Source organism: Ursus arctos, unplaced genomic scaffold (genome assembly GCF_023065955.2).
Source record: "Ursus arctos isolate Adak ecotype North America unplaced genomic scaffold, UrsArc2.0 scaffold_25, whole genome shotgun sequence".
NCBI lineage: Eukaryota > Metazoa > Chordata > Mammalia > Carnivora > Ursidae > Ursus > Ursus arctos.
The window spans coordinates 14,287,288-14,408,641 of record NW_026622930.1 but is presented as its reverse complement, the minus strand read 5'-3'; the positions used below and the strand labels follow the sequence as shown (position 1 = coordinate 14,408,641).

Below are 121,354 nucleotides of genomic sequence, written 5' to 3'. Positions count from 1 at the left end.
TTCTCTAAGACATGCTAGTGCTAGCTTTTTAGCTCAGGAGAATTTCCTCAAGCGCGATCAAATGTCCTCATAACTGTACTGAGTATTTAGGTTGAAATTTTGTAATGTGAATCATTTTCTTAGTTGATCTAAAATAAGAGCTAACAACAGCTTACATTTCTGGCCATGTTGTATGTGCCCAGCACTGTTCTGAGCGCTTGATGTGGATTCATCCTTTCATTCCCGCTGCAGTCCCATGAGGTGCTGTTATTCCCATCTTACTTATGAGAAAAATGAGGCACAGGGAAGTCAAGTAACTTGCTCGGGGTTATCAAGCTAGTCAGTGGCAGAGCTGGGATTCAAATGCAGGCAGCATGGGTCCCCCGGGACGTGCTCTTACCCCTCATGGGAAATCATCTCAGTGTTTCTCCTGTAAATAAAGCTACTACCATTTAAAATGAATGTTCTACGCATTAGTAAAATGGGATAATAAGGGAATATTAACACAGCAAAAAAAAATGAGTCAGTGTTCCTAAGGTAATACGGAGATATTTTTGTCTTGAGTTTATGTTAATTCGATGTGAACACCAATGCAAAGAATGAGTCAGGACAGCTCCAGGCAGAGTGATGGCATGAAAGAACACCGGGCAGCAGAAGCTACATACATCTCTAACAAAATTATTTCTGGACTGCATAACTGGCTTCGGTGCCAACACTTCTACAGAAGGAAGGTTAACCACTGACCTCTACCCTGGCTAAAAAGGTGTTCAATCCATATACAAATTGTTCGACCAAAATTAACATCATTGAGCTTCTCACTGCTGAAAATAAGATCTGGCAAGACTACTGCCAGCACAGTAATTGCTGGGGTTGGAAGTTCTTCCTTCCCAAATATGTCACATCTGAACCAGTCCACCATGGTACTCATCGCTCTGTTAGATTTCTGAATGGCATGTCCCAGCATCAGAGCACCCAACATAATTTATGGCCTAGAGATAAGAAAATTCATAAAGACAGCACATCATTACACTTTTAATGTGGTTTCCACCACTAACTCTTTCTTAACATGAGGGATTTCTATCAAGAGCTTTCAACTGGGTTTGAGTTTAAGCATTCAGGAAAACCGCAAAGATTTTCTAAATACTGTGGTAGGACCCAACATTGGGAAATAACCCAGAAATGGAGTTTAGTTGAAAAGCCATTACTATAGTTTTTAAGTTCTAGGGAATAGATAAATGGGAATGGTCCACGGACATGTTCTAGACTCCCCCAAATGGTTATCTAGGCTCAGATATTAGGGGAAAAATTTGATTTAGCAATTTGAAAACAACTGCAGTTTTACACCCTTCCACATAGATGGCATTAGTCCTATTTTTGGCTGACTAAAAACATTTTTGAGAGATGGTGTGATTTTATGTCCTTGATATTAAAGCCAAATTCTTGAGATGAAAGAATAAGGATTAGGGGCGCCTGGGTGGCTCAGTGGGGCACCTGAGCGTCTGCCTTCAGCTCAAGTCATGATCCCAGCATTCTGGGATCAAGCCCCGCATCAGGCTCCCTGCTCAGCGGGAAGCCTGCTTCTCCCTCTCCCACTCCCCCACTTTTGTTCCCTCTCTCGCTGCCTCTCTGTCAAATAAATAAATAAAATCTTAAAAAAAAAAAGAATAAGGATTAATAAAAGTCACACTATAATCCTTGGGGACCATTCTACTTCCTACACTGTGATCATTCCCCTTCCATGGATCCTGACTCAGCAGGAGTAGTTTGTTAGTGAAGTGTAAAGGACAGAAACTCTTGGAGAAAGCAACTAAGTTATCTTAGGAAAGAAAAGGCCAAACCTAGACAGAATTTAGGAAGAAAGATTTTTTTTTTCGATTTCAATAAGTGGACCCTTTTCCGGTATTTGCAACTCAAGTTTCTGTGGGCTCCCACACTACAACTGCCGATGCCTCACACCTCACACCTGCTCTGAATTTCTTTACAGGATTGTTTCTCTCTCTCTTTTTAAAACCACGGCCCCTTTAAACCTCCCCTTCAAGCACTACCCTATCTCCTTTGTCACATCTTGAAGAGGCAGGCGATGTCTATCGCTTACTTCATTTCACTTATTCCTTGACCCTCTTCAGTCTGGCTTCAACTCCAAGCACTACTGGAACTCCTCCCATGGAGGTCGTTAATAACTCCCAATTAGCAAGTCCAGAGGATTTATTGTTTTGTTTTAACATAACAGCTTTTTTTAATATTATTTGTATACCATACAACTCTCTCTTTTAAAGTGTACCATTCGATGGTTTTTAATATACTTAGAGTTGGGCAACCATCATTACAATCAATTTTAAAAGACCTGTATACTGAAACTGTAAGAAAACTACAAGACATTCATGAAAGACATTGAAGATGTAAATAATTGGAAAGATATTTTGTGATCATGAATTGGAATATTGTTAAAATGCCTATACTATCCAAAACGATCTACAAATTCAATGCAATCCCTATCAAATTTCCAATGACATTTTTTTCACAGAAATAGAAAAAAATCCTAAGATTTGGAACCACAAGAGAGCCAGAAAAGTTAAATCAATCTTGAGAAAGAACAACAAAACTAGGTATAATGCATCCTGACTTCAAATTATATCACAAAGCTGTAATCAAAACGGTATGGTGTTGGCCTAAAAACGGTACACAGATCAATGGAAAGGAATAAGGAGCCCAAAAATAACCCACACATATATGATCAATTTAGGACAAAGGAGTCAACCATACGCAATGGGAAAAGGACAGTGTCTTTAACAAATGGTGCTGGGAAAACAGGACAGCCGCGTACATGAATGAAACTGGAACACAAAAATCAAGTCAAAACAGAATACTTGAATATAATACCAGAAACCATAAAACTTCTAGAAGAAAAACATAGGCGGTAAGCTCCTTGACGTTGGTTTTGGCAATTTTTTGGATCTGACACCAAAAGCATAGGCAACAAAAGCAAAAAATAAACCAGTGGGACTACATCAAACTAAAGAGCTTCTGCACAGCAGAGAAAACCATCAACAAAACACAAAAGCAACCTACTGAAGGAGAAAATATTTGCAAATGATATATCTAATAAGCGGTTAATATTCAAAATATATAAAGAACTCATACAACACAACAGCAAAAAAATCTGATTAAAAAAATGGACAGAGAATCTGAAGAGACATTTTTGCATGGAAGACATACAGATGGCCAACAGGTACATGGAAAGGTACTCAACATCACTAATCATCAGGACAATGCAAATCAAACCCATAGTGAGATACCATCCCATACATGTTAGAATGAATATTATGACGAGAAATAACAAGTGTTGGCGAGGATGCGGAGAAACGGAAGCCATCATGCGCTGTTGGTGGGAATGTAAATTGGACACTATGGAAAAGAGTATGGATGTTCCTCAAAAAATTAAAAATAGAACTGTCATATGATCCAGTCGTTCCACTTCTGGGTATTTATCTGAGGGAAGCAACAATACTAACTTGAAAAGTTATCTGTACCCCCATGTTCATTGCAGCATTATTTACAATAGCCAAGACACGGAAGGAACCTAAGTGTCCACGATGGATGAATGGATAAAGACAATGTGGTGTATATATACAATGGACCATTATTCAGCTATAAAAAAGAAGGAAATCCTGCCATTTGCAACAACATGGATGAACATCGAGTGAATTATGCTAGTTGAAATAATTCAGAGAAAGACAAATACTATGTATCATTTACATGTGGTATCTAACCCCCACCCTCCCCTGCAAAAAAAAACCCTGAACTCATAGATAGAAAGAACAGGTTGGGGGTTACCAGAGATGGGGATGGAAGGTGGGCAAAATGGATGAAGGTGATCAAAATGTACAAACTTCCAATTATAAAATAAGTCCTAGGAAGGCAATGTACAGCATGGTAACCATAGTTAATAATGCTGTGTTGTATATTTGAAAGTTACTAAAAGAATAGGTCTTAAAACTCTTCATCACTGAAAAAAAATGTTACTATGTGAGGTGATAAATATTAACTCCTCATTGTGGTGACCATTTTGAAATATATACATATATCAAATCACCATGTTGTATGTCTGAAACTAGTATGTTCTATGTCAGTTATATCTCAATTAAAATTTTAAAAAGTTTAATGGAAGTTTTAATGTTTTATATTATGAAATGATGACTTTTTGCATTTTAAAATGCTACCCTACCAGATCAGACACGTGGAAATTTTTCCTATAGGAAGTGCTTAGTTATTCTCACTAGTTTTATATCTTAGAGCTACCTACTGTATTGTATTTTGACATTTTTCTTTTCCGTGGAAAACATGTAGGTAAAACCCAGGTGTGAGAATTTTGGATGGCATTGGCAGAGTAAATACATGAAAGGTTAGAGAAGCACATTTTCTTCCCAAGAAAATACTTTCAAAATTATGTGTTGGCTGAGTTATTAATTTCCAAAAATTTCAAGAGCTATATATAGCACTTAAAGGCAAATGGATTTTGTTATAAATTGAACACTCTCAGCTCTTTGCATCCTCCCGGTTCAAACCTATTTGGAATTCCGCACTTTTCACGCCTTCCCTTTATGCCACCTGTGCTCCAACCAATTATTAGTTCTCAGCATATTCGGTGCATTTGAGGTTTCCGGGTATGGTTTTCTCTCAGCCTTGAATGTTCCTAACCTCAACCTTCGCACGTCCAAAGCTTAAGATGCCTTCAGATCCAGCTCCCTCAGGAAGTGCACCCTGATTAGGTGCAAAAAACGTCCCCTACCTCTGAAGTCCCACAGTAGTGTGCCTGTACCATGCAGGTAACAAAGGAAGACGAAAAAGAGGGAAAGGGGAACAGAGAAGAGACGGCGCAAACTGAAAACAAACAGTATGGTAGATTTAAACTTAACCGTATCCATAATGGTATTAACTGTAAATGGCCCGTCTTAGCGTGGGCTGCCATAATAAGCCCACCACAGACGGGGTGGCTTAAGCAACAGAAATTTATTTTCTTACAGTTCTGGAGCCTTGGAAGTCCACGATCAAGGTGTCAGCCAATTCCGTTCCCGGTGAGAGCTGTCTTCCTGGCTTGTAGATGGCGGCCTCCTTGCCTGTCCTCGCGAGACAGAGAGAATGAGAGTTCGGCTGTGTCTCTTTGTCTAAGGGCACCAGCTGTATTGAATTCAGGTCTCAACCTTCTGAGCTCGTTTAATGTTAATTACCTCTTAAAGCCCAATCTCCCTCCGAATGTAGTCCTATCAGGGGTTAGGGCTTCACAGATGAATTTGGGAGGGCACAATTCAGTCCATAGTTTGGTCTAAATTAAATGCAATTATCCCCAGGTAAAAGGCAGAGATTTTCAGATCGGACAAGAAGAAGGACCCACACTACCTACAAAAACCCACATTAAATGTAAAGACATGAATAGGTTACAAGTATAAGAAAGGAGACACCATGTTACATTAATGGCAGGAGAAGAAGGTTTCTGAGCAGCCAGAGAAGAGATAGGCTAGGGAGGGGCTTCCAGGCAATGTGAACGGGCGAACATAGTTGGGGGCCACTAGAACATGAATTTGTCTGGATGGGAGTTGGGCAGTAGCATCAGGAGCAGGCTGGGCATGAGAGCAAAATTTGGAGGCACAGGAAGAACTGGAACGCAGAAGGTTTTGAATCCCTAGTTCAGGAGTTCAAGCTTTACCCGAGTTCAGGTTGAAGAGGAGGCAGGTGTTTTGTAAGAACTGATCTGGCGGCAGTGTTTAGGATCAGCTGGATAATATGAAGTTGGATATAGATTTTAAATTAAGTTTTCTAGGAAGAGTGAAAATGAATACATTTATACTAAATAATAAAAATTTCTCAACTGCCTAGTACATGCAACCAATCAGATAGTTTATGCCACATTTCTGCTTGTTTCACCCTTTTGTCTCTCCCATTCACACTCAAAAGCATAAAAATTGCCTAAATAGTCCCAACTTATGAAAAGAACACTGGATATCACAGATGGCGCTTCATTAATCATGGTTTGCAACGAATAGTTTTCTGAACAAGATTGCTGTCTTTTTACAAATGCAGGGCTACTAGTTATATTTTTGTATTTCATGAAACAGGAATTTGGGGGAAATAAAAACACTAATACTTATCCCAGGCTACAGTTTTTTCCATTATAGTATTTGTTACAATGTTAGAATTAGTGTCCAGGGGGAGGCTGTGGCTACCCTGATGTATTCTAAAGTTTGAGAACCAATTTGCTAGGTGGGTTTTTTCTTTTTTTTAAGATTTATTTATTTATTTGAGAGAGAGAGAGGGAGAGACAGAGTATGGGGAGGGGGGGCACAGGGAGAGGGATCATCACAAGCAGACTCCACACTGAGTACAGAGCCCGACATGGGGTTGGACGCCAGGCTCGATCTCACGACCCTGAGATCACGACCTCAACCGGAATCAAGAGTCAGATGCTTAACTGACTGAGCCACCCAGGCACCCCTCTAGGTGGTTTCTAAGAGCACCTTTACCTTTTTTTTTTTTTTTTTAAGATTTTATTTATTTGTCAGAGAGAGAGAGGGGAGAGAGAGTATAAGCAGGGGGAGCGGCAGGCAGAGGGAGAAGCAGGCTCCCTGCTGAGCAAGGAGTCTGATGTGGGACTCCATCCCAGGACTCTGGGATCCCGACCTGAGCCAAAGGCAGACGCTTAACTGACTGAGCCACCCAGGTGTCCTGCACTTTGAGGAATTATTGAGTTCTCTCAAGAAGAAATAGATAAGCTAAATAGCCCAATATCTATTAAAGAATCTTACCTATTACTACAACTTGAGAGAGAGGTGTCCAGTAAAGCTCCAGTGGAAGGTGTCCCAGCTTCCTTTAGACAGACTTCAAGCTGAAGGATCCAGACTACCTTTTGAGACCCTCATGAAACACTGGTGAACAGAGGTGGGGAGAGAGAACATCATAATAAGAGGTAATTTGTATGGATTAGGTACCCACTGCTTGTAATCTTTACAATTCTACAAATTAACTGTCATGATTCCCATTTTCCCAGTGATGACCTCAGAGGGGTTCCGTATCATGCCCAAGGTCACCTAGATAGTAAAACGCAATGCTGGGTGGGGGATGGCACCGGGAGGGCTCAGTCAGTTGAGTGGCTGACTTTTGATTTCAGCTGAGGTCACGATCTCGGGGTCCTGGGATTGGGCCCCAAGTCAGGCTCCATGCTCAGCAGGGAGTCTGCTTGAGGTTCACTCTTTCCCTCTCTCTCTGCCCCTCCCCCTGCTCGCTCTCTCTCTCAAATAAACCTTTAAAAAAAGATTTATCTATTAAAAAAAACAAACAAAACTAGGAATCTCATCCTCTTGGTGTGCTCTCTCCTTTCAGCCAGTTAAGAACAGATAAACTGGTAAAAGTAGAAGACAAGGAGGCAGCTTTCCACAAATACAATAAACATCAGGACGTGAGGGAACACATGGTTCAGACACAACAAAAGCTCTCTCGTCAGACCATGTGCTGATATTTCCATGAGTTCTACAGGTCACAAAGTGCTTTTATGATCTTCTCTGACAGTCTCAGAAGCCCTGGGGGGCTGGCCACCCAGCATTTTGGACCCCCCATCTTACAGATGAGAGACAGAAAGTTCAGAGACATAAAACGGTCCCCCCATAGCCACACAGCTGGTAAGAGTCCAATGGAGGATTGGATACGTCTATTCCCCGCTCTACCAGTTCATTTCCGCTTTCCCAACCGTGCAGCCTGCTAATAATGTGGACGCTAACTGAAAGGCAAGAACATATTCAACTTCCCAGGCTAGGGAGTCCTGTGATTGGAAACGCTCACCTCAAATAGCACTGAGCACGTCTTCGTTACGTTACAGGGAGTAAGCATGGGCCATGTTCCCATTCATTCCAAAAGAGGAGGGAGAAAATCCCAAATGGCTCTGACAGAAACGGGATGCAGCCCATCCCCCCCCCCATGCTGACCTGCCAGGCTTACAGGGGGCTTATTTTGATTTTATAGCCCCTGATAGGATGTCAATCGGAAAAAAATTTCTCAGGAACTTCCACTGAAAAGAACAGGAGTTCTCACGACTGCACTGTGCTCCTGATTTCCCAGGACAAGGCTCCTTAGTTTCACGTCCCTGAAGCTCTTTAGCCAGCAGCTTTTCCAGGTGCACAGTGACGTTCACTAACAGGGGCCGGTGAGATGGCAGAGCTGAGAAAGTCGCCCCAAGAGGTCCCTAGTGAGCATGACATTTGAGGCTGGAGCCTTCTGGTTTATTCTCTTTAAAATAGCCATGTGGATCTTGCAACTAACCCCAAAGCATATCTGTATTTGTTTTAATATAAAAATAACATAACCGTCGCATTTTCACACAAAGCAGCTGTTTCAGGACGAAGATCTGTAATTTAGCCTGCGGTTTCCCCAGCAGTACCCACACTCTCCTTCTATTTTCTCAGCTCGATTAAGAAGAATGAAGTGGGTGGAGTTTGCTGTGTTGAGTGAGTCCCTGCTTTCCCCCTCCCCTCTGGCTCACCAGCTTCCTTTCCTGCTGCTCAGGTCTCGGGGTTCTGCCCTGCCCTGCCCAGCAGCAACTCCTGTTCTAGACCTTTGTATCCCTTCCCCAATAATTGCCACTTCTGTCTTCTTCCCTCAAGATGATGCCAAAATCGCTCTTTAATGTTGGCAGCTTTATGCGTTTCTCCCGCATAAGGAAAATACTTGTAATTTCACATGAGATTTCAGGCATCATGGCAGAAGGATATGAGAGACATTTGGGGGCAGGAGGAGCCCCATGGCATCCCTAAGCTCACACCATGAAAGCAGCCACCTTGGATCTTACAGATCCCCAGACTGGGAGGGCAGCTGGTGACGTTATCCCAGCAAAGAGACAGAAAGCTTTAGGCTCTACTCAAACAGCTTTTCTGGGCTTTCACCATGGTATTGCTTGGAATGTGAAGTTTAATTTTCAAATGGGATACAGGGATATGACAACGATGAGAGCAGGATTCAAAGAAAGGTTGACTTAAGCCCATGATGGTCTCCAGGTTCCCGGGAGACCAGAAAATGGCGGCTCTCCTTGGCTTATCCTTCAGGTAAACCATTGCTCATTGAGATTTGAATCTGTTTCTAGTACCTCCTGTTAAAAAAATCTCAGGGCCTACTCTCCCATGAATAAAAGTGTTAATTACATTTTCAAAGCTGTAAACCCAACGCAATGCGTTTGGAAGGGGGTGGGAGGATGAATAAGTGTTTCGAGACACTTTCTGTGCTGGCTTTGCTCACACATCAATTTCTGCCCACACGGTGCCACACAGATTACACCTTTGGGGTTCTGCAGGGTGTTTTCTTGCTGTATCTGTGTGTGTGTGTGTGTGTGTGTGTGTGTGTATCTGTGTGTGTGTGTGTAGGTGTAGGTTTATATATGGTGGAGGGATCATATTCTTTTTTTTAAATTGCAAGTTAATCTGAAGATCCTAGAAGTTGCTATTTAGATACTATTTGGGAATTCAAAGTCTTATATTTGCTTTTTTTAAAAAAAGATTTTATTTATTTATTTATGAGAGAGAGGGAGCGTGAGCACACATGTGTGTGCGTGTGAGTGGGCGAAGGGGCAGAGGGACAAGCAGACTCCCTGCTAAGCGAGGATCCCAGGACCCTGAGGTCATGAATTGAGCTGAAGTGAGATGCTTAACTGACTGAGCCACCCAGGTGCCCCATTCTATTTGCTTTAAATACAGAAACAATCTTTATAGCCTCATATTAGCTGCATCAATCTACCACATAGAATAAACATATTATAACAGTGCCAGCAGAGTCCATGATGTCTCTTGGAAGTATCTGCTCCTTATCTGCAGACATGGTTTAAACAACACATCCCGGTTCCCACTTCCCTGCCATAGCCAGTGGGAGCGAGAAGCAAATTCCTTGGCTAGGCAGCACTAGTCTGGTTCCCTCGCATGGTGGTGGTGCTAGAATTGAAAGGCAGCGAGAAGTTGAGGTGGCCCTGGAGGAGAGTCGGAGAATATTCCTTTTCTTTCTTTTTAAAGATTTTATCCATGAGAGAGAGAGAAAGAAAACACATGAGCAGGGGGGAGGGGCAGAGGAAGAGAGAGAAGCAGACTCCCTGCTGAGCAGGGAGCCCAATGAGGGACTTCATCCCAGGACCCTGAGATCATAACCTGAGCTGAAGGTAGATGCTTAATGGACTGAGCCACCCAGGTGCCCCATAGAATATTCCTTTTAGCATCTCTCTACTGATTTTTAAGTTTTACAAGCTCTTTCTACATCATTTTAGTAGTTCCCCTTCTCCTCCTCCTCCTCCCTCTCTCCCTCCTCCTCCTCCTTCTTCTTTTTTCTTTTTCCTTCTCCTCTTCTTCTTCTTCTCCTTCCCCTCCTCCTCCTCCTTCTAGATTTATTCATTTATTTTAGAGAGAGAGCAGGTGCACGCACAAGCATGGGGAGGGCAGAGAGAGAGGGAGACAAGTAGACCCCCCTTACCCCCCACAGGGATTGATCCTGGGACCCCGAGATGATGACCTGAGCCAAAACCAAGAGTTAGACAATCAACTACTGTGCCACCCAGGCACCTTAGTAGTTATTCTTAATATTAAAAGGCATCCTCAGCTTAAGTCTCTATTTAATATTTCCAACCTTTTCTTGTGTAATTCAAAACCCTCCCATCTGACATGGTAACATCGAGCTCAGTGCTCTGCTCCTGAGCCAGTCTGTACTCCTTCTTCTCCCATCTCCCCCACCTCCCTTTCCCATAATGGTCCAAGCCTTTGTGGACCTACAATGTCATGGCACAAAATCCAGAACCATGCTGTCTTATCTTAATATACTTCCATTTGGGGGAATCCCACATTGCAGGAGGAAGTCCCAACTCCAGCTACCAGCAAGGCTCTGCTGCCTCTGAAAGCCTCTTCCTCGGTGGCTAGCAATCCTTGGCTTTGCTGCTGTGTCACTCCAGACTCCACCTTTACTGTCCCATGGCTTCCTTCCCTGGGTGTCTGTATGTGTCCTCTCCCCTCTTACAAGGACACAGTTATTGGATTTAGAGTCCACTTTAATATGACCTCCTCTTAACTAATTACATCAGCAAAGACTCTATTTCCACATAAGCCATATTCTGAGGTTCTGGGTGGACATGAATATTTGGAAGACGCTAGTCAACCCACTACAGGGGATCCTGTGTGCAGGGTATAATGATCTAATTCTCTGAATGAAGTCTGCCATTTCCCATCACCTTGACTGGGGCCAGCCCTCCCTGAAAGAGGATTTTCAGGTATCTGGGAAACAAAAGTCTTCATGGATTGTGTAGGTAGAATACTGTTCTGGGCACAGTGGGTCAGGATGGAGAAGTGCTCTTATGAAAGAGAGCCTGAACTTCCCTTCTGCAAATTGGAAAAGCATTGGCTGCACACCCCGCAGGGCCTGTAAAAATGAACCTCCTCCTCCCCCTCTTTTTTGTGTCCTTGATAAAGGGCTCTGACTCAGAGGGAAAATACACAGGCAGCCAGGGGCCATGTTTACACCGAAGTCCGCATGGGAGTAACAGAAGCCTGCTGGGAGGAACTAGGGCTGTTATGTGTGTGGCACAGTCAGGGTCAATAGTGGCCCACGCCTTTGTCTGTTCTGGGCTCAAAGTTCTGGGCCAGGAATGGCTGGCACGTGAAGGGACATTAGCAGGCAAGTGAGGAAAGGTCTGTCTTGGGAAGAATATTCATTCATTCATTCATTCATTCATTCATTCATTCAGAGAGTGTGTGTGCATGTGCATGTGTGCGGGGGAGGGGGCAGAAGGAGAGGGAGAATCTTAAGCAGACTCCTGCTGAGCATGGAGCGCCATGCGGGGCTTGATCTCACGACCCAGAAATCATGACCTGAGCTGAAATCAAGAGTCAGACGTGTAACTGACCGAGCCACCCAGGTGTCCCTGTCTTGGAAGAATGTTAAGGTGGCAGCTATTTATCTATTCAACGAACCCTTACTGAAGTTCCACTGTGTACCAGGCACTGCATTATACTGTGTCTCTTCTGCAGTATAACTCAAAGACTATGTATAGACATATTTCCTATGGTTAAATCCTCAAAATGTGTGGAAAAGCTCATGCGCAGATGACATAGCTTTGCTTCAAGCTGTGTTAACTAAAGCACAGGATGTTGATATAAAATAACTAGGCATTGGGCTCAGAGTTAAATGGGAATTGTCAGCGTTTGTATGAGGCTCAAAGAGTCGGATGAAATCAACATGAAGTACAGAGCACATGACGCTGAAATCCACTAACCTGAGATGACCCCTTAGCCAGGGTTGCATTAGGCGCTGTGGAAAAGTCTAGAAAAGAGAAACAGTGAAATTTATCATATATGCAGGAAAATGTGTTGCTTTTTGGGTTTGTGTAAACAGAATTGCTAAGAGGAAAAAGGTTGAAACATCTTCCACTAAAACAGCTTTGCTCATAGACCTTGACAATACCTTCTCAGCTGGATAATTTCTTTTCTATCTTTTTTAAAATTTTGAATGCTTCCATTTACAATTGCTTCAAATATTTTTTAAAAGATTTTACTTACTTATTTGACAGAAAGAGAGAGAGAGAGCCCATGTGGAGAAGGCCAGAGGGGGAGGGAGAGGGACAAGCAGACCCCACACTGAGCGTGGAGCCTGACATGGGGCTCCATCTCACGACCCTGAGATCATGACCTGAGCCGAAACCAAGGGTCAGACGCCCAACGAACTGAGCCACCCAGGCACCCCTGGATAATTTATCTCAGAAGCATGAATTTTGATACAGGCTCTGGAAGCTCATAGAAGCCCAGGGATTTCTTTCTCTTTATGGGCACCTAATCCATGTAATCATTCATTTGGACATGTGTTTGGAGTGACTACCAGGAGCCAGGTACTATTTGCTCATGGAGTCACAGCATTTCACAGCCAGAAGAGCTTGCACAAAGTGTTTAGTCCCTCCCCTTCTGTCTCAGATGAGGGCATTGCTCAGAACGTTGAAAGGCCTGGCTCAAAACCACCATCGCCAAGGGGACAGGGTCTTCTGAGCAATGCTGAATGCTTTTTTTTTTTTTTTAATGTTTTATTTATTTATTTGAGAGAGAGAGAATGCAAGTATGAGGGATGGGGCAGAGGCAGAGGGAGAAGCAGATTCCCTGCTGAGCAGGGAGCCCAATGTGGGGCTCGATCCCAGGACTCTGAGATCATGACCTGAGCTGAAGGCAGACGCTTAACCAACTGAGCCACCCAGGCACCCCCATGTTGAATGCTTTTCATGCAAGGCCATCGTTAGAGACTGCATGTTTGTGCTCCCCCCCCCAATTCATACGTGGAAGCCCTACCACCCACTATGATGGTATTCAGAGGTGGGGCATTTGGGAGGTGACTAGGTTTAGATGAGGTCATGAGGATGGAACCCCCATCATGGGATTAGTGCCCTTATAGGAAGAGCAAGAGAAACTAACACACACTCTCTCAGCCATGTGAGCACACGGCGAGAAGGCATGCTTACGCACCAGGCCCTCACCATTAATGGAATCTGCCGGCACCCTAATTTTGGACTTAGCAACCTCAAGAACTGTAGGAAATAAATACTTGTTCTGTAAGCCACCAAGTGTATGTATTTGGTTATAGCAGCAGAGCTAATCTTGCCTTATTACCCCCTACATTATTTTATTTATTTATTTATTTTTGCTAAAGTCCTGGCATCAGTTTGTTATTCTGTTATTACAAACAACTCCCTACATCTGACCCCATTCTCTAAAGCAAAGCAAAACAAACCAAAAAGCGAAACAGAGTTTGAAATGTATTTGTAGAAATCAAATCCAAATACTGAAGAAGCAACAAAGTCTAAATGACAAAGATACTTGAAGTCAAGTGGACCTATTTCAAATTATCATCAGCATGGTAAAACCCAGAGCAATGCAAGGATCCAGGTGGTGCTGAGAATTTTGCCCAGGCGTGACAATCAAAATCTGTGAGTGTAAATAACAGGAATGGAGCAGCTCTCAGGGCTCTTCCAACCGAAAATTCTGTGATCCAATTTTTCTTTTCTTTCTTTTCTTCCTTTCCTTCCCTTCCTTCCTTCTTTTCTTTCCTTCTCCTTCCCTCCCTCCCTCTCTCCCTCCCTCCCTCCTTCCCTCCTTCCTTTCTTTCTTTTTCTTTCTTTTCCTTTTTAAAACCAGTAATTTTGTCTAGATGGTATAACTGACCCACAGGTTGTTCTTTTTCAAGGGATAATTAGCAACAGTTTAGTTTAATTAAATTCCAACAATTAATTCAATTCCATCCATTACTCTGCAGCCCATTATAACCATATATGTAATGATTTTATGTCTTTCACACCAAAATACATATATATGTATGTACCCTTAAGGCAAAGTTAACAAAAGTTTCCATAAAACCTATATGACTTCTTATTACAGCAGCTCTGGAGACGTGAAGACAGAATATCCATTTTTTATGCAATCTCAGCATCAAGCTAGAAGATTGGGCTTTCTTTTCACATGAGAATGGGAATCTTCTCTCCCAAATCATTATTACGAGGTTCTTGCAAAAGTGATGTCTATTTTAATATGAGCCAGTCTGGAATTAACTTTTCTTGTCTGCCTGTGCCTATGTTTGCTATTCAGGGTGTAGTAATTTTGTATCAGGCACTCACTCATAAGCATTCCAGATACCCCTGCCTAAGGAAATACAGATAAGAAAATAGAGGATATGTAACTAGCTCAAGAGGGCCTAATTAAGCGGCAGACCCTACTGCAGCCACTTTTTCCACCCCAAAGTCAGCTGAGACTCACTGGAATGTCACCAAACCTGTACTCATACAGCCTAACCTTGCTCATGGGGAAAGCCTCTGGGTGTGCTGCCTTTCTTATAGTGTGGTGTGAAGCCCATCTGAATGAGAACCTCCTTGGGGAGGGTGTGCTTTTTAAAAAACCGTAGAAGACTCTTGACTCTGGGCAGCAAACTGAGGGTTGCAGAAAGGGAGGTGAGTGGGGGATCGGGTAACTGGGTGATGGGCAATAAGGAGGGCATGTGATGTGATGAGCACTGGGTGTTATACGCAACTAATACATCATTGAACATTATATCAAAAACTAAAGATGTACTATATGTTGGCTAATTGAATTTAACTTAAAAAAATTGAAAATAAAAACACAAATTCCTAGGCCCTATATCCATCTCTGCTAAATCAGATCCTGGGGAAGGGTCCTAGGCATAAACACAGTAGACATATTCTGTGGTAGATGCTGAGGCTTATTAAGGTATTAGAACTGTTTTTAGAAGGGACATTGATTTGTAGCAGAGTGATCACCATAGCAACCTAGGAACCCATCACCTGAACTGTATTCCACATGATTTCATGTTTACTGTCTTCTACTTTAAATGATAGATCAGAGAGAAATAAAACCCACAAGGATCTGGGCAAGTCATCATTTATTCATTAACACAACTCCATGTCCAGAAACAGCCTGACGTGACAACTTTTCTATCCAGACAATAGAATGACAGGGTCATGGGTCCCCTTCAACAGACCAGAGATGTGCTTGCTCTATTGTGGCCTCTTCAGGGACACATCGTCATTCTGCCAGCCTTCCAACGTGCGACATGGCAGGGTGACCCCTGAGGGAACGGCCGTGTGCTCATTCTATCCCAATCCCTCACCTCATCAAGTGCAAGGATCCATGAATCAGACTACAAATCAGAGATGGAAATAAAAAGGCATTCAGAATAATTTTAGGAAGAGACGGGATGGGCCACTTTTAGAACTCTGATACCAAAACACGAGAAAGGACAAGAAAGAGAGAGAGAGAAGATGAATTTTCCATCTTCCATTTTCTGAGCTTGGGTGCAATTCACTCCTGATAAAGCAGTTTGAATAAAGCTCAGGTGATGGGCCTTTGGTTGCCATGGCAATTACTCAGCTGTGTGCAGCCACCTAATGCTTCTCGAATTTCCCTGCAGAAGTGCACCCAAGGTCAGCAGAGGAAACAGAGTGCCTGTCCCAGACTCCTGGGGACAGAGTTGGACTCTGCCTGGCACATAACAAAAATGTCTTTGAAATCCACTCCATTCCTTGAAATATTAGTAATCATTTTGACATGACATAAAATGAGGCAGGTTGGAGCTTTGGCATGCAGGAAATAGAATTTTATTTTTACATAACTCAAATTTCTATCTTTATCCCAACGGGGTGGCGGGAAAATCCAATCAGTATTTAGGGATCACTGCACTTTCTCAGGGTTATGTGAAGGTGTGGGTGGGGGCGGTTATAGACCACCAGTGTGGGGAGGGGACATCTGGGCACACGGGCTGCTGCTGAGACCTCCCTTCTCCTGTCCATGGGCTGTCCTCAGTTCTGCACCTCTCTCTGCAGCTCCACTCCCTCTTGGGTATATACCTCTCCGAGAGGCTGTTTTTCATCCCCTCTGCATGGACACGGCAGCGCCGGGCATCCCCCCTCAGGGGTCTTGAGGTTCCCCAGGGACTCTGTCCATGAGGCAAACATAGGGTTCACTCTCTAGAACTCACCAAACTCAGCTTTCATCAGTTTCCTTTAATCCCCTCAGATGTTTTTCTGGTATGTGGGTAGGGAAGAATCCTACCCCCTTTTGAGTTTCTCCCACACATTTTGTCTACATCCTATCCTTTCTCTTGCCCATGGGCTTAGAGTTTTAGAAACTCAGGAAGACTCTTTTCTGCCCAGCTGTACTTCTCCCTTGAACATTCAGTCAATAAATGTTTATTGAGCCTCCAGTAAATGTTAAGTACTGTTGTAGGCTATGGAGATGTAGTCGTGGGAGAAATACGCACAGATCCTTGTGATTATGGGGCTTAGTTCTAGCAGGGGAGACAGAAAACAGTTGATAAATGTAGCAACAAAGGAGGAGGGTGGAAGGGAAGCAGCGAGTTGCAATTTTAAATAGAGAGGATGATCGGGGTAGGCCTTGTGGAGGTTTGAGCACAGACTCCAGGAAGGTTGAGGGAGACAGCTAAAAGGGTATCTAGGGAAGAGTGTTCCATGCAGAGGGAACAAGCGAATACCTTAAGACAGGAACACGCTTGGTGTTGTTCAACAGTACGGCTGGAGTGAGTGAGGGGGAGGTCAGGTGTGTGTGCTTGTGTGTGTGAGTGCGTGTGCGTGTGTGTATGAGAGTGTGTGGACAGGGATGTTGACAGATCATTAGGGTCTTAGAAACCACAGCAAGGGCTTTTCTGCGTGTTGTGGGGGGGGGGCATCGTTGCCGAGATCTGATTAGGAACAAATTTTGGACTTTGGTTTTAAAAAGATCACTCTGGCTGCTGTGACAAGAAGAGACACTAAAGAGGGAAAATAAAGAGACAGAAAGCCATTGCAGAGTCCCAGGTGTGAGAATGCGCTGGAGGAGATGAGAAGTGGCTGGATTCTGGGGTTACGACCCTCCTCCACCTCCATCAGATTTTTTATCACGGTCTCTAAGTTTCTTCTTCTCCTCCACTGCTAGGCGGTCGGCACAAAGCCGTCTTTCATACACAACATGTGCTCGGTCTTCCAGCAGCTTTGCTTCCTGACAAGCGGAAGGCCCTTCAAGGATAACGCGGGCAGTCCTTTGTGCCATAGCACTTCCTGGTAACATGAGTCATTTTCAAAAATGCTATCTAGAAACCTGATTTGCAGATGACCTCACCATAGGAGTCGTATGATCTAAATTCAGGAGGACATGTCCTATTACATGCTGTATCAATTAAGCACTTCTTATAAAAGATAGTTTGACTTCCATGTTCTGTAGCAATTTGTCTCTCTTTAACTGCTCTATGACAGCCCAGCTATTATCTCTGAGGGCCTCCTATGACTTTCGAACGAAATCTCAGCTACATCGGTATCCGTTCTATGTATGACTTGGAGATTGTCGCTCTGGTTTAAACCACAGGAATATAGCGGGTATTGGAGAAGGAGGGGCTGGCATCTTACTATTATTTCAGCTGCTTTTTGGTAACATTCATTCTGAATGTAGCAGTTTCAGCTTGGGAGCCAGTTAAAACGTAGTTGTGGGGCCCCTGGGTGGCTCAGTCGGTTGAGTGTCTGACTCTTGATTCTGGCTCAGGTCATGATCTCAGGGTCGTGAGATCGAGCCCTGTGTTGGGCTCTGTGCTCTGCAGAGAGCCTGCTTGAGATTCTCTCTCTCCCTCTGCCTCTGCCCTTCCCCCCACACCCTGCACTGTTTGTCTCTAAAAAAAAAAAAAAAAAAAAAAAAGTAGTTGCAACTACTGCAGACTCAGAAGAAAGCTTATTTAAGTCTATTTTAACTACTTCAAAATCTTCAAGTAACAATCAAATATCTTGGTTTGTTTTTGTTTTGGGTCTCCTTTTCTAAGTATCTTTAGTGTATTAGGGGCTGAGCCAGTCAGGGTTCCTGGCTGTGAACAACAGAAATCAAGCCTGGCTAACTGGAGCGCAGAGTGAGTCATAAAATGACGAGATGGTTGGAGAACCAACCTCAAAGGACAGGCAGGGGCTGGGGGAGGAAAGGGACGGTCAAGGCCACTGTGATGCACCGATGTTTGTGTTCCCTCCAAAATCATATGTTGAATCCCACTGTGATGGTATGAGGACGTGGGGGGTATATGAGAGGTCGTCAGTTCATAAGAATGGGGACCTCAGATTAGTGCCCTTATAAAGGAGACCCCCTAGAGCTCTGTAGCTCTCTTCCCGCCATGTGATGATACAGCCAAGACGCAGCAATCTGCAGTCGAGAAGAGGGCTCTTACCAGAACCCGACCATTTCCTTGGGCCCCCCACAGCCAATCTATCATCAAATCCTATTCTTTAAAAGATCTTTTAGCTCCTTATGGTCATTGTTAATTACGCCATCTTTGTTGACATCCTCGTGACATATTGCCAGAGATCCGTAAAACTCCTAAGCATTCTCCTTGACTCTAATTCCTCCCTGCCCCATTGCATCCACGCCAACCATTACGGTGTTTGCCAAACCCAGATAACGACCTGGCTTTCTTAAAAACTCTGCAGCAGATCCAACACACGGTCTTTAGCCTGCTGTTAAGTGTCTCTCCTTCCCTCGTCTTCACCCCTGTAGCTTCGTCTGCACACGTCATGCTCCCATCTCAGTATATTTTCTCCTGTGGTTAGAACCTTCCCATCGCCCCTCACTCCCTGCAGAGACGCGTTCCCCTCTGTAGCACAGCACGCAAGGCTCTCCTTTCCTGTGCCTTCCTACGGTTGGCCTTCTTCCACGCAGTATAAATAAATAAAGCTGTTTTATTCCTCAGGGCCGATGACATATGCTCTTCTGTTCTCTCAGACTAGAATGCCTGCCCATATTTTTCTTCTTCACAACTCTTATTTATCTGTAAAGATTTAACTCATTCATTTAGTCCATAATACTGAGTACCTCGTACAGGTCACATACTGTCCTGGGTGCAGTGAGTGGGTCAGACAGGATTTCTGCTCATGGGTCTTATGTTTCAGAAGGAGAAGACCAAAAATTAATTGGAAACAAATAAACGAGGTAACTGATGATAACGGTAAGAATACTTAAAGAAATAAAATAAGATGTGCTGGAATGCAGAGGGAGGGGGTGGCCCTTTACCCTTGTGTTTAGAGAAGGCTCTTGGAGAAGGTGCCATTTTATCTGAGACCTGAATGAGAGAAGGAACTAGCATGCAAAGTTCGGGGGAGAATATCATTCCAGGTAGAGGAAACAGCAAGTGCTAAGGCCCTGAGGCAGGAAAACCTGCTACACTGGAGGAACAGAAAGAAGGCCAGGGGGCTGGAGTACAGTGAATGAAGGGGACAATAGCAGAGATGAGCCCAGAGAATTGGGAAGGGCCAGATCATACAATGTCTTATAATGCATTTTTTGCTTTCTCCAATGAACCTTCCCTGACCTTCTTTCAGTAATTTAAGCACAATTTTTGATCCTAAGTGACTCTACTACTGAGAACACCTACCTGGCCCCCCAGCATTCTCACTCTCAACTTTCTTTGTGGATCTCTGGTCATTGTTTCATGTATTCTTAGAAAAGGAAACAAACTGTTCCTTTGGTCTAAAATTGAGAGAAAATATGAATGAAAATGGAAAAGGCAGCGAGGATATGCATTGGAAATATGTCCAAACAGGATTCTCATTATCCATATTTACAAATTTGGGACTCCAAAGTCTCCAGAGACTGTCCTCCTGAATGTTTAAAGTTCTACTCTGCTATGATTTACCAACCTTGGTTATAATCTAGTGGTCTATTTTTTCACCTAAATTATAAAATTCTTCAAAGATAGGTTCCGTGTCTGAAATTGCTACACACATAAAAACTTCCACACAGCACCAAACACACCTCTGGTTGCACTGTAGAGGCTTACTAAGTCTCTAAACAATTCTACTTCCGAAATCTTTGCTTACACTGACAGAGGGATGGTGTAAAGATAGCATATAGTGAATGATGGTGGGGTTTTATGACCGTCCAGCATTTGGGGGAGAATGTCCGTAATATAAATTCCTCCCCCACTAACCAAGGTAGAAGCCATCCTTCTTTTTCCAACTGCCCCTGCAGCTACGGTGCAGCCTTGTGACCTTGACATCTCCAATCCGATGCGCCCACGTGACACTTTAATTTGGAAGAAAGCAATGGGAGGAAACAGCTGTTTCCCAGAATCCGATTTTCAGATGACAGGGCAATGAAGGAATCCAGCTTTCAATAAGCTGGAGGGAGCAGGAGGGAGAGGTCTGGCACCCAGAACCTGAGGTAAGGAGTGGCAGCCACAGTATCTGTGTCTAGTGATAGGGACCACGTCCTTGCCTGAGCGGCCCTGTTGCCTGGCTCGCATGTTCATTGACTCTTAGCCTGACTCTAGCCCTCCAGGAATTTCTGTAAGCAATCTCATATCCTCTAATAAATGCCGTTTCTGTGTAAACCGCTGGAATGCCTTCTATTTTTCTCCACTAAGAACTCTGGTTGCAAGCAGGGTAGAGATTGCAAGGAGACTTTCAATTAAGTGTTAGGGTCGAAAACGAACCAGGAATTAAAAACGAAACCTCCGCAAGGTATCATTTAAGCCAGTGGGGGCATAGTAGCTGATTTATAAAAATTCAATTTGCTCACTGCCTCTTAGAGAAGAAAACTATTGAAGTCGCGTTGCTTTAAGATGGAAGGCGGGTACGTGGCAACTGGAAACTCGTAAAGACATTTTGACTGTAAAGCACCCCATTGGGACAGATGCATAGACAGAATAAGGCTACTCTCTCACTTACACGTCTACTGGCTCGCTGCTTGATGATATTACATCCTTTTCCAACATGAGCTGTTTCTCTTCACCTGCAGAGCCCCGAGTATGTGAGTGTTTCTACATTGAATTCCTGGCATAGTTTTCCTCTCTAAGAGGTTTTGGACTCCTTGGCAGAGCTGGTATTCTTGTAACAGTTTAGGACTGTTTTCATAGCCTGTTCTTCATTTCTAATGTAATCACAGTACTAGGTGTGATTAGTTCTGCCAGTGGGGTTCCAGGGATGAAAGCCAGCATCAATCTTGGGCTAAACCCTGAGCTAGAATCAATCCTTACTTGTCTATCAATAACCCTATAAAGGAGGCGTTATTTCTGCTACTTTCCAGAGGGAAAAGGGAGACTCAGGAAACCGGTGTTTCCTGCCCAAGTATTTGGACTGTGGAATCAGGGTAGTATGAGGGCACCATCCTAGTCTGTCAGGGCTCCCAGAACAAATTAGCAAACTCAGGGTGGTTTAAGCAATGGAAATTGATCTCTCATATTTCTGGAGGCTGGAAGTCTGGGATCAGGGTGCCTGCACAGTTGGAATCTGGTGAGTCTCTTTGACTGGGCTGCAGACTGCTGACTTACCAAGTCCTCACACGGTGCAAAGAGAGGGGGGAACTCTCTGGGGTCTCTTTATAAGGGCACTCACCCTGTTCATGAGGGCTCCACCCATGCGATCCAATCACCAGCCGAAGACTCCATCTCCAAATACCATCACATTAGGGGTTAGGATTTCAGCATATGAAATTTGGGGGAACACACACATTCGATCCACAATAATTACCAAGACAATTTGAAAAACTAAATCGAATAATTAGAACATCAGAGTACATTGTGCTTCTTAAGGGTCTTATTTCATGAAACCCTAGTCTTAGTTTTTTATATCCATGCAGATATAAGTACTGGGTAGTGATGTAAAATATATTTCTTATTGAGAGTTGCAGCAAAAGCTGTTTGAAAGCTAATGGTTATAGTCTAAAGTCTTCATGTTTCAGGGGAAGGAACGGAGGCATAGAAAGATGAAGTAAATTGGCCAAAATTACTCAGCTGTTGAAAAGAAAAAGCAGACCCCTGAGTCTCCTGCTAGTCCGTTTTTCTATCCCCATATAAAAATGGTCACTATAATCCCTGTCTTTTCAACCTTACAGAATTGTTATAGAATTTAAATAAGATAATTCAAAAGATTCTTTTTTTTAAACTACAAACCACGAAACAAATGGAAGGTACAATTTGTATCAGTCAGGGTTATCAGTCCGAAGACAGACACCACTCTAGGACTTCAGGCTGAGAGAAATTTAAATAGGATTTAGGTCACAGAGTTATTGGAAGGGCTGGGGGAGCAGAGAGCAGGGAAGGACGATGTTATCTAGAGCCCAGAAAACGCAGAAACATGCTATGGGCCAAGTGGGGGGCTGTGGTCGCCGCACTTGCTGGGTGACCGCTGACAGAGGCAGGAGAAGAATGGTTTCGGCTGTCTTCCTCCCTTCTAACCTTGGTCCGTGCTTCTTGTCAGCAGCACCTAACAGAATCATTCTGCATGTTGGGGAGAGGATACTAAATCAGGAATGTGCTTACGGACCACAGAGGATGTCCAGCATAAGGTTTAACTCAAATTTTCATTTCACAAAAACAAACAGTATTTCTCTGGCTCTGCCGCCTCCACAGTTATGGGAGCTTCAGCTCTCACTAAGGTACCCTCCTGCTCTTCGCATGGGTCTTCTGGAGCGTCTCCGAGCGCTGGTGAACACACCACTCCTGGGTACTACATTTCGCTGACCCGGTCTCCTCTGGAGCCATGATTTGTGGTCTCTGCTGCTGGTGAATTTCAGGTCTCTGCTATTGGTGAATTTCGAGGCTGATGTGGCTGTGGCTCTCCCACCCACTCTGCTACCAAAGGGTCTGCACCTGGGCGCTCAGGTGCTGCCATCTGTGGTTGCGCCTGTCGCCCAGAGTGGGAGGTGTCACTGCCACCATAATCTGCCAGCTGAACACAACAGCATCAGCTGCTAAGGCCGTCTGACCACAGCTCTGCCCCCGCAAGTCTCTGCTCCTGCCATCTGCTAAGTCTGCGCATGATCATGGGGCCAGCCTCATGGCCCAGCCAGCCTCGCCCCTTGTGGCTACCCAGCAGCATGCTCTGTGGATGTTACTGAAGTGGCCTTGTACCCATTCCACACTCCACTGGTTTGTTCTGGAGGTGGCTGTTTTCGTTGCCCCAAATGTACTGTCACATGTGACTCTGCTACTGTATGTCACAGTTTTCATTTGAAAAAGTGCTCTTTGGGTATTCTTTATTTTTAAGTTCATTGTGCATTTTTCTCTGAGAACAGGACTGCGGGAGCCTGGGCTCAGAACAGTACCCCCATTCCTTTGGTCAACAAATATTGGTTGAGAGCTGGCATTGCCAGCCCCATTCTAGGCTCTGGAGGTAAAGCAGCAAACAGAACAAAGTTCCGACTCTTGTGGAGCTCCCCAGTCAGGTTGGAGGTTATAATAAGTTATAAATTGTTATAAATAGCAATAAAGGCAGACCATAAACAATTTTATAATATATAAATGAATGTCAAATGTCAAATATATAAATGAATGGGTAAGGAATGTCATGTATCCCGATGGCGAATAGAGAGAGGGAGATTTTAGCAGTGGTTAGGGAAGACGTCCATGACAAGGTGACATTTGAGCTCTACTTTTGCTGTGGTAAATGTTTGTGTCCCCCTCCCCCAACAAATACATATGTTGAAACCTAATCCCTAATCCCCAATATGATGGTGTTAGGAGATGGGACTTCTGGGAGGAGATTAGGTCATAAGGAAGGAGACCTCATGAGTAGAATTGATGCCCTTATAAAAGAGACCCCAAGGAGATGATCTCTTTCTCAGCCATATGAGGACACATCAAGAAAGCAGCTGTCTGCAAACCAGGAAGGGGGATCTCATCAGATGCTAAATCTGTGGTATCTTGATCTTGGACTTCCCAGCCTCTAGAACTATGAGACATAAATGTTTGTGGTATAAGCCACCTGATCTGTGGGACTTTTGTGATAGCAGCCAAAGCCAACTGACATAGCTCTCTATCTATTGGCCCTTGCCATTTATGCTGTTTCTGTCCCTACCCAATCATCTCAGTGATCCTCCAGCAGTCAAGCCTCAGGGATACTCAGGGCATAATATCTGCTGGTCGAAGAGAATATTAGGTGACCACAACAACCACAATCACAACTCCAATGGCTATTTTAAGCATCTCTTATGTGCCAGACATTGTTCTAAATGCTTTGCATATACGATCCGATTTAATGTTTATCTCTGCTTGATGAAGAAAGTACCATTGTTATTCCCACTTCATGACTGGAAAATGGAAACATAGAAAGAGGGAGTTCCTCACTCAAAGTCAAACAGTCTGGCTCCAGAGCCTGATTTTAAGGGTTCTCCCGTATGACATGAAGGTAGACAGAACGAGCTATGGAAATATCCAGGCGAAGGAGGTTCAGATAAGGAGAACAGCAAAAACCCTAGGAGATAAGCCTTGGCATCCTGGAGAAACAACTGGATGCCAGCATGGATGCAGTGGAGTGACAGAGATGTTCTGGGCTGCACTGTGATCTCCCCAAATCTATGTGGAAGCCCTAACCCCCAGTACCTCAGAATGTAACTGTATTTGGAGATAAGATCTTTCAAGAGGTGGTTCAGTTAAAATGAGGTCTACAGTGTGGACCCTGATCCAATATGACTGGTGTCTTTGTAAGAAGAGGACATTTGGACACAGATGTGCACACGCACAGAGAGACAACCATGTGAAGACACAAGGAGAAGGCACTGTTTGCCAGCCAAGGAGAGAAGAACCCAACCCTGCTGAACCCAACCCTTGATGCTGGACTTGGAGCCTCCACAACTGTGAGAAAATGAACGTCTATTGTTTAGCTGCCCAGTGTGTGGTGTTTTGTTACAGCAACACAAGCCAACTGAGGCAGGAGGGGGAGAGTGGAATGAGGTGAAGACAGTGAGGTCCCAGCGCAGACCCTGCAAGGCCTTGGTGGCCCTGGTGAAGACCTTAGATTCTATCTGAGAGAGGCAGAAAGTGATCTGGGGGTTCTGAGAAGAGGAACAACAATCTAACCTGAGTTAGAGGCTGTCAGAGGCCAACTGGGGAATCAAGGTGGAAGATGGTGGTGGCTGGGATCAGGGTGGTAGCGGTGGGGCGAGGGAGGGGTGAGCAGATGCTGGATGTATTTTTGGAAGTGGAGCTGCCAGGGATTTGCTGGCAGATCAGATGTAGAGAGTGAGAGAAAGGAATTACAGACACCTCTGTGGCTTTTTGGTCTCAGCAATTGAGACATCTGATGGAGGGGAGACATCAAGAGTGAAGTGTTGGTCATCCAAACGGAGACGTTGAGGAGGCAGCTGGACACAAGAACTGGGGTTTACGCTGGAACATGTATGGGTCTTTAGTGGATAGACGGTACTTAAAGCCATCAGACTGAGATTTCCTAGAGATCATCTAGGAAATACATGTAGATAGAGATGAGAAGATGTCCAGTGACTGTACCCTCCAGACTCTGGGGATGGGAAAGCCATGGGGATGCAGCAAAAGAGATTGAGGAGTTGCCAGTGAGTAAGAAGGAAACAAGAGAACAAGCAGTGGAGCCTAGCAAAGCGTGTCTCAGGGAGGGTGTTCGGCAGGGTAACATGAGTCTACCGATGAAGTAAGAGCAGAGCTGAAATGGACCACTGGGTTGAGAACTCTCTCACTGAAGGGTCGTGAGGAAAATCTGACCTGAGGGGATTCATGAAAGACTGGAAGGAGGGGAAGAAGAGCCAGCAAGAGTAAATAACCTTTTCAAGGTCTACTTCTGTAAAAGGGAGAGAGAAAGGAGCAGTGTTGGGATTGGAGATAGGCGGTCGGGGGGGGGGGTGTCTTCATTTCTACGTTTTCTTTTGCTTTGCTTGTATTTCATGTTTGTGCACTGACAGGAATGTTCCAGTGGAAAGGGGGATTTTGGTGAGGCAGGAAAGAGAGAGACCACTGCAAGAGGTGAGAGGGGAAGTGTTCCAGGGAAGGGTTTCACTTTAGATGAAGTGCAGAGAGTTCTATCCGTAGTAACAAGAGAGAAGACAGAGCGCAAGGGCCTACACACTGCCACCTGGACAGGTGTGTTGGTGGGAGCATGTGACTTTTGCCTCTAATTGCTCCTATTGTTTCAGGGAAATGTTTATTTCCCAGGTTAGTGTCCTCCGCTGAGAGTAAAGACAAGAGAGGAGATACTGGAAGTTTAAGGAAAGAGGACAAAGTGTGATTATTCAGGTGTACAAAAGACGGGATTGCCAACTGGCAGTGAGAGCCCACAGACGAGGACTTAAACGTGAGACAGACAGCATGGCCATGGGCTTCTCTCCCACCATGCTCACTGGTTTGGGTGCAGGCACAGAGCAGGTGGACGGGTGGGCTTTTGTGAGGAAAGAGAGAGAACGGCAGAGCAAAGCAGTGATGATGATGTGCTGTTGGACTTCAGTCTGCGAGGGGGGGAGTGATGATAGGTGCGTTACTGGTGAAGGGCAGTGGAAGAGAGGTAGGACCAGTGGGTTGGGTTTGAAGTGAGGCAATAACAACATTTAAGTCATCTTCCCTCCATGAAGGGGGCCAGGTCATTGGACCAACCTTATGATCTAGGTTTTTGTTGATGTTATTCACAGAATGAGTTATTTTTTCCTAGAGACTGAGACCCCTTAGGGTGCATCGGGGCTATCTGCTCCATATTTTGAACTCTGTATATCCAACTTGGGATTTCTGGTTGACATGCTGTGTCTGGATCTAGCTTTCAGTGGGCTGCTTCTAAAGATGTTTTGTCCCCCTGTAGCCCTAAATACCTCCTCACGAGCAAGGTGATTCACCTGAGTTGGCTGTCTTACTTGATCAAGCTATTAAAAACCAAACTGCAGTGTGAAAAAGTACAGGCTCAATTTAGGTGCCAACTCATTGAAAAATTGGCCCTTATAGGCTATAATTAGGAGAGAAAGAGCCCACAATTGTTCCACATGGAATAAAGGAGCAGGAGAGGGAACTGAAGGCCCAGGGGACAGGGAAGCGTCATCTGGGGATGATACGCCTCACAGAGAGGCTTCTTTCCCTTCTCTCCTCTTCCTTTTGGCCAGTGACCGCCCTGACCCCTTAGGAGCTGCCTCCATCTTTGTAGCCCCTCCACTGAAGCCTGAGGATACGGGGGATCTTTAGGGCAGAACCTAACATCCAGTGCTGGTGTGAGTGGAGTGAGCCTGGGGCCCTGCTGAAACCACAGGATAAATCACTGGGGAGCCTCCCCTACTCTCTGCTCCTCCCCTTCCAGGACTTTGATCCAAAGCAAAAGAGGCTTCACTGAACGGCAGGGTCAACCTTCAGAGGAAAGAGACCCAGAAAGTGCAAAAACAGCAGGGGTGGAGGTAAGAGTTTGGTAGGAGGCCCTGCCCACTGCAATCCTGTAGAGCTGGCTCTAGCTGCAGTCCTGACCCAGGAAAGAGAAAACCAGAACTTACGAGAAGCTTGCCCAGGGGGGCTGCCTTCCTTGGAGCTTCTTTCAAGGGCCCCAAATGATTTTCACATCATTGTACTGAATTCCCCACTCCCAGCCCCAGTGCTGAGCAAAGGTGACTATCACCTAGTTCCTGGTGATTCATCACTACCATGGTGGTTACAGCCCACTAAGGATGGTTGTGAGTTGCAAAAGGCAGGCCCACTTTTCCTTTATCCCCCCTGCACATCTTTGGTTCTTAATAGTCACAGAGGAAAATGAATTCAGCTGGTTTGATCATCTAACTGAAGGAAGTACCCCTGTAGGCAACCGAGTGTCAGGAGCAACCTAGCAATAGGTGGTGTGTGTGTGTGTGTTTGTGTGTGTGTAGGGGGGTGTTGGCTCATGTCTCATTGTCTCTCTGATGTTTCTCCTACACTGGGGACCACTCTGTCTTAAGCCATGGAATGGTGACTTTGAATTGCCAACGTGGCCACTCCTCCTGTGTATTGGCAGGGAAGGTCCCCTCGGGAAAATGAAGCAAGTTTCCCAGGTCAGATCTCATAGTAGAAAACGGAGAGGAAGAAGCATTTTGGGGCTGCAAAATGAGAATCCTCCAAATAAATATGAAATTACATTGAGTACCATGTCCTCTCCCCACGGTTCCTATACCCAATGGTATGCTCGTAAATGTTTAACAGTTGGCTCTCTGGGGGGTGGAGGGGATGGTTTACAGTCTCTGCTGATTGCTGTGGTATAACTCCTCCCACCATGGCCACTTCCAGACTTTCCCATGGGAGTGGAGGCAAAGTTGGGAAGAGATGTGTTCTGTTGGCTCCTGAGAGTCACTGTGAGCTGACTCTACAGAGGGCCAGGGTTTTATTGTTGATAATGTGAGGGCAGGCAGACTTCAGCTTTGGCTCTAATTAAAGCTGTGGTAGGACCCAGAGAAGTAAGTGGTATGGGGATGTCAGCCTGGAGAAGGAGTTGGGCAATAATGTGATTCTGAACCCAGTTCCAACGTGGGGTGGGAGGGTTTCCCCACACCACCAAGCAATGCTCCTGACACACGCTAGGTGTCCTGTAATTGAACTAAATTCTGTATCTATCTATCCAGAGATACCATCAGATTCCCAGATTAAGGGCTCAGTCTCAGAGATTGTCCCCTGCCCCAACTTCAGATGTCAGTTGCAAGCTGTGGTTGTCACCTAGACGTCTGACGAAATGACTATCAACCAGCAGTTGCAACAACCCCCTCCTTGGGTTTGATTCATTTGCTAGAGCAGTTCCCAGAGCTCAGGAAACCCATTCACTCGCTAGATCACTGGTTTATTATAAGATGATAGATCTCAGAAGGAGCCAGAAGGAAGAGATGCATGGGGCGAGGTATGGGGAAGGGCGTAGAGCTCCCATGAATGGTATCGGTACACACTGTGTGAGTGTTGTTCCGCGGCTCTCTAACATCTCTATAGTGCTCTAATCCAGCACAGCCCAATAGAACGTTCTACAATGATGGAAAAGCTCTACATCTGTGCTGTCTGATAATGGTGGCCACTAGCCACAGGCGGCTACTGAACACTTGTAATATGGCTATTGCAATTAATAGAGTGGGTTATAAATTTTATTCAAGTTTAATAATTTAAATCTAAATGGCCCCACATGACTGGTGGCTACCACAACGGGTGGTACAACAAACAGCTTGCAACTCAAGTTATGCTCGATGGCCCAGCAGCTCTGGCATTAGTGTCTGCAAAGCATGATAACACAAAATGCAATAAAATGGGGCATGCTGGTACCTGGGAGCTTGTGAGACATTTTACCCTCATAAAAAAATCCACATTGTGGTTATGACGCTTCCCATTTTAGACATGAGGTCATTAAGCCTCTGGAAGGTTATGTGATTTGCTCAAAATCACTGAAGAGGAAGGAGAGACTGAATCTCCAAGCCCAGCATTGCTTCTGCTCACACATGGAACTGTCTAGTCCCAGGCAATTTCATCACCACTGTTTCTTCCAGTACTGTTTTAAAGATATTTATTTATTTATTTATTTATTTATTTATTTATTTATTTATTTGGCAGGGGAGGGGCAGAGGGAGAGGCAGAGGGAAAGAATCTCAAGCAGAATCCTGGCTGAGCACGGAGCCCACAGCGGGGCTCAATCCCAAGACCCTGAGATCATGATCTGAGCTGAAACCAAGAGTTGGACACTTAACTGACTGAGCCACCCAGGCGCCCCTGTTTTAAATGGAAGATGATCATAGCACTTTGCTGCTGGAAACATGAGCTCTAGATGTGATAGTGGAGATGGACTGTGGAATGAGATAGAACTGGAGGGGCAGGCAGGGAATTAGCCATGCGTTTGTCTCTTCCTCAAGTATACAGAGTGAGAAGGAATGAAGACAGGGCTATAGGTAATGTTGGGCTGGCTTTTAACCAGAAAAGAAGATCATTTTGCTGCCCAGGCTCTATTTAGATGCATAAGCCCAGCTGCAGCTCTGTTTTTCTTTTGTCAGTTCATCACATGAAAGGGTTGCAGAGATTTTTAACAATTAGGAGATCAAACATTGATTGGTTTGGTTAAGAATTTCCTCTGGGAAGTCCCAGGAATGAAGGGTGACAGTGCTCCCTCCAGAATGGCCGAAGGTCAGGTAAAATGACAGAGAAGGATGAACAGTGATTTCAAATATGAACCCCATGCCTGGCCGGCTCAGTCAGTACAACACGCAACTCTTGATCTCAGAGTCGTGAGTTCAAGACCCATGTTGGGTGTAGTGATTATAAATAAATAAACTTAAAACCCCCGGAAACCCCAAATACGGACCCCAAATCAAAAGGTCACAAGGACTGACACTCTAAATTATAAGACTTTTTTTTTTTTTTTTTTTTTTGCTGTCTTAGCAGGCTCTCATGGAGGCATCTCTCTGAAGGAAGCTCCAGGTTCATATTAAATAAACACACAAATGTATTTAATGCTGATAAGTGAGTCTCCCAATCAAAATGAAGAAGCCTGCAATATGTATATGTTGGTCAATCACTGAGTTTTCATTGTGGTCACTTTCTTCTTCAGAGGAGCATATTCCCTGATCAGCCTCACACTATTTCATCAACCCTGTCTATTATAGAACTCACACCCTTAAGTGAAGAGCCCGATTACAAATAATAACAGCTAAAGCTAAGTGTTTGTAGTCCTGGTTTGCAAACCAGTAGCAAGAGAGCAAGCAAGAGAACAGAGAAGTAGACATAGAGGAAAAAAGGAAAATTATAAGAATCAGTTATCAACCAAGCCCTGAAATGACAGGCATCACTTTCTTGTGACCCACCTACTCCATAACCTGCTTGCTCCTGCTCTGTTCCCCCCGCATAGAGAATGGCACCCGAGCTCAGAGCCCTGTGGTCACTATGGATTCATCTCTGTAGGCCTTCTTGACTCATCTCTCTTGCACTCTTCACATGTAATTGATCATCAAGTCTGGTCAGCTCTCACTTTTAAATAACTCTGTTATGTCATTTCTCTTCTTAGGGTCATAATTCAGGTCTTTATCATTTTACCTGGAATTCTGCCCCCTAACTACCCCTCCCAACTCCATCTTTAATCACATCCCTTAACAATCTATCATTTCTGCAAAAACAGAAATCTAAGTACCAAAGATAATCAAATAATCATCTCTTTTCCATCATCCTGTCATATTGCATTAAGTCATTTATAAAATGATATAACAGTCTAGATAACATCCCCTTTATTCAGTAACTCCTGTTTGCTTTCCCCTTCTTGCTCCTCCAGAGGCAATTACCATCATAAGTTTGGTGTGTGTGCTAGATTGAATTACTTTTTTCACAATGATTTGTTGCCTCCTCATCCTGTTGTTCTCCCTGGAGACAGAGCATAAACCCACCATAGTCCAAGCCTGTCCACCATCTGTCCAGAGCCTGGCAGAGCTGAGCAGAGGCATGGTCAACCTATAGCCCTCATGTGATGGGAATAAAAATAAATATTTGTTATTATAATCCACTAAGATACTGAGGTTATTTGTTACCCAGCAAAAGCTAATTCAAAATATTTATGTATATGAAGTTTTACAAAATAAACACAAATGTATCTATTGTGTTTGTTTTGTGTATTTTGATAGACATATGTTTTCATCTTGTATATCTTCATATACATACATACGTGTCTGCAAGCAGTATAAGATTCTGCTTGGTATGTGTTCCAAGTTTTACACAAATGGTTACATTCTTTGTATATTTTTCTACATCTTTTTTTTAATGGGGGGAGGGGCTGGAAGAAGGAGAGAGAATCTCTAGCAGACTGCCCACTGAGCAAGGAGCCCGACGCAGGGCTCGATCCCACGACCCTGAGATCATGACCTGAGCCTAACTCAAGAGTTGGATGCTTAACGGACTGAGTCACCCAGGCACCCCTATATTTTTCTACATCTTGATTTTTACATTCAAGATTTGTTTTGGATATCTCTCCATGTGGATGTGTATGGATCTAGATCATTCCTTCAACAGCAGTTAGAGAAATCTTTCCAAATCACAAATTTGGTTCTGCCAGTTCTCTGCTATGAAGGATGACAGCTGAAGGCAGTCACCAACAACACTCCCAGCAGCGGGGCAACAAGCTTTTCCCAAAAGGGGATGGATCTAGGTGATACCTCACAGCCACGACCACAGTCCACCCTTCGAGCAGCTCGAGCTACGCTTCATGTGCCTTCTGGAAGCAGCTCCTTCCAGGGCCCAGGGGGCCTCTTTCCAGGGGGAAACTCAGAAAAGGAAGGTTTATAAGATGTATGCTGTGGTTCTAAGACCACCCCTGAGGGGTCTGTGCCCCTGGTCACCATGCCCTTCTCAGGCTGGGCTTGCTGCCGTTATCACTCACTGTCAAAATGGGGCATGTACCAAGAGGCACTCAAGCAGATCACCTGGGTGCCAAACATATTCCTTCTTGCCCCCATCACATGGTGGCAGCCCAAGAAGGTTTTGCACAGAAAAAAGCAAGTAAAACCCAGGAAACTAATACTAAACCATTTCCTAACTCCATCCTCAGGTAACCAGTCCATTATTCTGATTTCCTCTCCATTGTTCAAACTAGGATTATTTTAAAATTCTGATAATTATATGTAGGAGTGTATAAAAGAATACTTGTATGTGTATGTCTACTTAGAAAAATGTAAGGGACACCATAAAAATCACCTAGGACACACCATCCAGAGGGAAATACTATTATCCTTTTGCTATCTTTCTTTGCAATAGCTTTCTCAAGGTACTTAATTTCTCTAAAATGAAAAACTACACATAAAAATTAGTCTCCTCCCTCTTTTTCAAAAATGTGGCAATATATTGTGACTACTTCTCAACCCCTCTATCTTTATACTGTATTCAAAGGGCAAAGGAATCAGGCTGATTGTGATTACTTCCAGACAGCACTCCTCGAAGTATCCTTTGTGATAAGAATTGATTGACTTTGAAGAATGACACAAAGTTACTCCACTTTAGAAGGCAAAAAAGTAGCATATACAATACAGAGCATAACACAATAATAACTATCATAATAATAAGTGTATTATCTCATTTAACTCAGCAGCCACATTATAAATTCAGTGTATGTTATTACTGTTACTGTAGATGAGAATTGAAGTGTAGAAAGGTTAAATCACTTGCCAGGGGCACACAACTAGAACCCAGAAATCTAGATTTCCTGCCCTTATATCCCACACTCATAGCTACTAAATGAGGTTAAGAAGAGCTTTCTGGGGTGACAAAAGCCCAGGGGACACAGCTACCAGGGATGGAAGAAGTCCAGCAGAGTGGGCGAATCATGGCATCAAGGGAAGACAGGGACATGCCAAAGAGCTGTCAGTGAGGTTAGGTGTCTGTTTCCAGGAGCTCTCCTGAGGGCCCAGGTACGCTGACCTGTGGGCTGGTGGAAGGGACATGGCAGCACCCCGGTCCAGGAGTTGGAGCCCCAGGGGGCAAGTGCCTCAGCAGGAACGCAGCCAGTGCCTGGGGTAGGTCAGAACGCCAGGTATGAGGGAGGCAGTGGAGGAAGGTAGTTGGGAAGGAAGGAAGGTGGGAGCTAGAAGTCAGGCCATCAGAATTCCTTTTGCTTCTCCTTTCCTACCCACCACCCACTCTGGGTTACCCTGCCTCACTGTGATGAGGGCAAGGACCCTTGGCAGAAAAGAGGGGAGACAAACCAGCTGCACAAAACAAGAACAATGACACACCTTTACCAGAAGACATGTACCAGAAGGTTCCTAGAAGCACCATTCAAAAAAGCCCCAAGCCAGAAACTATTCAGATATCCATCCAATAGGATGCATAAACAAATGGTGGTATAATCACAGTGGGATCCCACACAGCAGTGGGCGTGAACAAACCACAACCACACGCACTAGGAAAACAGACGAATCTCACAAGCATCGTGTTCAGTGAAAACAGACTCGAAACCATACATTCTGTAAGATTCCTTTCATGTAGGGTATCAGAAGTAAGGTCATGCTTGGGGGTAGCGGGTGCCCAGAAGGGGTCATGATAGGGCTTCTAGGGGCCTTGTAATGTTCTTTTAAAAAACTTTGGGTGGGGCGCCTGGGTGGCTCAGTTGGTTAAGCATCTGCCTTCAGCTCAGGTCATGACCCTCAAGTCCCGGGATTGAGTCCCGGGATTGAGTCCCGGGATTGAGTCCCGGGATTGAGTCCCCGGATCAAGTCCCGCATTGGGCTCCCTGCTCGGCGGGGAGTCTGCTTCTCCCTCTGACCCTCTCCCCTCTCATTCTCTCTCTCTCTCAAATAAATAAATAAAATCTTAAAAAAACAAAAAAAATTTTGGGTGCAGGTCGCAGTTGTGCATGCTATTCTATCAGAACTCCAGCAAGGATTTGTTAGATTAAAAATACGAAAAGAAGTAGGAGAAAGAAAAGAAATGAACAAGAGCAGCAATGATAAAGACAGAAAAACCTATATCATTATGATGAAAACACCAAACTTCACTCCATTTCCATCTATGGGTAGAAAATTGCACTTTTTCGGCCATCTTTTTCTATACAGTTACCCCAAGAAGTGTCCTAGCCCAGCGATAAGAAAATCAGCAAGGGAGAAGTTTTGTGTAGTCGAATAATTTACAAATGTTCCAACCCATTCTGGCAGGTTCAGAGCTATGGGCTGCAGGGCAGAGTCCCAAGTCACTTTGAAGTCCTATTGCATTATTTCTATGTAATGCAAATTGACAAGGTCTCTCAATTAGGCAACTAACTAGAAAATGAGGTCTGAAAGCCAGCTTTGTTAGCAGCCAGGAATCTGGTCAGAGAGACTTATCTGTTTGTGGCCAGGGCCTGGGTGGGAAGTACAATTTCCACGCAGGGAATCAGGATGAGAGCAGCAAGGAGGAGAAGATCAAGTGGAGAAGTCAGAGAATAAACCAGGGGGTTGATGAACTTTCTGGGTTTTACTTAACAAATGTTTGCAGAGTGGTTTCTATGTGCCAGCACTAAGTACTCACTCTATAAAGAGTCATTTAATCCTGACAACAAACCTTTGAGATGGGGGCTATTACCATCGCTCTCATTTTAAAGGCCACACAGCTGCTAAGTGGCAGAACCAGAATCCAAATCCAGTTTCCGTATCCTTGTTCTCAACTCTGAGCTCCGCAGCTTCACCCACCAAGATGGCAGCATGACTCTGAGGACGAGGACCTTGGTTTTTCTTGCCAGCTTCCCCACTGGCAGACTCTGGTGGTGGACCTGGCATCTGCCTGCATGCTGCAATGAGATTGCTAAGAAGACCCCCCAACTTCTGTCCCTGCCCCCAACATATTTTCCATGTTGTACTATTGCTAATGCCTGAATTTCCATCACTGATATTTATTCTTTTGGGTTAGTGCTCTGTTGCCCCCAGGGTTCCTGATAAAAGTGCAGATAGCCTTGCAAAATGTCTGGGAATCCACATCTGAGTGTAAAACTTCACCTAGTTTTCGGGAAGGGGTGAAAGAGGACATTGAAGGCCCAGCAGGCTAAGAAGATGCCCAAATTGGTGGTGGGGCCTCACTGTTCTGGCTCAGCAAGTGGGTCGGTTGCTGGCTAGTGCACATTTCTGCAGCCATCCACTCAGTGCCTGCGTTTGAGTCCTTAAATAGATGTACGATCTCCTTCCAGGTGTCACGTGGGACATGACGGCTTCACAACCCTCATTATCCCTTATGTGCTGCCTATTTAATTCAGAAAACCCTCTCTCATGGGATCCTCCAGGGTACTTCTTACTATTCCCAATTATCCGTGAAGATAGGCTCACAAAGTTTTGGTGAGCTTCCCAGGGTCACTTGGTGCTTGAACAGCAGTTCTGGGATTAAGATCCATGTCTGTGGCTCATCTCAGGGGAGTAGCTGGGGAAGGAAAGGGGAAACCATTCAACCAGGGACAGGTTTTTGGTTTTGTTTGTTTGTTTCTATTCTGGTAAAATACACATAACATAAAATTTACCATCTCAATCATGTTTGAGCCACAGTTCAGTAGTGTTTGTAGCTTTACACTGTTGTGCAACCCATCTCCAGAACTCCTTTGATCTTGCAGAACTGTAACTCCACACCCATTGAACAACAGCTCCCCATCCCCTCTTGCTCTGCAGCCCCTGGAAACTGTCACTCCACTTCTGCTTCTCGGAATTTGCCTACTCCAGGGACCTCATATAAGTGGAATCATACAGTACTTGCCTTTTGGTGACTGGCTTCCTTCACTTAGTATCACGTCCTCGAGGCTCATTGGCGTGGCCGCCTGCGCCAGAACTCCCGTCCTCGTGAAGGCTGAACAGCACCCTGTTGTAAGTATGTAGCACCTTTTGTTTATTCTTTTCTCTGCCGATGGGCACTTGGATCGTTTTACATTCTGGCTGTTGGGAATAATGCTGCTATGATAGGACAAGTGTTTTTAAGATCAAGTATTAACATGAAGATGATCAAGGCTGGGATGGGACCTTAGAAAAGGCGTTGGGAAAGCCAAGGTCAGTCTGAGAAGTAGGTGACTGAGTCTTTAGGGGTCAGATCGTGAGACTTCTGGGGAAGCAGCCAGAGTGAGGCGCCTTCCCGCTTTCTGTGCCGGGGTCCTCGTCTTCCCGCAGGGAAGTCCCCACCCCTGGACTCTCTCCTCCTCATGGTAGGACTGGCCAGGGCCTCCAACGCCTAGTTCAGTTGAGCAACTTGTCTGTTTGAAGATACGGTCCAGGATCCCATGGGCTGCCCTGAACTTCTCAGAGGACTAATTCTTGATCATCTGTTTTCAGGCCTCCGTGGCTGACCCATCACCTCCAGCCTGACCCCCAGTCACAGTGCATCGCTGGGGTCATGGCACGTGACATTCCCTCGGTAAAGATACCCCAGAGCTCAGGTTCCATATTGGCAGTGCCAAAGGACCACCAACCACTTGAACAACATTACAGTAGGACAGAATGTCGGCTAAAACTAGCTCTTAAAATTCCAAGAGGAAGAGAAAGAAAATAATGATTTCGCCGAACTCTGTATTATCTATAATAGGCAAATTTTAAGACTCCCATTAGACACAAGGTGTTTCAAACACAAGCTGTTTACGGTGTAAATGAGCCAAAGTCACACTTCCCATTTCTGCTTTGGCCACTTAGGTTGGCAGGGAGGAACATGCCTTTTTTATCACCAGACAGTTAACAGACAAGCTGGGATGGTCAAGGACCAGGCCGGCCACAGGATGGATGGAGAGGGAGGAGGGTGGATGGCTCACCCACACGTGGAGAAAACTGCAAGCACACATTCTCCTGAAAGCCAGGGATGCCCTTGTGACCTTATGAATGCCTTCTACTCACTTGCTTGCACAGGTGAGTGTGGGCTAGTTTGGGTGTGGGCTCATAGAAGGCAGGGCTCACACCCATGTGTCTTACTTCACCTTGGGCACATTTTTTCATTTTATCTCATGACGAGACCCATTTTTGCAGTGTCTCAACATGGCAAGTGGCCTCCAAAAGGACAGTCCATAGACCATTTCCCTTTCAGGTCAGAAGTCCCAAGCAATCCATTAGTGGCCTGGTCTCTGATGTACAAAGGCTGCAGAATGTTGGCCAATACTCTACATTTCCTTTCCTTGGATCCTCAAGACTGCTCTGCAGGCCAAGGAAAGCACACGACAAGGACAAGGAACCAAGGAGGGGGAATTGCCTAGTTCCGGCTCAGGAGTGAGGGTGCAAGGCTCTGTCCTGCATCAGGGGGCTTTGGCTGTGGACCCTCTGTCTGTCTTTTCGTCTCTCTCTGACTCTTCTTCGTGTGGTGTAAATACGGTTCTTTGCAATCAGCAGATGAGATAATGCGCCGGAGAAACCCTGCTCCAGGTGCTGCCTGTGCTGTAGGAACGTGACCGTGAACCCCTCCCTGTGAAATCACTGGGGTTGTTCTACCGCCCTGAGTCTGTAGCTCGCATGAGCCTTCTCCCTTAGCACTGGGACGGGCCCAGAGTATCTGTTACCACCACCTCTTCCAAAGCGAACCAAAAGCTCCCTTCGGGTCAAAGAGAGATAGGGCTTCTGCAGAAGATGAGATTTAAATAAAAAGCGGAAATAGACACTTGGAGAAAGGGCACTTTATTTTTAGAAAAGAAAAGGAATTAGGAGATTAATGGTTGCCATGGCAACAGCAGAGCACCCCGTATATTCTATAGGCCCAGCTTTCACCAGGATGCAGGAAACAAAACGGCTTCCCCGGCAACTTCCTGAGAAAATATAGATGCCAATAAAAAGGCCGCCCAGAAACAGTCTCTGCCGTTAGTTCAAGTGCCATTTCCCTGCCGCCTTACGAGCTCCGTACTCCACGGCCCTGTGTTCACTTAAAAACCCATTTTAATGTTTGGCACAGAATCCATGGTCAATGAATGTCTCCAGGTCTCTTTTCTTCTGTGTTCCTAATTGTGCTTTCAAAATTGAACCGGAAACAGCAGACCTCGGAGCAGGGCTTGGAAACCGGTGGTTCTCAATCTGAATGGGGAGATGATGCGGGCAGCATCTGCAAGCCTCTGCGTGAACCGAGAAGGACAGCACAGATCGGCTGCTAACATTTGAACAGGTGCAGATTGCACATAAAAATTCACACTTCTGTGCTTTCTTGAAGATTTAGGAAAGCGGATCCTCCTGGATCTTCCTTTTCACGAATCGAAAACCAGACACAGTTCACGCATGTCCTGGTCACCAACCCTTCTGCCTAATCCCCTTGATATTACTGCCCAGTCTCTGCGGGCATTCCGTTTGGAACCTCCACTTAGTTACAGTGGAAGTGCCCCCTTCAATGCTTCTCAAATTTTAGTACACATCCGAATTACCTGGAGGGCTTGTGAAAACATAATTTGCTGGGTCCCACTCCCAGAGTTTCTGTTTCTGTGGTTTTGGGGTGAGTCCTGAGAATCTGTGTTTCTTCTTTTTTTTTTCAGTGGGAATATGTTTTTTTAAGATTTTATTTATTTGTTAGAGAGAGAGAATGAGTGAGAGTGAGTGCGAGAGTGAGAGAGAGAGCACAAGAAGGGGAGCAGCACGCAGAGGGAGAAGCAGTCTCTCCACTGAGCAGGGAACCTGATGGGGGACTCGATCCCAGGACCCTGGGATCATGACCTGAGCAGAAGGCAGATGCCCAACTGACTGAGCCACCCAGGTGTCCCAAGAGTCTGCGTTTCTAGCAAGTTCCCAGGGGATGCCCTTGCACCTAGCCTAGGGACCACACTTTGAGAACCACTCCCCTAGATTAATGGTTCTTATACTTTTGTTAGTAAAGATTCCCCTCTTTTGGATGATTTTCAAAGAAATTTAAGTTTAATAAGGTGGGGAAAATTTTTCTTCCGTGCTGTTCACTGGAGGAAGATGGCCATATTGTGGGGGGAGGAGGAGGGAGAAGAAACACAATGCTCTAGCTACAAAAGATGTTGGCTGGGCTGTTTTGCTGAGACAAAGCAAGAAATGAGAAAAGAAGAAAGGAAAAAAGAGAGAAGAAAGGGAGTTTTTTAAAATGTGAAGTCAGTAAGAGGAGGGGTCGTTGCCAGTGACACCTCCATCTTTGTGACCCCCAAACCTCAGTAAAGTTCACTAAACCCACGAAATGCACGGTGTGAATGGATTGTGTGTGTGTGTGTGTGTGTGTGTGTGTGTGTGTGTGTGTGTAAATGGTGATGAAGCTCAGACCGCAGTGGAGTCAAAGAGGAGCCAGCATGGTGAGGTCACCACGGAAATCGAATCCCCAGAGGTCTGCAGTTAGCTCATGAAGGCTTTGGACTTCCTCCAACTATGGAATTGAGAGACTTGAGGCAGGTTTCCTCAGATCCCAGAGCCCCCAGCTGACCTCTGGATTCCATAAGAAAGATTTTACCTGTGCTGTGGTCTGAATGTTAGTGTCCCTTCCAAATCCCTTGTTGATATCCTAACCTCCAAGGTGATGGTATTAGGAGGTGAGGCCTGTGGGAGGTGATGAGGTTCTGAGGGTAGAGACCCCGTGAATAGGACTAGTGTCCCTATAAAAGAGACCCCAAGAGAGATCCCTTGTCCCTTGGGTCAAGTGAGATTATGAGAAATGATGTCTGTCTAGGAAGTGGCTCTCACCAGACACCAAAATCTGCCATGATCTTGGACTTCCCAGCCTCCAGAACTATGAGAAATAAATGTTTGCTGCTCATAAGCAACCCAGTCAATGGCACTGTTGTTATAGTCATCTGAATGTATGAAGATAATCTGAGTAAACATGTGTAATTCATTTTGCCCATTTTTAATCACTGAAGATGATGCATGTAAGGCAAAGAATCTGAGCTTCTGCTCAACATGAGTTAACACCTGGGTTGACTTCATTTCAGAGAAAAGTCACGGCTCTTGAAATTTTAGTCTGTGCAGGTTTCTAGAGGTATTTCTTTTCTTGAAATACCAATGATAGCTCTTGGGAAATCCATTATTTCCTTTGCAGACCTTCAGGGGTCTGGGAAGGACTGGGGCTGCCTCCTGGCCCAGTGTGGGGTCTAACACAGAGGGGCATCCTGTGATGATGGGCCCTTGGCGCGCCGCGTTGAAGGCCTGGTACCAGGAGGAATATTCAAAATGACTATTTTGCTTGTGTCTATACAATTACATCCATGAAAGTGTTATGTAGATAACATGTTAGTCATGTACCTCTCCTTTGTTGACCCCCTACTACGTGTCAATGCTTTATGTGCACTTTCTCAGTGAATACTGACAACAACCTGAAGAGGTAAGCATTTGATTTCTATTTGACAGAAAACTATGCTCAGAGAGGTTTAGTAAATGTCCAAAGGTCATTCAGTTGGTAAGTGGTAGAGGGTGGGATTTGAACCCAGATCTGTCCAACTCCAAATTCTCCATTGTTTTCTTATAACCACCTCCACTGCTCCCTGCTTCTCAAATGAAAGGGATTGCCTGATTACTTCTACAGCTTGAGTGCGATAAGCGATATTCTGGCGGACTTAACGTTTGTTCAATGTTTAAAACCTAGCCCAAGAAAGGCATAAAATAAGAATTGGTACTACATCCATTTGAATAACAACACTGCATTCCTGAGCCTAACCCTAAAGGAGTCTTCTCTGTAATGATGGTATTTGAAAATGGCTGTATGTTCCCAGCCCTCTGTGATTTTTTTTCCCACCGAGCAGTTCCAGCAGAACACAGATTTAGCTTTGCAAGTAGGAAAGTTCCGCTTGTCTCACAATGAATTTAATCTCTCAATTTTCCTCAGTTGTGGACATGTAAGAATGAAATTCAAATGAGAAGCTACGATAATGACCCTTTTTCCTTAGCCTCTCTCACAGCTGGGCTTGGTTTATGTGCCCACAAACCAGTTTCTCTTTGCAGCATGGGAGTGACTACGAACTGGGAAACTGAGCGAGACCCAAAATAGCAGCCAAACCCTCGTGGTTCTGCTGCTCTCATCTCTGGTTGCCATTTTGTTTGAAGGGGGAGAAAGAGTCCCTGTAGAGGGGTAGCTGTTGGCTTTTCCTCTATGGAAAACACTGCGTGACAGAACAGAGGGGAATGCTGTCATCTTGCCATGAGGTTTCTATGGAGAGAGCTCTCTGGCATTGGGCAGCCTGTTAACCAGAACCCCCAACGAATCAGCATTCCTGCTTCTCTAGAATAAACTACATAGAGATACTTAGAATGTGGATGCTGAGGAAGAGTCTGAAGTATTCTAATGGTTACGCACCTGTATCCCTCCCATCCCACTCTCTTCAGGGTCACTCTCCACAGTGGCCAGTGTGATCTTTCTAGCATATGAAAGTGAGCAAGTCACATCCTGGCTTCAGTTGTTCCCCTCCAAGGTCTTCTATGCCCATAGCCCTGCTGACTTTTCCAGTCATGTGTTAACATGTCTTCCTGCTTCCCCATGCTTTGGACAGCCTAAACTGGATCATGTCACCCCCTGCTCAGACTCCCTCCACCACCACCTCTGCGGCCGTGGCATCCCCCTGCATGCAAAGTGAAACCCCATGTCCTTACATTGGTCTGGGAGAGCCTTTTGTTGGCCATTAAGGTGTTTTTTGTTTTTTTTTTTTTTTGGTGGGGGGCGGGGGGCAAAGTCCCTGTTCAGTTCTTCTGCCCACTTTCCTTAAAAAATTTTTTTATTTAAATTCAGTTTAGTTAACATATAGTGTATTATTAGTTTCGGGGGTAGAATTTAGTGATTCATTAGTTGCATATAACACCCAGTGCTCATTCCATCAAGTGCGCTCCTTAATGCCCATCACCCAGTTACCCCTTCCCCTCCAGCCACTCTCCGTTTGTTCACTATAGTTAAGAGTCTCTTATAGTTTGCCTCCCTCTCTGTTTTTATCTTATTTTTCCTTCCCTTCCCCTATGTTCATCTGTTTTGTTTCTTAAATTCCACATATGAGTGAAATCAGATGGTGTTTGTTTTTTTCCAACTGACTTATTTCACTTAGCATAATACTCTCTAGTTCCATCCACGTTACTGCAAACGGGCACTTTGTCTATTTCTTACTGATTTTCTGGAGTTCTTAATGCAGTCTGGATACAAGTTCTTTGTTGGATATATGTTATGTACCTTCCAGCTAGTGCCTCTGTTTTCCAACGTTCTGTTTTTGCCAACGTTTTAAATTTTAATTCATTTGTTTTCAAAGTTAGTGTTTTTTTGTGTTTTGTTTAAGGAATCTTCGCTTATCCAAGATCATGAAGATATTTTCCTTTTCTCTATATACTTCATGGATTTTACTTTCACAGTTAGTTCTATGATCTACCATAAATTAATTTTTGTGTATGGTGGGAAGTAGAGATTGAAATTAATTTTTTCCCCAAACGGGCATCCCAGTGACACAGCATCAACTGCTGAAAAGACCAACACTTCTCTACTGAATTGCCATGAAGTTTTTGTTGTAAATCCGGTGTCCATATATGCCACACCTCTGTGCTTTTGCTGCACGCTCTTCCCTCTGCCTGAGAGGCCTTCCTTGCCCTTGTCTATTATTTGAGTCTTTCTCACCTTTCAAGACTCCTCCTAAATATCGTCATGCCTTTGAAGCCTCTCCTGTCCTTGACACCCACCCTGCTGCTTCCCAAGCAGTCTCTGATGGCCTTGGCCACTACGTCATGCCCACGCTACCCCTGAACACTGGCTTATGCGTGCCTCCACCACAAGACTGAGAGCACCTCCAGGGCAGGGTCTGGGTGGTCTTCATCTCCGGAGCCCGTGACTAACACTGTACCAAACGTGGATGATCAATGTTTGTCTGGTGAGTAGAGAACTTCTGAGCAGCTAAAAATAAAAAGGTTAAATGCTCTTCAGTGAATTAAAAGTAATCTGTGCTGGGAGTCTTACTCTTTGGGAAAAAAAAAAAATCAGTATTCAATGACCAGTATGTGGTACGACCCAATGTTTAGGGGTAGAAGGGTAGTTTGTAAACCAGTCACTTAGAGGATAAAAGGGAAGGCTTAGTCATGAATGAGGGGAAGGAAGGAAAGAAGCAAAAGCAAGGTGTTTAAACCAGAATATTCCTAAGGACATAAAATAGAAAGTATCTGACCAGTGATATATGAATTAGTGTATTTTTCCTTGTTCTCTGCCAAGTCCTACCTCCATTTGCCATCCCTTGTATTGAGATCTAATTGACATATAACGTTGTATTAGTTTAAGGAGTACAACATAATGATTTGGGATATGTATACACTGCGAAATGATTACCACACTAAGCCTAGTTAACATCCACACCTAACATAGTTAAATTTTTTTTTTCTTACGATGAGAACTTTTAAGAGCTGCTCTCTTAGCCGCTTTCAATATATAATACATTATTGTTAACTACAGTCACCCTGCTGTACATTACAGCCTCAGAACTGAAAGTTTGTACCTTTTGACCACTTTCACCCATTTCCCCCAGCCCCAGATCCCTACCTCTGGCAACCACCAATCCATTCTATGAGCTCCAATTTTTTTTTTTTTAGATTCCACATATAAGTAAGGTCATACAGTATTTGTCTTTCTCTGATTTCACTGAGCACAAGTCCTTCTGTTTTGTTCCAAGTGGCAGGATTTCCTTTTTTTTAATGACTGAATAAAATATTGCTTATATATATATATATATATATATACCACATTTTCTTTATCCGTTCATCCACTGACGGACACTTAGGTTGCGTTCATGTCTTGGCTAATGTCAATAACGCTGCAGTGAGAATGGGGTGCAGATATCTCTTTAATGCAGTGATTTCATTTCCTTTAGTCACATGCCACGCCATAGTTCTTAAATTCCTTGCATCAGAGTCATAAATTCTAGGAGTGGTCACATGGTACACCTGGTGAAAGGATGGAATTTAGAATCTGATCTGGGTTCTAATCCATCATAGGTGCCTATAATGTGATCTTAATTTCCTCTCTCCCTCAGTTTCATCATCTGTAAAATGGATTGTTACAACATTTGCATGAGACACTATATGCAAAGAACAGAACACAGCGCGTGACATAGTTGGCACTCCACAGACGGTGAAAATATTTGGAAGCTCCTTCCCCAGTGCCTCATTCATGGTGCCTCGAAGATGAGAAGCCACAACAAGGACTTTTCCAGGAAACTTACAAAACTACGAAAAGATCTTTCTGGTGCAGTCATTTCAACGGAACCAAGGCAAGAGCCGACATTCATCCCTGTTTGTTAGCGCGATGACAATATAATTATGTGCTGGGAATACTTTTGCTTTGTGGCAGAGGCTATGTAGCCCAATGACCATTCTTTCCTTCTCCCTTTTCTAGAGTACAGCTTGTTGCCACTCCCATAGAATTTCTGTTGGAGCACATGGCCATCTTGCCGAAGGCTGCATTTGCCGGCCTCCCTGGCAGCCGGATCTGGCTCTGTCATTAAGTTCTCTCCCATGGTGCTTGCTAGCCACTTCTTTATTCCCCCTCTGGGCTGAAATGCTGATAGCATTTCCAAGGTGAACCAGCTTTGATTATGTGGAAAGGAAAACACCCTGTGTCCCAAGGGTGTTGGCCAAGCAATAAGATCGAAGACACGTGGGTCTCTCAATGACCTGATGGAGCAGCACTGCCTACTCATTCTAGATGGTTCTTATGAGAGAAAGGAAGAAACTGCTGTCATTTGCGTTGTGCTTTGGGGGTCTTTTGTCAGCAACTTAGTATCAGCCTGAACTACTACAAGTATATATATTTTTGGCCTGTATATACGTCCGCCTCCGCTCCCACCAGAACGTTCTCCCTCTACCCTTCCACTTAATTAGCTCTTTTTCTTCTTTCAGATCTCAAAGATCTCTTTCTTTCCTTCCTTCTTCTTTCCTTCCTTTCTTTTCTCTTTTTTCCTTTCTCCCTTCTGCCCACTCTTTTTCTCTCTCTCTCAATCCCTCCTTCCTTTCCTCTCTTTCTTTTTTTGAAAAACTATGTCTTCCAGATCCAATCCACCCAGTTTGAGCAAGCTAGGAAGGAAAAAGAATTCTGGAGACCTAGAACTTTTCCAGTTCACCGGAAGTTCGACTCTGAGCCTCCTAGGGGAAGGCTGTGGCCGACTGCAGCTGCTGCACAGTGGCCTGGAGAACGAGGTGTCTGCGGGACGCCACTTGTACTTGACCTTCAGTACCAAACTCCTTAGCAGGCAAACCCATCTCTTCCCAAGACTTTGCTGTCACAGAATGGGGCCATTCAAGGGACTGAGAGCCTCCAGTGTATGGACAAGAATTCTGAGGACAACCACCCAAATGGCAATGCTGTCTCCCTGAATCCGTGCTTGAGACAGAAGCTTTTGCCAAATGCAAGCTCTACCAGTGGAGCTGGAAATGCTAAAACCGTGCAGCTGCACAAATGTGGCCACCTTGAGCCCCTCTTCCCTTCATTTCTGGGGAGATGCAGCCATCACGAAGAGACGCTGTCATTCCTTTACCTCCCACCAGCCTGCCGCAGAGACGCAGAGCTTTGCCATGGGACGGTAACAGGGCTACGAGCTACCTGCGCCTGATAACAGCCTGCAGGACGTGATGTCCTTGCAGGAAGGAACAAGCAGGTGCTCGGGGTTGCTTCGGGGCTTCCGAATGATGTGTCCTTGTGATTGTCCTCCTGGGAAGTCTAGAGGTTCCAGCCTTGCAGGGAGTGAACTGGGACAGGATGGAGATCTGGCCTCCCATCAAACCCCCAGGTTGGGCCAGAAGGGCCTTGCTACTGCTTGCTCAGAAACCAGGTCCTCTCGGGCTTTCTCTGCTGGCGACCGGGCAGCAGGCCTGGTGTAGGGACAGTTCAAGGACTGACTTGGCCACACCTGTCCCCGTCTAGGAGTCAGGAGTTGTGTGTTCTAGTCCCAGTTCCCAGCCCTACAGCTGAGAGAACTTGAGCAAATTCTTCCAACTCTGCATGCCTCAGTTTCCTCATCTGTAAAGTGACGGTAAAAAAACTGGCCCTGCCTTTAACCAGTGAGATGGTCTGAGAATAAAACCAAATAGTACACGTGAGAGCACTCCGGGGGCTGGCGGGCTCAGTCGGTAGAGAGTGCGACGCTGATCTCAGGGTTGTGAGTTCAAACCTCATGTTGGGTGTAGAAGTTACTTAAAAATAAAATCTTAAAAAAAGAAAAAACCCTTTGTAAGTTTAAAGCTTTGTGCAGATGCAAACCCTGGGTCAAAATCTTATTATTGGGATACTAACAGTATTCCAAGAGCCCGTTCAGAGAGCGGTTGCATGAATTTCCCTAGGTAAGCAGACCCATGGTATACTTTAGGATTCACCTGACAACTCGTCTGTGCCCCTGGGAATGTCTAGGATAGGTTACAATAGAACAATATGAATTCAGTGATGTGTAGGTGAAATTGGCAAAATGCCTCTTCTCCATTCTACCAAAGTCCTGACTTCGTTTAGGATTAATTAGTTCAGTAATACTGGAGGTACAGTTAACCCCCAGATCTCAGTGGCTTAACCGCTCTGTGTCCTATGTGATTCGGTGATGTAAGTGCTGGGCCCTCATAGCTCTCAGATAGTCCTCTTTGATTAAATTGCATTTATCTTGTCCTCAGTGACTGCATTTTTTCTTTCTCTCCTGATTTCAGAAGGGTAATCAAGGGGAACTTGATGAGCGTATGACCTGTGTAGTGGCCCAGGTTCTCAGAAGAGCCCCACGCTTGGTTTAATGCCTTGCCTGCTGATGCTGTCTTCAAATACTTCGTCATTTTTGAACAAGGGGCATGCATTTTCATTTTGCACTGGGTCCCCCAAATCATGAAGCCAGATCTGGTGACGGATACATTGACGAGCAACCAGCCCCCTTCCTCCCAGATGCCTTCCATTGAGGGAACCCGCCCAGAGTTCACTCCTTGCGAGGACAATGGCCGGGAGCCTTTGGGCAGCTGGGATTCCAGCCCGGTGTCTTGCCTACAAGCCACACCCACAATGTGCCATGTTCATCTGCAGTTCCTGGGTGAACACTTAAAGACAGAGCCACACATTCGTGGTACAAAAGCCTTCCAATCTGCCCCGCTTATGTATAGTGACCTCACTTAGATCTCATCCCACACAATTCCTTGGGAACTCTGATTTATGAAGCCTTTCTTATGTACTCAAGGTAGTTTTCATAGACGCAACTCTCTCTGCATCCATGCCGCATCACTGCACGATACTTCATTATATGATGAGATGACTACCGTAAGCACAAATGCCATGAACGACTCTGGGATGATCCCTGCAGGCTCTTGGTGAACGCACACCTGAGCAGGTGCCTCCAGGTACGGAATGCACTCATCGCACAGCCCACTGGCCCGCTGGACGGACCACAGCCTCAGTCAGCAGATATCATGGACAAAAAGGAGATCAGTTCTGTTAGGTCGGTTGAGAGGGCTTTCACTTTTCCGTGACTGATCCAACCGTGCGGCTGGACATTCTGGTGGTTTCTACTATATTTTTCTATTCTAAATAATGCCTCACTGAACATTCTTGTCCTTAAATCTTTGATTTAGTATTTAATACAAAATGAATGATTGAAGATAAATTTGTAGAAGTGCAGGGACAGGGTCCAACAGTCTGCGTGCTTTCAAAGCTTGTGATAAGATTTGCCAAACTGTCCTGCAAATGGTGCCATCAGCGCTAAGGAGGAGGCTTTCTACTCCCTCCCAACGCTGGGTAGTGCTGGGAGGTGCTCCATATACATACTCACTTTGAGGAAGGCAATTCTGTGTGTGCAGCAAATCTTCCACAAACACACAACCCAGCCATTTTCAGGACAAGCCAATGGTTCAACTGCTGCTGCTCTATCCTTGTGGGAAAGGCAGTCTTACTGGAAAGGAGATCTCCTGAGAGCTGCTACAGCAATCAATCCACGCAGCCGCCACAGAGGTGTCCCTGTTCATGTCCACAAAGGTCCTTCATGTCTGGGAGCTCCCCCCACGACTGCCAGGGTGCAGCCGGCCGCCTGCCTAGCCTCGGAAACCAGCCATCTCCTCTTTGGGGCCTGCTGGAGGTGGCAGGAAGCAGACTGCAGGGTCCCCTGTTTAGGAACCTTCATCGCTGACCCTTCATTTCCTCTTCCCACAGTCTCGGGAACACCTTCTTGGTCTTCAGAAAAAGCCCCCCTTCATCTAAGATTTGGTGGAGTCCTTGTCTTAATCAGCCTTGGGGGGGGGGTTGTAACAAAAATACCACAGACTGGGGGGGCTGATGAACAACAGAAGTTCATTTCTCGTGGTTCTGAGGTGTAGGACTGGGGTCAGATGCCAGCATGGCATCTGGTGAGGACTCTCCTCCAGGCTACAGATGGCTAACTTCTCATTGTATCTTCACATGGTGAGAGCAGAGAGGGAAGCAAGCCCTCTCCCCAGGCTTACAAGGGCACAGATCCCATCGTTGAGGACTCTACCCTCATGACCTAGTCTCATCGCATTTACTTCCCAAAGGCCCCTCCTCCTCATACAGTTCCTCTTAGGGTCTCAACATATGAACTGTCAGGGGACACCAACATTCCTAGCAGTTCTCTTCAACTGCCCAACTAGCCAGGGCCTCAGGCTTTTGGAAACCAAAGCCAGGCAGAGGCTTCTGGGTTGTTGTCACTGGGACTCGACACCTGGCTGCTCGAATGGGAAGGGCAGGGAAAGAAAATAGCAGGATAAACAAAGTTATTATTAAAACAAAATGCTCCTGCCCCACATCTCTCAGCTTATAGCAAGCTGCTCCTCTGGGGTACCTCATCTTTTCACGGGAGGTCACAGTGTCAACTCTATTATCACTGGGAATCTATCATTTTCCAAGACTGAAAGTAAATTTAGAATATTAGATCAAGCAATCTTTCTTTTTCTTTTTTAAAAGATTTTATTGTAGAGAGAGCATGCGCACGCATGGGGAGAGGGTCAGAGGGAGAGATCTCAAGCAGACTCCCTCTGAGCAAGGAGCCCAATGTAGGACTCGATCTCATGACCCTGAGATCATGACCTGAGCCAAAATCAAGAGTTGGATGCTTAACTGACTGAGCCACCCAGGCACCCCTCAAGCAATCTTTCATTCAGATAATAATTACCAAATTATTTTATCTACAGGCTTTACTGCTTTGAGTTTATAATAAAATTAACAGGACTTGAATTCTTACTCGTTTTCAACATTGTATAGGGATGCAGAATAGAACTCAAAAAATTTTTGAACATCAATGTATTTATTATGAAAACTGAAATGTGTACCAAAACATGATAAACCTCAGAGGGGAAGAAGCTTGTCTGAATTCTCTATTGCTTCTTTTTTTCTTCCCCTTTTTTTTTTTATTGGATTAAAACACACATAACATGAAACTGACAGTCTTAGCCGTTCTTCAAGTGCACAGCTTGGTGGCACTGGGTACATTCACATGGGTGTGTCACCATCACCACCATCTACCCCCAGAACTCTCTCATCTTATGAAGTTGACACTATACCTATTAAACACTAACACCCCAGACTCCCCTCCCCCACCAGCCCCTGGCAACGCTCATTCTACTTTTTGTCTTTATGACCTTGACTACTCTAAGTACTTCATGTAAGTGGAATCCTTATCTATCCTATTGTGACTAGCTTATTTCATTTAGCCTATCATCCTTAAGGTTAATCCATATTGTAGCATCTCCCCTCCTTTTTAAGGCTCAATAATATTCCATCATGTGTACATACCATATTTTGTTTATTCATTTATCCACGGATAGACACTGGGGTTGCTTCCACATTTTGGCTGTGAAGAATGCTGCTATGACCATGGGTGTACGGATATCTCTCTGAGACCCTGCTTTCAATTCTTTTAAGTATATACGTAGAAGTGCAATTGCTAGGTCATATGGTAATTCTATTTATAATTTTTTGAGGAACCTCCTTACTGTTTTCCACAGCAGCTACCCGTTGCACATTCTCACCAACAGTGCACAGGAAGAACTCAATCTGGTCCAACAGAATCATACTGCTCACCTACTGTAAGTCTGGGATCAAGGCTAGATCTGGTGGGGGCCAAAGAAATGGAGAGCATACCACCTTTATCCTAAGGAGTATGCAAATTTATCTTACTAATTAGATTGAGAGTAGTTTAAAAACTGCATGTTAAAAGATTAAATTTTTAGATAAAATATGCAATTAAAGTACTTTTTGGAGAAAATAAACAGAGTATGACCATCTGGTTGCCTGCTTCCCCCAATCAGGGAGGCGAAAGCCCAGCACTCTAGGATGCCTTCTGAGAGAGAAACCTAGAATATTTTGCTATTTCTTCTCCCGTCTTCAGCAGCCAGCTGAGACAGGTGATATTTCAGAACAGGAGATGCAGACAAGTGCTATGTTCATCCCTCGAGACATTCTAAGTGCTAATTTGGTCCAGGTCAGACTACCTGGGGTGCATACTTCTACCTCATTAATTTTGCCCTTGCACAAAGGTCTTCACAGAGTTGAAAGAACATTAGGAATGTTTTTGGAGATGGACAGATTGGGGCTCCCATTCAAGCTGCTTTGCCTAATGGCTGTATAATCTTGGGTAAAGAACCCATACCTCCTTATAAAAGCATCCCTGAGTCCTGTCTCTGCTGGAAATGAATCATCCCCTCCTCTCTGGTACGCCATAATACAAACTTCTATTACTGTAACATTTGCATCTTACCATGCCTGCTAATTTGACTACTGGCTTGTCTTCTCCTGGCACCTTGGCACCAGGGAGGATGGCTGCATTGTACCTGTATCCCCAAGACACTGCACAGAGCCTGGTACATGGTGGAGGTGTTAGGAGCTGACGCTCTACAGAAACTGCCACACCTGATAAGTAATACTGTTAGCGACCCACTTAACTCAAACTGTGACTTGGCCTCTGATAGTATCTCCCACTCTTGGAGAGATCAAAGTAATGAGAACTAATGAAGCAGAACCAGATTCTAGCCTCAACGCCATTATTCTGAGAGCTGCTTTGTATCTATCTTTCTTTAGGTCACTGTGATGTGATTCTCAGTTCTGGTCCCTACACGGTTCCTCCAAGGAGAAGGCAGTCCTGGAAGGGAGTCGACCTGGGCACCAGAGGACTACAGAAATCAGAAATTTACATTTTATTGCCTTCTCCTACATCTTATCGGTAGAAGAATGCTAGAAGTCTGGAGGCAGGGGCTCTTGGCAGTTTGGTTTGTGTGAGGCTGAGTATGTCCTATTTTTAAGGTTCACAGGCTCTAGGCTCATTCTCTAAAGAGTAGGCACTATCCCTCGCATCCCCATCCACATTCATTCTGTCTAGTCTCCAGATTACTCTTTAAGTGTTCTGGATCAGAACCCAACCTCTCTATAGTGGGCTGAAAGGTAGTATCCCAAAAAGATATGTCCATGTCCCAATCCCAAGAACCTGTGTAACCTTATTTGAAAAATGGATCTTTACAGATGAAATTAAATTATGGATCATGAGATCATCCTGAATTACCTGGATGGACTCTAAATCCAATGACAAGTGTCCTTGGAAGAGATGGAGAGAAGACACACAGAGGAGAAAGTGACACAAAGATGGAGGCAGGGAATGGAAGGATGTAGCCACCCTAGAAGCTGGATGAGGCAAAGAATGGATTCTCCCCTAGAGCGTTTGGAGGGATTACAGCCTTGCCAACACCTTAATTTTGGACTAAGGCCTCCAGAGCTCTGACAGAATACACTTCTGTTGTTTTAAGCCACTGAGTTTGTTTTAAGCCACTAAGTTATGGCAGCCCTAGCAAATAAATACACTTCGCAAGTTTCAGTTTCCTTAGCTGCAAGAAGAAATAATAGTCCTTCCCACCAGATTTATTATGTGGATTTAATGAGAAACTATAAGTAAAGTTGCCCATATCAGTGATCCATGTAGTAGGCCCTCAGTAAATGGTAGCCACTAGAGTCTTACGCTCTTGACATTTATGGAAGCTCACTGGACATCCATACTTGGGCATTTCACTACAGTGCTCCCACAAGACTCTGGATTGCCCTCTCAGAGTTAACCTGGGAGAGAAACACTTTATGAAGAAGGGCAAAGAAGTGAAAGGTCACCGAAAAGAGACAGAGCCTTCTCAGGTAAGCAGGATATCATTAAAGAGTGCTATGACCAACCCCAGAGAGGTTTGGGTAGTCATGAGGGCCTAAAAAAAGAAGAGCAAAGGGGGAAATGTTGGCCACTCATGTTCAGACTATGTTTAGGAAAGAAGGGTCTTAGCCAAAAGGTTTCTATGATTTCCAATCTCTAGGCAAAACTATCCCATCTATGTAGTGATAGATGCTCTTGATGCCATTAAATATTTAAATATTAAATATTTCAAAGCAACCTTTGGATTTCCATGTAGGTCTGCTTATGAGGAAAATGAATTAATTGTTGGAGTTTTGAGTAATCCTGACCTCCGTGATAGAGATTTTTCATGACAGATCCAAAGTGTGGCTCTGGATGAAGATTTGGCTTCCCAAGTATCGTAACTGGAGAGAATGCACAGATGGGGCCAGCGAAGGCACCCTTAGTCTTTGTGACAACTCTTTTACTTACTATTGATTCTTGTCTCCATTTCCTAGGCATTTCAGTTAGGCTGAGTTCGTCTTCCAGGATTTGATCACTTCTGGCATCAATGAGGCCCCTGGGCCTAAAAAACAAAAGGCCTGGCATGGATTACACCGCTATGACATTTCGGGTCTATCCCTTCCTCTGATTCCCACAGAATCACTTTCCACGCTCCCTGCAAAACTCATCAAGAACATTCAATTGTGCCTGTCATTGTTTCCAACACCCATGGTGACGACGTTTTCTGAGACAGAGACTGGACATTCACGGGTGAGTATATGTTTGGAGAACACTGGGATAGAATATTTAATAATGAAAGTAATTGAAAATGCACAACAGGTAGCCATTATGCTATGTGGTACTAGCAAGAGAAACATTTTAGAATTCAATTCCAATAGACGTTTTGCTTCTACTGAACAACTGATATATTTGCTTCTTTGGTAAAAATAATGCTTTCTTTTCCGTGGCTATCAAGAAACTCAATGTTAAAGCTGTTAATCATTGTTACTGCATGAATTCTTTTACTTTCCTTGTTCTTAATTTTCTAGTTCTCCCCCTCAGATTATACCACAATTTTAGCCACTCAGATGGCTGGCTGGCTATCTGTTCATGGCAGGGACTGGTTGGTTCCACCCCACATCCGTTCTCTTGTTCTTCCTTATTAACAAAAGCTCCCTTTCAGCCAGGTGTGGCCATGGACTAAGTTTTGTGTGGGACTTCCAGGAAGGCTGCTTAAAGAGTGTTGACCCATTGAGGGGGAGTCTTTTATCTTTCCTACCTGTTGACTGGGTAGTACCCAGTACACCAGCAGCTATCCTAGACCATGAGGTGTCCCAAAGGATAGAAGCCAGTACTGGGATGGTTGAACAGAAAGATGGGTGCTGAGTCACTGATACCTGGAAGGTCATCCTATCAGCTCCGGCCACCTAGCCAGCGGTTTCTCTTAGGTGAATCAGAAATAAACTTTGACTTTTTTGAAGTCACTCTTATTTTGGGTTTTCCCATAAAACTGCTACACTATTTTTTTTTACAGCACTTCCCAGAAATCTATCAAAAATTAATTTCAGATTCACTCCATTTTTTAAGACAGACCACTCCAAAAATATTCTCCAAATTCAGTGAAAATCTGGCTCAATATTTTTGTGTGATGTGGTAATCAGACACACACTTAATTTTGTCTATATAGATGTGTCCTCTGTTAGAGGCTGGTGCAGACACCTTTTGGAAGGGGGCAGAGTATAAATAAATAAACAACAGTAATAGTAAGTAGGGAAGTATTTCAAGAGGTAGCTTCCACCCATCTTCTGTAATGAATATATGAAAAATTTTGAAATTAGCATGGTACTTGCATGTAAAAGAAAGTGTCTAATGAATATTCTATCAAGGATATAGAATATCCCCTTAAGACTTATTGATATCATTCACCTGCAGAGAAAAGTCACTTTTTCATAGATTAAACCAAGATAAATATCAGCCCACTGTCTGTCCAAAGTGTTATAAATTTTGTATTACTGAACTAATGAGATTTAATAAAATCCAAATTAAGTCTTATAGTACTTTGGACAGAATCTTTCTTTCCTCTCAACCCTAGGTCTTCCAACTCATCTTCAAAGGAAGCATTAATGAGAAGCAATAAATCCCAGCATGATCGTGATTAAATTTCATGAATTAAACAGAGGTAATTTTGCAAAATGGTAAATTCAATCAGTAGAACAGATACTTTTCTTTCTCAGACAAACCGAGGGCCAAATGTGTCTCCAGATCTTGGCATAAATGATGACATTTTGATTCTTCCTATCAGTGAGTAAAATGCTTTTAAATACCTTCAAGAGTAAATTGCAAAACTGCTATTAGTGCCTTTAAAAATATGGCTTAGCCCTCTTCCCTTCCCTTCCTTTTCCCCCTACCTCCATTCCCACCCTCCAACACATGCACAGACAAATCTGGTGGCTATCTGGGCAACACTGAAGGATAATCATGACTCTGATTATAGCATGCAGCTTTAAAATTCTGGATTCTCTGTTCTAAGTGAGAAGCACCAGCTCGGAAATCATTTCTCCTAGTCACTATAGGTTTTCCAGCGTCTTGGCAGTTAAGAAACACCAGCTTGCTGACAGCATTTTAAATGACCTACATTTGTGTGGAAAGCCATGTGGTCCAGCCCAGCAGGATTAGAGACGGGAGAAGATGCTCTGGCACTGATTGCTTATCAAGAGAAGCCGACTCCAGACCTTTCCTGCTTGGTTTCTCCATCTCACCATCTGCATAACTGCTGATTCATTAGGCAGGTGTCTCTCCTGCTGCTGGAAAGGACATTTGTTCCCTGTAATTTGCCACTTTTCCAAATGGTTAAGGGAAATTGGACTCGCTGCTGGATACTGCGAGTGACGTGGATGAGCTAATGCCAGCACTTCGCCCATGTAAATGTCATGCGTAGAATCAAGGCTTAAATGGCTAATGACTTCCCAGCTAACCTGGAGTGGACACCTACCGGAGAAACCAGCAACCATCATGACATTTTGGGAACAAGCCTAATTTAAATGTTGCATCCTGTTGTCCACACATTTATCAGACTGTGCATTTAAATTTTGGTTTGGAGAATATTATCACTTGCCCAGAGTGTGTGTCTTATAAATATGTCCAAATCACTGTAACTAAGAAGCCAGGAAATTGAAGGGGACAATGCCCGCACATACCCCAGGAGAGTTCAGGGCTGAGAATAGTTTACATTCATCAAAGTCTAAGAGACTACTTCTTAGTGCCTCTTGCCTTTAATTTTGTCCAAAGGTCTTCTTTTTGCCCACAGATTTTTCTGTCCTACTGTTGGTTCCATATCTCCTCCCATCCCCAGACACAGGGGCATGACTCAAGATGAAATCATCAGAGTACCTCAAATGCCTGGACACAAGTGATTAGACTCAGAGGTGGGCAAATTGTGACAAAGTCCTTGCCTTTTGTATGAAAAAGCCATTCATCCATTCATAAAATTTTTTTTACAAAACCTCCACTCAAAGAGAGGCATTATTTAGGGTGCTGGGGAAGTAGCAATAAATAAGACAGATGTAATTCCACGGAATTTACACGATAGGGCATGGAGCAGGGAGGCAGACAAGAATATGAACAAGATGATTTGTGAAAGTATTGCATTAAGAAGGATGTAAGAAGCATGAATGATAGTGAACAGGGCTAACACCCAGAGAAAATTCAAAACGGTAGGGGAAGGAGGCCCTAGGGGTGCTAAAGTGTTGGCTCTAGCTATCTTTTTTTCCCCCCAAGATTTTTATTTATTTATTTGAGAGAAAAAGAGAGAACACTCGAGCACAAGCAGGGGGAGGGACAGGCAGAGGGAGGAGCAGGCTCCCCGCTGAGCAGGGAACCCAATGTGGGACTCAATCCCAGGACGCTGGGATCATGACCCGAGGGAAGGCAGACACCCAACCCACTGAGCCACCCAGGCATCCGAAGCTCTAGTTGTCTCTTATGGCCAGTTTCACCCTGCTCTTCCTGGGATTTCAGATCATGAGCCAACAAATTCCCCTTTGGAGCTAACGCCAGCTCAGTCTCCACTATACATCCCTTACCCACTCTTTGACGCCAGGATCTGGTCCTCCAGTCAGCAAGTCTGTGTTGACCGCCTGGTGCTGGGTATTGTGAGGGTTCAAAGAGGAGCAGGTCATGCTTGCCCCCCTCAAGCAGTTTTCCATAAGTGTGGGCTGGGAAGTGGGCACAGACACACGTGGACAATATCAAACTGTGATTGTGCCGACTACCAACCTGTTCCTCCCTACCTTTCTTTCTCAGCAAGTAGTTCCAACTACCAGGTTGTTCAAGCCTTGATTCGTCTCTCTCTCACCTCCCATTTCCAATCCATCAAAACTATTTCTTGAGTCCATTCCCATTGACACCACGCTGGCCTGATACCACCTCTTCCATGCACTGTGGGAATACCTTCTACACTCCTCTGGAGAAGAGTTGGCTTCCTTGGAATCATGTGAATCTCCAGATGGAAATTGACTGCAATAGGAGAGGCGATGATGGCCACCAGGAAGGCTTCCATTACTGACCCCAGGAAGCCACAAATTCTAATGCATTCCTACAAGACGAAACAGAAACAATGCTCGGATCTTCCAACACATTCGACAGTTTGTGACGAGACTCTCATGAGCACAGGTATGGCCAGAATTGAGAATACCTGATGAAATGTTAGCACTGGAAATCACTTTGAAGTCACCTGGACCAACTACCTCCTGGTACCAGTGGGGAAACTGAGGTGCAAGGAAGTTAAATTGCTTATCTGAAATCACTATAATTACTTAATTATATATATGTAATGTCTATTCCAAAGCAGATTTAAAACGCCTCATCTGTGATTTAAAAAGACTATGGGCACAGTTACTTCTTCAAGACATCATCACAAACAGTATTTGTCCAAAATAGGTTTTTTTGATAAGAATCAGGTAGCAAGCGTGCAAAGATATGTCTGATGAGTACTGGGGAACAGGTACCATGGGATGGATTAAGGGTGGAGACATAAGCCAACTCCTGGGAGGGTCTATACCCTTTTGTAAGAAAGCAGCCATCCCATCTCCTCACACCTCACTGTAAGTGCGTGCCCCTGGATATGGCCAAGATTTCCCTTAGAGAACATCTCTAGTCCCGCACTATGCTGGACAAATAAATGATTGAGGGCTTCAGTTTTCTGCTAGAGAAAACAGCTATGGGTATTTTTTTTAAAAGATTTTATTTATTTATTTGACAGAGATAGAGACAGCCAGAGAGAGAGGGAACACAAGCTGGGGGAGTGGGAGAGGAAGAAGCAGGCTCCCATTGGAGGAGCCTGATGTGGGGCTCGATCCCAGAACGCTGGGATCACGCCCTGAGCCGAAGGCAGAGACTTAACGACTGAGCCACCCAGGCGCCCCAGCTATGGGTATTCTAACTTAAAAAGTTTAGGGGCGCCTGGGTGACTCAGTTGGTTAAGCCACTGCTTTTGGGTCAGGTCATGATCTCAAGGTCCTGTGATCCAGCCTGGTGTCAGACTCCCTGCTCAGGGGGGGCCTCCTTCTCCCTCTCCTTCTGCCCCCCCCCCAGCTCGTTCCTGCACTCTAAAGTAAGCACAACCTTTAAAGAAGAAAAAAAAAAGAATGTTCAAATCAGTACCAACTCGGCCATAAAAACAAAGCATCCATTGAATATCCAACATTATGCAGTTAAATCCTGCAAGATAAACTAATTGCGAAGTTTGCAAATGTGCAAATAAATGAATTGACTTTCTATTTGAAGTGGAGAGCTATAAAACAACTAAAGGTTGGGGAATATCTACTCCAAATGAGATTTTTTATTTTGGAATGGTTATTTTATATCATTATCTTCCACTTGTTTGTCTGTGGGACACATAATTGACCTAAGCCTCAGTTTACTCTCTCTGTACAGTTGGCCAGTAATATTCCTGATGTTCCAGGGTTGTTGGAACAGATGAGATAATGCATATAGAAGATTTAGCATAGCTTTCAATAAATGTTAACATTGTATTACAAAAGGGCTATATTAAGGTCAATCTTCATTCACAACAATAAAATTGAGTCATCAGGATACAGAAGCTTGAGGTGAGGGGCTGGGAATGTATCCGGGTCATATGCTAAAACAGCCTACGCACTGAGCAAGCTCCAGACAAAGTCAAGACTAAAGCTAATTATCTGCACAATGCAGGACATCTGTCATCAGTTCAGCAAAACTGGGATGACAAAGTTGAGCAGGACACTGTCCCTGCTTTTGGTGTCCTCCCACGTAGAAAGAAGGTAATAGATAGTACTGGAGGCCCTTCCCTACAGAGAGAGTTTTCGTAATTGAATTACATATTGACCATAAGGTCAGTGAATCAAGAAACACAATTTACATTACCCTGATTGCCATTGGTAACAACAGGCTTGTCCCTGGGGATCCGTCCTTGATGAGGATGACAGGTAAGAGGAACAAAGTGTGAGGACACCCAGCAGCGTGCACGCTTCCTCCTTGGTACACCAGTTCATGCCTGTGATTTTTCTGTGTACTGTGTTATGAATTGTGATGCCAGCAAAGTTGCAAGGTCAAGGCCAAGATGATTGAGGTTTGGAAGGCTCCTGGGTGTGTGGCTTATAAGTCAAATGAGGTGTTTGGGTTCATTTTTGTCTTTCTTGATAAAGCAATTTGATATGTGAGCTTGAAATTAAATGCTGTGATTGGCATAAAGCACCTTTATTATTGAAAATCCTGCAGGAGAGCTAACTTTGTTATTGTAAGCCTTGAACACACTAACTGCAACCCCTTTTGTCTCTTGCCAAATCAATTGGTTTTTAATTCAATTTTGATAAAGTCAATTTTCTCAGGAACTCAATTATCTTTTTATAGCATGTCAGGCTGTATAAATACACAATGTGGGAACTGCTACGGCAGTGGAATGCATAAAAGAGGAGGGTAACCCAAAATAATTCTGCCTTGGGGTGTGTGGGTGGGTGAAGGGAATGTCAGGGGAGGCTATGGAAAAGAGCTGACATTCGAGTTGGAGGCTTAGGAATAAGTACCTGCTTCCTTGGCAGATAGGATGGGAAAGGCTATTCCCGGCAAAGGGAAGGGTTTGAATGTACAAAGCCTGGAGAAGTGTAAATGCGCCAAATACAGGAGATGGGGACTGGCATAGCCGGTTAGCATCTGCTGGACAAATGTAACTGAACGCATAGCAGGTGCTGTGCTCGGAAAAGGGCACTGGCTGCAAAGAACACAGGTGATGCAGGAAGGCAGGCTGGAGCCAGGAGATGGCTGGGAGGCTTTGTGCCTCTCGCTTTGGAGTTTGTACTCCTGAAGACAGTGTGGTTTTAAAGTAGAGGAATGGTGTCATGAGAGCCCGATGCAGAAGAAGAGCAGGAGCAGAACCGTAGAGAATGGATGGAAGAGGAGTGACCAGACGGATATGTAGTAGTCCAGGTTGGCGTAGTTGGGGGCAGCAGTGATGTGTGATTTTGGGGGAGCCCCACTGACATATGCAGCCCTCTTTCCTGGTGCTCACAGGACCCATTTCCCCAGATTTGCAGCTCTTCTAGCACCTGTTCTAATTTGCAAGGAATTAAAAAAACAAAAAAACTAAAAAACCCCAACCTAGAAAGCTAAATCGGACTCTTGCTCTCTCAGAGCTGAAATTACTTTAGCAAAGATAATGGCTTCTTTTAGTTTGCAGGGTTTCGTCTTCTCTTCTAAAGGTTAAAAATAGAAAACAGATTAAAATCCTGAGTATGAATCCTAAAAAGGATTTCTATTCCCTCCCTGTGGGGTGATAAATTTAAAGGGCCATGGGACCTAGAAACTGCCTGAGAGACGCTCTTTTGCTCCATGCATTCTTTTTTTAGCCAAAGACCTGGCCATGTGCTCTCGTACAGAACTGGTCATGGTCTGTGAGGCAGGTTTATTCTGTTTTGCATAGCAGACCTGCTCCTAATCACGTCTATTCTTATTTCAGGTTAGGTGGGGGGGGGGGGGGGTTGGTGAGAAAGGAGAAGAGGGAAGCTTATTTTAGCCTTTGCTTCAAAAATTAACTTGGTTTCCAATGCAGATGTCTAGTCTATTAGCTTCATTCCCTTGGGGCATGCCCAGAACAGCAGCATCTCCTTTCCACTCCCCCAAATGCTCCTCTGTCCCAGAATTGTAACCCACTTTGTGCTGCGGTCCACTCCACAGAAGCACCCCCACAATGACCACTCAGGAGCCCCTGGCTGGGGGGCGGGGCTCTACATGGGCCTTTAGGCTCACATTGGGTAAACCAACTAATCCAGCCTGGAAATAATGAAACTCATCTAAAAATCTCTCTTAATCCCTCTTAGCCCTAAAACCATGGATATTAACTGCAGGGTGAGGCCAGGGAAGAGGGAGCATCAGAGGCTCTGGGCAATTTAGCCTCAGTGGTTATGTAAATCAGACAGTGAACACTAGCACATTCCATTGCTGGGGGAAGGGAGAAGGGAAGGGCTGGGGGCTGGGGAGAAGGTGGGTGGCTGGCAGCCCTGGTTCCTGGATATCACCCTGAGAAATAGCACCCTATGCTACAGATGACAAGGCACATGTCAGCATGCTCAAAGTCTCCTTCATTCTTCCTGAAATTTCTGATAAAATCAGAAGTTGTCATTGTTATCTCAGGAAGGCAAATAAGTTGCCACTGACTTAACTTTCCAAAACTCCTCTGCAATATTATTATTCTTTTATTTAAGCCCAGAAACCATTTTTTAAAAAAACGTATGCCCTTTGGACCAAGGATTTTTAGAGTCAGAAACAGTCTATTTGGGATTGCAATGACAGTCTGTTTTTTCCTACTTGGCATACCTCCCTGTCTCTTGTAGTCATTGATCCCTAACTTTCTTTTGGAAAACAAACTACCCCCCATACCCTCACTTTTGATCCCTAAGGCAATTTTCAGGCCTTTCTTGCTAATAAATCTCAGTTCTGTTTGGGGAATAATGGACAAAATACTAGCTTCCACAACTTCCCTTCCAGCTAGCAGTGACCATGAGACACAATTCTGGCCAGTGGGATCTACACAGAAGCTTGGGGAGGGCTTCTGGGAAGTCTTCTGCCTTTTGTGATTAAAGGGGGACAGATACACTGGAGCAGCCCCGCCACCTTTCTCCCTTGAACGCACATGTGAGCTGTAGCATTCCATCTATTGGAAAAGGCCAATAAAATCACAGTTCATTGGCCCTTGATTTAATTTCATGCTGGTGACTGCTTGCCTCTGGATATATTATTATATGAGAAAAATAAATTCATGCTTGTTTCAATCACTGTTAGCCAGGCATTCTGTTCCTTGCCAATGACTGCATTTCTGAGACACTTGAACTTATGCTAACAGGAAACCAGAACACTGCATTCCCAGAAAGGCAATTCACCCCAAAGTCCATCTCTCCTATGTTGATGGAAAGCATCAAGGAGAACAAAACCTAGGGCAGCTGGCGTGGCAAGGCACTCATTCCACTGACAGTGCAGGGAGCTTCCCATCCCCCTCCAACAGGATATGGTATAAACCATGGACTAATAACCCCTGTTTTCTGTTTCTCTTTTTCAAATGAATGTTTTAATAGCAGTTACCCCGGTTTTTTTTTTTTTTTTCCTTCACTAGTGTTATTGGGTGGGTGGGGAAAAATGTCATTTATTCAAAGGCTCTAGGACTTGAAGAGCCACACTCAACCTGACGGAGAAGAACATGCATCATCATGAAAGCGTGGAGGGGCACCTGGTGGGCTCAGTCAGAAGAGTGTGTGACTCGTGATCTCTAGGTTGGGAGTTTGAGTCCCACGTTGAGTGTAGAGATTACTTAAAATCTCAAGGAAAGAAAAAGAAAAAGAAAAAGAAAAAGAAAAAGAAAAAGAAAAAGAAAAAGAAAAAGGAAAAGGAAAAGGAAAAGGAAAAGAAAGAAAGAGAAAGAAAGAAAGAAAGAAAGAAAGAAAGAAAGAAAGAGAAAGTCAGTCAGTCTGGAAGTACATGGATACAGCCCAGACAAAACTTTGGACTACGTTTTTTAGAGAATGAGATGACTGTGTTTAGCACTGCACACAGAGCAGCTGCATTATATTTGGCTGGGCACTCTGGGTTTCTAGGAAGCTAGGTCTCTAGGAAGACTGTTGTGTGGGAAGATTATCAGCTAAGGGGTGGACTGTAGTAGGATCCAGTATTTTTGCATTCTCAGAATGCACTGCCCCTTCCTCTGAGAGCAGTACCCAGACTTTTCTATAGAGAACTATCCCTCCACTTTCAGCCAATGCATTTTGGTGGGGCTGGCCCTATTACCAGTTCCGAGGGTGGGCATGTGATAAAATCTAGACAAATGAGAATATTTATTCTTCTGGCCACTGTGACTGCCTCAGATGAGCTTGTGCCTCAGTGCAGCCTAATGAGAGTCAGCATGGAGAGTCTTACTAACATTATTAGGAAAGAAGGTAGTTATTTATTGCCAATTATTATTGATGATCATTTGAGCTCCTGAATGGAGCTGACCTTGACTCTAACCTTGGACTTTTCAGTTATAGAACGCAATAAACTCTTTTTCTAAGATAATCGGAAGAGCGTTTTGTCATTTGCAGCAGGAAGTACCCTAACTGAAGAATTATCTAATTTCCCTGCCTTATTTTATAGATGGGGATATAAAACTTGCGCAGGGCAAATGACTTGCCTGAGGTCACACAACCATGTAGTGGCAGAGCCCAAATAGGATCCATGCTTCCTCACTTGTGGACCATGAGCTCTTTTCCTGTTAGCAAATGGACCAGAACTATGGGAATTCACAGGAGGGAGAGACAATGTCCAATTGAGATGAGCAGGAAATATTTCACAGAGGAAAGAGTATGGAAATTAGGAAGGTCCCTGAAGTTTTAGATCAGTGGGAAGAAGGGGAAGGCATGCTAGGAGAAGGGGATGATGTGAGAATATGTGTGGACCAGAGTTTGTAGCAGGGAGCCGTTGGTTGTCTCAAATGGGAAAGAGTGAGAGAGAACAAAAGGGAAAGAGAAAAGGCAAGAGAAGGGAGAAAGGAGAGGGCAAGGGGAGAGAGGAAAAAAAGGAAAAAGAAATAAAGCGAAGCAAGAGAGACCAGAGAACTAAATTATATTTATGCATCTATTACGTGTTCCAGAAACTACATCGAGTCCTTCCTGTTTGGCTTTCAATTCTCACAAACCTTAAAGGAGTGTTTCTATTCCCCATTTTACTAACGGTGAGCTGTTACACGGAAGCCCATGCTAGATGGCCAGAATTCCAACCCAGCCCCCCACCGGCATCACAGGGGTCTTCAGCCACAGAGTTCAGGGTGAGGAAAGAGAAGTGACATCCTAGTCAATTCTACAAGGACAGAAGCACTGTGAACAGAGTTAGCCCAGGCTGGTGACTCAAATCAGCTTGACTCACAAGATTTGCCCTTTTGAGAAGCCAGCAAAGTCACTGCTTTAATCTCAGGAGCAGCCATAATTTATTACTTTAACACAGCTGCCACTCTCCCTCTGCCTATGGAAACCGATGCTCTTACCTTCCAAGCAGAGGACACGTCGGCTGATATGGAACTTCCCTGTAACAGGACTGCAGTGTGGTCTCAGAATGCTGAAACCTGCGTTTCCATTCGAAGCTGTCCTGGGAGAGCTCCTGCGAGCTGGACCACTGCATTTATTTGGGGTCACAAAGGATCTATGCTCTCCTTTCCTTGCCTATGGAGCAATGCTACCAACTGAATGTGTCTCCCCAAAATTCATTTATGGAAACCTAACCTCCAAGGTGATGGTATTTGGAGGAGGGGCCTTTGTGGAGAGACGCTTAGGTCAGGAGAGTGAAGCCCCCATGAATGAATGATACTAATGCCCTTAAGAGAGAACTCTTGCCTCTTCCCCCATAGGAGGACGAAGTAAAAAAGACAGCCATCTATGAACTATGAAGCAGGCTTTCACCAGACATCAAAATTTGCTGGCACCTTGGTCTTGGACTTCCCAGGCTCCTGAACTGTAAGAAATAAATTTCTGTTGTATATAAGCCATCCAGTCTATGCTATTCCGTTATAGAAGCTCAAATAGCTGAAGACAAGAATTGAAGGTTGCCACACACTCTTTGACATTCCTTCCATTGAGAGGTGGGTCCAGCTCCTTTTCCCTTTACCACCAGAATAAGCAAAGCGAGTGGTGTTGTAGCAGTTTCCAGGCTGGAAGGGATGACATCTCCTACTTTCTGCGTCTGGGAACAAGTACTTTTGAAGTCCTGTGCTAGGTCTCCTGCTAGAGAGGCCATGGGAGAGGTCCTAAGACAACATGGGAAGACAGGAATCCTGCTGTGCCCAGCAGGCCCCAGACATGTGAGCAAAGACTTCTTGGACCCTCTAGGCCAAACCATGTACCAGCTCAATGCCACGTGGAGCAGCCCTGCCCTGCTGAGGCTCACCCAAATTTCCCCCATAAATCACAAACATAACAAAACGATTAATTGTTATTCAAGCCATTTGGAGGTTTTCCTACACAGCAGTTGATAACCCAAAGAGAACATCACCAGACAACAAAGGCTTTCACGGAGAGAGGAGCAGAGAGGGGGCTTCTTAAGAGGGTCCTCATTTGAGAGGAGGATGTCAACATGGTTCCACATCTCCTTGAAATAGTCACAGAACCAAAAGACTGCAAGAAGGTGTAATTAGAGGCCTCTCCACCTCCCACCCAGCAATACAGAGTAATTTGGAGAGCAGGAAGCTAACTGCAGGTGTCCTGGAAATGAGCATGTCAGCACGTGGGTTGCATGAACTTCTTTTGTCATTTTGAAAAGGCCTTCTCGCCTAGTGCCAAGAGAGTGGCAGGCTGGGACACCACGCCGAGGCTTCTGCCATCCCGTGGGCTGAGCCGGAGCAGGGCCTTTAATCGTCCCATCTGAAAAATAGGGCGTGTATGCCCTGGAGCCACTGGAACCTGCAGCAACGATCCTTAGGGGTTGGGGAGAGAAGTTTCTGGGAGAACTGGATGAAGCTTGGCGTACACAAGAAGAGAAATCCTCTGCCCGAGAGGATGTGGATTTTGACGTACAAGGTGCTCTGGAATCCTGGGCAAACATGACAAAGGAATATTCTTCCTATGAGGTTGTCAAAATGAATAATTATTCCTTCCTTCCACAGGTATGTGCTGAGCCAGGACAGGGACGTAGTAACTCCCAAGATGACGACGACATTATTATTATTATTATTATTATTATTATTATTATTATTATTATTATTTTGGTAAGGATTCCTGATACAGATACAAGCTGAAATAAGTTTGGATGAAATGATAGGCTACTTGGGATTTGCTTCAAAATAATCCTGGGATAGAGGAATATAGATGCTCTGAGATTTGCCGTGAATTGACTAGTTAGTCTGACCGGGAGATAGATACATGGGCCTTTAGTAAACTCTCTCCACTTGTGTATATGTTTGTAATTTTCCATATTAAAATTAACATCAAAGCTTCAGAGCAAGGTGCGCATGGTTCATATGTGCCACCTGGAAGGGCCAGGAGACTTTGAGTGATGGCCAAAACGGGTTCCAGCCCCCCCACACCCGCCACTTATCTAAAGGGCTCCCTGGGCCCCTTAAACCCAATTCTCCATGGGAAGCTGAAGTGGGATCTTCAAAAGATACATTCAATCATACCCCCATTCTTCACCTAGGAAAGACCACAGCCAAAGTCCTTTCCAAGGCTGTGGAAGGCCTGTCCCTCCCTGCTCTCCAGCCTGCTGTCTCACCTTCCCTTCCCACTTTCTGTACTCCAGTCACACCAGCTTTTTAAAAAATCTTCAGCTCATCACCTTCCCTCCTGCCTCAGGACCCTTGCTCATACGGTTTCCTCTTGGGGAATACTCTCTCACGCTCCTTCACTCCCTTTACTCAGTTAACTCCCTCTTCTTCCATTTATGGGTCAGAGGTCAAGTCCTAGGTGTGGTAAGCAGAATCACGCCCTCCCTCCCCCCACAGATGCCCATGGCCTAATCTCCTGACCCTGGGACTATGTCACCTTCCATCACAAAAAGGACTTTGTAGATCTGACTGAGGTAAAGATCTTTTGATGGGGAGATTATCCTGGATTATCTGGGTGGGCCCAAAGTAATCCTGGGGGGTCCTTTTAAAATGCAGCAAGGAGAGTCAGAATCAGGGGAGATGAGACCAAGGAAGAAGCACAGGTCAGAGCAATGCAACTGCTGGCTCTGAAGATGGAAGGGGCCACGAGCCAAGGAACACAGGTGGCTTCTAGACACTGCAGACACAGCACACATTCTCCCCTAGGGCCTCCAGAAGGAACACAGCTGTGCAGACATCTTGATTTTAGCCCAGGGAGGCCCATTTGGGACCTCGGACTTCTGGAACTATAAGAGAATACAGGTGTGTTGTTTAAAGTCACTACGTTGGTGTCAGTTTGTTGCAGCAGAAATAGGAAATTAACACAGTTGAGGAAATCTTCTCTGACCCCGACTCCTGCCCCAATGCCAGATCAGGCCCCCCTCGCACACAGTCACACCTCACTGCACTTTGTAGATATTTCCTTGAGTGATTTGTGTGTGGTATCTTTTAAGCCACTAGACTGTGAGATTTAGAAGGCAAGGACCCTGGTGATGTGTTCACCATTGAGTGTCCAGAGCAGAGCCCTTGCTCCATCAAGGAAGGTTAGGGGTTAGCTGTGGCCAGCCCCACTGATGGGCCAGCTGAACCCAAGGCCCCAGCTCTGGCCATTGCACTTTCCTTGTGTTTCTTCAAGCGTTGGTTCCATATGCACCCAATCCTTCCAGACTGAAGTCATGTCTGTCTCTCCTCCTCCACAACCCCAGGGTTTCCATATCTTATTCCTGTGGCTGGGGCCACACTCCTAAGAGGCTTTGGGGTCACACCAACCTGGTTTGGGTCATGGCTTTGTCACTTACAAGCTGTATGACCTTGGACAAAGATTTTTTACCCTTCTGAGCCTCAGTTCCTTCATCTATGTAATGAGGACACGATACCTCTTATGTGGATTAAATAAGAAAACAGAAGTAAAGTATCTAGCACAGAACCTGAGCAGAAGGGCTAAACCAGGATGTCAGTTCCTTCCCCTTTTCCTGATGTTGGGCTCTGCTCATCCACAAGGACTATCTTCTGTTGCCCACTGTGATAGTTTCTGATGACTCTCATCTTCCCCACCTGGCCCAGTCACCTGTCCAATACAACCACAGCCTTCTCTTAGTCCTCCAGGACCTAGGCCCTGCAGGAGGCCTGGAACCAAATACAGTTTCCATGATGTGGGGAATAGTGTTAAATTCTAAGGCCCCAACCTAAGTGAGCCCCAGACCAAAGGGTCTTCTAGCCCCTCAGGCATGTGCACTCACTGGTTTGCTTTTGTTCAAAATGTCCCTTGAAACAATAGGGAGGAGAAGAGGAACAGCCTTCCTAAAGTGACTGGCATTTTGATGTTGGGCCCTAGGATCCCAGAGTCAGCCCTAGCATCCGTGTCAGTTCCCACCTGTCCTTGAACTCACTCAGCCACATCAGCTGCCTCTGACTTCTGGGGTCAGAAACAATGAAGATATATAAGTCCCTCGGGATACTCCCACCCACTGAAGGAGAGGCAGTATCTGGTTAGACAAAGAGTGTGGACCTAGGAGTCAAACAAGGACATAGGATCACGAAGATGAGGTAGAAAAGAGTCAGTCAATACATTTTTCAGTTGTGGGATGTGAGGCCTGTAGAGAAGAAATAAGGATCCAGCTAGTTACTAGGAGACACTATGTCACCGATTTCCCAGGGCAGGGCTATATTCCATTGCAACCCTTTAGGCTTCTTTACAAATGTAGGAAGTTGTTGGCTTACAAAGTGAATTCCTAGGTGAAATTAGCTTCAGGCACAGTGGGATCCAGGAGTTCAATTCATGTTCCAAATCTCTATCACTCAGTATCTTGACTCTGCTCTTTCTCTTTGTACACAGGCCTCATCCTCTCCTGCCTTGAATGGAACCTTTTTCCAGGGCTCTTCGGGGAATGGCCCAGAGATAGCTTTTGCTGGAGGCCTCTTCACCTGGGGAGGCCACTGTGCCATGAGGTCTGGGGAGGTTTTGTCTCCCAAGAAGATGTTGGGATGGAGGTGGGTGACAGTACAAGCAGGAGAGAGTATATATCAAATTACTATTCTTCACATTTTTAGCATAAGGTTGCTAGTGTTATTTTTAAAAATATGGCCATGTATTTCACGGTTTTTAAAATCAATTACATAAAAGGGGGCACCTGCGTGGCTCAGTCGATTAAGCAGCTGCCCTCGGCTCAGGTCATGAACTCAGGGTCCTGGGATTGAGTCCTGTATTGGGCTCCCTGCTCAGCGGGGAGCCTGCTTCTCCCTCTCCCTCTGCCCCCTCCCCTTGTGTTCTCTCTCTCTCACTCTCTCTCAAATAATTAAACAAAATCTTTAAAAAATCAATTACTTAAAAGTATTGCATGTACTTATTTTTTAAAGAATCAAGTAGTATAGGATGATATAAGAGAAAAATAAAAATTCTCTTCCCCTTGCTGCTTAATTCCCCATCTTCACTCCCTAGAGATGACACTGTTAAGTTTCCCATTTGCTTTGTCAGAGAATTTTCTACAAATAAATGTATGTCTATTTTTTAAAAAACACAAACAGGATCATACTATGTATATTAGCTCCAATTTAACTATGTTTAAGCCATTGTTTGCTGAACTTATCTGCATCAAAAATTTTTATTAACATCTCTATGAATACCCTAAAATGCAGTTTGGAAAGCACCAAACTTATTTATTAAACAAACATCTACTCTGTGCTAGATGGTAGAAAATAAATAGGATATTTATTCCTATTCATAGATTTGCTATGTACTACGGGAGTCAGATGTAAATACATGGAGACTATACAATGTAATATGTTAGAATATAAATATTCACTATGGACAAGATTCTAGAGATTGACTAACTCTGCCTGGAGGGAAAGCAAGAGGCTTCAAGGAGGAGAGGCCATTTGTCATTGAGTCCTAAAGGATGAATAGGAGTTCAACCAGCTGGCCACCAGGGTGGGGATTCTAGGAAGAGGGAGCTTGTGCAAGAGGATAGAGTCCAGTGAAATTTCAGAATAAGAGTCTGGGGAGATGAGGCAGGGTATGAACTCAGAAAGAAAGTTCGAGGTCAAGGGTTGAGAAACCTGCAGGAATTTGGGCTTTAGCAAACCTTGGGTGATATGAAGTCACTGTGTGTCCCCCCCCCACCCAAGTATAGAAGACATGACTGGATTTGTATTTTAGAAAGACTAACCAGGACCCAGAGAGGCTCAGGAGCCCTGGCTCTCTACTGACCTTTTGCTTCTCTGGGGTACTGGAGGAACCTCCCGAATGATGAGTCCCATGAAGGCAAGTATCATTCCTTTCTCATCTTTGTAGATCTTCCACATTAGCCAAGGCAGGACACACGTACAGTGTTGCTGTGCAGAATTTGCTTAATAAACGAAGGGCCATGGCATCCTCCTTTGCTAACAGGAAGAACGAATGGGCCAGGAAGACACGGCTGGAATAAACTGCTACTTTTGCCATCAAGGCTGGGCATGATCTGGCCCTGGCCTACCTCGCTGACGTCATCTCCTACTGCCGCCCCCCTTGAAGAACACATCCCAGCCAGTCTCTTGCTCTTCTTCAACTACCAAATTCACTCCCTGATCAAAGCCTTTGAAATTCCTGTTCCCTCTGCCAGGTACATCTTTCCATAATACTTTCAAATAGTTTGCTCCTTCATTTGATTAAGTTCTTCAGAGAGGCCTTTCCTGGCTCTAAAATAGCTCCTCAAACCCACCACAACTCTATCCCCTTAACATGCTCTATTTTATCCATAGCACTAATCACTCTGGAGATTCTATCTTTTATTAATATATATATATTAACCATAATTAACATATTATAAATTATATATATTAGGTATGCTACTTATAGAATACATATTTTATATTAATGCAACATATATTGTTAACATCTTATATATAATTATATAATATGTTCACATCTTATATTATGTCACTCTCACTAGTTTATGAGCCCCATGAGATCAAAGACCTCACAACTCTTATTCCCTGCTGTATTTCCAGGGCTGGAACAGAACCTGGCGCACAGAAGGAGCTCAATAAAATTGTTGACTGACAAATGAGAGCAAAGATTGACCTTTTGGAGATAGCGGTTCCTAAGACTCGTTTCGAGAGTCTTTTCTTTTTATTTTTTGTCTTGCAAAAAAAAATAATAATTTTAATATTTTAAAATTTTAATTTAAGAATAATAATTTTTTGTTTTGCACCCGGGAGGTCTTCATATGTTTCTAAAGTTGACTGAAAGCTAAATTCTGGGTACTAAATATTTTAATAAAATGTATAAGTTTGTTTTAGATTACTGTATGGCTTTTGCTGGGTTTATTTATTTATTTTTTAAATTCTCAAATAGTATCCTCTTGACTCTGCATGGAGTGCCTTAAGAACTTATCAAAGAGAGCCTAGTTGAGCTGCCCTGCATTCCTGCTTGTGTCACCGGGCTGGGAGCCTCTGAGTGGGGGCTGAGGAAGGTGGGCTGTCTGCCTGGACTTAGCACGAGTTGCTGGCTGTCAGTCCAGGCCTCAAACAACTGCAGCCGGGTGTTTGTCTTAAAATTCATGCCTGTGTCAATACTGCTGCTATCCTTCTCAAACTCTCATTACCATTTTCATGATCTTCCCTGCTCTGTATCAACATTTGACCTTTTCTGACCTATCTCAGTCTGCAGATCTACCGAGTCTCGAGTCTCGTGGACTGCTTATCACTCCAGCTGACTCCCAATTTTATCAAACTTCAGGCAAGAGCTTGGCAGCAATTCCTTGTACAATTTCTCTACTAAACAGATTTCATTTGGAATAAAGGCACCAAGAGATCACAATGTGGACTCTGGAGTCAGCCAGACTTGAATGGGAATCCTGACTCCACCGTTTTCTAACTGTGCAAGTTTGGCCAAATACCTTGTCCTCTCTCATTTCAGTTCTTACCAAATGTAATTTTTAAAAGCAATGATTCGTGTACGAAGATACAGTGAACATATGTACATGATTTATTTAACCCATTGTGATAGTTAATTTTATGCATCAATTCAACTGGATCATGGAACACCCAGATATCTGGATAAACATTATTTTGGGCTGCATCTGTGAGAAGTGTCTAGGAGAGATTACCATTTGAATCAGTAGACCGAGTAAAGCAGATTGGCCTCCCCAATGTGGGTGGGCCTCCTTCAATCTGTTGAGGGTCTGAATAGAACAAAAAGGTAGAGGAAGAGATTTGCTCTTTCTCTGCCTATCTGAGCTGACACATGGATCTTCTCCTGCCCTCAGCATTCCTGGCTCTCAGGCCTTCAAACGCACCATCAGCTTGCTTGAGTCTCCAGCTTGCAGATGACAGACTGTAGGACTTCTCAGTCTCCATAGTCACATGAGCAATTCCTTATAACAAATTTTATTCTCTCTATATATGTATCTTATTGGTTCTGTCTCTCTGGAGAACTCTGACTAATACACTCATTAAGGAGGGAATCTGCAGGATGGTGAAGCTTGCAGAGCATTCAAAACAGATATTTATTCAAGATATTTGGAAACACATATTTAGTCTGTCAGGAAAATTATACTGACATAAAACTGCTATGTTAGATATAAAAGCACTGAATATTCTATGGAGAAACATATCTAATCTTTGGGGGTATCTTTTCTACTGGGATAAGAAATACAGAAATAATTTGCCTCTCTACTGAACAAAATATTTGCAGCTTATCAATCTTTCTCAAGCTAAGATAGAACTTCGGACATTACAGACTCTAATTAATGGCAAATAGTAAATGAAACAAAGATACATTTTCCTAGAGTTAGATAATCCTTGGGAGTAGCTGCTAGACAATACCCAATATGACATTAAAGGACATGCAACAGGGGCGCCTGGGTGGCTCAGTCAGTTAGGCATCTGCCTTCTGCTCAGCTTGTGTTCTTGGTGTCCTGGGATAGAGTCCCATGTGGGGCTCCCTGCTCAGCAGGGAGTCTGCTTCTCCCTCTCCCTCCACCCCTTCCCCTGTCATGCTCTATCCCTGTCTCAATAATAAAATCTTAAAAAAATAAAGAACATGCAATTTTCTTTGCCTTTTTCCTCATATTGAATAATCTTTAAGTTTTCTAATGTAAAATAGGGTACTCCGAGATACATTTCATAGTATATCGAGCCACATATGAGGCCCTTCTTTCTTGGTCAACTGGACTGATGGCTTACCAAGCCACTGCCAGTCATTAATTTCTTATTATGTATTAATAGCATCATAGGGCAGAGAGGTGTCCCTCTTCCAACCTTCGAGGCTCTGAAGACCGCAACCGCTCCCCTTTGTTGCTCCAGCCCTAGGGGTTAGAAGCTTCTTCCTGCCATTACTATCCTCTCTAAGTTACCTGAATGCTCCCTTTTAGCTTTATCCTTCCTTTGCCCTCTGCTTAATAAATTCACAATATTCTCTGTTAAAATAACTAGTATAGTTTCTGTTTTCCTGACCCAACCCTGTTACAAGGAGAGCAGAAACATGTATTTCCTCTATTTGCTGTTAATAAGGAAATGTCCTATTAAAAACCTGATGACTTCTAAAACTACATTAATTTTTACATTCAGAACTATTAATTTTCCTACTTCTGGAAAGTCTTTGTTGAGTTTTTCCTATAAACAACACACTCTGAGAGCACTTTGCATATATTATCTCATTTAATCCTCAAAGCAATCCTACAAGCTATTTATTACTCTTATCCTCACTCTAAAGATGGAGAAACTGAAGTCTAGAGAGGCCATGTAGGCCCCACCAACATCCCACTAGCAAATGGTGAGTGGGGGGATTCAAACCCAGGCTGTCAGAAAACACCCTTCTTAATAAATTATGACATGTAACTCATAGGTTCTATTTGTGTTGTGACAGTATAAAAAGGGCAAACTCCTCATCAAGATAAAAAAAAAAAAAAACCCAACAAAGAAAACCTACGAGCAGTGAAGGCATCTGACAAGAGTCACTGGGGACTCAGAGACAGAAGACAAAGTCATCGCAAGCGTTGATTGTTCAGAACCACGGACAGTGGCCATGGTGTTTTCCCTATATGGCCATGCCCATCCACCCAGTTGGCAATGCAAACACATTTCTGACTGTGCAGTCTGCTCTGTATCACTCTGTAGGTTGTAACCTGCATAGGAGTGCCTGGCTAAGGGGATGAGGGTGGGCTCTGATTAAAAGAGAGCCTCGGAAAGCATGAGGATGTTAGATGTTTGAGGAGAAAGGAGAGTAAAGAAGAGAGGCAGTTGCTTAGTGAAAGCAAATTCCTCAGACATGATGATTTTGCCCAAGGCTGGCCCCAACCTTAGCTTTGAGACAGCAAAGGGAGACAAAACTTGGAATCAAAAGATCTGGTGAATTGCACACACTTTTTCTTAATAAATGCTTATTAATCTTTAAAAAAAAATCTCAGCAATCAAGGAAGGGAAGATTAACTTCCTTAATCTGATAAAGGACATCTACCAAAAAAATATATATATATGGGTTAAATTCTAATCATTAGACTTTGAACTTGAAGGCAGAAGTTGCACTTAATTCATTTTTGTGTCTTTAGCTCTGAGTACAACATGAAATGTGATGGTATATTAAACCAAATTACAGTTTCTATGAAATCTTAGGCCAATTCTTCTAGAAATGTCTGAGACTGTCTCCTCACCTACAAAACAGGGTCCTGTTTATTTATAGAGTTATTGTGAGGATCAAATGAAATAGCTGTTGTATAGTTTTAATGGTGCAATTGACAGGTCCCTGTTCTTATTTATGCAGAGTAGAATATAATGTGGAATCCATTGGAAAGCATTTTGGGAAATGGTAGCAGATTTAAAAGGCTGTCAGGACAAATGCTGTATGAAAACCAGAATTCTATACTGAAAGAGGAGGATTCATGAGGTATTTTCATTATTAAAATGGTGTAAACACATTTTATTTCAAAAAACCTTTGTTCAACTTAGTAAATGCAACCTCTGCACCTTCTGAAGGAAAGTTTTCTCCTCCTAATTCTTTATTGGTTTGAAAAGTCATTATTTGACACTTCGTTAAGGTCCAGAATTCAAAACAAACCCACTAGGCAAACTCCACCAGGAGATGCAACCCCTTGATCTCCAAATCCAGACCAAGACATTAACAAGTTGCAGAAATTATTTCAAAATGACATAGTAATGGTAAGACCATGGAGGGTGGTAAGAAAATGAGGGAGATGAGAGGAGGAAAGGGAGACAGACAGGAAAAAGACCAAAAGCTTCCCGAACCCAAGCAAATTTAGAAGCTTTTCCACATCAGGACACCTGCTGTTTAAGACTAAAATATCCACTTTGAGGCTTTAAATAGATGAGCACCAAAGTGACACCACTGATGTCATTCTGGAAAACACTGATCCATTAGGGTGATTTTTCACAACGTTCTCTCCAAAGATGTAAATGTTATTTGTTTCAAATGAGGAGGGGAACAACACCAGTCCAAGTCACACTTTCCCAGCTATTCTTTTTACAGCATAAATTAATGATCTCACGGTTTGCACTGACAGATACTCAGAGGTGTTTAATCAGCTGTCTCTGACAAAACATGGCATTTTTAAGGCTGGCACATTTACAAATAAAGAAAAAACAGCCTGTAATCCCTCATAAAGTGGAGCCATGGTTCAGCTCCATTTGATGAAATGACATTATCTTGAGCACTTGCTCATGAATGCATAAACAGGGCGCAGCTTGGGAAGTTCAGGTACGTGCAGAGCATAAATATTGCATGGGATACATTAGCCAGGGCCCACAAGGAAGAACATCTCAAGCTTCCTATCCGAGGTAAAATGAGAAAGGGGGAGATGGTACAGCCAAATCAAGAGATCACCTCTTACCTTCCAATGAGTTTGGGTCATGCAGAAAAAAAGGCTTCACCCCCACAGAGGAAGCAGGGGTGGGAGAATGGAGGTAATAGACATAGACATTTTCTTGAGCAGGGGAGAATCTGTGCATGCAAGAGATAGATAATTATTATCTGTCCTGACTGCTGCCTCATTGGAAGCAAAAAGATGAAAGCGTTCAAGTGTATAATGTCTCCCGGAGTTGGGCCTAGACATTGTTGGCAGTCTATGCACAAATGCAACAATTACTGAATGCTCACTGCATGCTGGGACTGTGGATACAAAGGGAATGAAGATACTCCTGCTGTTGAGGAGCTCACAGTCTCAACAGAGAAAAACATAGTCAGGGCTCTTTGTGGCAAACAGAACTCAGTTCTGGCTAAGTTAAGCAGAAAAGGAATTGATTAAAAGAATATTGAGAGGCTTACAGACTGGGGCAGAGCATAGGACCAAAGCTTGGAAGCATGCCTCAGTCTGCACTGCTGGTACCAACACAGGACCTCAATTGTCGCCATTGGAACAGTTGCCACTGCTGTAGCCATCCTTGTCAGCATGCGGTCCCCACCTCTCTGTGCTATAAATTTTTGGGTCAAGCCTTGAGAAGGGTGTATACTGGAGGAGACAAGTCAGGAGCCCACGCTTTAGTGAAAGTAAGATTGGGTGAATGTGAATCTGGCATTTTCTGATTCTGTAGTAGGAATTAGGGCTTATAAGAAATGGGGGATGCACCAAGTGTCAGAAGAGGGTTCATATGCTAGGTGGCCAAAAGGAAATACAAATGTCCACTGCAGATCAATAAAATATGTATTTCACAATATTATGGGAAGTGCTCAATAGAGGCACACACAGGGAGTTTTAGGAGCACTAAGTAGGGAGGAGGGGAACTTGGCCAACTAGTGCTGGAAGGAGTGATGTAGAGTCTGGACGAGGAGTAATAATAACCCAATGAATATAGGAGAACTGGCACTATAAACAGAGAAGAGCACAGAGAGTTCAGTTTCCACAGTAGAGAGGGTGCAGTGGAGATAGAAGAGATAAAGCCTCACGAAGGAGCACAGGGAGGACCTCACATGCCATGGTGGGAGGTAAAAATTTGTACTCTAGAAGGACAATTTTGGCAGCAACATGGAAAGGGAAGCAAGGCAAGCAAACCTAAAGGCAGGAAGGTCAGTAGGATATTGCTGCAATTGCTAACTGTTGGATAATAGAGGCCTGAGCTAGAGTGGAAAGGACTGGGTAGATTTGGGAAATATCTGTGAAGCCAAGGGAGCAAGAATTAATTTTTGAGTAGTTGTGGAGGGTGAGGGTGGTAACTTTTATGTCCAGGGTGGGTGACTGGGAAAGTGGTGGTGCCACTAGCCAACAGAGAGAAGAAGTAGAGGAAGAAGAGGCAGCTTCATAAAGGAGAAATAGGTTCAGTTTTGGACAGATTGAGTGGGATACGTCCACAGGATGTCCAAGATGTCAAGTCAGTGGTTGGATACGTAAGTCAGAGGTCAGGATGAAATTAGAGTGAAAAGTATAATTTGGTATGTCATCCTGGTAGTCAAGATTAAAAGGTGACCACTGGCTTGTCCAAGTCAAGCATGTAGAGGGAGAAGGACAAGAACAGAATTCTTGAGAGCAATACCCATGTTTTAAAAAGTGGGTATTGGAGTCAAGGAAGGAGCCAGAACATAAGCTGGAGAGGTGGGCCATTCCAATGATGTGTGGTCCTAAGTGCTAGCTAGAGCTGAGAGAACAAGCAGGAACTGGATTTGGAAAATCCCTCTTTGGGTTTAAAACTATGGAGGCAATGGGTAACTCTAGCAAAAGCAGTTCCAGCAGAATGATGACAATGAAAGCCAGATTTCAGGGGCCGGTGGAGGAAATGAGAAGTAAGCAAGTAAAGACAACAAGCATCAACTACTTCTTTGTCTTTGTAAGAATCTTTGTCAAGAAACAATGGGGAGAGAGAGAAGGCTGTGGATAGAAGAGATAGGAAGGTCACAGAAGGTTTTCTGTGAGGTGTGAGCAATGTGATGGACAGAATGTGCAGGTTGAGGGAACATAGCTAATGGAAAGAGAACACGTAGAGATTTAGAAGAGAGAGGAAAGATTTGCTGAAGCAAAGTCATGGGGTGAATGGTGAAGCACACTGGAGAAGTGGTGGGAAATAGAGGTGGCATCTAACCGTGGCAAATAGAGGTGCATCCCAAACTCTGACACTGGTGTGGAGGCAATCAAGGGTACAGATAAATGAGTAGGTGAGTAGGTAATAAGGCTAAGCCACTTTAACAAAGAGACCCCAGAATTTAACAGCTCAAATAAGACAGCATTTTATTTTTCTCTCATGTCATAGTCCAGGAAGAGTAGGCCATCTCTGCATCACAAAATCTCCCAGAGACCTAGGCCAGCAAGGTAACACAGCCATTCTCAACATGTGGCTCCCAAGGCTCTTCCCCGCCCATGGGAAGAAAATGGATAAGCAAGTCTAGGGCGAGATCTTTAAGAAAACAACTTACACACATTGCTTTTGCTCAACACCTATTACAAAGAACTTAGTCAGATGGTCACGCTTATCTGCAAGGAGGCTAGGAAATGTGGTCTCTAGCTGCACAGTCAAATGCCCAGAAAAACTTGGAAAATAGATCTAGGGGGATGACAGTAGAGGAGGAGAGAATATGGAGGGACAGGTGATTTGAAGGGAATGGGGAAGGTATGGCATAGCCAGTGAGATAGAAGAACAACTAACAGACTGTTGAATGGTCCTAACATTCCACTTGGCTGGTGTGGTATCACGTGGGGGTGCCCATCTGTGTCAGTACAGCTTTGGCAGAGGCCAGATGGCAGCACTGATCCAGATGTGAAGTCTGACAGCAAGGAATAGATTTGAATTCTATAGAACCCTAGCAGGAAGTAGAATTGAAGGTCCATGCAGCATTAAGACTTCCTAACAGACTGTACAATGGGCATGTATCATGCCTATTTTATTGGTGTATGCCTGTGGGGATAAATGGTGTACAGGCTTAGTGTTCTAGGCTAGAGGGAGAAGGATGCATGGCTAGGGATGGTGTGAGAAAATAGAGTAATTAGGCTACCAGGGATCTCTTGGAGGTCAAAAAGCACACATACTTAGAGGGGGTTCCAAGAAGGGGAAGGACAAGAGACTGTGTTCAGAGTGAGGAATTCTAGAGTTTTAGACTTTGGAAGCAGTTCAAGAAATGACAAGTTCTGGAGGAGAGAAAGAGGAGAGCGGCTTAAGTAGAGGGAGGTAGAGGTTATTAAGATTGAGGTCAGGGTATTAGATGGTTAATGACAATCAGGATGATGGTGTCTGGTAGAAAGAAGAGTAAGATCCAGGTGCCAAGAGACTGAAGAATTGGGGGGGCAGCCAGGAAGTATGTAGAAGTGGGTGGGGGAGGTGTGAGTTTCAGGGGAGGGAGGCAGAAGCTTTCACAAGAGCAGAAGCAACAATGCAGCATGGAACCCACGTCCAAGATATGAGTTGTGTAAGAAATGACTCCTGTATTATAGATGGCTATAGGGGAAGGAGCGTCCTTGGAAAAAGTCTGTTGTAACCAAGGCACAAGACAAGGAAGTTGAGGATGCCAGGGAAGTGTGATGTTTACCATGGAAAATGGCAAAGTGTAAAGATTGGTGATGATGATGGTGGGGGAACAGGAACTATGAAAGGACATGGGGGAAATAGCACTAAGGAGCCGAGATGGCCAAGAGGAGACAGGGCTATCTTCAGAGAAAGCAAGCAGAGTGTTGAAAGAATGGCCATAACCCTCGGTCTAGAGGCACCCCCTGAGATCTCCCCCACCCTCCACATCCTCTGTTTCTGTAACTTCTGCCCCTGTCCCCCATTCCAGGGGTGCACTGTGTCCCATCTCAGGTACATGTGTAAACCACACTAAACAGATTCTTAAACCTCTCCCTGTCTTCTCTTAGCACAACTAGGTTGAACTAAAATAGCAACTGGAATCCTAAGGAAAAAAGAGAAAATACTCATATACAGATTTAGCTAGATATCTATTGCATGAGTGAATTAATCCTTTTCACATGCTCCCTGCCCTTTCCCTCAGAGATGAAATTATCTCTACCTTTACTTTATCAATAGAAAGGGAAGTTCTGCCCTCAAGCATCAGAACACTTACATCTGTACTCACACTCATTTACATATGGACCCAGCCTTGCTGTCCTTCTTGCCTCTGGTTACAGTGAAGGGGGAGTTCTTTTGTTCCTGAATTCACCCCTCTGCCTAAATTCATGACCCATCCCATTGTATTCTAAATTCCCTGACCCTGGATCTCTGTTGGTGCCATTGACCAGACAAAATATGAGGCTGGGGGGGGGGGGGGGGATTGAGTTCAGTGTGGAGTCCTTGAGTTTGAGGTGTTTAAGGGTCAACTGTGTAGAGACAGATATCCACTAGGTAGTTGGCTATCCCGGAGTTTAGGAGGGAGGTCATATAGCGGTCTTCTGGTAAACCTGCTCTCTGAAGGAAAAAAAAAAAAAATCCAAAATATGTAGCATTTGCGAGTTTCAGTGGTGTAAATTCAGCTACCATGGCTGATTTCAGGTTACCTACAGCTTAAAAGCCAGTTTGCAAATATCCTAAATATTGAATAATCAATCCTTGTGAGTACATCCAAGCCAGCTCCAGCACCCCACTGGAAGTTGAGATTAGAGATAGAGATTTTAGAGACAAAGATGCCCAACAAAACCCCGAAGTACTTAAAATGGAGAGTGCACGGCATAAAAGGTGAGGAAGGTCAAAGTCCCAATCCCATAATACCCAGCCCTTCCCTTCACCTTCCTGAGGCAAAGAACCACCTCCACATCGAAAGAATGACAATAGCTGCATGGGATCCTATATTCAGTATGCAGAGCTCTAGAGTCAAGCCCACAGAATTTGGGTTCACAGGGGAAAACATAATTTAATCTCTAAGAATGAATGTTCTAAAAGCCAATATTAAACGAGGTAACGGCCACTCGCAGAAGACGCCCCACCTCAAGGCAGAGTCTATAAATGTAGTGTCCGGAGGCCTGGAGAAACTCAGTCCAAGTGGGGCAGCCTGGGAGAGTTCTCAGGACCCACATGCCATCGGACAGGATGACATTCAACAGGCAGATGGCACCTGGGCAGGCTGCAGGAAGAATGGCCTCATGGAAGGACAATGTTTCCATAAGGTCTGGAACTAAGCTGCGAAGAAAGGGCCTTAGCCGGTCTGTCCACCACGGGCTGGTCAGCACCCGTATCCTGATATCCTTGCAATGGAGTTGGTAGCTTTGGGCTATAGAGTGGCTTTTCATCATTCCCCTTAAAGATCCGCTGATCCTCTGTGCATAGATTGCACACCCGCTGAGCTTCTGTACAGATTCACAGGATCCCTGCAGTGGTACAGATGCTCCAGGACTTGAATTTTCTACACTACCTGGCAGATATACTTCCTATCTTCAGCACTCCAGTTTGTCAACTGGTCAGCATGCTATGAGTTAGGTGGAATCAGTCCCACTTGAGTTTAATACACTCTGGATTAACTATCACTACCACCATTGTGATTTCTACCTTAGCTCGGCATTAGTCTAGCACAGGTAGTCCCAAGCACTGGGCAAGCGCTTGGCATACGTGATCTCAATTTTTCCTTAGGACAGTCTCACCAGGTATGAATTGCTAACCCCATGTACAGGTTAGAAAAGTGAGGCTCAGAGACTTTAAGTAACTTGGATTCTCTGAAAATGCAGTCCTGGGGGCACAACCCTGGGCCAGAGACTCTACCAAGGTCGACCCAAGAGCAGCGAGCAAAGCGAAAGCTCCTGCCCCATCACACCACGTTTTAAAGCAGCAGGGGCTCTTTGTTGCTCTGCGCCCCGGGCAGATGGCTGTGTTGCCTCCCTCTGGGAGAACGCTCATTCCAAACAAATGAAGAAGTAGTTAATGGAACAACAAGTGAGGAGATTCTAGCAAACAAAATGGATACTTGATTGCCACTGCGGCTCTGTGTTTACGCAGAGCCCTCTAGCTATCTTTATTTAACTATGACAGTGTAGGCTGGCTGTTTCCCAAATAGTCTGAGACCTGTTATTGTATTAGGCTTCACTTGGGCATTATGACCATTCTCAGAGCATCTGGCTTTCTTCAGGGCTAAGATATACTGACATCCTGGCAAGAGGGAATGGAATTAACCGCAACATTCACGGTAGGCCTGGTCCTGGGAAGAGTTGGGTATAGCAATAATAATGGTGGTAGGGATGGCAACAGCAATGGTGGGAAGGAGAGGAGCAGATGGAGTTTGTGGAACACACGCTAAGTGCCGGCTTCTGTGCTGGGGCTCTGTGGACAGTCACTGAGCAGACAGCTCCTTCAGGAAGTTATGGGCACCTGGGATGTCCCACATGGGGCAGGAAAAGTACTGAAGTCAGTGGCTCTTTTTCTTTAGGAGTTGTGATCTTCTTCAACTGATTATGGTAGGAATTTTCCTCTCAAGCAGGCAAAGTGCCAAGGGTGAACTGCGGACACTCGGGGAGAGCACTCAGGGGTCATCTGGAGGGCACTGCAGCCGGTGAGTCAGAGAGGAGGTGGGTGGCTTGGACCAGCTTGTGCCCTGACTGCATTAACACCCTGGCCCAGTTCACGCCCCGCTTGTGTGGAGGGCCAAGAAGGAAAAGGCCTGACTGAATTTCAATCAAGATGATGCCTTCCACCTCCTCGTGACAAGACCAGCAGACAACCTGAACCCCAATCCTTCCTCCCTCCTACCCAGAAGGCCATTAATTGCTCTCAAGGACAGCCCACACTGGCTAAGAAACATTCGTGCATGCAATGCACATGCACTGGGTTTCCAGCCTAATGGAGCTTCCTGACCCCTGGCCAACAGTGACCTTTGCCTGATGGGGTCCATTCCACTAACCACTGTGCCTTTCAGTGGCCCTCCCCACATATAAGCCCAGCTGGTATGCTGGTAAACCCTTCTATTTGGAATGGTTTTGTAGGGAGAAGGGACTTCCTACCTAGTTGGTAAGTAGCTTGATCCTTCTTTACATAACCTATTTTACCTTCTTGATGGAACCTCAAGGTCCCCACCCATCCCAAGAGTTACTCTTTCTCTGGTATACTGAGGGGAAGGGGTCTGTCTCACATCCACTCCCCAGTCAGGTCTGGATCTTCATTACTTCTCTCCAACACTGTATCTTATGGTGCGCCTCTGTTTTTCTGGCTGGAGCCAACCTCTGTCCCTTCCCAGTGACACACAGGCTCAAAGCTGAGTGAGCACCTGCTGTACTGACCACTTGGGGAGCCTCCCAGGGGCTTCTGCTGTAGCAGACACAGAAGATACCTGAAACATGGTCCATCAGAATTCTTTCCTAAAAGGCCTTTGGCCCCCGCTGCCAGGAACCCCTGTCCTTTCGCTGCCTGGCCCTGCTGTCTCAATTAGTGCTATAGCCCTCCTAACCCATTCTTCTTCAGTGCTCTCCCCAAGCCTCCAATTTGTTGTTGTTGTTGTTGTTTTTTAAGTATGAAGAGGAATTTTAGTTCTCTTTATGCCATGCCTTTTTTTTTTTTTAAAGATTTTATTTATTTATTTGACAGAGACAGCCAGCGAGAGAGGGAACACAAGCAGGGGGAGTGGGAGAGGAAGAAGCAGGCTCATAGTGGAGGAGCCTGATGTGGGGCTCGATCCCATAACGCCAGGATCACGCCCTGAGCTGAAGGCAGATGCTTAACGACTGTGCCACTCAGGCGCCCCTATGCCATGCCTTTTGAAGTTGCATGCTAAGAAATGTCTTCACCACCAAGCCTCACCAAGAAATTTGCTGAATAAAAGCCCTTCTAGTCTGGAGGAAAATCTCCGTTAAGGAAGCAGATGTGACCACAGGCAACTGTGGTTGGAGACTTCTGTACTAAATCACTCTTTCCTGATAGGTAGTGAAATGGGTGCATGGGGATATCCCCAGTAAATATTCATTCGTGTGAACTTCCTTGCTATCACTGTTCTCAGATCTCGCTGGCTGAGTAACAGTGGAGGTACTTGTGTGTCTATCCATCTTAGGCAGGCCTCTCCAGAACAAAGAGCTCCCCCTATGTCAGTTACTCAATGTAGTAAGTTACTTCTTATTAACATATAGTTCCAGTATGGAGCAGGTAGGGGGCGTTCTACTTCACACTGTCATCCAGGAAACCAGGTTCCTTCCATCCTGCGGCTCCATCCAGCTCTGGGGTCTCAGAGTCCTGTCCATTCAGCAAGTAAATGGGGAGGGGGAGCAAGGATTGCTTAGGGGAGGTTTATATGTGTAATGCCTGAAAGCGGTGGTCCTCATTTCAGTTTACATACCTTTTCCCAGAATTTGGTTATGTGGTCACCCTAACTTCAAGGGTGGATGGGAAATGCAGTGTAGCTGTCCAGAAAGAAGTTTAGGCACGGATGTTGATGGGCTCTTGCAGTCTCTACCACTATCCTTTTAGGGGTAGCATCCCTCTTCTCCAAGTGGGAGGTCCTTGTAGTGGTCCATTGAAGAAACCATGGCTCCTCTAATTGATTCAAGAATGGCCATACAACTGAAGCCCCCTGAATTTTTTTCTGGACAACTCCACTGGAGTCAGAAGCAAAGGTATAGGAAGAGGGCAAGTCTACTAAGGTTAAAAGGAAGACCACTGAGAATTTTGATAATTTGGCAATTTACTCCTTCCTATTTTCCTCCAAACACAGGAGAGAAACAGTCATTTTTCTTTTCTCTTTGCTCTCTTATGCCTGGAACTCTTGCCTTCAAAACCTCAGGAGGGACTATGTTCACCTCAAGATAAAAACAAAAACAAAAATTAAAAAAAACCCTAGTGAAATCATAGCAACTTAGTGGGAGGAGAATGAAATGTTCTCAGCTCTCTCTTGCTCCTAAAGATGTGAAAGGAATATAACTAAACGTAGACAGTACAATCTACTTCGCTGAAGCACAAAAATTATAGGGTTTCAATCTGCAGAAAGAGAATGAAGTTTTTTGACACTAGGTAAGTACACTGTGCGCAGCTGACTACTGATTCTCCCAGGAATGAAACTCCCTAGAGAGAAGCCTTGAAGTCCAGAGGGAGGGGGAGGGTGGTCATTCATTCTGGTATGCCTAGGACAGCTGTAGATGCCTGTTCTCCCACTGTACTCACTTAAAACCCCTTTGCTCTCAAAAGTGTCCCAGCTGGATGATAAATTATATGGTCACAGAGGGCATTTGAATACAGGGTAAATCTGTTTACATCCAACGCCACCATGGTAACACTACACTTATAAACAACATCAGGAAAATGGTTAAGTAAATCATGGTTTATCGCTAAGGAGAAAGCCATCAAATCATGACTATGTGCAATGTTTGAAAACTTTGGACCCACAGTATTGCCATGGCCTCCTAACTGGTTTCCTTGCCTCTAGTACTGCCCCTTATGTGTTCAGTTGTACACTGCACAACTCCAAAAGGGACTATTCCTGCAGAACAGGATGGAAATGATACCTCTACTAGAGTTGTGTACTACCCAACCTGTCCAACCATAGACGGCAGTCCTGAATGTGTTTCCCACCCTGTAGCTTCAACGCTGGTTCTTAAAATGAATACACTGTACACGATGTTCCTTGATTAAAACTATTCAATAATTACCTTTGACCTCAGAATCAAGGACAAACTCCTTATTTTGGCTAACAGGGAAACTCATAATGATCTCTGGCCACTGCTGAACTCCCCTGCCTCTCCTCTTACACTTCCTCATCATGGAGTCTGTGATGGTTAATCTTATGGGCCAGGGAGCACCCATGTAGTTAGTCAAACAGTATTCTGGGTGATTCTGTGAGGGTGTTTTTTGGATCAGATTAACATTTAGGTCAGTAGACTGAATGAAAAAGATTGCCCCCTATACCATGGGTTGGCCTTATCCAATCGGTTGAAGCCTTGGCTAAAACAAGAGGCTGACTCTCCCCAGAGTAAGAGATAATTTCCTGCCTGATGACCTCAGAACTGGGACACTGGCTCTTCCTGGTTCTATAGCAGCCTCCAAGATTTGAATTCAAACTGGAACATCAGTGTTGCAGATTTTGGACTTAATGGTCTCCATAATCACTTAAGCCAATTCCTTATGATAAATTTCTTCCTTTTTTCCTGACTTCCAGACTTACTAGAGTAGAACCCTGCTTTTATGACCACAGTTAACCTTAGTTAGCGCCTTAAAGGCCCAACTTCAGATAATAGTAACATAGGGGGTTAGGACTTCCACGTGTGAATTTGGGTCAGGGGGCACAATTCAGTCCCTCGAGAGTCTGAGCTCCCGCACATGCTGAATTACTCTCATATCGTGTTCTTCAAACACCATGCACTTGCTCAACTTGGATCTTTCCTATGCCAGAAAAACCTTTCCTGGTCCAGAGACCATGCCTCCCTATTCCTCCCAAATCCCTGCCATATACTATTCACTTACCATACTGTAGTCTTCACTGTCTGTCACTGCCTGTCTTGTACTCCATTGAACCCCTACCATCTATCACTCAGTCTGGTGCCATAATACATACACAGTAAATACTTCTTAAATTTAAGTTTAAAATGTAGAATAAAAATAGCATGCATATGGGGTGCCTGGGTGTCTCAGTCGGTTAAGCATCTGACTCTTGCTTTTGGCTCAGGTCATGATCTCACAGTCATGAGATCAAGCCCATGTGGGGCCCTGCACCCAGCAGGGAGTCTGCTGGAGATCCTCTCCATCTCCCACTGCCCCTCTACCAATGCGCTCATGCACATGCTCTCTCTCTCAAATAAATTTTAAAAATTTTAAAAATAAAATACCCAAATTAATAAAATCATGAATGAAAGGGGAGTGATCACAACTAACACCAAGGAAATAGAAACAACTATTAGAAATTATTACCAGCAACTATACGCCAACAAATTAAGCAACCTGGTAAGAAATGGATGTTTCCTGGAAACTTACAAACTACCAAGACTGAAACAGGAAGAAATAGACAATCTGAATAGACCAACAGCAGTAATCAAAGACCTCCCAAAAAAACAAAAGTCCAGGGCCAGAAGACTTCCCGGGGGAATTCTACCAAATATTTAAAGAAGAAATAATACCTATTCTATTAAAGCTGTTCCAAAAAACAGAAACAAAATGAAAACTTCCAAACTCCTCCTATGAGGCCAGCATTACCCTGATCCCAAAACCAGGCAAAGACCCCATCAAAAAGGAGAATTACAGACCAATATCCCTGATGAACATGGATGCCGAAATACTCAACAAGATCCTAGCCAATAGGATCCAACAGTATATTAAAAAGATTATTCACCACCAAGTAGGTTTTATTCCTGGGATGCAAGGGTGATTCAACATTCACAATGGGATAGAGCACATCAATAAAAGAAAAAAACCACATGATCCTCTCAGTTGATGCCAAAAAAGCATTTAACAAAATAGAACATCCATTCCTGATTAAAACTCTTCAGAGTATAGGGATAGAGGGAACATTCCTCAATATCATAAAAACCATCTATGAAAAGCCCACAGCGAATATCATTATCAATGGGGAAAAGCTGAGAGCTTTTCCCTTAAGGTCAGGAACATGGCAGGGATGCCCACTCTTAACCACTATTATTCAACATAATGGTAGAAGTCCTAGCCTCAGCAATCAGACAACAAAAAGAAATAAAAGGCATCCAAATTGGCAAAGAATAAGTCAAACTCTCCCTCTTCGCAGATGATATGATACTTTATGTGGAAATCACAAAAGACTCCACCCCCAAATAACTAGAGCTCATATAGCAATTTAGCAATGTGGCAGGATACAAAATCAATGCACAGTAATCAGTTGCTTTTTTATATACTAACAATGTAACTGTAGAAAGAGAAATTAAGGAATTGATTCCATTCACAACAGCAACAAAAACCGTAAGATACCTAGGAATAAACCTAACCAAAGAGGTAAATGATCTATACTCTAGAAACCACAGAATACTTATGAAAGAAATTGAGGAAGACACAAAAACAATGAAAAACATTCCATGCCCATGAATCAGAAGAATAAACATTGTTAAAATGTCTATCCTGCCCAGAACAATTTACACTTTCAATGTCATCCCTATTAAAATACCATTGGCATTTTTCAAAGAGTTGGAACAAACAATCCTAAAATTTGTATGAAACCAGAAAAGACCCCAAATCGCCAAGGGAATGATGAAAAAGAAAAACAAAGCTGAGGGCATCACATTGCCTGACTTCAAGCTATATTACAAAGCTGTGATCACCAAGACATCATGGTATTGGCACAAAAACAGACACATAGACCAATGGAACAGAACAGAGACTCCAGAAATGGACCCTCAATTCTATGGTCAACTAATCTTTGGCAAATCAGGAAAAAATATCCAATGGAAAAAAGACAGTCTCTTCAATAAGTGGTGCTGGGAAAATTGGACAGCTACATATAGAAGAATGAAACTGGACCATTCCCTTACACCATACACAAAGATAAACTCAAAATGGATGAAAGACCTCAATGTGAGGTAGGAATCCATCAAAATCCTAGAGGAGAACATAGGCAGTAACCTCTTCGACATTGGCCACAATAACTTCTTTCAAGACACATCTCCAAAGGCAAATGAAACCAAAGCACAAATGAACTTTTGGTACTTTATCAAGATAAAAATCTTCTGCACAGCAAAGGAAACAGTCAACAAAACTAAGAGGGAACCCACGGAACGGGAGAAGATATTTGCAAATGACATTACAGAGAAAAGGCTGATATCCAAGATATATAATTTCTCAAACTCAACACTCCAAAAACAAATAACCCAGCCAAAAAATGGGCAGAAGACATGGACACTTCTCCAAAGAAGACATACAAATGGCCAACAGACATATGAAAAAATGCTCAACATCACTAACCATCAGAGAAATTCAAATCAAAACCCAATGAGATACCACCTTACCCCAGTTAGAATGGCAAAAATTAACAAAACAGGAAACAACAAATGTTGGCGAGGATATGGAAAAAGGGGAACCCTCTTACACTGTTGGTGGGAACACAAGCTGGTGCAGCCACTCTGGAAAACAGTATGGAGTTTCCTCAAGATGTTAAAAATAGAGCTACCCTACAACTCAGCAATTGCACTACTAGGTATTGACCCCAAAGATACAGATGTAGTGAAAAGAAGGGGCACATGAACCCCAATGTTCATAGCAGCAATGTCCACAATAGCCAAACTGTGGAAGGAACCAAGATGCCCTTCAACAAATGAATGGATAAAGATGTGGTACATATATACAATGGAATATTATTCAGCCATCAGAAAGGATGAATACCCACCATTTGCATCAACATGGATGGAACTGGAGGGGATTATGCTAAGTGAAGTAAGTCAAGCAGAGAAAGACAATTATCATATGGTTTCACTCATATGTGGAACATAAGCAATAGCATGGAGGACTATAGGGGAAGGGAGGGAAATCTGAAAGGGGAGAAACCAGAGAGGGAGATGAACCATGAGAGACTATGGACCCTGGGAAACAGACTGGGGGTTTCAGAGGGGAGGAGGGTGGGGGAGGGGGTAACAGGGTGATGGGTATTGTTGTGATGAGCACTGGGTGTTATATGTAACTAATGAATCATTGAACGCTACATCAAACAAAAAATTAGTATGCGTACTATAACTATGTAAAACCCTTGAGCAAAGGAAAAATGTGAAGGAGTTGCACCAAAATGACAATAGTGGTTGTGTTTGTGTGGTGGAATTATTGGTAGGTTTGTCTTTTCCCTATTTCCCAAGTTTTCTGTAACGGGATTATATTACTTTATGACTTTAAAAGGCATAGTTTAAAAGTACACACAGCATGACATTTAAAATCTCAGCCTGAAGCTGGCTTGTTTCAGGATATATTCCAAAAGAGCTGATTTCCTTGTAACAAAAGATTCTGAAAGATGCCCTGGAGTTCCCTAACAGGATTTGACATATATGTTGTTAATTGGGGGGTGTGACCTCCCTGGATAATGGTTCATTACTGCTCTGCAGGGTTTCAATAATGAGCAAAATAGTCACCTTGGCAGGTGGGAATTCTCCAGATGGTGAGCCTGCCCTGGGGATATTCATTACTTAGATGTCCTGTGGCTCCGATGCTGGAAGACCAGGGAGGTCTGGATATTTTTTATTGAGGTTAAGCTACCTGGCATTATTGCCTCGTTCTTAGATTCACCCAAAGGGAGAGAGAAAGCCAAATACCTAGGATATTTATAGCCCAGCAAAATGGCCTCTCTGGGTCTAAAGAGTCACGTACCCACTGGTGTTCAGTAGCTGAGCAGCCGTAACGTATCTGTGCTCTTGGGAGAGGGGTCAGTTGGGGATGGATGTTAGACTGACTGAGGGTAAACATATGATGTGGTGGGTTGGTTATGGTGGGATAAGAGGATAAAGAGCAAGAGCAACAAACACGTATTAAGCTCTGTGTGTGGCAAGCACAGTGCAGTGTCCTTTGACAGACCTCTTTGTAGTCTTCCCAACATCCCTACCATCCCCTCCTTCCTGGATGCACAGCCATCTGCCATTGAAAGGCTGAAAATGCCAGAAACCTGATTGCTTAGGCTCTCCTACAGCTAGAACATGCGACCCTCAATTTGGCCAAGGAGGCCCACGGAGAAGACTGCTGAGGGCTTCTAGGAAGATCATCCTCCCCAGTAAAATGTGACAAATAGGAGAGAGTGTTTCTTTCATCAAGCATTGCCATGTCTACATGCAATGACTGGAACTGTGCCAGCTATCTTGTGAGCATGAGGGAGCAAACCTAAGTCTAGAGGCAAAGGACCCCAAAAATGTCAGAACAGAAATGTGGAAAGAGCCTGAGCCCTTAATGTTATTGTTCAGCTAATGAACCAATGCTGGACTCGCCTTACCCCTGAAATTCTAGCCATATTAAATAAATCTTTTCTACTTGGATATTCTGTGATTTATAGCATCCTGCACTCCTTCCATCTTCATAAGAACCCTATGATGATTGTGTTCTTGTCCCCATGTTATAGGCAGTATAAATCTCATATTTTCAGGCACTTCAGACCCTACCTTGTGCCTGATTGGCTCCCCTGCCCCTCCTCCTCCCACCGAGTGTGCATTCCTTACTGGTCTGCACCAGAATTCCCTCCAGAAATCTGGAATGCAGCTCACTTCTCCCTTGGCCTGAGCCTACCTTCTGGACCTGGCCTTGGCATGACCAGCACCCGAGGCTAGCCTCTGGTCAGCAAACATCCCTGCATATCCAATGATTCTGGGCTTTGGCCACCACCGTCTCAGCATTGTTGACTCATGGCAGAACCAAGCTGCTGCCCCTTGCCTTGGTGATCCAAAAAGATCACCCCTGATAAACATGATGTGTCTCATGATTCATAGAAACACCTGATTTCCTGACCCCTGCTTGGCAAGACTTTAGAGATACTGAACTCATTAATCCTCATTACATCCCCAGAGAGGGGAGGTTATTTATAACCTTACATAGGTACAAACTCAGACACACGGGTCCCACAGGTATTTTACTGCTTGGATGGGCACATTGCTATTATAAGAACCAGCCTCCAGGTCTGCAAAAACAGACAGGCATTCCAGGCTTCACTAATTACCTCTTAGGAAGCTGAATAGGGAAGATTTCACAATATTGGGAAAATCACAGGGGTCAGAACTAGAAGGAGTGTTAAGGGTCATTTACGCTAACTCCCTGTAGACTACTTAAGGCCAAGAACTTGTGTTTTATGTGTCTCCATAGGCCCTGTGCTTAGCACTGAAAAATACCCGGGGCATGAACTGTCCCAGGGAAGCCAGGTACACTGCCCGAGCCCCACAGCAGGTGAGAGTGGGAGGGAACCATTGCCACAATTCCTGGCCTCCAGGTCAGGGCCCTGCCTGGGTTGCTGGTCTCCCTCTCTGATAAAATCAATACTCTGTTGGACAGGATAGAAACCTTCAAGAGGCATTCGACTGCACCCTAACTGTTAGATCTCCTGGCAGGATGGCCTTAGGCTGTCAACCTGGCAGAATGAAAGATTGGCACTAGATGTCTTCATTCATTCAAAAAGCATTGACCTAAATTGTTTTTTCACTGTTAGGTGGGACTTGCAAAGACCTTGTTAAAATTTTTGTCCAGGTACCTATGGGAGGTGTCTGAGAGGTAAAAGGGTTTAGAGGTATCATCTGTTTCCATGGCTATCCAAGGATGGAGTGTTTCAGGGGATCCCCAGTGTGGCTGATCCAGGCAGGAGGGGCTAAAGGAGGGCCCTTCAAGAAGTCAACTCCATTATCATCGAGCTTTGCCCCCAAAATGTGCCCCAAATCTGACCACTTCTCTCTATTGTCCTCAACCTAATCCAAGCTTCTCTCTATTGTCCTCAACCTAATCCAAGCCACCACTACCACTCACCTGGACGACTTAGGAGCCTCTCCAATGGTCTACCTTCTCCCATTCTTACCCTCCTCCCATTTTGACTCACACAGCTTCCCACCTCCCTTCAACAGAATTCAAACCCACTTCCCACGGCCTATAAGGCCAAACATGAGCCGGCTCCCGGTACCTCCTATCAGCTCCTCTCCTGTCACCTCCTCTCCTGTCACCTCCCTGGCTCTCTGTCTTCTAGCTACATGTCCTTGTTTACAACTCTTGAAACCTACTGATGTTCCTCTGCCTGGAGAACTCTTCCTCCAGATTTCCCTCTGGCTGCCTCCATCTTGTCATTCAGGTGGCAGCACAAACACCACTTCCCTCACTGCCCCCCACCCCCCAGCCCCTGACACACATTGCTAGAACCTAATGCCATCAGGTCTTATCTAGTTTCAGACTTGGTTATATTGTTTTTGTAGTAGAAGCTCTATGGGGTGAGGGTCCTCATCTGATCAATTTTTTTTTAAAGATTTTATTTATTCATTTGACAGAGAGAGAGACAGCCAACGAGAGAGGAAATACAAGCAGAGGGAGTGGGAGAGGAAGAAGCAGGCTCCTAGTGGAAGAGCCTGACGTGGGACTCGATCCTAGAACGCCAGGATCATGCCCTGAGCCGAAGGCAGACGCTTAACGACTGCGCCACCCAGGCGCCCCTCATCTGATCAATTTTATCCCTGTCTCCCACACCTAGAACAGTACCAGCTCATTATAAGTACTCAACGAATAGCTGTTGAACGAGTGAGTTATCTGGGAATTTGGTCATGTTGTAGGTCAAATATATTCTCCAAATTTCACACAGTAAAACTCATACGGAACCTATAACTTTAATAATGATGATGATGATAATACGTACAGTAGAGACTCACTAAGCATTCTACCCCTAACATTCCCCGGGGCTCCTTGGCACTCAGTAGGCAGATTCCGAAGGAGACATGTTAGAAATCACGTGTGTCACTTCTGAGTGGGTTTCTACTCTCTTCTCCTCCAGCTGCATGTTCCTCCTGGTGTAGCTACCAAGCGCGGGGTCCCTGAATGGCTATGTGCGCTGCAGCCCCCTCTACCTCCCTCCTCCACGGGCCCATGGTGGGGGCTCGGCTTGAAAGACAAATGAAATTCATTGAGTAAAGCCACTGGGCTTCGGCAGCTAACAGCATGAGCTCCTACTGCACGCCGGGACCTGTGCACATATTATCTCATTTACTCTTCAATGTACCTTACAAGGCAGATATGATTATTATTGTCATTTTACAGACGAGGAAACTAAGAGACAGAGAAGTGGCATAACTTGCCCAAAGTCATACAATTACAAAGTGATACAGCTGTGATTTGAATCCGGGTAGCCTGGCCCCAGAGTCCAGGCTTTTCATCACTGAAACTATAATTTTAAGAAACATTCCACCTTATGGAGTCAAGTTTTGCAACAGCAAAGGTAAAACATGAAATCCTTTGCCATTAAGAAGTCTCTCCCTGATGGTCATCCTAAGAACGTATCTTTGAGATGAAACAAATTTAAGGAGACGTGATTCCTGACACGCTCCTCTTTGTCTTGTAATGAGCAGTAATTGAATGATGCTCCCAGCGGCTGGGCTTTATGGAGCCAGTCTGCTATTACACTGACTAATTTTAAAATGTATGGAGCCTACTGCTTTGGACCTGAGGCCATATTGATTCTGGAATATGCATCACTAATTGCTGAGAGCCTGCTGCTAGGAAGAAAAGAAAAGAAAAAAGCTCTCATGTCAATATTTGTTACTAACCTTGACAAATAAACATTTTAAGTGATGGTGACTTTTTCCTCTTTTAAGGCTTTAATTACTGGCTTGCACACACTGCAATCATTTTGCTCTTGTTTGTGTTTAATAGTCTGTAATCCATTTTAATTACATTCTTTGCTTATCAAGATTAGACTCCTGAACAAGGATAGAACAGAATTTAACTTCTGCCTCTCCCCATCCCCCCATCCTTGTCCAGTGCCTGAGAGATGTTCTGGGATGTGACATCTTAAAGATAAAACTTATTCTTTAAGTTTAAAGCCAACAAACAAAACCAGTAAGAGAAAGTTTCTCTGTACCTTTTCCACTGTGTCAGTCCATTGACTAAAGGGGTTGAACAAATCTGTTTCCTGTACTAAATTCAGAATGTGAAACTTGTCAAGCATTTTGAGAAGGGATGTATGGTGGGGGGAAGGCAGGGGACATCTAGGGTGAAAACATTTTTTTTTCCCTGACCTGGATGGTGAGTACAGCAGTGTTTTGCTTTGTAGTAATTCGTTGATCTTACGCATTTATATTCTGGGCACCTTTCCACGTATGTGTCACATTTTTATGAAATGTTATTTAAAACACTGAACCATAGCTGGGTTTTCAGGGTTGTTTTGAGCTTTTGTTAAGGGCAACCACTTAATGACAGTTGCCATACACTAAATGTTTAGGTTCTCCCAAAATTCATATGTTGAAACCTAATCCCCACTGTGACGGTATTTGGAGGTGAGGCCTTTGGGAGGTGATTAGGTCATGAAGGTAGAGCCATCAGTGGGATTAGTGGCCTAATAAAAGAGATCCCACAGAGACCCCTTGTCCTCCCTCCCATATGAGGACACAACTTGAAGACAGTGATCTATGAACTAGGTAGTGGGCCCTCACCAGACCCATCTTCTGGCACCTTATCTTGGACTTCCAGGCTCCAGAACTGTGTGAGAGAAATTTCTGTTGTTTTTACAGACACTCGGTCTACAGTATTCTGTTATAGCAGCACGAACTAAGACAACAGCCAAGCTCTTCTTAAAACTACTTCCAATATTTCCACTTTGAAGATCTATATTTACCAGAGTAGGAATTATAAGGAAGTATGCCGGCAATGCAGACAGATACTACCAAAGATACTTTTTTTTTTTTGCTTCCCTAACAGTCCCACGTGGATGCTCCCGATCCACGGAAGACCTTCTACACAGTGATTCAGGGATCGAGCCTCAGACTGCACAGCAGATCTGACAAAGTCCCAGCCAACTCGACAGGGAGATCCAGAGCAAATGCCCATCGGAAACCTCTTGTGCTGGGCAGGAACGGCCATGCTCTTTGGCTGGGGGGATGCCCTGGAAGCACACGGCTTTAGCTCCAAAGCTAACTCTAGTCCTTGCAGCTAAATGGCAGTTCTTTCTTTAAGATAGGTGTGATACACCTCCATGACTGGCACACTCTACAATGGAAAGGGAAACATATATATGTGTATGTATTAGGTGACCAATAAGCCTCTCTGTCACACAAGTGAAGGCCAATTTGAATCAGACTCCAGAACCATGTTGGCCTAACTCCCCTCATGTGCTCGGCTTCCTTCTACTGCTCCCGAGATGTCCCACTGTCTCATTGTCTCTGGACCATTGTTCGGCCATTTAATTTTATTCCCCAGCACTCCTTCTCTTTTTTTCTGCTGGAAGTCCTGATTTTTGTGTGGAGATCCAAAGCTCTCTAACTCTTCATCCATGTGGTTTGGTTGGGTCTCTTCATCTCCCCCACCCCAGCTCCACAGTTAGGCAAATGCTGTGGGCCTGAGTCAGTCAATCAGTCCTACTCTGGCCACCGTAAAAGTTTCAGGGTTGGACAGAAGACCCTGACCCTGAACTAGAGACTTCTGCTAGGTGTGCTGGGCTAGAAGAGGGGGATTCTGAGAGGATGAGAGGCGGGCACTGTGCAGCCATCTTGCCACCATGAGGGGAGAGCTTGAAGAAGTTAGAACCATCTTGGGGAGTGTGAGGCTGAAGCCAGCATGGTGGAAGACAGAGTCTAGAGATGGAGAAAAACCGAGTCTCCATGAATGTGTCTGAATATCTGCCAATAAACTCCTTTTCTACTCAGGCCAGTTTGAGTTGGTTTCAGCCCCTTCAAAAGTGTCTTAACTAAAGTCTAACCATCAGACCCAAATATACTCAATTTGGAAATATTACCATTTTATTTACACAAGTCTCTAGATTGAACCATCCAATCAGTCCCAGATGCTTAATAAACATCAACCAAGTGCTTTCAAAATAAAAAGCAGAATTTTTGTTTTAATTAAATCCATGCAGCAGTCAGGTTCTGCCTCCTATCCACCTCCCACCCCACATTTAACATTTCAGAACTTCCGCCCACATATTTAGCAGCCGAGGTCTCCCTTGGAAAAAAATGCTGAGTGGCTGAACTGTTTGTTAACTGTTTCCCGAATGGACTCTGACTCCTTGAGGGCAGGGCTTGGAGCATCTCCCATTCCCAGAGCCCAGCACAGAGCCTGACAGGAAGTGGTAGATCAATCAGTTAGATCTAATGATACCCAGCTGACATCCCCAGCCTTGAAGCAGAAAGGCAGACGCCATCCCACGCCCTGTCTGGTTGTGTGTATGACTCATCACGTTCCTGCAGAGAGGCTCATCCAGGGCCTACCTGGAAGTGAGTCAGCAACATGACTGGCAATCCAAGGCTACCTGGTGTAGACCGCCAGCCTCCTAGGCCATAGGCCCCTCTCCTCCATTGTCTGCCCCCTCTTTTTCTTTCTGACTCCTTTTTCCCTCCTCAATTCCTTTTCTTTCTCCCTTCCAAGACCCCTGGACCCTGCGCCATGCTTCTGCCACAAACGCAGAGGTGTTCCCACCGACCTTGTCCTCAGGGCTCTGCTAGAACTAACGCGACACAGGAATTCAAGGGAGGGTACTCACCTGTGTGAAGACAGATTTCATAAGCAAGCACTCTTTAATCTGGGAAACAAAGGCTAAAAAGGGACTTGCATGAAAGTTTGGTAGGTCAGTCGTTCTCTACTGCTATGAAACCACCCCAGAACTTAATAGTTTAAAATAACAATATTTATTTTCTCTCATTGGGGGGTTGATTCATGAATTGGGACAGGGCACAAGGGGACAGTCTGTCTCCTATCCATCATGTCTGGGGCCTCAGCTGGAAAACTCCAAAGACGATGGCTAGAATCATCTAAAGGCTTGTCTACTCACGTGGCTGGCGGTCGAAGCTGGCTGTTGGCAGTGTCCTTCGCTGGGGCAACTGGCTGGAGCACCTGATAGGACTTCTGCAAGTGGCTTGAGTTTCCTCACAGCATGCTGGTTAGGTTTCCAGGGCAAGTATCCTGAGAGAGAGAGAGAGAGAAAGAGAGAGGGAGTAATGCAAGACAAAAGCTATATCCTTTTTCTAACCTAGCCCAGATGTCATACAGCATCATTTCTGCCATGCTCCGTTGGTCAGGACAGTCACAAGTGTCCACCCAGTTTCAAGGGGAAAGACACAGACGCTCAGTGGGCAGAGTGGCATGGTCTGAAAAGCATGGAAGTCCAGAAAGACTGTTGTGACCATTCTAGGAAAATACAGTATGTCACAGGTATTAACATACAGGTCTTGTACAAATTTCCTCAAAAATGGTGACACACTCTAATAAAAGCTCACTTTAGTTGAGCATTTATGTCAAGAACTGTATTAAGCATTTCACTGGTTGTGACTCGTTTAGTCCTCCCACCAATCAATCCATTGGGTTGGGTGTTATTTTTATGTCAAATTCACAGGTGAGAAATTTGAAGTTCAGAGAGATTAAGTGATTTGCCCAAGGTCACAGAGCTAGTTAGCAGCAGAGCCAGCATCTGCATCCAGGCTGTAAAGAAAAAGCACCTTCATCAAGGTCAGAGTTACACGCACAAGTCGAAGTAGCTAAGGGGCCACTGCATACCTTTCCACACGGGTACTTCCAGACAGTTTTGAGGCCCTCTACCTCAGCTCCCGCATATTTAGTGGTCTCCACTCCAACTACCGCTGAGAGGACTAGCTCTTCAGAGACACCAGCCGGCTTCACACAGGGGGCCACCTGACAACACTCCACTCAAGCCTGTGTCTCCCGCTTCCTGTGCTATGCCTTTTCCATTGGTGCTTAGAGTCCCTGTGAGCACGGCCTTGGAAGCACAGGGGAGCTCATGCCCATGGCCCAAACTCTGACTCATGGTACGGAGGCAAAGTGGATACAGCCATCTTTGTTCCCTCTAGCTCATCCCAGAGATGCAATTCATGGGACTTCTCAGGCGACAGTAGGAGCAGCCAGTCACCTTTCCTACATTCTTGCTTTGCCTCTTTCTCTTGCCTGTTTCTCGGTTTCCCGTTCTTCACCTCTGCACCCTGGACTCTCACTGTCTACACCAAGCCCTCACGCAGTCCTGCCTTTTGGGGAACTCAGAAAAAACAGTGACCGTAGGAAATGCAAATTCCCAAGAGGTGCTACCGACTAGAGCGGGATACCAAATTCTAGATTATTGGAAACAAACACCACTTTGGAGGTCAGCTAAAGCAGGGAAGGGAAAGAGCCATCAAGCTCTGTGACTCAGCGACGTGCTGGAGCTTGTGAGAGCCAAGAATGCACACCTCTTCCAACAGCATGTTCGGGGACTCTGTGACGGAAGCTGGAAACCAGCCACGGTGGGAGCATTTACACCAGAGAAATGGGCAAACCCAGCAAACTAGGACTTTGCTCCACAGCGAGCCCGTTGTTAAACACTCAGCAGCACGACACTGCCGTCAATCCACCTGCAGTGCTCATGAATAACGGCTGCCCGGGAAGAATTCCAAGGCTATTAATGTCTATTTGCCATCTCTAGTCCAAACCAGGGCTCTCATTTTTCCCCTGAGGTATAGAGGCCCAGAGACTTGCTTAGGTTACCCGAAAGTGACAGACTCAGCCTAGGACCCAGGCATTTTTCCACCTCATATGCAAGGTGTGTTTGTAGAGACTAGGTCTGTCAACTGGCTTCAGGCACAGCTCTCACCCTTCGGGATGAAAAGTTTGAGACCCGCCCCTCATCCTGCATCAAAGACACGTCTACACTCGGGTCCTTGTTCTTGCTCACGGTGCTCTCTCTTCACCTTCCCGACTCTCCAATGGGGAGAGGATCGCTAGCCAGAGCGACGGAGGCTAAGTCACCTTCACTCACGTGCCAAAAAAAGACAAAGGAAAAGGAGAGAGACTTAATTTCTTTAAAAAACATTAGCAGTAGCCACTGTCTGTCTCACTTTTTGAACAATGAGCTTGAAGTCAGTCTCCTGCTCTAGGGAGATTAGGAACATGAATCATTTACCTTTGGCAAAGTACAGAGACAATGAAATCACCAACGAAATAGTAAATGACCCATCCCATGTTCGATATTTTAAGTGGCGCCATAAACGTCTACTGTTGTTCCCTTGAGTCAGCCAGACCCGCTTCTCCTTCCCCAGCTTCCTGCAGCTGCCGAAAGCCCACGTCAGCCCCACGAAAGCCTCCTGCCTTGTTGTGAAGGTCAGCGAGGTGCTGCCCTCCTCTCGGTTTTCAGAGACAGGTTGTGCTGGGTGTGGAGAGGAGGGCGGAAGGGCTGGGATTCCTTTCCTCTTTCCCAGAGGACCCCAGCAGGGGTGCCACTAGGGTGAGGAGAGTGAAGGGCCAGTGGTGTCTGAGTCAAGGACCCCGCACTTGCACAGTCCCAAGGGTCAGCAAGTGCCTCCTTCAACTCTGTGCCACAGACTCCTCAGCTCGCCACGCTGTCCCCGTCCTGCAGCCCAGCTGGAAGTTTGTTGCAGTCCCGCTGATGGGACTCCCAGGTCCCCAAGAAGCCGAGCCTCTGAAGCCAGGTCCAGAGTGGGGACCGTGACGTTACTGAGGTTGTCGGAGCCACACAACTGGTACTGGAATCCGGGTTCTTTTTCCCAGCTCTGTGACTTGGGGACATTCATTCCACTTCCCCTCAGTTTCCTTATCTGTAAAACAGGGGTGGTGACTACAATGCTTTTCTTGTCGTGAACACTAAAGGGGTTATGGATATAAATGCACTTTGGAAATGGTAAAGCATTGCATAAAAGTTGGCTATTATTATGCATTTTCAGGCGCCATAATATAAATAATGAATTATGGTATCTAATTAAGGGGTCGGAAAGATGACTAATGTGTTATTGCCCCCAGATTTCATCTCCTCTATTTGCATATTAAGCCCTGAATTTGCTTACTACCTTTCTAAAAAGGAAGTATTATTTCACGGCAGGAGAGAGACCATGCTAATTTCACATGAAGGAGATGGAAAGAGATGCTGGGGGATACAGAGAGAGAGAGAAACCACAGGGGAGTACTGGGGGTATATATATAGAGAGAGAGAAGTTTACAAAGTATTGTGATACGTTATAAAGGAACTAAGTCTTTGATGTTCTCTAACAGACGCAAACATAGGATTTTAGTTACATTTTAATTACTCCTGTTTGGTGGATTATGAATATTCCTAGCCTGGACCACATGGGTCTCCAAACATATAGGGGAAATGATCATAATAGCCATGAGTGGTTGGTAAATTCTGTCTCCCAGCTCAGGACGTTCAAGGTCAAATCTACAACAAAATGAAATGAATTACACAGAACGAAGTGACAGTCACTGGGAGTTTTGCAGAGCGGAATGGTGGGGCCAGTGAACTCTGCATGGCTGAGGAGAAATCTCCAATCTCTACCTCCACTGTCCGTGAAAACTCTCAAGGTCATGTTTAAACAAAATCAGTTTGCACTTGTTTGCATAATCAATTTTATGGCAACGACGGAAAATTCTGAAGGGGAAAAAACCTCACAATCCTTCTGACCAGTTTTCATTTTTCATCTGTGATTCAGCTCAAGAGGATATTTTTAACCTCTTCTTGCCACTATGAGCAAAAACTGGAACGGTTTTCTCACAGCTGGACCGAGGACTAAGGTCTGGATGTTTTCAGACTAAAGGAGTATGTTTGGGGAAAAGAAAAGAAATGGCCAAATGTTTCCCCAGCCTGGGGGAGAGGCGCTCCTAACCCTGCAGGGCTTTCGTCACTGTCCTCCACGTGTCAAGTAAGGACACAGCCCAACCTCACTTGGGCATAAAGAGTGAGTTATAGAAGCCCGGGCTCCAGAAAGGGAAAGAAGTTATTCCCCACGACTGCATTTTAATTGTGCTGTCTGAGCGGTTCGACATTAGATGCGCTCCAAGAGGCAACAGTATTTTCATGAAGCGTCTTTATCATTTTGGTAAATTCTTTAGTAGTTTGTCTTCAATTTTATATGCAAACCTCAAGTTTCCCACTGTTGGGGGCTGCTCAGACTCACACTGGACGCTCTGAATTTACATTCTTCCTCCGGAATTTACCCTTTCTGGGGCCTCCCTCCTGGTCAGTGGTACCTGGCAAATCCCCCAATCAGTGCCTATTTATTCTCTACTCCAGCCCACCTGCTGCCGAGTCTGGTGCTCCCACATGTACAAGAGCCCCCACATCCAGCCCTACCTTTCCATCCTCACAGTCCTGGCTCAGGCCTGCGCCCATCTCACAGGCTCTCCTAAGTCTCCCAAATGACTTCCCAATCAATCCCCAAGGCCATCTTTTTCCAGGCACAGATGTCACTGTGGAGAAGATCATGTCTTACCCATCCTCCCATCTCAATCCCCTCAGCTCCTGCTCCTGGTAGGAATGTTCTGCCTGTCCTGGTCCACTGTCCTTCTCTTGCCCCTGTCCTCCCTCTAACTGTATCCTGTGTAGTGTCTCAAACATGCATTTAAATCCCCACCTTGGGGCACCTGGGTGGCACAGCGGTTAAGCATCTGCCTTTGGCTCAGGGCGTGATCCCGGCGTTATAGGATCGAGCCCCACATCGGGCTCCTCCGCTATGCGCCTGCTTCTTCCTCTCCCACGCCCCCTGCTTGTGTTCCCTCTCTCGCTGGCTGTCTCTGTCTCTGTCAAATAAATAAATAAATAAATAAATAAATAAATAAATAAATCCCCACCTTATTACCTTTGATCTTACTTTCCCCATCACCCAAGATGCTTTCCATGCCCCCCACCCCATGCTGTGGTCTTTATATCCCTCCTTAACAAATGCCAATCAATACTGCAATGCCCAGCTTCAAAACTACGTGCTACACAAACTCTTCTCATTGCAGCTAGAATGAATCTCCCCTGCTCTAGGATTCCAAAAACCCTCTGTTGGTATTCACATTCTCATTTACAGTTGGTAACTTAAGTATGGATAGAACTTTGGAGCTTACAGAACGCTTCCAAATAATTCATTTTATTTCATTGTAACATAGTGAGACACATTTTACAAATAAGAAACTAAACAGGGGCTGAGGGCTGGGAGTGGGTTGATAGGAAGAATGTGCCAGAGATTGCTACTGACGCATTTTTCCTTCCTGTGATGATAGAATGCGTTAGGTGGGAACATGACCACTAAGCTAAAAACAAATTTCTTAGACTTCTTTGCAGTCAAGTGTGCCCGTACGACTAAGTTCTATCCAATGGGCTGAGAATGGGAGTGATGAGTAGAACAACTGAGTCCGGCCCTTGAAGGGAGGACTTCCTTTCCTTCCTTCTTCCTCTTTGCAGGCTGGAATGTAGACACAAGAGGAACCAGGGCACCTGATCTGGGCAAGCTGGAAGCCCTGTGTAAGGACAGCAGAGCAGTAGGACAGAAGGAGCCTGGGTCCCTGATGACTGCGGAGCCACCACACCAGCCCAAGACGAGCTCTTAGGACCTTTTAAAAAAGATTTACTTATTTGAGAGAAAAAGAGAGGGAGAGCACACTCGTGCATGTGCACACATGTGCGAGGTGGGGAAGGGCAGAGGAAGAGGGACAAGCAGACTCTGCAGTTTGAACGCAGAGCCTGATATGGGGCTCGATCCCACAACCCTGAGATCATGAACTGAGCTGAAACCAAGAGTCAGACGCTCAACCAACTGAGCCATCCAGGCACCCCTCTCTTAGGACTTCTAAGTGAGAGAAATAAATGACTGTATTGTTTAAGCTGTGACTATTGTGACCCATTATTACAGCAGCTAAAGTGATGTTAGCAAATACAAATGACTTGCCCGAGCTTGTTGGTAGTTAATGGCAGAATGAGTATGACTCTAGAAGCTCTGCTCTTTCCGGTAGGTGAAATGGCTCATTTTTGTCCCGGATACACACTCTTCCTTTCTCTTCACCCCTCCATATTTGCCTCATTGTAAGCACACTGCTCATTTGTTAAAGGAACATTTACTGAGCACCTAGAATGTACAATGTTTCAGGAGTTGGGGAGACCATAGTGAATAAGACAGATTCTATCCCATTCTTGGGGAGCTTACATTTTAGTGGAAGAAGAAAGACTACAAACAAACAAATATACAACATGTCAGGTGAGGATCTCAGCAAAGACCATTCCAGGCAGAGGGAACAGTAAGAGCAAAGGTCCTGAGGCAGGAATAAACGTGGTTTTCTGGCAGAGCTGTGAAAAGACAAGAACCCTTAGATACCCTCACGAAGTGTCCTGCAGATGGTACGTGCTCAGTGTTACTGATGGTGAAGCGAATGCATTGGACAGGACGAGTCTCTCATGCTTGACACCTACACCTCTTTCCAGCTGCGTAGTGCTCTAGAGCTCAGTGGGGTCTGAACTTGCCCAGAATTTTCAGGGGCATGGCCTGTGCTGCTCACTGGGTGACCCTCTGTTTTTCTTACAGTAGCTGCAATGGCCCGAGATAAAAGTTTCTATTTTCAGTTGGAAAATTTCCAACACATAGCAAGTCATAGGGACCTGTTCTACCCCATTCAGAGGCTTTGACTTTTTTTTTTTAATCTCAGCCTAACTATCATTTATTTCTACAAATATGTGTAACAAACCACCCCAAAACTCAGTGGCTTGCTACAGGTGTCCGTTTTTCTTGCTTTACTGCTCTGCATGTCAGCTGTGGCTCCGCTGGGCTTGCCAGGGATTTTTGAGGCTTTGACTCAGGCTGGTTTCAAATCTGCTACTCTACAGACAAATCCACAAAGACCCAGAGAGATGTGCTGTTGGTGAGATCACGTAGCGGGCTGGTGTGAGAACCTGCGATAGAAGCAGTTCTCATCACTTCCAAATGAGCCTTCAAACTAAGAACAAACCGATAAACACTGAGAAAAGGCATCTCGTGAGTTCCCACTGTCTTGGGATGAGTAGCTAATAACAAGTTGTTGTTAGCTATGAGTAGCTAACCAGGACAAGTTTTCCTTGATATTTGACAGGTAACAGACACACAATAACATAAGCACATTTAAGGTCTCTGCTCAGTCACATCTACTAACATTCCATCAGACAAGTCATATGGCCAAGTCCAATGTCAAAGGGGCACCGATACATCCCCCACAGTGGGAGGGGGAGGAGCATGCTGTTTGCTCACCAGGAATTCAGTCTATCATAGCATATATACAATTTGGCTCTGCTTGGATTTGGAAGTTTAATCTTTAGCCAAAGATCTCTCAAAAACACATGCTTCTCCATGGAGACTTTCTCCACTCTCTGGAAGGAAAAAAAAAGAAAAAAAGAAAAAAGCCTTCACTTTGAGGGGGCTGGTCATTGTTAAGAGGCTGTGCAATGACATTATTCTCCTTGGGTGGGGAGGGTGTGTTCCTTTTCAGGTCATCAAAACCCCACTCCCACTTGGAGCCCAAAGCTCAGAGATCCCTTTCAAAGCATATATAGCTAAACAAGACCTTGACGGCAAGCAAGGCCATGGGGAGATGGGGAGCAGCTCTTCATCAGCTGCTGAGGGGACCTCAGAGGCACACAAAAAAATAGCTTTCCAGAATAAATTGTAAAGACCAGCCCCATATTATGCTAAATGAAATAAATCAGAGAAAGCCAAGTATTGTATGATCTCACTCATATGTGGAATCTAAAAAAGCTGAGCTCAGAAACAGAGTCCAGCAGTGGCTGCCAGGGGCTGGGGGGTGGGAGAAATGGGGAGATGTTGGTCAGAGGGGACAAATTTCCAGTTGTGAGATTAATAAATTCTGGGGATCTAAGGCATAACATGGTGATTATAGCTAATAATTCTGTATTACATACTTAGAAGCTACTAAGAGAACAGATCTTAAATGTTCTCACCACAAGATAAAATGTAATTATGTGATGGGATGGAGGTGCTGGCTAAGGTTATATGTAATAATGCTGCAATATGTAAGTGTATCCACTCAACACACTGCACATCTTAAATTTATATAATGTTATATCTCAATTATATCTCAATAGCTGGAGTTAAAAAAAAAAAAAAAAGACCACCCCTAAATGGGGCAATTTACAAATTGTGGCACTCAAGAGGCTAGCCAACACCTGCCTGTTGGTGGCAGGGACTTGAGACTTTATTAGTTAATACTGGCCATAGGATCTGCTCTGCATATCTAAGGATCTGGAGATAAATGTGTTGTTACAGCAAAGTGAGTGAGTCAACTGTAGTGAGGGTGAATCGTACGCTCTACTAGGCAGCTTCACCTGGAAATAAGGATGGGGAAGAATGGTCAGTAAATACCAGGAGGGGAATTGATACGCTCTCTTTCTTGATATTTGTTTTCTCAGTTTGCTCTTTATTTGAAGACTCATTTGGGAGTGAGGACACCTGGTCTATTCTAGGCTTTCACACTAACTAGCTGTGTGATCTCACTGAATTCAGGTCTCCTTTCTGGACCTTAGTGGGTTTACATAGTAGCTATTCCCAGTCTGGGGTCCCCAAGTCCCAGGTAGGTCCCAGCAACAAAGGAATCCCTACAAGTGCCACGAGAGGGGCTGTCACTCTCGGGTGATTGATCAGGAAGGACTCACCAGAGGAGAAATTATTGGAGCTGGCTCAGAAAAAAATGGAGAAGTTCTCATTTTGAGTGAAAGAGAAGGCAAAACAAAGATCATGTTCTGAGCATCCGTCATATGTTAGGCAGTGCTAGAGGTTTGATATATGTGACCAGATGTTAGAACAATACTATTCCAGCATGAATTTTAAGTGATGAGCCCATATGATGGATGTCAAGAGTTCAAAGGGACGTGAGAATGATACCTCCCATGTGCCGACTTGCTAACCTATCAAGATGCTCTGTTCCTGGGGGCACCTGGGTGGCACAGCGGTTAAGCATCTGCCTTCGGCTCAGGGCGTGATCCTGGCGATCTGGGGTCGAGCCCCACATCAGGCTCTTCTGCTATGAGCCTGCTTCTTCCTCTCCCACTCCCCCTGCTTGTGTTCCCTCTCTCACTGGCTGTCTCTATCTCTGTCGAATAAATAAATAAAATTAAATTTAAAAAAAAAAGATGTTCTGTTCCTGGATCCCTCAACAGGCCAGGGATTTAAATTAAAGTGAGGGAAAAGGTGAGAGGATTTCTTAGTTGCCTCACTGAATCTCCAAGGGGAGGGATATAGGTATCGCCTTCTGATCCCAAGACCAGGGCTTTGAACTGTCCTGCCTCACAGCTGAGAAATCTTACGTGGACCTAGGTGCAGAACGGTGTTCACCCCACTCAGGGTGAATGCTGATTAAATGCTCTGGTGGGGCCGCAGGACAAGGCTGCCATGTTGGATTTGCCATCTCTGCAGGAATGGTCAGAGTGGGGGTGGGGGGGAGTGCTTCCCCACACCAGAAGTAGCCATGCTACAGAGTCACCATAATAGCAGAGCACAAAGTCAAGGCCATCAGTGGGTAACTTAATCTCTAAAGCTGCACTGGCTTCTGAAGGGAAGACACAGTGTACAGAGCTGCCTGCTGCACGACTGTGGGCTAGGAAGGATCCCTTGGGACACAGATGTACCAGCCTGAGCCAAAGGGACTGCCGGAGTTGGGGCTCAGCAGGACCTCTCAGAAGAGACCAGAAAGGTACCTGCCATTAAGAGCAGGCCTTGACCATCACCAAGCCCAGGGGGAGCAGAGTCACCCAGAAGAGTGCGGGCTGTCCTCTCCCATAGCTCTCCTCCCTCCCCAAGGAAAAGTCCAAATGGCAGTAAAGAGTAGATGAGGAGATGAGCAGAGAGCCAGGAGAGGAGGGATCAGCAGTGACCCCTTCTCCAGTGCAGGGGACAGCTTGAAGCATGCCTGAACTAAGCTGAATAGCTTAGAGCATTCTAATTCCTGAACTTGGACTCTGGGACTTAACATCATCACAGCACTTGAGCAGAAAAGTCAAGTGACTTGCTAGAATAGGTAGGGGGAGTAACCCCTACTGAATAAAGTACAAGGGATGGGGGAGACAAAAAATAAAGGTGTGTTTTTTTCGATTGGCAGTAATGCTTACTCAACATTGCAGGTGCATGGATGTTAGCTCATTTGGTCCTCACTTTTCTTTAAGACTGAGCTTCCCAGGGGTGTTTAGGAGAAACCTCCCTGGGCAGGTTAATGGTGTGCTGGGGAATAAAGGTCTTCCCCTAAGGAAATGAGTTTGATCATTTAACAAAATTAAAACTGGCTTCTTTATCACAGGACTTCTCAGAAACTTTAATATGCTAATATGCAGTTTGGACATACAAGAGGTAGACTCATGGCATTTCTTATGTTCGTCTCATTATACATTGTTTTTACTGCATGCATGGAGAGGCTTCAGTGAAGGGACTGGAAAATGCTGCCCCATAACACAGAATACCATGCCTATTTGGTAGATGAAAGATGTTTTGTTGCATCTTTTATTTTCCAAGACTAGAGACGTATATCCAGGTCACCTTAGGAGAGGATAATTTATTAATAGGATAAACATGGAAATAAGGAAGTTGAAAATCGCAAGCAGAGGGTCAGGCCCCACAGGGACTGAGACAAAATGTGGGAATTGGAAGGTCATTCAAAAGACAATACAGCTCTTTGTCAATAATTTCTTGCATATGACACCAAGAGGAGAGGCAACCAGAGAAGAAATGGACAAACTGGACTACATTAAAATTTCAAACTTCCGCATCAAAAGAAACAATCAGGAGAATGAAAAGGCAACCCATGGAATGGGAGAAAAAATTTGCAAGTCATATCTGATAAGGGGGTACTATCCAGAATATATAAAGAACTCCTATAACTCAACAACAACAAAAACTAAACAACCCAATTTTATTTTATTTTTTTAAGATTTTATTTATTTATTTATTTGACAGAGAGAGAGACAGCCAGTGAGAGAGGGAACACAAGCCGGGGGGGGGGGGGAGAGGAAGAAGCAGGCTCCCAGCGGAGCAGGGATCCCAATGCGGGGCTCGATCCCAGGACCCCGGGATCACGCCCTGAGCCAAAGGCAGACGCTTAATGACTGAGCCACCCAGGCGCCCCAAAACAACCCAATTTTAAAAATGGGCAAAGGACTTAAAAAGACATTTTTCCAAAGAAGATATGCAAATGTCCAATAAGTACATGCAACAGTGCTGTGTCAGAATCCAATCAGCCCAGGCCAGGGTGGTGCTATTCTATGGTATAGAGAATAGCTGGGATGTACTTTGGCAGAAATGGCTAGTTCCCAGGTAAGATTATTCTTTACCCATGAATTTTCAAAAAACAGTGCTGAAACAACTGGATATCCACCTGCAAAAGAACTAAGTTGGACCCAAAGCTCACACCTTATACAAAAGTTAACTCAAAATGGATAATAGACCGAAATGTAAGAGCAGAAACTAAAATCTCTTACATGAAAACAAAGGCATAAGTATTTGTGACCTTGGATTAGACAATGGTTTCTTCTACATAACATCAAAAGCACAAGAAACAAAAGGAAAAATACATCACCTGGACTTCATCAATATTAAAAGCTTTTAGGTTACAAGGGACAACCATCGAGAAAGTGAAGACCCACAAAAATGGGGGGAAATATTTGCCAAATCACAGATCTGATAACAGACTTGTATCTTAAATATACAAAGAACACTTGCAACTCAACAATGAAAAGACAAATGACCCAATTAAAAAATGGGCAAAAGATCCAAAAAGACATTTCTCCAGAGAAGATAAGCAAATGACTAGTCTGTCAAGATGTTCAACATCATTAGTCATCAAGGGGCTGCAAATCAAAACGCCAATACAACTTCACATCCTGGCACGGCTAGCATAAAAAGGACAGAAAGTAACAAGCATTGGCAAGGACACGGAGGAAATCAGAGCCCTTACACTCGGCAGGTAGGAACGGAAGATGATGCAGCTCCTTTAGAAAACAGCCTGACAATTTCCCGAAAGATTAAGCGGAGTGTTACCAGTGACCCAGCAATTCCACTCCTAGGTATATACCCCAGAGAAATGAAAATATGTCCACACAAACACTTGTACACAAATTTCCATGGCATCATTCATGATATCCCAAACGTAGAAGCAGCCCAAATGTCCATAAGTAAATAAACAAATGTGGTACACCCAGACAATGGGATACTACTGGGCCATGACAAGGAACCAAGTACCGATCCATGCTCGACATGGACGCACTTTGGAAAGACCATGCTAAGTGGAAGAAGCCAGTCATGGACGACCTCATACTGTAGGGTTCCACTTACATGAAATGTTCAGAATAGGCCCATCTCTAGAGAAGGAAAGTAGATCAATGATTGCCTGGGGCTGGTGCTGGGGAGGCCGGAAGGGAGGGAGGGAGCAATGGGTAACAGTCACTGGGGTTTCCTGAGAGTGATGGAGATATTCCAAAATTGATGGTGGGGATGGAGGCACAGCTATGTGAATTGTCTGGAAGGCAAGACTGCCTGAAATACACAGCTCCTCCAGGAAAGAAGGGGGAGAGGATACAGGAGGGACGAGCTGGGAACAGACTGGGGAGGCTGAGCAGTTGGGGAGGTTATACTCTATTCTGCGGGTAAAAAGCCAGGAAATTCCAGCATGAAAGGAATACTTGGAAAGATAAATCTGTACGCACACTGTGCTGAGTGGTTAAGGCAAAGCTAAATTTGCCCAGTGGGAGAGGAGAGAACAAATATAATAATGAGCTTAGACGTTAACTGTTCCAGCTACACAAATTAAGTCACAAACAAACGGTTAAGTTGACTCTGAGAATCATCAAAGAGGCCAGTAAGAGCAAGACGCATTTATTCACACCAATGTGGAGAGAAGCAGGTGTTTTCATGAGACTAAATGATCCCTCCTCTCAGCCCATCCCCATCCCTGCCTCATGGGAGAGGAATGGTTTACCGTCTAGTCTATCCTAGAACATACTCGTCACATCATAGGTTTCTGGCTGACTCTTTGCTGGTCTCAGAAGGAATCCATGTTACAGTCAGAAACTGGCCCGTGTGCACTGAGTATCGAAAAGAAAAGCTGGATAGGGGCGCCTGGGTGGCTCAGTCGGTTAAGCATCTGCCTTCTGCTCAGCTCATGATCCCAGGGTCCTGGGATGGAGCCCCACTTCCAGCTTGCTCAGCGGGGAGTCTGCTCCTCTCTCTTCCCCTCTGCTTGCCACTCTCCCTGCTTCTGCTCTCACTCATGCCCATGTGTGCGCTCTCTGTGTGTCAAATACATACATACATACGCACATAAATGTAAAGCTGGATTTTTCTATTACCACTCTTTTTTTCAAGGACTTTAAAACTTTTATTAGGGCATTGGTTTCTTATAACTTTTCTGGAAAGTGGGTGGAGCTACAGGGTATCCCCATTTCTTAGTTGGTGAAACTGAAGCATGGTACTTAATGTGATTCCTTGGCAGGGCCTAGAATAAAATCCAGGTCCCCTGAACCTCTGATGGGGACAACTGCACTACAGTGCCCTCTTCCTAACCCATCACAATTCAACTTCGCCCTCGGCGGTGGATACTCAGGGCCTGGGGAGGCTCCAATTTGGCTTCTGCCTCCTTACCCTCCCTGGGTTGAGTCTCCACACCTTCTCTGCACTGCTTATAAAGTTTGGCCCCTTCCTTGAGCCCTTCTGGATATTTAAAGGCCATCATGAAAGGTATTAGATTACTCAGTACATTGAATTTATATGGTTTATTTTGTTAAAAGAAATTGGGGTGCTGCTGGGGTTGTAAGTATGAGCTCTGGCCTCAGACCAAGCTGACAGGTCAGCTTCATGACTCTTTGTGCCCCAGCTTCCTCGCTTATAAAATGGGCATAAAAAAGGCACCTATATCACAGTTTGTTGGGTGGATTAAGTGAGCATAACCATGTCAAGGCTTCGGCACAGCACTAGACCAAGTACGTGTTCAGTAAATATTAGCTAAGGAGAACATAAAAGCAGTCTTCCAATATTTAAATGGCTACAGAAGGTGAGACAAATTCCATGTGCCAGAACTAAGACAAACAAGCAGATTTATCCTCCCACTAAGACACATTGTAACTACTAGAGATGTTTAGCAATGGAATCAGCCAGCCACAGAGGGGGCTGGCTCCCCATCCCTTGGAGTCTTTATGCCGAGATCCTGAGGACCTTGTGATGCTGTAGCAGGGACCTCGGTCTCACATGGGCAAAGAGACCAGGTAAATTCCAAGGATTTTTCTGCCAGAAAGCTTCCAAAGGCTTTTCCTCCCTCCTCCCAGTTTACATAGTCTATGAAATATACGGGCAGAGAAAGGGGAGAAAATCCAGAAAGGAAAGGTTCTCTTCAGAGCTTACAAAAGGCCAGAAAAGAGAAAACAGCAAGTTTTCAAGCCTCTGATTAGACATTCTCTCGGAGTCTGCGCCAGTGCCACAGCCAAACCATGAGGAAGACCAGGAATAGGGAAGACAGGCCTGGGAGGGGTTGTAGGCGGACAAGGAGACAGCCTGGGGGGCTGCCCCTATTTCCCCGTATTTATCAGCTCCTGCCCAAAGAGCCCCCAGCCACTGCCATCCTTCAGAAAGGTGAGAATCACTTCTGAGCAGTGAGGTCTCTATTCCCCTTCACCAGCACCAAGCCCAGAGAATGGATACACGGTAGCAGCTTCCCACACGTTCAGAACCTTCCCTTCTGACAACTCCGGGAGTTGGTTGTCATAATGGGCTCTCCTGTCAACGAAGAGAGGCTCTTCAGAAGAAAAAGTGGAGACAAAGAACCTACCAGGATGACCACATTTGAAATCATTTCAATTCTAATGTCTGTAGGGGATACTTGTCTTTTGCTGGCTGGCCCTCTCCATCCACGGGGAAAGATGCTTCAACTATTTCATGTGGTTCTGATGAGACTTGCCAACCACAGCGCCTTCTTCATCCTTCTGGTCACATGACAGGATGGGGAGGGGTTGGCTCATCACAGAATTCTGCCACCAGTGCTTGATCCGAGAGGAGGGTGCATGGCCCAGGAGGGACTAGTCAGAACCTTCCAGGAAGGCTAGGGTAATAGGATTCCCAAGAGAGAGATCTGCTCATTCTCTGGAAGAGTGGACCGCTAGGGAAAGGCTGGCTCTGCTAGGGGGCCATCCTTCCCACCCCATGAAGGAAAGAACCTCCCAGAAGGTAGGCAGCACACAGAGATGGAAAAAGTGACAGAGCCCTGTCCATACTGTTTAAGCACTCAAATCCAGTTGTAACTCTAAGCAGCTCAAAGCTTGGACTTACAAGCTATCTCAACAAGAAAAATGAATTACATTCCTATCACCTGCAACCAAAACATATGAATTTTGAGAAGGCGCAAACATTCAGACCATAGAAGTCTTTTTTATAATACTGTTGAAAAAGAATGTCAGGTTAACCTAGGGCTGAGGAGACTTTTGGTGAAGGTAAATAATAAACACAGAAAGTTGTTTGCTCTTCTCTCATCATTCTCACTAGTTACCTGGGATCAGAGTCACTGAAAAAAAAAATCAGATTCTAGCCCATGTTGGGTGCAAACTAGGTCTCTGGCATCATATAACTGAGCTAATTTTGAAGGCATAGGCTCTCCTCAATTCTTAAAATAAAAAGCCCCCACACTCCTTGTCAATCATGCAGCCAATTAAGAGGCCTCGAAATGACAAGCCACTGATTGCCAAGGTAGATTAAAGACACAGAAGAAGATTCTGATGGTTGGGATAATTAGACTGTCATCCTGTTGCACGGCCTGACCCACTTGCCTGGGAGGGAGATGTGGAGGAGCCCAGGACTGTTCTAACAGGTGGCTTGGAGAACAGATTCCCCTATAAGCCTCACCTGCTCGGCCCAGAGCAGGAACTGGAAAGCCAGAAGCAGGGAATGGGGGGGGGGGGATATTCCTGACAACTAAAAACAGACATGTGGGGGGGCAGCTGGGTGGCTCAGTCAGTTAAGTGACGGACTCTTGATCTCAGCTCAGGTCTTGATCTCAGGATGGTGATTTCAAGCCCCAAGTTGGGCTCCACGCTGGGCATGGAGCCTACTTAAGAGCAAAAAAAAAAAAAAAAAAAAAAAAAAAAGGACAAATTGGACTTTATATCAAGCATCTACTTGCCAACCACAGCTACCAAAATGTGTGTCTGACACAGGATTTATCTGCCCTACAATTCACTTCCTTCCCTTTCCTCAGGGAGCTCCCACAGCCAGATTTGAGCCTTTGAACGTATGTATCAAACTTCAGACGGGATTCCTCCCAGCCAGGTCACAGAAACCCTCCCAGCCAGGTCACACTGATTGCTTACCTCACCCCAAGGACCAGGAGAGCCCCAACTCAAAGAGACCTTGCAGCCTCCAGAGACCAACTAGCCACGCAGTCCCGAAATTATATCCAATTAGGTCCCTCCCGGCCAATTGCTTTGCGGCAGGGAGTCGCAAAGCTAGTGCTGTAAAAATCCCAAGTGTATGTGCACCTGAGGTCCGCAAGGGCAAATCTATAGGTGTTACTGGAAACGAAGAAGGGGGAAGAAAATGGTATTTGTCCATATCTTTTCAGTGAGATCTGTAGGTGGTTGGAGGAAATATTTTAACATGCTGTTTGCAACAGACATTAGCGTAAATCACCTTCCCCGGAGTGGGGCTAATAAGCAGCAAGGCTTTGAGCATGCTCTGCTGGGGGAAGGGTTCTAGGCCTGGGGCCAGAGGGGAATTGGTTTGGCCCATTGAGCAGGGAGCAAAGGGGTGGGTGGGTGTGGGTGTGGGTGTGGGTGGGTGTGTGTGTGTGTGTGTGTGTGTGTGTGTGTGTTGGGGGCAAGGAACAGCAGCCCTCCTTTTGCCCCTCCTCCCTAGAGCACTAAGCCTTCCTTCCTGTATTAGCTACTTGTTGTGTCTATAACAAAGCAGCAGAAATTTTTTTCTCTTACATTTCTAGAGGCAAGAAGTCCAAAATGGTTTTACAGGGCTAAAATCACAGTGTTGGCAGAGCAGTGCTCCCTCTGGAGCTTCTAGGAGAGACTTTATTTCTACACCTTGTCCAAATTCTCCAGCTGCCTCCCTTGATTCATGGCTGCTTCCTCAATCTTTAAAGCCAGCAATGTGGCATTTTCTCTCTCTGCCTCCTTCTGCTTCCATCACAAAATCTTCTCTTTCATCTGTAATCTAATCTCCAGCTCCCTCTTATAAGGACAGTGATTACACTGGTCCATCTGAATAATCTCCCCCTCTCAAAGTTCCTAATTCAATCACACCTACAAAGACCCTTATTCCATGTTATGTAACTTTTTACAGGATCCAGGGATTAGGACCTGATGTATTTGAGGGGTCATTATTCAGCCCACGACACTTTCTAATACAGATGGAAAAATGATGTCACACTGAGGGGAAGCAGGCATTCTCAGAGCCTGGTGGTAGGAGTTCGGATTGATGCATGACAGACAATCTGGCAATCTCTATCGGGAGTAAAATATCCTTTCTTTTGCATTCGGCAGTTTCTTCATCAATTCAGCTTCGAGGAATTCATCACAGAGATAAACTTGAAAATGAACATACAAGGATATTTTTTCCAGCACTGTTTGTAACAGCCGAAATTTATAAATAACCTGAATGACCCCAGCAATGGGGGCTGGTTAGATAAATTAAGGAACATCCATAGGATAGCACACTGTGCGATTGTAACAGAATAAAGATAATGAGAGAGATCTATGTGAGCTAATATGGAAGAGACTTCAAGACAGGGGAATAAAAGGAGGTATAAGACAGGGTACAGAGTATGTTTCCATTTGTAAAAATAAAAGTCAAGAAGTGTATGTTTGTATGTATCTAGCATGTTCCTGAGGGAGATACAGGACAGGCTGTCCTCTCTTGAGAGCATCTGGGGGGGGGGGGGCGCGGAGGTATGGGGAGAAGTACTTTGAATTTTTTTACCATGAACATTTATTACTTTTTCAATTGAAAACAAAGCAGTTAATGAAAAAAGAGAGAGTGAGGTCACTGGTTTGAAAGAGTTGACAAATTATTAGCCTGTTCAAGGCACCTACAATTTTTGGTCTTGTCCCCCCAACTCCCCCACCCTCATCGCCAAGGACAAGGTACCACCTCTCTCTCCGCCACACACCCCACAGGCTCGTATGGCCCACTCATGTCTCCTTTCTTGCTCAAGGTCTTCGTGGGTGTCCTTTGAAGCCAAATTAATTTCACTAGGTTACAAATGGGGAAGGGGGGGCAGGTGAAGAGGGGGGTGAACCCACAAGTAATTTTAGCCGGTCACAAACCAAGAGGAAATAGGAGTGGGCAGAAAAAGAAGCTCAGCCTAGAGTCCAACATTCCAAGGTTCCAATCCTGGTTATGCATGTGACCTTGAGCAAGTTACCAAGCTTAAAACAGAGCCTCAGTTTCCTCAACTGAAAAATAGGAATAACACTATAAGCTTGGGATTATAATGAGAATCGAAATGAAAAATGAGAATAAAGAGGACGGTGCTTTGGAAACTTGACAGCACTCCCCTAAGTTAATGCCCTCCTCACGATGGTCCTGACCCCACACCCGGACCTTGCTGGCAGGTGGATGACATGAATGTGAGTACAATAACCAGCACACGGTTAATAGTATAGGCTCTGGAGAGCCGTGGCTGCTGGGTTACCCAGAATGAGACACAAGTCCTCTGCACTTGGGTTTCTAGTCCATAAAATAGAGAATTCATAAACCATAAAGTTAATAGACAAGGCAGTACATGGTTTAATTAACTTCACAGCACACCGGAACCTCTTTAAATTAAAAAAAAAAAAAAAAAAAGGCTATTAGGAACCCATGGCCTCTTGACTACTGACACTGAATGAACAGAGCTGCTCTGACTCCAACACAACGAGTCCTCTTGGGCTCACACTCCGAAACCACTGTGTGCTCAGAATCAGAGGGAAGACGAAAACAAAAGACAGTCATGAGGTACATAACCCAGTCTGGATGATGGTCCCAGGGGTTGGGTAAGTCAATTGGAGATAAGGCCGCAGCCACATGGGGCAACCAACTCTGCCCCAGGCCTGTGGCCAGGTTCAGAGCTTCCCATGCCTGCTGCTGCTGGGTCCGCCGAGCACAGGCCTGGGATGTGCGGCTCCCCACAACGAGACATTTTCACATCCTGGACCCCATGCCAAAGCAGGCAGAGATGTCGGCCTGGGCTCCAAAGGATAGCCTCCTTTGGAATCTCCCTGAGTCCACTGTCCATATTCAAACGCACTCCACCAAGCTTTTCACAGAATCAACACTGTTCAGTTTCCTTAGACTAAATTTAAGGTGAAGAATTCACTATCCCTGGAGGTGACATGACAGTGGTTGTCCTGCACCCAAGTGCTGACCTTGACACTTACTAATGAGATAACGTTGAGCAAATTATTAAACTCCCTAGGACTCACTTTCCTCATCTATGAAATGGGCATATTACCAAGTTTTCTCTATTCCAAGAGGCACTTTGCAACATTTCTGAAATCATGTTGCATCTTCCGACTAAAGTATGCATTTAATTTGCTAATGCTTCTGTTATTCCCAAAGAGTCTTATACTATCACTGATACTTTTTTCGCGACAGCTTCATTAACATTAGCAACTTTATTCATGTACCATACAATTCACAATTTTAAATCGAACAGTTCAGGGGCACCTGGGTGGCTCAGTCGGTTAAGCATCTGCCTTGGTTATTTCTACTTTTTGGTTTTTATATAAATAATACTGCTATGAACATTCACATATAACTTTTTGCGGACACATGTTTTCATTTCTTTGGGGTATACAGGTAGAAGTGGTGTTGCCGGGTCATACATAATTCTATGTTTAGCTTTTTGAAACACTGCCAGATTATTTTCCCAAAAGGTTGTACCATTTTATATTTCCACCAGCCACGTATGACGTTCCAGTTTCTCCACATCTTTGCCAACATTTGTTATTTTCTGTGTTTTTTATTATAGCCAACCCAGTGGGTGTGAAGTGGTATTTCCCTTTAATTTGAATTTTCCTGGTGACTAATAGCAGTAAGCATCTTTGTTTATGGCTCATTTCTGTAACTTCCTTGCAGAAATCACTATGCCTATCTTTTGCCTGTTTTTAAATTGGGTTGTCTTTTTATTATTGAGCTGTTGGAGTTCTTCATATATTGAAGATACAAGTCCCTTCAGATATATAATTGTAAAATTTTTCTCCCATTCTGGGGGTTGTCTTTTCACTTTCTTGATGGTGTCCTTTGATGAAAAAAAAAGTTTTTAATCTTGATGAAGTCTGATTTATTTCTTTTTCTCATTGTCACTTGTGTTTTTGTGTCATGTCTTTTTCCTTTGCTATCTGGATACATTTACTTCTTTTTCTTACCTAATTGCCCCCCATTAGAACCTCCAGCACAATGCTGAATAGAAGTAGCAGGGGTAGACAGCCTTCTCTTATTCTTGTTCTTAAAGGCAAGGCAGTCAGTCTTTCACCATTACGTATGGTGTTAACTGTGGGTCTTTTATGGATGTCCTTTATCAGACTGAGAAATTTCCCTTCTCTACTGAGTAGTTTGGAGGTTTTTTTGTCTCTTTTTTTAGCACTTTTGTCATGAAAGGGTGTTGGATTTTGTCAAATGCTTTTTCTATAGATATAATGACATAGTTTCCTAGAGCTCTCACCAGGGTTTTGCTTGGGGATAGTTGTTTGGACCACTTAATAACTTTAGCACAAGACCCAAGAAGGAAGAGCTAAATCCTGCCTAGTTGCTGACCATCTGAGAGGAGATAAGAAAGCCTTTCTCATCATACCTTTAACTCTGGTTAACTCAGACCCTACGTGAACTTCTGGTGGCTTAAGTGAAGTTTCAGGGCTCCTGTCACCATGGATGATTGGGGCCTGGAAGATCAAGATTGAGTTTCATGAGATTAGATAAGATTCTATGGGGTTAAGAATGGGAAGTTGCTTTTTTTCCATTGCTCCCCCCCTCCATCTTGACCAATGTCTAATTTTACTCATGGGCACTTGAACTTGGGTACAAGACATACTTGCAACTGTTTTATAAATTTTTCATAGGTCTTTCTTTTGTCCCTGCAGTCAGGCAGCAAACTCTTTGAGGGCAGAGACCAAACCTTAAATTTCCCTTGAAGCTTTCACAGAACCAGGTTAAACACCTGTCACCCAGCACAGACTTAATACACACTAGGGATCTCTGCCTTTTAGCAAAATTGTCAGAGGTGAGACTTGGCCGATCCACCAGCTAGCGGATGGTGGCTGCTGAGCAGACAAGAAGCCGAGACGCAGAGCCCTGGGGTCACCCGAGTCACCGGTTTCCGCTGCTCTAGTGTGGCTTTGCAGCTTCCTAGGCACAGCCTCACCGGAGGCTTTAAAGGAGTGAACTGAATGTGGCGTCGAAAGAGAAGAAACAGCGCCATGCCAACATTCTTTCAAGACTGCCTGAGAAAAGCAAGCCTGATAAAAGAGACTTTGTCAGTATCTAATGTCACGATGCAGATCAGTCCACACCGTATTGCCTGTCACTCCTGAGGCAGTTTGAAAAGAGATATTGACAAAGCATGGCATGATGATGTCATTAAATGGCATGCGGCACCTGCCCCCCAGGATATGACAAATGCCACCCTGGGCTCGGAGAAGCCGCATTGTGGGGAGTTTTCTCACCAGCTGATGGTAAGATGACAAAGCTTTTGAATGAAGACCTCCTATCCTCTCTTCCAATCCTCCCCGACAAATTCTGATTTGGGCCATCCCTAACAGAAACCAGAACACACTGCTCATCAAAAAAAGAAAAGCTATGGTTCCTTCTATTTTGTGAAAATTAAACCCATGTCTATGGCTTGGCCCAGTTCCTGGCACATGTTATATACCCAATGCACAGTCCTTCTGGTTCTATTAGCATTACTCTTACGGGGCTTTCGGGGTATCTATCTTTGAATCCCAGCTTTTAAGTCAGGCAGTCCTTCAAGTTTCTTTGGTAAACACAACAAGGGATTTCTTGTTTTTGTTTTAGAGAAATCATCGGGCTGTCTGTGAGCAATTTTGCACAAGCTGTGCCCTGTGCAGACAGGTGGAATGAATTAGTCACCAGAGTTAATGGGCAGGTGTGTCGCTCAGGGACTGAGCGAGGCAGGTGCTAATCAGTATTCATTTCTGGAAAGCCAAGGTGCCCATAACACGTCCAGTGCTGTTCTAGGTGCTGGGAATACGAATGTGCATTGGCCAGTCTTTGCCTTGAAGGAGCTCACAGATGAAGTGGAGGACAAGGCAGGATATAAACCCGCCGGTGGTAAAGTGGGAAGAACCGCTCTGCTCGAGGGTCTGGCCCCAGGAGGGCTTCCCAAACGAGGTGATGTCGCAGTGCATCTAGCAGGATGAACAGTTCATCAGGTAGATAAGGAGAGAAACTCTGAGAATCTGGTTGTTTAACTGTAGTTTGAGAAGAAAGAGAACAGCTTTCTCCAGGAGGCAGGAGGGTCTAATGGGCGAAGGTGTGGACTCTCAGTAAAGTCTGGGCTTGGCTCTTGCTCTGCCGCCAACGTTTGGGGAAAAGAACCACCACCACCACCACCACCATCACCACCACCACCACCACCACCACCACCACCACCACCACCATCACCACCACCACCACCACCACCACCACCACCACCACCATCACCACCACCACCACCACCACCACCACCACCACCACCATCACCACCACCACCACCACCACCACCACCACCACCACCACCACCATCACCACCACCACCACCACCACCACCACCCCCACCACCACCATCACCACCACCACCACCACCACCACCACCACCAAAGCAACTAACATTTAAGCCAAAGTTTTTTTGTCTGCAAAAAAGCGAAGACAATAACAGACCTACTTAAAAGAGAAAACACATGTAAGGCATTTGACATGGTGCTTGGCTCATATAAGCCCCCAGCAAGTGGTAGGCTATAACACCTGTCACCGGGCCTGGCAGGGATTGAATGAGACACGAGGTGTGAGAACGATTATTGAAATGAAATCTCCGGGATTATTATTCCAGACAGAGGGACCATCTCCTGTAAAGTTGGGGAAACGTAGGGGGCTCTGATTGTTTCTTAAAGGAAGAGTCCTTGAGTGTGGTCAGGATGAAGACGCATGTGGGAAGAGGGTGGTATTTGAATTGGATGATCAGTCAGTCAAAATCCAAACGTCTTGCTTTAATCATTGAGTTATGTGATCAAACAGAAAATCACAGAAAATCGCAAGGGACAAAATTACTGTTGCCACAATTCTATTCAAGTGGAGATTTTTAAAACATTTTTAAATAATGAAATAGTCACATAACTATTAATAACATAACATCAATACATAACATTTATAAAAAATATGAAGAAAAATGTAAAAGAGCAATCCCCATATATCCCCACACCCAGATTTAACAGATGTCAAGATGGTAGTATTTGCTTTAGATTTCAGTTGTAGGTTTTTTTTAAAGAAATGAAGTGTTATGGGTACTACGAAAGCTTCACACTCCCTCAGTTATGTATTGCTCCCCTGTATGTTTTCACACTTTTACTACATGTGTGTAACATAAACAACATACAGTGTTCTCAGAGTTCTGAGCACTGCACATGTGTAACACCACACGGTATCATTTTGCAACTTGTGTGTCTCACTGGATAGTTGTCACGGCGGCCCCACGTTGTTAGAGGTAGGCATGGTTCATTCATTTTAGCTGCTCTACAGGACTCCCTGTGAGGCTTATACTTGGGCCCCGCAATGCTGCTTCTAGACGTCTCCCTAGGGAAACCTTCAGGAATGTACAGAAGACAAGAGGCCTCAAGAAGTTCGCTGCAGAGCAGTTCATACTAGTGGGAACAGTGTGGAGAAGCAATTCCAGCCATCTACTGCTGTGTAACAGGCCCCCTACACTGAGGGGTTTAAAACAACAACGTCACTTGTTCTGTTTATGAATCTTCCATTTGGGCAGAACCTGGCGGTAAAAGCTCATCGTTGCTCCATGTGACATCAGCTGGGGTGGCGGGAAAGCTAGGGGCTGGAATCCTCTAAAGATTCAGTCATTTGCTCACGTATCCGAGGACTGATGCTGGCCGTCCATCACACTGGGACCTCAGCTGGGGCTGTCAGCCAGGGTGCCTGCACGTGGCCTCTCCAAGCGGCTGACTGGCTTCCCCACAGCATGGCAGGTGAGTTCCAGGGACAAGTGTCCCAAGACAGCCAGATGGACGTGCGGGGCATTTTTATGATCCAGCGTTGGAAGTCCTATCCCATCGCTTGTGCCCACAATTAATTGGTTGAGGCAGCCACAAAGGTCCACACAGGTTC

The 121,354-nt window shown here is 44.7% G+C and overlaps 1 long non-coding RNA gene across 1 annotated transcript; it reads right to left on the bottom strand.

Moving 5' to 3' along the window:
- Positions 1–38,371: 38,371 nt before the first annotated feature.
- On the bottom strand, positions 38,372–113,405 carry LOC113267378 (uncharacterized). The gene is made up of 4 exons (XR_006411309.2): positions 113,347–113,405; positions 97,048–97,178; positions 53,186–53,279; positions 38,372–38,455 (listed from the first exon to the last, which is right to left on the bottom strand). It is a non-coding gene; the product is annotated as an uncharacterized LOC113267378 (long non-coding RNA).
- Between the last annotated feature and the right edge of the window lie 7,949 nt (positions 113,406–121,354).